The sequence below is a fragment of the Rhinichthys klamathensis genome, unplaced genomic scaffold (assembly GCF_029890125.1).
Source record: "Rhinichthys klamathensis goyatoka isolate OS25496 unplaced genomic scaffold, OSU_Roscu_1.1 h1tg000301l_1, whole genome shotgun sequence".
In the NCBI taxonomy this organism is placed as follows: domain Eukaryota; kingdom Metazoa; phylum Chordata; class Actinopteri; order Cypriniformes; family Leuciscidae; genus Rhinichthys; species Rhinichthys klamathensis.
The window spans coordinates 1,354,460-1,498,638 of NW_026606820.1; the positions used below are offsets into that span (position 1 = coordinate 1,354,460).

Here is a 144,179-nt window from a genome sequence, read left to right on the forward strand (position 1 = left end):
TGGCTAAAGTAATAGTTCACCTAAAAAATGATGACTTTCAAACCCATGACTTTATTTCTTTTGGGAAAGGTGAGAATTTTGCAAACAGTTCTCCATGCTAAAGGACACAACAGTACCGTAAAAGGTATATAAGACTTGTGATCTATAATTCTTCTGAAGTCGTTCAGTTTCTTTGTGTGAGGAAGAGACCGGTATTTAATTGGTTGAAATTACATTAGAAAAGTAGACATTTATTGGAACAAATCATTCTTTAATTTTTTTCAAAGAATCAGTTCTCCCAGTGATATCTTATTGGAATACTATTACAGTTTTTATTAATGCTATGAATTAACTTTAATTTAGATTAGGGTCCAATTCTCACTATTAACTAACTATTAACTATGACTTTTGCCTCAATAAAAACTCATAATTACTGCTTATTAATAGTTAGTATGGTAGTTGTTAAGTTTAGGTAGGGGTAAGGGATATAGAATAGTCATGCAGAATAAGGCATTAAAATGTGCTTTGTAAGTACTAATAAACAGCCAATACAGTAATATGAAGCGACTAGTTAATAGTGAGAATTGGACACTAAACTATGCTAGCATAAAAAGTTAATTTCATTTATTAAAATGTTTGTTTTAGTTTTATTTCATATTTTATTTAATGTAGTAATTTTTATACTTTAACTTTTCATTTAGCATTTCTAATTTTCATTTATTTATTTTTTAGGGCTGTCAAACGATTAATCGCGATTAATCGCATCCAAAATAAAAGTTTGTGTTTACACAATATATGTGTGTGTACTGTGTATAATTATTTTTAATACATAAATACCCACACATGCAGGGGCGTAGCAACCGGGGGGGACGGGGGGGACACGTCCCCCGCACTTTTAGAAACAGGTGATTCTGTCCCCCGCATTTTTTTTTGACTCAGCGCCAATATTTCCGCCCGTGTTCTCTGATTTGTTACTTAGACTTGAGTGAGCTAACATTCAGCCAATCACAGCGCGAAGCATCTATTGGGCGCGTCTGCCATGAGCTTCAAATCTTTTGTTGCTCTTGCGAATTTTCGTGTTTGTTTAGTCGCTTTGCTGTTTGGCCGTCTAATGCACCCCAGAAAAAAAGCAGAGGACTACATCATTTTTTTCAAACACACACTGTTACAGTATGTCGCGATGACATGAATCACACGTAAAGTTTCCTTGTTATGATTTAACCTACTGTGTAACGCAGTAAGACGTGTAAGCCAACAGAACCCGTATGGACCTCGTCACGTCGCGCCGGATTGTGCCGAGTGTGTGTTAAATGCTCTCCTACTTGTTGCTTTGGATAAAAGCGTCTGTTAAATGAGACATAACAGATTATTCCCAGCAGGCACACAATGTCATAAGACGTTGATATTTGGTTAAATTTTGGTTGCGACGTCGGGTGACCAAAATTCAATGTAAATTCAACATCTAATGTCAATGTTAAATTGATGTACAATACCGAATACATTGATTTAGGTTTTATTGATATATTTTTATAAAATGTCTGTTGTATAAAATTACTGTAGGCTAGATGTAATCTGTAGGCCTATACTCATTGAACACTTTTTTTTTGGTCCAACTGTTAAGAAGTCAGATAAAAGTTATTGTTCAAGTGTAGTTTAACTGAAATATTGTAAATATCATAAAATATCTTTATTTCATAAAAATAAAGTATAGATGTCCACAGTTGTCTGAAAGTCCCAAGTCCTGCAATATTTTTTTATTTCGAGTATGATTTCCCAAAAAAATGTTGCTGTAAACTATCATGGCATGTTCCCAAAATTGGCACTAGGGTGCTGTAAAATGCCAATTGCTATTCCATCTAGAATTTATTATTATGAACATCACCTTTCAGTCCCTCCAGAAAAACGCGATTATGCGATCGCATGATTCAATGCATAATCAGTCAAAGTCCGCATATTTATGCGGGGGGCATTTTTTCAAGTACGCCGCACTTTTGCCGTATAAATTGCCGATTTCCACACAAAATATGGGGGGCTTGTATGATTTCATAATCCCCGCATTTTTGTTGCAAAAAAAGTCACATATATCTTAGCAGAAAGTTGAAAAATGTTGCATTTGCTTCACACGAGAGCAGCCGTTTCCCCCTGTTGCCATGGGAACGTTATGAAGTGACTAATTACGCGACATGAACATCATTGAAAAGCTGTAAAACAGGAAACATTTTTTCATATTTTATTTATTCATTTTTACAGAAGTTGTAGCATATTCCTTTTGTAAAGCTACAGAACTTGTTTGACTCATCAATGTTTTGTAAGTTTGAGCCATGTGTTTATTAAGGTCTGAAATAAAACAAGATTAAATATTCCAGCACTTTCTGTGATGTAGTATGTTTGCTTATCATAGGAAGTAATAAGAAATATCTCTTTACATTAAGGTAGTAGCCTAGTGAGAACAGGGTGTTGGGGAATCACTTTTTCTCTCTTTTTCATCAAACCGCAGTTTTCGCAAGTTCCCGCAATTTCATCACATAAAATTGCAAATATCCTGCATATTCCATCGCCGCATAATCAAGGATTTTTGCCCGCAACAATCACAAAAAAACTCCGCATTTTTCTGGAAGGACTGACCTTTGGGTCACATCACCACACCGTTTTGTCCCCCCCACTTTTATAATGGCTGCTACGCCCCTGCACACATGCATGTGTATTTAAGAAATATTTGCATGTATATACTGTACATAGACTGAATGTAGCCTATATATAATGTATATTTTATATAAATATAAACATTTTATATATAAATAACATATTTTTCTTAAATATATACATGTGTGCATTTATATACAAAATAATTATACACAGTACACACACACATATTATGTAAACACAAACTTTTATTTTGGATGCGATTAATCGTTTGACAGCCCTATTATTTTTCTCTCTTTTAATAGTTTTAGTCAGTAATAACACTGTTCCTTACACAAAGTAAGGATATAGAAGACTTGGAATGTAGAACATCGTGTCCTCTTTCATATTAATTGCATGAAATATAATGACCTGTATAATCTTGCGAATTTCTTATTTTGTTTTCTATGTAGGAATGACAGACATGAGGGTGAGTAAATGATGACAGAATTTTATTTCTGGGGTGAACTGTTGCTTTAAGGACTTTTGTCTGTTTCTTTATTCGGAAAATCTCATTTGTGTTACTAATCTTGCAGAAGAAAGAGTTCTGTTATTCCCAAGTGGAAGTTCCTGAGGTTGTAGAACACTCTTGGGTATTCAGGCAGCCTCCAAATCTAAGAAAGACAGATTGTGTCTCACAAACAAATGCTCTGAAAAAATAATCCATGAATTAAACAGCTTAATATATAATGGCAGAAAGTGCAAAGGTGCGGTGGAATCAAACTTTGAATTAAACTAGTTTTTCAAACGTTGCACAGTGGCTTTTAATGGAACGAGCTGTCGTGTCCTTGCGGCACAAGTATTCTTCTCCAGCGCTGCAGAATTGTTTTGCAAGGGTGGTCCGAATGAAGATGGAGTGTTGTGTCAGATGGAGCGCTGCCTCATTTTTAGGGTTAGTAATTCTTATGGAGATGAAAATGGCAGGCCTTTCCCTTTCCTCTTTACGGAAAAGAGCTCAGATCAACTCAAAACCATTTCCTTTCATGCTCTAACGCAAAAAGCTACTTCCACACCTCCATGTAGTCCCTGAATCATAAACCACCTTTCTCTGATGGGTTTCTGCATGGCTACTTTTCTTTCTGATTTTCTATTTAGATGGAATGTGTTTATTTTTTCTTAGTAAATGGGAAGGTTTACGGAAACGATTATAGGTGGTTAAAATAAAATCCGTCTGTCAAGATGCAAGATGTCATGGCCAGTATGTGTTTTTGCATTTTTATTCTTTGGACAAACAGTCTTAAATTCAAAAGATTTACTAGATAAATATTATTAATAATAACTTGTTAAAATAAAATTGCCTATGACATTATGAATTCAAAATTAGTTATGAAGAAATATAAAAAGACAACAGTGGAGTTTCATATCTGATCTCTTTTCTCTCATCGATATTATATGTGGTAGAAACATTTTGGCGATGACAAATGTGTCAGTTTGAACATGGTAATGAGGTTTATAAAATGTGCCAAAAGATAACATACCAACAATGTAATAATGATGCTGCTGCAGCATTTTGAAAGACATTATTTTTACCTCAGAAATAAGACCTTTTTTTTTTTTGTTCAAAATTTGCAACGTTGTTGTGCTAGGCTAGCTATCAAGATTACTGTGTTGGTCTACCATTCTACTGTGACTTGGAGATGCTTTTTTGCAAAGCGGTGCTTTTTGACAGTTATTTTCACAGTTGAACAATGTAGTTATGTGAGCAAGGTTAATGCGGATCAACCCTGTCAGCTGCTAATGCAGAAAAATCGCTGTCTGTTTTTGGAATATTGATTCTCTTCACTGTCTCTCAGTGATTACCGCTCATCACGCTTGGTGGCTGTCTTTACAAGTGCACTCCTGCCAAGCCAGGCAAGTGACATTTGATTATTACTATACCATGAATGTGAGGAAACAAACAGCAGCATTTTTGTATGATAGAAGATAGCATAGTCGATTATAGCATGTGGGCTGTTTGTTGGAGAAACATCTCTCTTGAGTGTCCACTAGCACATTGGCTAATTTGCACTTGAGTCCTCATTACATGGGCTACAGATTCAGATCTTCGAACAAACAAGGTCTTTTACTTATATTTGACCTCTGTGCAAGAATATGTAAATCTATTATCCACAGAAATGGGCTCTATGCTGACGGCGTGGCTAAATTTTGAGTTGGGAGTAAGCGTTCTTTGATGTTAACAAACTGTAAGCAGTCTGCCAAGGTCATTTGAGGGATATCTTGTCTCATGAGCACATTTATTGTCTAATTAGGTGTTGTTGTTTTTGTTTTTCTTTCTGACAGTCATCAGCAAGAAAACGTTTAAGAGGCGGCAGGCGTGAAAACAGCACTCGCTGACTACCTAGAGACATGAAGTGGCTGACGATGAGGCGTTGTATCTTTTAACATTACTTGCAAGGCTTTTTTAGAATATAAGGCATAATCATTTTACTTTGATTGTACACCAGGGTAGTCATTACAGTGGCCCCCAGAGAGAGAATGTAAGAACATAAGCAGACAGTAGCTGGATCAAAACCACTCAAAAATGCAGGAGCCAAACAATAAAAATAGTTTGAATTACAAAGATATGCATTCATAAATAAGAGGCTGAATGACATTCAAATGCAATGACTACAAAAGAGTAAGATTGCACTGTGTATGTGTACACAGATTGTCCGGCATTAATGTAGCAAACAAAATAATAGAAAGATGCTAGTAAATAAAAGGCTTTTTTGTTGTTTGTGATAGGTTAAATTGGTTGAAGCTCGGGTAAACATACTTTTCAATGTAAAATAAAAAATACAACTTTTGTATCGGTGACAACAAACATTGTGATCTCATTTATATTCACAGATATTTTTATGTTGTGGTTCTAGCACTCATATTTTCAGAGATACTGAGACGTACCATTTCAGTGTATTAACCACTTTCTTTTACATATAAATAACTTTATAGACGCACAAATCTTTGTGAATCTTACTTTATTAATCTATACGTTATATTTATTATGCAATTAAATTTGGTTAATGATATGCCATTTATTTAACCCATTTAGCTCATTTAACATTATAATGATTTAATGATTGTGACTATTGTAACCATTCACACACAAATCTGTTCATTTTAAAACATCAATGATGTGTTATAGGTCATATACTTATATAGTTATAGTTTCCATTAAAAAAATGTCTTTCTAGGGCAAATGCTTCTTCATCATTACTCGTGTGAATTCTGTCACCTGTTTTAAGTTCTCTGAAGACTGGCTGTAAAGGTAAAGATTTGTACATCTTTAAAGTTGTACATGCGTAAAAAAAAATTTGATCCTGACAATATGATGATACTGTGAATTTCAGTATCTAGTCAAATGTACACTTTACGTACAAATAAGAATTTAAACAAAGTGATTCATTTTATTGATTAACACACCATTTCAAGGCACAAGCACATATACACGTGTACACAACATATACATTCCAATACTCAAATGTATCCACCACACATATTGAAAGTGATTGAGTACTCATATGCACATCACAACAAAGGAGTGTCTCTGAATTGATTAAGGACTCACCAGCGTGAAATAAGAGATTAATTTGGTTTCGAGATGAAAATCACGGTTACCATAATTATGGCAGAGTGAGTAATGGAGTGTGTTGTGATTGGGAATTGCTCCACAGCTGCAGAGTACCTGCCAGGTCTCTGAATACTGTCAAATCAACCAAAAAACAACACACACATTATTGCTGCAATTATGAAGAGCAGTCACTGTTATACATCAAATTATATATGAATCCCTAAATGAGAGGACATGTCCATCATGTTTCTTGTTGTGTCTGTCCTTATAGACACTAGTGGTCTCTGAAGTAATTTGTCAACATTAGTGTCCAAAAACGAAATTACTGAAGATATATTCTGCATTTTACACTGAAGTATTCCAGGTTTAATACACCTCAAGCTCAATCAAAAGCATTTGTGGCATAATGTTGATTACCACAAAATAACTTTGACAAGTCTGTTGTTTTCTTTAAAAAATCAAAGTTACATTGAGACACTATAGTGGAAATGAACGTGGACCGTTTTGGAGGAGACTTATGTGTAAAGCTGTTTAAATCATTTTATTTTGTTTGTTTGTTTCATAAATAAATATAGTATTGTAATATTCCTTTAAACAGTATCCCATGGATTAAATATAGCTCCTCCTGACCACAGATAGCAGACAAACTATAAAACAAGATGAAGATATTTTAAACACTCAACATTCACTCCAAACTGCAAAATTGAGGGGGAGGGGGGGAGGGGAGGGGGGAGGGGGGAAGGGGAGGGGGGAGAGGGGAAGGGGAGGGGGAGAGGGGAAGGGGAAGGGGAGGGGAGAGGGGAAGGGGAAGGGGAGGGGAGAGGGGAAGGGGAAGGGGAAGGGGAGGAGAGGGGAAGGGGAAGGGGAGGGGAGGGGAGGGGAGGGGAGGGGAGGGGAGGGGAGGGGAGGGGAGGGGAGGGGAGGGGAGGGGGGGGGAGAAGTTGTGGAAAGTTCCAGAGCCAGAGAACTTTAACCCAAGTCATTACTTCTTCCATTTAAAACAATAATAGACCTCCTAGGTTGAAGGAGGTAAAGTTCTGACCTAATCTGAAACTAGTTGAATAGTTCATTAGGTTTCATATTAGGCAAATTGGGTCTGTTCATCTCATTTTGGAGCTCCAATGAGTAAAACTAACCTTGGCCTATACAGGAATCGGAGTCAATGGCCGTTTCTCAATTCCAAGAATGCAACGAAACTGGTCTCGCCAGGCTACCTTGAAAGAGCAAACTCAGAAGGACGTGAGGACACAGAACCCACCGTTGTGAGAATTGAGATGTGCTGCAATCTTGTTACTCAACTGACCATTCCAGCATATATTAGTAGCGACTAATGCACAATTAAAATATTTCTTTCATATTATTATAGACATTATTTTCATATCATTGTATATCTTTTTATTTTACCGCATGTAGGCCTATTTGCGAAAATCACTAGTCTGTGTTACCTATGCTTTGTCAATGTTATGATTCTTTTTAACATGCCAATAAAAATACTGCATGCTTTCTTCAGGTTTTAATCACTTTATTAAAATTAAGCTTTATTAAAAAAATGTATTATCAATAATAGGTGGTAAACTATGGAATAACTTGCCCCTTTCGATATGAGAGTGTCCTACATTCAACACCTTTAAAACTCACTTAAAAAAGTGGCTCTTAGAGAACCCGAGATGTACTCATTTTTAACTGTCACACATTTATCAGCCATACACTTTCATTGTTACATTAAATGTAGTATAGTGGTGAATGTATAATGTCCTTGTTATCATGTATTTTTTGTTTGTATTTATGCATTGTTTGTAATATCAATGTATATTCTTATCCATGTGTATTGTTATAGTGAATGAATGCTGTATGACTGACTGTTGGTTACCTTTTTGTTAGTTTTTTATGTTACCGGCCTAGGGACTGCAGATGAAAAGTAGTATCTTTTTACTAATTCTGGCATATTTACATTGTGTATTATCATACAACAATGTTCATGAATATGCATGGTCCCTATCAAATAAACTAATAAATAAATAAGCAAAACAAATAGACAAATGTTTACTTTAACGACCCGTCATGTATTTGCGAGCTTGCAGCGGGAATCTCTTAAAGGTCCCCTGACATGGGGTTATTTTATTATTTTATAATGTTTCCTGGGTTGCCCTTATGTTAGTATGTTTTTTAGATCAAAAATAGTCATAATTTAGAAATAAAAGGCATTTTTCCTAGCCTGATTTTAGCCTCTGATTTGACAACACATTCTCATCCCAAGGCGACATCTAACTGACACTTTTGACCAAGCGTCAACATGCCGATGCACATGGTACCCCTTAAGCGTCAATATGAGACGCTCATCCTCGGGCGTCATCTAACTGACGCTTTTGACCATGCGTCTAAATCCGACACACATGGCACCCTTTAGCGTCAGTTAAATGACGCTTCTGTTATGGGTAGGTTTAGGTCTGGGGTAGGGTTAGTGTTAGACCACTAGGATGAGCGTCTCATATTGACGCTTAAGGGGTACCATGTGCGTCGGCATGTTGACGCATGGTCAAAAGTGTCAGTTAGATGACGCCTTGGGATGAGAACGGGCTGGATTTGAACGCTCTGTTTGAAGGGGCGTGTCTGCTGTGGGATTCAGTGGAACCGGCCACTGCTGTGATTGGCTGACATGCTTGCATATGAAATAGCTATGTATTACATGCGAAACTTTCTCGAATACTTTTACTACCGCTATTATACGTTTTTACTATTACAGCTATCGAGATTAACGAATCGTGAGAAGTTTTTTAAGTATTTAGATCTATTCCCATCACATAAAATGTTGCCGTGATGAGCATTGAGCGAGCAGATGACAGTCTGTTGATCGCGAGAATGAAGATCTTATCATCAGCAACTCAGTTTCTGCACTCTCTCTAATGCTTTCCCCAATGCAAACACGATGATGTACATACAGTAAGAGCTTCGTTGTGCAGTGTAACGTGCGTCATTGATTTCATAACGAGTTGTCCAGATAAACTTGCGCTGTGTGGAAAGATTGTTCTCTGATCGCTTTCTGTATAATTTGTTCACAATTTAAATAAGATTATTTTCATCCTAATAAAAGAAACGATGTGAAGTTGATATTTTAGTCACTGGCTTGACTTACTGATAGATAAACAGTATTGAACGATTTTGAGAGAAAGATTAACTTACCTGTCTGAACTTGAACAATTAGGCTACACATCAGAAATTGTTGCTTGGTAGCTCGATCGATTTATTTTCAGACGTTCATCGAGTTGAGGAAACGGTCGTCGGTGAAATGTTTGGACCATACACAACTTTGGGAAGTTGTGTCGGCGCATTTCCAGAGAAAATAAAATTAACCCATTGTTTCTTCAGAGGCTCGGATGAAGGAACTAAAAAATACTTTTGTGTTCATTTGTACATCCGAACACTGATCAACTGCCATGCTTCGCTCGTTTGCAAGCCATGATATCTCTCGAGGAAAAACTCAAATCTCAAAGCTATTTCTCTAGAAAAAACTAAAATCGCGCCGGCACGTTCGTACTTCCTGTTCCTAGCTCGTTTTCTCATGGGCGAGCCAAATTCTCTGGGCGGGCAAAGCAGAGAAAGGGGAGGTTACCTTTCCTCCTTATGACGTCATAAGGAGGAGATTCAAGATCAGCGCGTCTGAGCTGCAGAGAAGAGAAAAATAGCCAAAGTTTGGTTTACACCAATGGAAAATTCTAGACACGAGGGGACCAAATACAGCCTAGGGGAACTAATATTAATGTTAAAAAACTTCAGAAAGTGAAAATTTCATGTCAGGGGGCCTTTAAGTGAGAACGAGAAGTTTAAAGCGTTGTCCGCCTGCTGCTTCTTCTGGGATTTCTAACGGATCGATTCTCTCAAGTCTCCATTCGATGCATCTTCAAAATCAAGAACACATCCGGGCACTTTCATGCGTCCTCTGTACTTGCGTTCTTTAGTACTGGAATTGAACTTCGATGGTTGATGATGACGACGACGTAGTACGAGAACACAAGGACACAAGAATGCTTAAAAACACATATTGAGAAACGACCAATGTGACCTTATTCCAAGTCAGAGGCAATGAATGACAAACACTTGACAGAGCGCACAGAACCACCGTTGGGGAACAAGCCTGACGAAGGGGAAAGAATCAGATTTATAATTTGATTAGAGACAAGAGAGGGAAAAAAAGTTTATCTTGACATATGCCCAGAAAACGGACTGTCATTAAGATAACTGGAATAGAAAGTAAATCATTTCAATCCAATATAGATTCCAGTCATTTGAGGTGAAATGGGGTGCGCAATATGATTCGATAAGTTAGTTTGTGGTTCGTGTCCGTGTATGTGTGTGCGCACACACAGTAGCATATGTGTGTTATGCATGGAGAGTTCAGGTGCTGAGAAGAGGAGAGGAGGTCACATTGTCCCAATCTAACAGCCATCAGCCTAATGTGCTATGAGACATCATTAAAAACCCATCCTAGAGGCTGTCAATCATACCACTAACGTGAGAACGAGGAAGAGAGAAACCGAGTGAGAGGCTTAGGGAAGGAGTGAAGCTTAGGGAATAGAAAAGAGAAAAGGGAAGCAGTTTGAGAAGGTTAGTCTCCTCCCCTTTACTTCCTGAGAAATGATAGTGTGATGGCTTATGGCTTGAGTGGGCAGATCACCAGTCCGTGTGAGAGACTTAAGCCGCCATCAAAGAAACAGACTGTCTTAGTCCTGATCTCTTCATATTTACAGAAACACACAGTAGATGCTTCTGTTCAGACTTTTGTAAAAAAAAGTACTGTAGTTGTAGCTTGCATAATCAGTGATGGTATCAGATAGCTGATATATGACATGGTATAGAATTACTTCTTTATTCATAACGTATTTATGGTGCTCCAATAGAATCACACTAGCTGATATAGATTACAGCAAAATTTGGATTTTCTGAAAGAAATAGCAGTGCGGTCACAAGAGCAAAATTTTTACAGAATTGTTTGTTGTCAAGAGTGAAAAAAAACTTTTTTGTCAATCTATAGAGAATTAGGCCGTATGAATTAAACAGTAAAATGTACTCTTGTGATGCATTGCATATATCAATAGGTCATGTTTTGTTTGTTTGTTTTGTGTGTTTCCCTCCATTGCACTTTCTAAAGGTGGTCCTTAATAGAAGTGTTGCTCTCTGTCGTTAAAGTTTATCTGCAACGTAATAAGATTTATTGAGTGTGTAATAAGTGTGTATGTGTGTGAGTGTGTGTCTGTTATGAGCTGATATTGGTCTCATTTCAGCATGGTAGCTAGGAGGTGTCCACACTGTCACCTGTGAATCCCATTAACTTCTTATCATCCAGTGATTAATGTTTGCTTTCAGGCAATACAGGGATTTTGATATCCGCGTTATCCGCTAAATCGCACAATATGTTGACATTCTAATAAACAAAGCAATTACATCTCTGTCAGTCTATGTATTGCTTATGATGGGATCCAAAATGGTGATCGGGTCCGCTCTTCTACTCAAATGGCACATCATAAAGAAGTTTAGAAATATTTTGTGCTTTGTGTTTGTGTGTGTGCAAGAATGAGGCCAAGAGAAGGATGGAGAGAAAGAGACCCTCAGCCATGGACTCTGGCATTTTAAAGGTCAACAATGACATCATTGATTAGTATCATCTGGGGAATGAGATGCTCCAATGCAAAGACGTGAAAATCTATGACGAATACTTGCACAACATCATCTACAGAGCACTCACTTCTAAACCTATTACTGTCAATGTAGATGGATGTGCAAACACTTATGTTTAGTGGGATTAGCTACTGTTATGTTTTAACTGGCGAGGCGCAAAAGAGGACTATAATTAGAATGACAATTCCATGAATCACATAGAAATGTTAGAATGGAATTCGTTAAATAGGCTATCCAAATTAGCAGGCCATAATTAGATGTTTTTCAAACTAACTGACAGACTTAGTGCTTAAGACACCTGATGTTGTATCAAAGCTGCTACGTGTTAGGTACTAAATGTTACCAACCTCCCTTTTTTAACAGACATGAAATACTGCAGGAGGAATAAACCCTTGCAGAAAGTGCAATGGTGTTACACTGGTCTACAGTCAAAATGCTTCTGAAATAAATGTAGTGAAACTTTACTAATTCTGGGTCACTGAGAACAAAAATGAGGCTTAAAATTGTTGATTGGCTCTAGTTTTCAAGATATGCTATTGGTTCAGTATATATGACCCTTGACTTGAGAATGGCGGAGTATACGTGAGTTATAAAGGGAAGGGATCTCAATTTAAACCAGAAATGACTAAAATGCATCTTTGACTGGATCTACGAGTAAATCTATGACTTTGGACAGTACTTGCTTTTTAGGCTTTTTATGCAATCTGAAGCTGGTATTGCATCATAAATGATATGAATTGCATCTTGTTATTCCTATAAGTCATGGATGATGCAAGGATAATGAAGCTTACATTACTCTGCTGAACAAATTGCCCTATATCAGCTCAAGAAATCCTACAGCATGCAGGGGTGCACAACCTTTTCCTGGAAAACCACAGCCCTGCAGAGTTTAGTTCCAAACCTGCACCAACACACGTACCTGTGGTTTTCAAATAAACCTGAAGGACTTGATGTGTGTTTAATTAGGGTTGAAGCTAAACTCTGCAACATGATGAAGAGTTCAAGGTGTTGCCCTGGCCTCCATATTCCACACATCTCAATCCAATTGGGCATCTGTGTGATGTGCTGGACCAACAAGTTCAATCCACGGCAGCTCCACCTTGCAACCTACAGGACTTGAAGGATCTCTGCTAACGTCTTGGTGGCAGATACCACAGGACATCTTCAGGGGTCTTGTAGAGTCCATGCAGAGCCGGATTATCCATAAGGGCACTTGGGCCAGTGCCCAGGGGCACCAACCATTCACAACCACTAGGGGGGCACCACATGAGTCAAGCTTTAAAAATATTTTTCGTAAATTGTTATATTATTAACTTGAAATTCTTGACAGACCATAAATAAATCGTTTATGAACACTAATTTAACAATAATAATAACAATAATGATTTAATAATAAATTATAAATAAATAAAGATTACATGACCACTATCACTCCCCCCTCCCCAATCTGTCAGAGTTGCGTTGGTCCACAACAAATACGTGCAAATGTGTCATTTTTTTAACGGCTACAAAAAAATGAATTAAAATCAAAACTGGACAGACGTCAATTGAGTGGTTTTGCAAAAAGAAAGTTAAAGAAAGACAAGGACGCTAGACGTAGCTACAATTCACAATGTTCCAGGTATCGAAAGATTTTTTGTGAGAACATCACGGGAATTGCTATCACTAGCAGCGCTGAGTCTGACGAAGCCGGAGCTAACTGTGGAGACGGTAACAAAGAAATGGACTTTGGGGATGTAGTTGACACCTTTGCTTGCGCAAAATCAAGGAAGGAGCAGTTCTGCTAAACTTAATACATGAAAACGTTTTACCAGATTTAGTGCTACACTTATTGTCTCTTATTTGTTCCTCACTAAATAAGGTTTTTTTTTCACTAAATGTTCGATTTTATACAATTATTGTGCACTTGTGATTTTTCTAGACTAAATTTTACTGCTGAGTTACCCACTAATCTAGTTTATATAATAGAATTTTTGTCATAGGTTATGATCATATTTTTTTTTATTTGTTGTTTTTCTTTATAATGAAGTTGTCTGTATTAAGTAGATTATGTTTAACAGAAAATAGTGATTATCAGTTCAACACACAGAGTTATAGAAATTCTACTTGATTTTTTTTTTTTTTACTGCGCTGGTATCGGATCGGTATAATTCAATACTAAGAATTTTTGGTATCGGATTGGATCGGTTCAAGAAGAAATGGTATCGGGACATCCCTAATATTTTCTGGTAGGCTATATCTAAGTTACCCAGGAGCTCTGTTGACATAGGCTTAGCTAACGTTAGCTACAGCTTGATGAATTGAGTTGAACACAGCAGGAGAGAACGCAACATTAGCCAGCTAGCTAAAGCTCTGGTGGGAAATTATTAGCTAACGCTACGGAGGCCATAATATTTTTGACTCATGGCTGAAGTTAAGTTTCTCCAACTCTCCCCAGGTTGGCAAAAAAAATGCATCTCAAAATGCATCAGATTGATGCTATAAAGTATGGAATATTTAAAAAATTTCTTCCGGGGGGGCATGCCCCCGGACCACCCTAGAGGGGTAATATCCTTCTCACCTTTTATTACCCCTGACCCCTTTTCATGCCTGTAGAGGTAAGAAACCTGATAGATTTATTATTATTTTGGGGCAAACGTGAATTGACGCTGTCAATTAATTTATGTACATTTTTAATTGACACATTTGAATATAGGGGGCCTTTTGAGGTATAGTGCCCAGGGGCACCACACTGTCTTAATAATACGGCCCTGAGTCCATGCCTCGCAGGTTGGCGCTGTTTCAGCAGCATTCGGAGGACCAACAGCATAGGCAGGTGGTCCTAATGTTTTCGCTCATCTGTGTGGTCTAGCATAGGGTGAGAATACATCATGGTTTATTCTTTTCAATGGTATTATGTTGCAGAGATGGAAAGAAACTTTGCCATAGAATGTCTAATTCAGCTTGCAGTGTATCTGGTCGTCATAACAACTTAAACTGTGTGGGCGTGTAGAGAGCTTTTAACATACTGGAAGGAAGTTTTTGATTTGTTATTTAACTGGAGAAATTGTTCGTGTGGAAGCCAAATTACATTTATTGCATATATACCCTGTAATTTGAGAGGTTAATGGAAGAAAACGCAAGGTGAAGACTAAAAAATCAGACAGAGTATGTTTGTACATGTGTGCTGAGCAGAGAGCTGGGAGAGTTATATATTTTGCTTAGAAGTATGTGTTCACTGAGCAGAGATGTTCCACTAATGATTACTTCTAATGATGGCATGTTCTTTACAAGGAAAGGAATGTTTCAACTGATGCAAATGTACCACTAATGTATACACAGAGGGAAAGTGGATTGTACCATGTGTAAGCATGAGGTATAGGTTCCATTTTAAACATAAGCAACATGTTTTTTCTACCTTACAAGGAAGGTGTAAGTCCCAGAGTGGTGTATGTAAGCTCAATCTTACTGTACCACCTCAGAGAAACATAAAGGCATGAGGGGGTGAGAGGAAGGAGAAATAAAGATGAGGGGATGAGGGAGGAGAATCCCCAAGAAACCATTTACAGCTGGCATGATGGAGTCAGGGAATAGAGAAATGGGGAACAGAGAAATCTGGACTCAAGACCTCCTCAGCTGTAGCCTTATTCTTCTATGCCTGTTTCTCTCTGTCTGACACATGTATAAAAATAATAAATAAGAGATCTCTTGCAAAAGTAACTGGTGCAGCCTCCGTGATTCAACAATAATGGGGGAAAGCATTATTTTCAAATCAAGGTAATAGATTGTTTGTTAGTTATATAGACCACATGTAATTGCTTTAAAATATAAAGATATCCAAAGACATTCCTCTACTTAGTGGGTTATTTCTTTAACCCACTAAGTAGAGGAAGGTCTTTGGATATCTTTGGATGTCTTGCTGGCTTGCCTTGGAAAAGTTGGCATATCTTTTGAGGGGAAATGGAGGAGTTTTACAAAATATGGACTCCTGTTTGCAATTTATAACCACTTAGATATGACATTCAAGATAATTTGTTATTATTTCACTGCTAAGATATACGGCATTGTATGGCTGAGAGTAAAACACTTTTGCTGCTGTTAATGCTTATTTGTATTCAGCAAGGAAAGGATGCATTACATTTATCAAAAGTGAGAGGAAAGACTTTTACATTGTTACAAAAAAAAATAATTTTTCAAAGACTTGTTTAGTTCAGATATTGTGGATTAAGGGATGTATAATATGGTATGCAGAATATATGTACTAAACAGCCAATATCCTAGCAATATGCAATATGCTAATCAGCAACTAGTTAATATTGAGAATTGGACCCTAAACTAAAGTCAGAACTTTCTTCTGATTTTTATTTATTTATTTATTTTAGTTATGCATTTAATTATCAAATATATCTGGGTGGGTGAAGTTTGAGATGCTCTGAGTGTGTTCTGCACTGTTTATCTTTTAATATTTCTTGTTTATCTTTCAGTATTAAAAAACTCTGATTAAAAAACACCTTTATAACTCTAATATGAAATGCACCATTTGAATTAAATAATTTGGTACTACTGTCATTGCTATCATTGCGTGTCATGTCTGCTTATAAAATAGTTTTGTTAGTATATGCTCCCTCACTGTTCGCCCGAGGAAACCCAATAAAAACAGAAGCAAAGTCTTTTCCCAGAGAAGTAGGAAAAGATAACTTTTATTGTGTCTACTTAGAGAAAGAAGCATTAGAAGTGTATAACTTTCAAACTGTCTGGGGCTGAGTGTGTGTTCACTGTACTCTTATAGTTTAATTGAATTTTCTCCTGTGTTATAGAAACACAGACAAAGTGAGACTCTAACTGCTGGAGAGAAAAGGAAGAGCTTTTCCAAGCATGTTTCACTGCACCATACAGATACGTATATACTGCACAGTTCAGTTATGTCTCTCTCTCTCTCACACACACACACACACACACACACACACACTCTCTCTCTCTCTCTTTCTCTATCTCTCTCTCTGCAGGGTAAATTTAATTTTTGGAATAGAGGGGTGTGAGAATAGGCCATGCGAGTGGATAGGGTGATGTCGGGTGAAATGATGCAGAGCGAAAAGGCAGAATGGGATGGGAATTACAGCCGGGCTTGGTAATGGGAAGCCTGGAAACAGACCAAGTTAATAAAGCCACCGGCACTCTGGCCTGAGCTTGAGAGTGATTCAGGCAAACTGCCCAATCCAGTCATTAAGCTGATGATACAAATGAGAAGTGAAAAAGGAGTGTGATCGTGCATGTTAGGGATTACGGTGTGTGTGTGTGTGTGTGTGTGTGTGTGTGTGTGTGTGTGTGTGTGTGTGTGTGTGTGTGTGTGTGTGTGTGTGTGTGTGTGTGTGTGTGTGTGTGTGTGTGTGTGTGTGTGTGTGTCTGTGTGTGTGTGTGTGTGTGTGTGTGTGTGTGTGTGTGTGTGTGTGTGTGTTTTAGAGGGACACCACACAGCAGACGGATTGGTGCCTCTTCAGCGTGTGGAAGAATAGTCTTGATTTTGGCTCCTGTCCTTGTCTTTAGCTTGTGCAGCTCATGATTAAAACCAATTACTCTCTTGAATCCGAATTCCACCCTACCAACATACATGTGTAAATATCAAAAGAAACAAAAATCTCTCACACATCTTCAAGTATTAGTGCACTCTATTTTTTTTATGTTTTATTGTGTATTTTTTTCATTGTTTTATTTATTGTAACTATTAGTTTTTAAGGTTTTGTTTTTACTATTGGTTCGGTTTGTTGTTCTTTTGAACAATAAATTAATCAGCATATCACAGCATTACTGCAAGTGTGAGATTGCTTTTACAGAACAGTTACATAAAAAAGAAATTCATATTGAGCAGCTTATACTAATAGCAGCTTATAAAGACAATTGTCTGTTTTTGGTCCACCAGTGAAAATAGTTTGAAACAAAGCCACAGCATAGCTAAAAATTGCATGTCAACACAAAATGAGTAATGGCGGTACTGAATGTATTGGTGTTTCAGAAAAACTGATTTGATTGGTCAATAGCCACGTTTACGATAAAGCACAGCTATAACCATTTCACCGAACAGATCCGTGTATCACTTTGCAACAAACTTAGCAACATAAACAATCAATAGCCTACACTGTCAAAACTATTCTATGTGTTATGTATTTCAGCAAAATGAACTGTTTATTATTTATTTAATGAAGGTGTGCCTAACAGCAGCCTTCAGCCATGTATTCACAAAACAGCACGACTTCTCGTAGTTTATTGCTTACAAATATTGCGTCCACAGCGGACAATGACGTTCTGTTTATTTTATCATCTATCACTAAATGCTCAAGCTCTGAAAAATTGAGTTCTTATTGTGAGCTATCAGCTGTAATAATAATAATAACAATAATTCTGAAAGTGATTTCATTATCGTTATAGCTGTGGTGGACTTCTCTGTTCTCATAGAATTGGATTAAAACTTCAATAGTTATTGTAGCCCTTTAATTGATTATTTCCTTCCTGAATGAAAAATTCCAAACACACATATAGCATTAGGTAGACTGTTAATGATAAAAATGATGGTGACACTAAATGAATTAACATTGTAATGCTCAAATGTTGAAATAAAATGTCATTTTTGTCATTTTTATAATGTGTTAACCATTTTATAAAAACAGATGAAAGGTTTACAGATGAGATAGGTCTGCAAACTGGCATCCTGCTGATGATTTTATGCTCTGTGGATCTGTGCTCAATATGGTTATTTGACATTTAGAAGGTGCTTTCTATCCAAAGTATTTTTTAAAGCAAGGACAGTCACCCCCGGAGCAGCCTGGGGTTACGTGGGCTCAACGGTGAAAGAGGAGCTCAGCAACTCTTCATCTGACCTTTAGGTTACAAGCTCAGACTTTAACAGAAGCCCTTTTTTGCCCCAAAAACATTGTATTGATTCCTCTCCCCATGGCTGTTTTATTCACTGAATGCAATTGTATGCGGATGCATTCAGACACTGGTAAACAAAACATTTGCTATTGATATTTAGCACACCATAATTGTGTGTGTTTCTTTGTGTGTAGGTGTATGTTTGTTCTATGTGGCTCTGATCCCAAATAATTTCCTGTTGTGTGCCTGAGTCTGTCAGGCAGACTAATAGTAACCCAATTAAGTTTCTTTTACATGTTTAATTTTGTTTCCTTGCCTCAGCAGTTGACAGCTGCCAGCATGTTTGTTTCATATTACATCTACAGACTGCTCAAGGATTTTATACTACACATGCAGTCAATTGACAGGATTATTTATGTCGATTTGACAACACCAACACTCAGTTAGTCTTAATTTGTTATTGCATATTTATTATTTACTTGGCTGTTCAAACCTACACCTTGGCTGAGCTTATTTGTTCCTATTTGGTTTTTATAACCATTATAACCATACCCAATAGGGGGGGAAAAACAACCCGATCTCACGACCAATTCGTCCGAATTTGACGAGTGATTAAAAGATGGCTAATTCGTAACAATTCGTACGACCTCACTCGTACGAATTAGTACGATTTTTGCTAAAACGTACATATTTGACGAGTTGCCCAATTCGTATGAATTCGTACTAATGACCTACCCCTGACCCCGCCCCTAAACCTACCCATCACGTGGGTTTAGACAAATCGTACAAATTCGTACGAATGAGGTCATACAAATTCGTACAAATTAGCCATCTTTTAATCACTCGTCAAATTCGGACGAATTGGTCGTGAGACGGCCAGCGGTTTTAAGAATGGAAAGGAATGGTTCCTGTTTAACAATAACTTACTTTTTTATATCAATTGTTGATAGCCTACCACTAATAAGTCCTTTCCATAGCAGTTTTGTATGTATAATCCATTTAGACGTCCAGCTGTAGTAATATATTGCAAATGTTGTTCAACATCAGTCATGATTTCTGTGAAATTTCATCTGACAAGGTCAGTATCCAGACTTGTGATTCAGCCTTTAAAATCTCCCATTGTGTCCAGAGAAAAGAAAGTTGCCACAATGTTAATCTATGAGCGATGGCCATAAATAATTGTCTTTGTCAACGCTGGCACAAGAAATTGCTCAGCAAACGTTTTGTTAAAAGCCAAACTTTATATCCTGTTGCTGCTTCTTTTGTCTGCCTATTATTATTGAAAGCAGTTTTTTCATTAGCCTTTTTCTGTAAATTGCGAATATGGACCTATTTTGCACTTTCCTTGAAGCTACAATCTCAAGTAACTTTTAAAGGGGCAAAAAAATGGTATAAACCAATGCAGCCTTGAATAAGATTTAAATATGTGCCAGTGCATAGCATTTAATGTCTGTGAAGTGAAATCAACAAATAACTGTTGGTCTTACAGTAGAGAATGGTGAATGAGACATGTCATGTTCAAGAGATCTTAGGTGGACGTTTCTCGTAACTCATCTTATTTCACTCCATCTTTTCAAGTATGCAAGCCTGGTCTCCTCTAGACATCCAGGTGAAGGCTAGATCTTACATCCAAAGTCACCACTATACATTCATTCGGCCACCAAAAGTGCATGCCTTTTGCATCACGTGTCGTATATTGCGTCAAGCTATGCAGAGAGCAGTGGGCTCATTGGAAAACCTGCCTCTTTTTACAAAACTCTAAAAATGTAACTAGCCAAACAATTCACTGCAGTACCCAGCCGAAATGATCACTAGAGGAGGTGAAATTGCAACAAGCTTTATTCCTTTTCACATAGATTTTGATTACAGGGGCAGATTGTCGATTAATAAAGACTTGTGATTTCTTACATAGGCTATTATGTTATCACTTCAAAACATCTATACCATAATTCATGATTTGGAAACACATTTTGATATTTTCACCACATAGTAAACTTGCTTGGTAGCTTACCTGGTACAGCATTCAATATGCGATGTGAAGCTCTCTAGTTATAAGAGATCAAAATCGTGTTGAAGTAAGCTAAAATTGCATGGTTGCTTCAGCAATTGTGTTTGTGTCTTGCGTTTGCTTTTGTTAATGCTACTGGTTGCAATCTGAAAGCACGTTTAGCGCCACTCAGTGGACATTTCACTTTGAAAGTGCTTCAAAACATGCAAGAATCATTGTAATATTGCTTAACAGAACAGAAGTGTGGCCACACGCACGCTTTTCCAGTGAGCCTGCAGGCTCCAGCAGAGATTGGCAGATGGTTCCCGACTTGGTTTTCAGTCTTATATGTTTCATTTTCAAGGTGGAAAGAACTTAAAGGTTTAGACCAGGAGATAACTTCACATTTCAGTGTACATGACCAACTATTTATGGGGTTTTGAGTCGTTCTTTACCTCTCTTTTCTCTTTATGATAAATGGCTTGAGGTAAAAAATCACAAAAAAGTTCATTCTCTTAATGAGATTTACAAAGCTATTAATCTAGAGGATCTCTGGCATTTTGTTCTGTGAGCATTGTGTTTCTGCTTTAGAACATACTGGTATAGTTGTGCACATGGTGTTTGTAGCCTGTACTGAAAAAGGTTCAGAAGACTTTATGAACACTCAGAACTCCACATGGACCAACAGTGCCATCTACTGGTGTGATGATAGACTATAAATTGTAGATAAAGGCACTTTCTGCTGCACAGTTATAGCTTATTTTGTGGTTTTACCCCTGTTGCATCATCTACTTGTAAAAGAGATTTGTTTTGCTTTCTTTTTATTCACCTCTCACTTGTCTCATCTGTTTTTCCCTCCATGTAAAGCCCAGTAGTGAAACACTCATTGTCCAGTGTGAATAAATGAGTGGTACTGTGAAGAAAGAAACTGTCCTCAACCTTATAAATAACATGCACAGAGGGGGGAAACAAGACGACTTTTTTTTTTGGAAACAAATGATTGCCTACTACTGAACATGAATAAGATAAAATATCTAAAATCCTTGAGGCGTAAGATTAGTTAGTTAAACAGACCACGGAGCTATTACAGAAATGACTGGATCCTCATGCTGATCACCAAATTTGAATGTCTGTACCTGCACCTTTCACTACTATGCATGTTCAGATGGCCCTCGTCTCATTGAAGCACTCAGAACGAGCACTTGAAATACGCCAAATGCTGCACTTAGTCCCCATTATACAAACCAGTCATAATGAGTTTTTATAAGGGAAGTGTCAACTGTAGAAAGAAAGTAAAATGGCCCACTTCGAGATATGCCAGCTATCAGGTCAAGTGCATGGAAGCTCTTGAGTTTATAATCACAGCATGCTGCATGCGGACTCATGCACATTTGTTGAGTGTTTCATTTTTTCTTTAATCAGGAAAGAGTGATTGTGTGCATGAATGATGGAGCAAGAATGCAAGAGGAAGAGATATTTTGGACGTTGAGGATAAGAACAGTGTTTAAATGTGAGTGAGAGATCTTCTTCAGAAACTTTGGTAAAAAATAAGTGGATCAGAAGTTGAAAGGCAGAATAGATGGCTTATCAGCAAGCGACTCTCAACATGAGGTAGATCAGGGGAAGGAAAGGTGTAGATGGAGGACACAGGAGGGGGTTTGTTGGGGTTGAGCTTAAAGCTCTGTAAAGCTCTTCCCATATTTGCCTCTATCATACTTCTACATTCTGATGGACAGAGAGAGAGAGACACTTGTCACATTTGAAGCATGTGAAGCTAAGACTATCTAAACCATGAGAGTGACTCTTGTATACCAGAAGTGAAACACACACAGGATTGCCACTGTCCTTTTTTTTTCACTTTTTCAGCCAAGGATTGTAAGCGTGTAATTTATTTTCTTCTCTGTTTTTTGATGGATTCCACATATATTTATATATTTCTTTACACACATACAGATATATATATATATTTCTGTCAAAGAATCATGAAAATAAAAATGTAACCGTTATTATTTCACCAAATCGGCATAGTATAATGATTTCTGAAGGATCATGTGACACTGAAGACTGGAGTAATGATGCTGAAAATTCAGTGTTGCAGTCACAGGGATAAATCATATTTTAAAATATATTTAAAAAAAAAAAAATGGAAAACAGTTATTTTAATATTATTTCACAATACCGTATTACTGTTCTTTCTGTATTTTTATCCAATAAATGCATCCTTGGTGAGCATAAGAGACCATTTTAATGTGTTAAATTTAACAAAAGTGTGTCCAGATGTAGCACATACAGAAGCATCCAACATTTTATGTTTCAGTTTTGTTAACGTGATGAACAGTGTATTTTGATTAGAGCATTTTCTGTCTGGCTGGACTTTTGCTTTTAAACATGCACACACACACTACAGAGATTTCAATCTTCAAGTCTATCTTATCTGCGTTTCAAATATCTTAACCTGATTTAGCCTGCGTTCCCTCTCCTCTCTGTCTCAAGTCAAGAAATGTGATGCTTAGATGTTTTCCCCCCCTTTTTTTCCCTTTTTTTAACAAATAAACACTTCACGCATCATTGTGGGAGAGAACATTTCATGCTATCTCATGCCATCAATCAGTTGTGCACTTTTAAAAAAGACAGCGGGTCCTGTCACAACCACAGCCAGGACTGCTCATTCTCTACATTACACAACATTAGCTCACAACGCCCAGATAGAAAGATACCTTTGTCTAGTGATTTTCGTCTCTGTGATCCATGCTTCTCTCAGGTGGTCTTGGTGGGAACTCTGTCAATATTTACCAATGCTGTGACAATCTGGATCAGTCTGCAATCAAACCCAAGGTTTTAAATGCCTTCAAACCGCTCAAATGATTGTGTTCACCTGCTAGTTTTGACATCATCTTTTCACTGTGTCTATGCGCTGTATTGCGGTAGAGTTTCAATCGAACATGTCAGGAGAGCAGACAATTCCTTTCAACGAGTGTCTAGTCAGCCTTGTGTGATGTGTGTTACTGAAAAGCCTCTGCAAAGCATTTTAAACACAATTGTAACTGTAAAAACACCACACAATCAAATATAACGTGTTTATATGGTGCTGAGCCGTAAAAGTCGTAAAACTCCAAAGCTCCAAACTTTTAGGCGATCCAAAAAGCAAGAGGAGAAAACTGCATGAGACCAGAGAGGAAATGAGCCAGACTCTCCTATGGCTACAAAGCACGTTAAATCACCTCCCACCATCAGACTCCAGAGTGGGTGGATGCTGAGGACATCTTCATCCCAGATATCTGAGCAGGACTGCCAGGGGGCCACGGGGGTGGGTGGTTGGAGGAGACCTATGTGAGGATTCTCATCCAGTGCCAGATCGCTCTGGGAATCCACATCATGTGCAAGGGAAGGAGGAGAAGAAACCGTAATCCCCCCAGGAGTTTCTGCACACCACAGAATCTCATTTTTGATTCATGAAGAGGTTGCAGTGACATCAGATTGCACAGCTACGGAGATAGAAATGGAGCGAACCAGTTGAAAATAACAGTTCTTGAAAAGTAAGCCACAGTGTATGTATGTCTTTCTTCAGTGGAACATAAAAGAGAATTTTAAAATACATCTAGCTAGTTTAAATAAAAGCTCTTCAGGACACTCCAGGAACCTGAAATTGAATGTCTTTTGATGGGAAGGGAATTCTGATGAGACATTAGAGACTTAGAGATTAGAGACATCAAACATACTTAGAGTACCATCTAGTGGCGGAGAGGTGTATTAAACTGTAAACCAAGCCTGCTCGCCTACTCTGCCTCAGAAAATAGAGGAAAAAAGAGAAAATGCATCCGAAATTGCATACTTCCTTACTATATACTGTAGTAGGTGACCTACTACTTCCAGCGAGATTCTGAAGTATGCATGTGATGGACACTTTACTATCCCATGAGGCCACGGGAGAGAATTTGCGAATAGCGAGCGATGTGCCTGATGCTGGTGGATCACATGATAATGACAACATGGTGAATGTAGGATGTCCAGATTACATTCATACTACACACATGCATACTATATAAAACATGCTTTTTAGTAGCCGTGAAGTAATTATTTGTTCAAAATAAGCTACTCAAGAGAGTATGCGATTTCATATGCAGCCATAGTGTTAGGTTTAACAAGTAGGCCAAGAGGGTCAAAGGTCAGATGGTAAAAAAAAACTGAAATAAAATAATTATTAAACTGATATGAGCCTCTATTGACCCTTCACCAGGGTTTACCTTTAAATATGTATAGCCTACATAGTAAGTTTAAGACGTTTTATACATGTTTAAAATGCAACAAATGTTCAGTCATTTAAAACATCGAAGCAGTTAGTATAAAATTAAGCTTTTCATTAGAGCCCAACCATGATCCATTATTTACTTCTTGCTACTTGATTGTGGTGGTATAAGGGGGTGGGACCTTCTTATTCAAAAGAGTGTTTAATTTGAGGGGGAAAATGGGTAGCTAGTGCTTTTATATTTATTTGTTTGTTTGTTGTATTAAATTATTTGGTAAAACTTAGAAAAGATGTTGCATAGTTACCTGTAATCCTCTGAGTTCTACATAATCCTCTATAAATTGTTAACGGATTAGTATGGTCCTTCTCAAAAAATTAGCATATTGTGATAAAGTTCATTATTTTCCATAATGTAATGATAAAAATTAAACTTTCATATATTTTAGATTAATTGCACACCAACTGAAATATTTCAGGTCTTTTATTGTTTTAATACTGATGATTTTGGCATACAGCTCATGAAAACCCAAAATTCCTGTCTCAAAAAATTATCATATCATGAAAAGGGTCTCTAAGCGAGCTATTAACCTAATCATCTGAATCAACTAATTAACTCTAAACACCTGCAAAAGATTCCTGAGGCTTTTAAAAACTCCCAACCTGTTTCATTACTCAAAACCGCAATCATGGGTAAGACTGCTGACCTGACTGCTGTCCAGAAGGCCATCATTGACACCCTCAAGCAAGAGGGTAAGACAGAAAGAAATTTCTGAACAAATAGGCTGTTCCCAGAGTGCTGTATCAAGGCACCTCAGTGGGAAGTCTGTGGGAAGGAAAAAGTGTGGCAAAAAACGCTGCACCACGAGAAGAGGTGACCGGACCCTGAGGAAGATTGTGGAGAAGGACCGATTCCAGACCTTGGGGGACCTGCGGAAGCAGTGGACTGAGTCTGGAGTAGAAACATCCAGAGCCACCGTGCACAGGCGTGTGCAGGAAATGGGCTACAGGTGCCGCATTCCCCAGGTCAAGCCACTTTTGAACCAGAGCGGCAGAAGCGCCTGACCTGGGCTACAGAGAAGCAGCACTGGACTGTTGCTCAGTTTTGCATGTCATTTGGAAATCAAGGTGCCAAAATGCCTGAAGTCCAGTGTCAAGTACCCACAGTCAGTGATGGTCTGGGGTGCCATGTCAGCTGCTGGTGTTGGTGCACTGTGTTTTATCAAGGGCAGGATCAATGCAGCTAGCTATCAGGAGATTTTGGAGCACTTCATGCTTCCATCTGCTGAAAAGCTTTATGGAGATGAAGATTTCATTTTTCAGCACGACCTGGCACCTGCTCACAGTGCCAAAACCACTGGTAAATGGTTTATTGACCACGGTATTACTGTGCCCAATTGGCCTGCCAACTCTCCTGACCTGAACCCCATAGAGAATCTGTGGGATATTGTGAAGAGAAAGTTGAGAGACGCAAGACCCAACACTCTGGATGAGCTTAAGGCCGCTATCGAAGCATACTGGGCCTCCATAACACCTCAGCAGTGCCACAGGCTGATTGCCTCCATGCCACGCCGCATTGAAGCAGTCATTTCTGCAAAAGGATTCCCGACCAAGTATTGACTATTGAGTGCATAACTGAACATAATTATTTGAAGGTTGACTTTTTTTTGTATTAAAAACACTTCTTTTATTGGTCGGATGAAATATGCTATTTTTTTTAGACAGGACTTTTGGGTTTTCATGAGCTGTATGCCAAAATCATCAGTATTAAAACAAAAGACCTGAAATATTTCAGTTGGTGTGCAATGAATCTAAAATATATGAAAGTTTAATTTGTATCATTACATTATGGAAAATAATGAACTTTATCACAATATGCTAATTTTTTGAGAAGGACGTGTATGTGTTGTAGTCTGTCTGATGGAAATTGGCTGTGCATTCTTGTCTAGCCTACAGGTTGTGGTGGAGTTGCGTTGTATTTGTCCGCATACAGGGGGCGCTCGAGTGTAATTTCTGCTGGTCTCCATCTGTTGGCTCGTAGGAGCGTTGCTGTGATTCACAGCTGAGGAGCTTCAGTTCTCTCCACGGGCAGGGATGCTGACGGGTCATGTCAAGAGAAGAGGCGAGTGGAACCTAACTATTACTGAACTTTTCTTCTTCTGGACAATATACTAATAAATCTGAAGTCATTTCAAAGAAGACCTTGCTGCTCAAGAGTGTTCGTTTCATCTTTCTATAAGAAACTGATTAATTCGTAATATTAAATCCCTTTCGGCGGACATGTAAGTAACGTTAGTTAATTACAGTAACACTGCATATGTACAGATTAGCTGGTTAGTTTATTAGGCTATAGGCTAATTGAACCACATTTACTCTGCAAACGAACGCCATGACACGACGCGACCATTATTATTAGGAAAAGTTGCTGTTGAGTTTTAGCCTAATTTGTCGCATCGCGTTGCTGGCACGGTGTGTGACCGTTGTGTAAAACTCCATCGTTTTGATTCTCATTGTTTCTTTTAGTGGCGTGTCATCGTAAAATGTTTCCAACGAGAGGAGGCTTGACTTTTCTCACTGGGATTTTGATCGTGGCGCTGTCATGTGAAGCGAGAGGTGAGTCGTGTTGTCTGTTACGAGTCTTTTATTCATTCATTAGGGCTTAGAGAGCTTTTCCTTTGACGATACAATAGTAAGCCGTCTAATGAAGATTTTATATTATTGGCTCATAAATAACAGCTTTCAGTGTGATTTTTAGAAGACCACTTTTTTCTTTTTGAACATTTGCTCCTTATCTAAATTTGGAAAGAAATTCAAGGATACATGTTCAAAACCAATTATCACAAATAAATAAATGCACATAATTTTCCATTTTACACATGGCTTTTTTTTATGAAATGTGGGTGTATTTTGCCCTCTAACTTTCAAATTTACCCAAATCACTTTTAATTGCTGCCTTAATGGGTTTTTTTATATAAAAAAATTAAAGTGATAACCTGCAGTGATAAGTTCAGTGCACTTTTTTTTAATTGAATTGCAGGGTTAAATGTTTATGCTGGAATTACTTAAGCTACTGTTACAATTTAAACTTACAAGCTCAAAGATGATGTTATAACATAACTACAAGAAAATTGTTACAGTGGTACTGAACCTATTTTATTTTGTTATAATGTCAAGACCTTAAAGGGATAGTTCACTTTGAAATTAATTTTTGGTATGTTTTAGCTTACCTCAAGGGCATCCAAGATGTAGGTGTCTTTGTTTCCGCAGTAGTTTCAATTTTGATATTTTTAATATCAATATTATTATTCTTGTCTGTCAGTCATATAATGCAGGTCTATGGTCACTTCCTCAAAGAGCATGCACAGAGAAGTCCAAATTAAACATGATTTAATGACTCGTAAATGTAAGTACACATTGATGGCCTAAGACACGAAACGAGCAGTTTGTGTGAGAAAACGAACAGTATTTATATCGTTTTTACCTCTTGTAAACACAGCCACGTCCAAGTGATCTGAGGGCGTGGGCGCTTCGGTCTTTTCCGGCAAGCGCCGGAAAGCGCCGGAAGTGATCTCTCGCGTGTACGTCACTCATACAATTGTTTTATTTTAAATTTATTTTATTTATTTATTTATTTTTTACGACGGTTTAAACATCCCGGATAAGTGCAAATTAGTACCATTTTAATTAGCCGTCTTACCTACAATCTCTGTTCTGTATAAACAATGAGTGACGTACACGTGCGAGAGATCACTTGCCGGAAAAGACCGAAGCGCCCGCGCCCTCAGATCACTTGGACGTGGCTGTGTTTACAAGAGGTAAAAACGATATAAATACTGTTCGTTTTCTCACACAAACTGCTCGTTTCGTGTCTTAGGCCATCAATGTGTACTTACATTTACGAGTCATTAAATCATGTTTAATTTGGACTTCTCTGTGTATGCTCTTTGAGGAAGTGACCATAGACCTGCATTATATGACTGACAGACAAGAACGGTTTGACCTAAAAATATCAAAATTGAAACTACTGCGGAAACAAAGACACCTACATCTTGGATGCCCTTGAGGTAAGCTAAAACATACCAAAAATTAATTTCAAAGTGAACTATCCCTTTAAAAAATGACATTTTGCAGCCCAATATGTTTATTGACTACTTTAAGCACATTAGGGAACGGCCCGGCCATGTGCCGTGTTTACTGACACAGCAGACTAACCGCACACACACATAAAGTCATTCTTTTGAGTCCTACATCTATATCTGCACTGGGGTGTCTCAGACCAAACAAGAGGTCCCTGTTCCTTGAACTGTAACAGAAATTTAGAGGTACATAATTCAGTGTTCGCTGCCAAGTTGAAAAGCAATTTACATAACTCAAACTAATGACACCTACTGTGCTGGAGATTGTGTATTGGAGAGTTGAGTCAGAAAGGTGTTGAACTTCTCCACATGGGCCATCACCCTGCTGTGAGCCCAAAGGACATTTTTCTCTCTCCCAGAGGAAATACATGAATGTGTTTGAAAGATAAAGCCATTTCTATTTGTTATGCTATAGATTAGTGTAGTATCCTTGGTTAAAGGTATTTTAAACTGAATACATTAATTATAGAACTCATGCTGGGAAACCTGACCTTTTTATCCTTTATGATGGCTTAGCCATTTATGGTCTATCATGGTCTATTTTTATGGCCATTTATGTCACTGTTATCTAAAACAACATTATTGGGTCTAGCATAATAAATCTGGATGAGTTAACTCTGGTATTTACTCTATTTAACAAATAGGTGATTACTGATTACTATTATTGGACCCATAAGAATGCCAGGTTTTAACCCACAAGTCAGAGCCTGACCTCTACTAAGTAAACAATTCATTGTCTTCTCTGTTTATTGGTCCATTTGTTGACTCTATTCCTCATTGTGTGCTATAAGCCCTTCTTGAGGAGGGGTTCCCAATTCGTGTTGTCCTTGGATTGCTTTTTTTTTTCCCTGTCAGCCATTCTTGGAATGCTGGATCCTGGTTCTCCCACTATCTGTGTGTTAAAAGCAGGGAATGAGGAAACAGGAGTGCGATATATGGCATGTGTGTAAACAGCTTCTCTTTGGCTGAGTTGAATGAGGTGTATGTTGGTAGAATTGCTAAAACAGTGGTATTCTACAAGCTTTAATATTAAATAAACAATAAGGAAATTGCTTCAATAGATTGTGTCAGACACAAGTGCACTTGGCTCATTTAAGAGGGTTCATTGTTGGGTGAAGTGACTATTATGTTGTAGAGCAACACGATATGGAGCTTAAGGCAAGACAGAGTTACTGGATGTGTTTCCAATGAGACTTTGGTACAATGTGTCAACAGCATTGCTCTGTGACACAAACACTTGTTTCCCTAGAATTCTGGAAGAGCAGAGGCGTGACTTCACTGTTGAGAAGAAATCAGATTGATCAGAGCAGGTCTTTCTTGATTACATTCACCTTTTAATATACTTTATTTGCCTGTTTTCTTTTACTTTTTAGTTTCGATAAAACTTTTGAGAAAATTTAAAGCATAAACTCTAGCCTCCTCACCTAGAGGTTGCAAGACAGCGCTAAAGTTAAGATACTGATATACAGTAGGATATTGTGTAAGATATTCTTTTCATCTGAGTAATTAATGTGGATGTTTTTTTTATTATTCTTATTCAATTTTATTTTATTTCAGGCAGACTGTCAATCTGTATTAAAGAGATAGTTCATCCAAAAAAATGAAAATTCTGTCATCATTTTTTTCACCCTTGTGTCGCTACAAATCCATAGAACTTTTGTTCACTTTGGAACACATGATATTTTTCATAAAAATCTTAGAGATTTCTGTCTTTCCATTGAAAGTATATTCACCCAACTCTGATGCTGCAAAAGTATGGAGCTAATAATATGACAAAATGATTTGAATTTGAATTGTGTAAATTTGAATTATTTGCAAGTGTAATCTAACAAAACTGAATTTTAAATAGTTCTGAATTTGAATTTTTTTGGAACGAATATTGAACATCTGAAATTTAACAAACTGAAAGGTTTTTATGGCTGAATTTTATTGACATGTATTTTCAAACAGCTAGTTTTTGTGTTCTGAATTCAAATACTGCAAAATTTCAGTTTAAAAAAATACGGATTCAAGTTTTCAAGATGAAGAAATTCGGAACGTCAAATTCAGTTTTCTAAAATTCAATGTCAAAAATTCAATGTCAAAAATTCAGGTCTTACAGAAAGTAGGTCACAGGGAAGAGTAGATGATCTCGGAAAAGTCGAACAGAGCATTTTGGCCAATTAGGGACTGCAGAAGTTTTTCAGTCCGAACGTGGTGGTTCAAGAGGTTGCCGCTCTCTGACTCTGATCATGAATCGCCCGGAGGTAAGTTAAACATGAATGATTTTGTGTTTGTTAGGTTAGCGTTAGCGTCTAGGTCTAGGTTAGCGTCTAGATTGCGTCGTACATGTAAGCATAAGGTACGAGAGGGTGTGCTATGGTGCTGTATCGTGAATACGACGCGAACCAGAGTGCTTGCAAGTGCAACCCCTTCAGACGTGACTTATTCACAAGACAGCACTAGCCTTGAGTACCGTGTATTGCTTTTCTAAAGCGATTGCCACTCAATAATCATAATAAAGCAAAACAAAAATGTATTAGTGCAACTTTCATTATAAAATCACCAAAATCACCAAAAGTGATTAAAATCACCAAAAAAATCACCAAAAGCCTTCAACCTTCCGCTGGAAAAAAAATAGTCCCTGGCCGTGAGCAGCAGCATAAGTTAAAATATTTCGCCTGTAATGTTAGATGGCGGCAAAGACAGTCTTTATTACTGAGTCAGTCATCAGTCAGTAGAGAAGACTTTAATATTGAAAGGACAATTGCATTATGTTGGCATTATGTATAAAACCGGGTCATCTCAGTTTGGTTGAAGGCTTTTGGTGATTTTACTTAATGAAAGTTGCACTAATACATTTTTGTTTTGCTCGCGCCGCTCGCGTCCTGTCTGTGTAGTAGACACGGTGGCGTTCTAATCAATTTTACACAAAATATTACACAAAATATACTTTAAAACAAACACCAGAGACCGCTTAGACAAATGTATCACGTGCTGAGAACGCTAACCTAACAAACACAAAATCATTCTTGTTTAACTTACCTCCGGGCGATTCATGATCAGAGTCAGAGAGCGGCAACCTCTTGAACCACCACGTTCGCACTGGAAAACTTCTGCAGTCCCTAATTGGCCAAAATGCTCTGTTCGACTTTCCCGAGATCATCTACTCTTCCCTGTGACCTACTTTCTGTAAGACCTGAATTTTTGACATTGAATTTTTGACATTGAATTTTAGAAAACTGAATTTGACGTTCCGAATTTCTTCATCTTGAAAACTTGAATCCGTATTTTTTTAAACTGAAAATTTGCAGTATTTGAATTCAGAACACAAAAACTAGCTGTTTGAAAATACATGTCTATAAAATTCAGCCATAAAAACCTTTCAGTTTGTTAAATTTCAGATGTTCAATATTCGTTCTAAAAAAATTCAAATTCAGAACTATTTAAAATTCAGTTTTGTTAGATTACACTTGCAAATAATTCAAATTTACACAATTCAAATTCAAATCATTTTGTCATATTATTAGCTCCATACAAAACATTCATAAAGAGATAGGAAAATAAATCCATATTAATCAAATGGTTTTATCCAAGTCTTCAGAAGAGACACAATCACTTTATATTATGAAAAGATTTAATTTAGGCTTTTATTCAAATATAAACATTGATCAGCGAACAATGTTTACAACATTATATATTCTAGTAAACGGAAGCTGAAGCATTGCTTGCTTGGCCCGTGAGAATCAATGAGGTTCATTCCCGTGTGTTACGACAATGTACGGTATCAGACATATTTTATATTCAGCAAAAATCATATTACAGCTGGGATAAGTTTTAGAGACGCACCGGTCGACCGGGGCGGTTTTTGCTCCAACCACACGATCAGCAACCAGCCAGTTTTTACTTTTATTTTGGCCGATCTCTTTTCCAGGCAAACTGCACTGCACTGCAATCATTTCCCAAAATGTCAGTTGTGTGGAAATATTACAAAGTCTGTAAACAGGATGTTAACTCAGGCCAGAGATGGGACATGCTAAATAAATACAATGATAAAGAGGAGAACAGATATGCACCAGCAGTGAAAATACTGTACCAGGCACAGCAAACTCACTGTTAGTGGTGTTTATAAGCGCAGCGCTGCTTTATGTACAGCTGTACCCTAAGAAACTGCTGCTGTTCCATAAGCGCCACCTTCTGTCAGAGAGTGAATTTGCGTTTTTATTCAGTCCGTCTGCTGTTCTTGTTTTGTGCAGGTGTCTTATGTAGCATCATTTCACAAAGCCAAAGTCAGACCATTCTGCTTTAGCTTTAAATCTTAAATGATACAATCTAATTTAAATAAAAAACAACTCTTCGTGCTACATGTGTGTATCATCTTTATTTGTATCATGATTTAAATGCTGTGGTTTCCTCTAAATGGCTACAGATATTTTATTTTTGTTTAAGGCCTGTTATAGAGCAAATAGCCTAAACAACAAATACATTTGCTTAAAGAAAAAATCTACTACCGGTATCCAAGTCGGCCAATTTGTTCGTAAAAAAAAAATGTAATAGGCTATGAAAAATCATTATCGGTGCATCACTAATAAGTTTACTTTTGCCCAGTGGGGGTCATCTTGATTGTATATTAAGTGAAGGCTACTTGTTTAAATCTCATAATCTCATTAGTTTCTATGAGTATGGACAGCTTGAGAGTCCTCCAGCAAGCAACCCGTCTCTTACACACATAAACACACTGACAGTAGTGATCTCAGATAAAGTGTGAACACAGCAGTCTGAGAAATGCTCTTGCTTCTCTATTCTCTTGTGGTCAGATATTTCCTGTTTCTCACTAACTTTCTTGCTGGTGGAAAGAAGCTGACTGCTTTCGCCCAAGAAAAAAGTTTAGGTTCCTGTGGCACCAGGCCTGGCCGTTATGAGCAGCGCAGCTTAATGTTTGGCAGTTTTTTTTTATGTTTGTTCTGATCTGGCAGACTGCCACTGCAGAGCATGTACTTGAAGTTCAAGCGAAACAAACTGTATCCATGCTAATAAATATAGCTCTGTGATTTATGCATTCTACCGGTTGTAGCCTTTTCAATCTGGTTTCAGGACACATCATAGCACAGAAACTGCCCTCATCAAAATCACGAATGACCTTCTCATGGCAGCTGACTCTGGCCATGTCAGCATTCTAATACTTCTTGACCTCTCTGCAGCCTTCGATACAGTCTCCCATTCCATTCTTCTCACACGTCTCTCTGAACTCATTGGCCTTACTGATACAGTGTATTCCTGGTTTAAATCCTATCTCACCGACAGGCAACAATATGTCACCTTCAAGGGGACTTGCTCTAAATTGGCGCCAGTCCTGCATGGCGTGCCACAAGGATCTGTACTTGGCCCACTGCTATTTAATATTTACATGTTGCCACTTGGGATGATTGTCCGGAAGCATGGATTACACTTCCACTGCTATGCTGACGACACTCAGCTCTACATCAGTACCAAGCCTTCTACTTCTCTTCCACCAGTGCCACTTATCAACTGCCTGAAGGACATAAAGCACTGGTTGGACAGTAACCTTCTCAAACTGAACAAAGACAAAACAGAACTCATGGTGTTTGCCCCGCTGTCACTTCTTAAAAAAGTTGATGACATCATACTGGATGTGGATGGCTGCTCAATCTCTGCATCTCCTCAAGTACGCAACCTGGGCGTCATCATGGACTCCACTCTCTCCTTCCAACAACACATTAAAAACGTCACTAAAATTGCTTTCTATCATCTCAAGAACATCTCCAGACTCCGACAGTGCCTCTCCAACTCTGTAGCTGAGGCCCTCATCCACTCATTCATCACCTCCCGACTTGACTATTGCAATGGCATCCTGTTCGGTCTACCCAGCAAAGCCACTGACAGACTACAGTATGTGCAGAACTCTGCGGCTAGGATGCTCACACACACAAAACTTGGTCTTCACATTACTCCCATCCTGATGAAGCTTCATTGGCTGCCAGTTAAGTCCCGCATCAAATATAAAATCCTCCTCCTGACGTACAAGTCCCTTCATGGACTTGCACCCCAGTACATTACTGATCTTCTCCATCCCTACACTCAGTCACGGTCCCTGCGTTCCTCTGACAAGGACCTGCTTGCTGTTCCTAAGTCCAGGCTTAAGACATTTGGTGATAGAGCTTTCTGTGTTGGTGCTCCTTCACTTTGGAACAAGCTTCCCCATGAGATCCGCTCTGCCTCCTCACTTTTAACCTTTAAATGCCAGCTCAAAACACACCTTTTCAATGAGGCCTATGGACTCTAGCTCCCCTGGCCTTTGCCCTTATCTTAATTCTACCCTTCCCTTTCTCATGTTGATTGTTAAGCGTCCTTGGGTACTTTGAAAGGCGCTATATAAATTGAAGTTATTATTATTATTATTATTATTAGAATTTGATGAAAGACAGAAATGTGTATCCAACAGTCGTGGCAGTTACCAGCTGTTTAGAGTGGCACATGTTTCAAAGGCCTGGGTTATGCTCTTTAAAGAGGTCAGATACGGTAACACGTGGTATATTTTTTATTTGTAGCCACAGGAAAAGACTTTCACTCTTTCTTTTAAGGGTTTCTTTTTTCCTCCCCTCAGATATTTAAATCAGTTCCAGATTCTGGGTCGTAAGCAGGAGATGTTGGCCCTCATGCTCCATTTACCTCAATGATCTACCTTATAAAGTAGAAATAGCTTTGATAAGAACAGGAAAAACATGCTTCAGTTATGCAGCGCTCTCTTTAGCTGGCTTCTCAGCAGGTGTCAGGATCTCTGGGTTTATTAGACAGATAATGCAGCTCTGCAGGCAGGCCCTGCTTATCAAACAAATGATAATGGAGCAACTCTGTTGGAGCCATGCTGTGTCTGTGATCTGCCTCTGCAGGACAACGGTAATGCAGGCGTCAGTCTCTGGCCGCTTTGGCCAAGTTAAAGAGAAGCCAAATGCAATGGAAAAGCATTGGCTGCTTCATATACTAAGCTTTGAATGATTATGTGCCTATATTATAATGGAGAGTTCTACAAATTCCCTTGCAACTTATGTGTTTGCTTATGAAATATTGGGTTAATTTGATCTATCTGTCACCTACTAATGCATGTAAGAGCGTAGTACTCTCAATGTTTTTTTTGTTTTTTTTTGCATATTTAAAAAGTGTGAAAGATGTTGCAAACCTGGATGATTATATTCTTTAAATAGTAGTTTCACACACACAAGGGTCTTTGGGACGCTGCTTGGTTGTGACTTGTTGACATACTTGTCCTTCTTTCTTTCTTTCTTTTTTTTTCTAAATATCCCTGTATGTAATTCATATAATTATAAAATATGGAAAGAAGCTTTGATATAGCTTTTGATTTTCTGTCATTATTCAACTAAATTGTGAAAATGAACACATTTACAAAGAATATTTCATTTAACCTAGTACTTTGCATTAATGACTTCATTTAAAAATGGTATCAGACTTATTTTATATTCAGCAAATATTTAAAGGTACACTGCATGTATTTTGCGGAAGAACATTATTTTGGTTGTGCTTTGTCTGTGTGCCTGAATATGGTTTTCCTACTGCATACTCATAAAACATTCATGCTTAAGAGATATAACCAGTTTAGAGTGAAATGATTTTAAGCTGACTAGCTGAAGACATTACTGTATTTATACTAATTAATAGACACAACGTCCTTGAAAATAATTCCAGCACAGCGCTACAACAACCACAATGAAATTGAAACTCTTCACAGTAGATAATGCTTTACAATGAACTACATATCTGTTCGTGTTCAATAAAATACCTAGGGCTGGGGTAAACGATTATTAATTAAACGATTAGTCTGTCGATTATTTTATCGATTAGTCGACTAATCTAACGACTAATTGAACGATTCTTTTTTGTAACATGGAAATTGCAGGAGTGCACATTCAATGCACAACAATTTTGATCTGGTTCTAACAGAGTATCTACACTGTAAAATGTTTGGTAGGCTACTCAAATGAGCCCTATCACACTTGGATGTGGTGCTCATTTTAATGTTTTCAGTGCTCATAAAAAACATCTGGACTGATTTTTCGGTTTTGTTGACGGGGGTGGGGTTTACATGCGCTTCATAAGGCACACACGCACATTTGCACATACACGCGCAAGGTCTCTCGCTCTCTCCCTCGCTGCGCGCGCTACACGGTTTGGAGCTCGCGAGCTCTAGATTCCGGGAGATTTTAACTAATTTGCGGTCATCAGGGAGCCGCTATCACTATGCGGGAGACTTGGGATGTCAACTCCATTTGACAAAGAGCGCAAATAACGACACCTTTACGTTTGGGACTAAATTTGAAGTATTCCCATACCTTCGATGATTTAGTGCGAGCTGGGTTTTTTTAGGACTTTTTCTTTTGTTGGGACTTTTGCATGGCTTTGTTGTGAATTCTGTGAAGAGGTTGCTGTTTCGTCCTCGATTCTGCAATGTTTCGGTCTCCCACGTGTGTGTGGCGAGCTGTACCGCCGGGAACGGTGCAAAAAAAAAAAATACATAAATAAATAAAGAAGCGTCGACAAAAAAATATGACGTCGACGAATTTTTGACGTCGAAGCGTCGACGTCATCGACGCGCCGCTACAGGCCTAAAAATACCTTGCTCACCTGTTGAGTGATAAAAACGGCATCAGGCCACGTCATTTTTACACCATTTCAAATCCCTCAGTTCTCGCCATCTCAGAAAAGCCAAGCCAATGTTGATTCTCATTTTATTACAAGCTTTGTGACAGAGTTTTCTTTTTGCCCGCAGACTCTCCTCTATTCATCATTTTTTTAAACAGGTGATTATCCAGAGGTCCGTGTGTTAGCGTGCTCCATGTCAACCTTTCTCGTCATTGTGATAACTAACCTATGCCGCTCTCACACTATACATGCGTCAAAGTAGCCGGAGCAACCTTTTCTCTATTTTTCGGATATGACGAGACACACACGGGCGATTGACGTACGTACACAATTTCCCACTAAAACCATCCTGAAAAGTCTAAAATTTAAATACCCTGATTCACTATGGTAAGCCTATTATAAGTAAGACAAAAACATGTTTTGGATGAAGGATTTGTGATAGATTGAGTCTCATTTAAAAAAAAAGTTACACTGTGTAAAGTTTGATATTTCACCCAAAATTGATCATTTTGTCATAATTTTCTTCATGTTGTTCAAAACCTGTATAACTATTCTTTGAAAAGGAGAAGTTTAGCAGAATATGAATGGCGGCCAGAGACTGCCAAGCGCAAAAGAAATGACAAAAAGCACTATAATAGTCAATATAACTTGTGTGCATTGTTCAAAGCCTTCTGAAGCCATGAGATATTAGGAAGAGAGCAAAGTTTAATTCGTCTAAACCAAATATCATGGCCTGTGCTTATGGGTCTTTTAACCAGTCTTAGTGTGTCAAATTTAAATCTGTGAATATACAAATTGGATATATAAGATTTAAAAGATAAAGGGATAGTTCACCCAAAAATGAAAATGTGGTCATCATTTACTCACCCTTAAGTTGTTCCAAACATGTATGAATTTATTTGTTATGTGGAACATAAAAGAAGATATTTTGAAAAATGTTTGTAACCAAACAGTTGACGATGGCCATTGACTTCCATAGTATTGTTTTTCTACATTATGGAAGTCAATGGGGCCCCACATTCTGTTTGGTTACCCATATTCTTTAAAATATCTTATTTTGTGTTCAGCAGAAGAAAGAAACTCATACAGGTTTGGAACCACTTGAGGATGAGTAAATGATGACGGAATTTTCATTTTGAAGTGAACTATCCCTTTAAAATTTAGGGACAGGTCATCAATCCAAGGTATTTTCCCACCTGCGACGCTGGGATACTTACAGCCTTGTGGAAGTTTTTCCGCAAAAAAAAACATACAATTGGGTCTGCTCTTCACACATATATTGTGTGACTTTAGAAGACATGAAATAAAGATTACTTATTTGTTATACCTAATGATGTTATGGTGTTTTTTGTCTATTCTGGAGCTTGACAGTCCCTGGTCACCATTATTTTATTGTAATAAAAAGAGCTAAAGAACTTTATTTGCATGTACTATAAGCTGCAAATGTATGCAGTTTCAATAAGCTACACTTATCATTGAGCTCTGCATCTAACGTGTCCTGTGTTGGAGAAATGATGTACCTGGCACAGAGTTGAAAATGCCTAAGGATACAAACAGCTGTAACCAGAGCTGTTCTTATCTGCCTGTCTGTCTGCGTGCACTGGAGACAGAGTTATTGTCTGCCTGTCTGTCTGAAAGAGCTGCAAACTGTAGCTAAATGCACCACTCTCGTTGAAGAGATCTATCTGGAAATGTCAGCATGTAATTCACAGACAGTATGATGCTTTTGAGAGGAACATTTTGTTACATGTGTGTGTTAGCATGCATTTGTACATGTGTTTCTAATTTGGCTGGGATTTAGGGATAGTTATTATGTTGACGGCGGTGATTTCACTATTAACACATTTTCTTGCTGAACTCTGTCTGGCCACAGGAAGTGTGAGTCGTTTAAGTGTACCTATGTGGCAGTTGAGTTTTCAAAAAATAATTATTTAGCAAATACCTCTATTTGCGTGTGTGCACACGTGCACATGTGCGTGTGTTCCTTGGCATTGTAAATGCTGAGCAAGTTAACCAGCACATTTCAATGGGAAATAGTGCAGTTGTTAAATTTGAACATGATGTTCATAATATCAGGTCCTGCAGTGAGTCCAAACACACATGCACACGCTAGAACATTAATGTCAGGGCAGCATGAACCCAGCCTGGCAAAAACTAATGCTGTATTTTATCCCATATTTTTAATCCCAGATGAAAACCAGAACCATTAGCCCATTATTCTCCTCTGAAGTCTGAGGGCTTTTCTTTGTAGTTTGTGATCTATGTTAAACGTGTGCTCACATCACAAACGCCGTCGGTTTTGTGGGTGAAAAGTCAGTTTACGTAAACAAAGCAGCTAATGAGCTGCATTTGTCGGTGCTGTATTGCGTCAACGCGGCTCTTTGAGTGTCAGTATTTATAGAGGAGGTATTAAAACTCAAAGGAAACGCGCCAAGCCTTTGAACGTTTTTTTTTTATATATAATTTGAGCTTAGTTAAAAGTTTCAGCGCTTGAATAGTTCTCAGAGTTCAACCGTGTTTCATCCCCTGCTTGTCTATGTACCTGTCACATGCCGAGTTGGAGTGTTTGCACAGGTGGGAGAGGGCAACTCTGAGAGAGACTGAATGAGAGATTGAGAGCTGCCATCCCACTTTTGTTCTCTCCATTCCAGTGGACTGAGCTTGTCAAAGCAGTGTCCTCATGCAAGACCAGGCCAATGCGTTTGTCATGTACAATTTGCTGTGAATGGGAGGTTCCCTGGTTCAATATAGGAGGCGTCTTGGGTGTTTCTTTATCCCCTGTTTAAAAGAAGGATTAGCTTGTGTTTCACGGGATTACAGGTGTCTAACACAGCCAGGATCAACCTCTCATTGTCAGCTGTGAGAGATGCACTTCACTGCCGCAAAGTGAATCCAACATCCCATTTTGTGTGCTCTAGCATTCAAGGAATTTAAAACCTGGATGGAAGGGCCTCTTCACTCACCCTTATTGGTAACTCAGGTCGTTGCAATAGGTCAAAGGCCAAGGATAGAAAAAGCACAGAGAGAGGATTATAAACAAGGATCGGTGTCATAAAACAGTCTTAAGCTTATTTCTGCATCTGAGAAAGAAAAGGGAAGATAAAAGTAAATGGGTGAACTTTTCGTGTTCTTAGTGTAACATAGGGTCAAAAGTGATTAATAGCATCAGTTTGGCAAATGCGTTTTGTGCAGTCTTGTCTTTTTGCGAACAGCTGTGTCTGCTCTGGCACGCAATTCTGCCAGTGTCATTGCTACAGCAGTAGCTCACGCTGCAAGGCATAACTCAATAAGTAAACACTCACGAGAAAGAAAGAAGAGAGAGAAATAGATTTTAAAAAAAATAAAAAAGATGCAGCAAAAAGAGAGCCAAAGCAGGATTAGAGGCCTTGCGTGTGATGGCTGTCGGCTGGGATTTTTGACACAAAGGCCGAGTTTAATAGGCAGGTGCTCATTACAGTGCTGGAGACCAGGTTACTCAACATTACCCCGGAAACCCTGCAGAGCTGCTGGTCTATTTACGAGGGCGGGTTTGGCGCGCTGCAGTGCCCTTTCCCTGTGGTCTAAATTGATGGTGGTCCATATGAGGAGGAAACAAATAGGGAATGCTGTCCTACGCTGAAGAAATTGGACATGATGTCCTACATTGGGTTTCTGAGGTTGTTAGATCGCAACCTCACTTTGGGGGGTCTGGAATACTGAATAACAAAGCAGAAAACCATCATAATTTCCAACAGCATGAGCAAGATAAATCTCAGATATGCTTTGTATCTATAATGAATCGTAATGTATACTGGTTCCCTGTAATTACAGTCAACAGTGAAACACCAGTCATACTTGAATAGGGCCTTCTATGTATATGCCTGTGCAATCCGCAGTTTGAAACCATTAGCTATAATATAACATATCCTCCATTGTAGATCATTTTGTTGAACTGCGGACTGGAGAACCATGGCAGCTTGATGACAGACAGGGACACTTTGTGCATTTACAGCAATACAGCAAATTTTGTGCATTTAGAGCAATGGATGCTACTTGTATCTCATCTCAAGCTCTCAAAATATCTCTATCGGGGTGAGGGTTGGGTGAGGTTGATGAAGCTGGACACTCTTGAACCAAATGCCCCAGCTGGCAGTTTAAATGTCAGGGGTTCATCTGAAATCCTTGGCATCAGCCCCTTTCTAGCAAGTGGGCATAACATGATTATTATAGTAAGCTAAAGTAAAGCTATCATTAAATTAACTGAACTAAAAACAGTCATACTGTATATTATATTATATTATTAAATTAAATTAAATAAATAAATAAATGACAATATTTTTTAACCAAAAATCTTCATATGATATACATGTAATAGTATTAAATTATGTTATATTATTGTCACATTCAGTTTGGTTTTTTGTTACTCTTAGTTTGTACGTTTAGTTCCTGTTTTCTTTGTTCCCTTGCTAGGCTGCTTTAAGGCCCTTTCCCAAATGGAACCCTAAGCCCTCACGGTCTTCCTCCGTCCAAACTTTCGTGACGTAATGCTGCTTTGTAGAAGTCTGCTGCATATCGGCCGCAAAACTAAAATGACAAATAGGAAACCTTGCATTCTTGTGTCACAAGACCACAAGTGCAGATGAAGTGTGCCATTTGGGACAGGGCTTATGTCCACTTTTTGCACCCTTCCCTCGCTAAATTCCCTCTTTCTCATTCACTCGGATGTACGTAATTGCTTACGTTGCATGAGTGCCCACTACTGCTTGCAATGTTTAAATGGAACGACCTAAGCCCTTGATCACTTGGAATCCGCTATTGTGCTGATTTATTATTTACAGGGGTTTTTTTTCCTTATGATTTCTTTTTTTTTACGTACCATTCTGGCGGCAGTGGCTCAGTGGTTCATGTAGGTTGTCTACAATCCGGAAGGTTGGTGGTTCAATCCCCGGTTCCACCTGACCAAGTGTCGAAGTGTCCATGAGCAAGACACTTAACCCCAGCTTGCATTGCTGACACCGCCGTCGGTGTATGAATGGGTGAATGTGAGGCAATATGTAAAGCGCTTTGGTGGCCATTGGGTCTGTGAAAGCGCTATATAAATGCAGTCCATTTACCATTCGAAAGGATATATATGCTTGAGATGTTGGAGAAAATATAAAAAATTGCACAAAATGCAAATGCTAAATATACAATCAACTATAACTGTAAAAAACAGTAAGCTAAAGGTAGCTACAAGTATTATGCAGTTAATTGTTAAAATAACTGAAATATCACACACTAGTGTTGTGTGGTGTGGGGGTAAATTAAGTTTGATCTGCTGTGACGTCACACTCATGTTGCATTGTGGTCTATGGATCTACCTGAGGTATTCATGTTCAGTAGACTCGCCCCCTCGGTCAAAATCGAGGGGTCGAGGGTCTGTCCAAATAAACTTTCCTCGACCACTTGATGAAGTTGAACACACTTCAAAATGGCGGCAGGGATTCCCCCAAGGGCAAGTGTATGTTAAGCCTCGTGCACACGGGGTCGATTATCACACGCGCTTTCGACGCGTCTTTGTGTTCAGGCCCAAGCGATTTTCACTGGTGATGCGCCGACTGAACGTGCAAATTCACTCCCTTAAAGTAGATGGCACTTTTTGAAAAACAGAAATACCCCGGCACACAAGGTGGCACTGCGCAACTTTATGCTTCTGACACTCGCTTGTCACACAGAGGAGGAAGAGAACCAGAATTTACGTGCTTGCCAAAACCATTCACACACTTTTTGCGGCACATTTTTTTAGTCGCTGTGGCGTTTGTCATAAAGTTCTTTGTGTTCAGACACCAAGTACTGTAACTTCAGCAGCTCCAGGCACGTGAACAAAATCTCATTGGTCGGTCCATTTTTAATGCGGTGTGTCAAACCAAAAAAACTAACCCGAGGCGTATTTAAAAAAAATACGCTTTTACACCTGGTGTTTTGCAATTGGCTCCCTTTGTTTAGTCACGAGGCGTTAAACGTGGGTGAAAAGCGCGCAATAATCGTCCTGGTGTGCATGGGCCTTAAGGGTACGTGTAGGGAACAACGATGTACTAAAAACAGAAACGTTTTTGCTTTGGGATGGATCCTCCAAAACGACTAAAAATGCTGTATTATGCATGTCAGGCCTGTAGTTGGCGATATCACTTTGTAAATAAAAACTACACGCCTATAGACTGAACACGCAATACGCATGCACATGACGTCACTGTTTTTTACAAATTCGCATTTTTGTTGTTAAAACGGAGAAAATAACCATATCGTTTTCAAAAATTTGCACTTTAAAAACCCGTTTTCAAAAGTTTGCATTTTCTGGCTGATTCCTCCCATCTTCACCTATGTCTTGTTGTTTAGTTCCTCATTTACCTTTGTATATAATGCCCTTAGTTTCCTTTGTTCATTGTCGGCTATTGTCTTTGCTTTTGTGTAAAATTTGTCAAATAAATTAAAAGTGCTTGATTTAGATCTACTTCTCCTCTCCTTGCCTGCCTTATTAGTTTATATCTTTAGTTTATATTATATTCATATTATTTATAAATTAAATACATTTATAAAAAAACAAATCAATGTTTTTTCTAACCATCAATCATTCATAATATGATGTACAGGCAATAGTCTGTCTGTTTGGGTTTGCCCGAAGACGCCATCTGCAGATGCCGTTTGACGCAAGTAAGATTGCTGGTACTGATTTAAAGTTCATCTAGCTGGTTTTGCCAGTTTTAAGGCAGTCTTAGTGCAGTTTTTATCCACATTCATATTTTACATTTTATTTTCTGTTTGACCTACTCAATGCATTTAAATAGCTTTAAAAGTCTTTGTAAACCCACTTTTGTATTATATATGCCAGACTTTGTGAAGATTTGATTTTAGCCTATTTGATTCCTTAACTATATTAAATCCACCATTTTGTAATTTTCAACATTAATAATAAGAATATATGATTTCTGAAGGTTCATATGACAAAATTACATTTAAAATGTATTAAAATACTCATTTTAAATTGCAATATTTCACAATATTACACAATAAATAAATAAATAAGACTTCTTTGAAAAACATTTACAAATATTAGTGACCCAAAACTTTTGAGCGGTAGTGTACATTTGAGCTTTGAATGTAGCTTTAAAATAAAACAGGAAATTGCATGTGCAAAAATTACAACCTCTTGGTGCTTAATTTGTTAAGATGTAGTACATGTACAAGAATGTCGTCAAGATTAAGATAAAGTGAGACAAGGCAGCCTGGGCTTTGCTGTGTTTAATTGAATTAATGGGTCATTAGATGATAGGCAGCTGCTCTGCATCCTCTTCAGGGCACAAAGAGCAGCACAAAACCCACAAGGAAGTCTGTGTGGAACCGCACACATGATGTCAGACTTCAGCAGTGCCTTATTGAGTTAGCTTGGCTCCAGAGGCAGGAGTTGGTCGAGTACAAAGTCTGGCTCAAGATCTGATTACACACAGTAGAGAGACAGCTGTGAGCAGTGGCGGTGACAGAACCACAACCCTGTGTTCAGATTACCAGAATTAAAAGTGAGGGAAGGTGTAAGTGAACCTGTTTACCCAGTTGCCTCTGTGTGTGTCGGAATAGGAGGCTTTGTGCAAACAGCATCAGGCCTCAATCTCTGCCATTATCTCTCTCCTTGATAAAAGTCACATTCCATCGGCAAGACCAGCACTGCAGTGTTTGGTCTATCTGTCTCTATCATTGATCACATGCTGAGTCCTAGCAGCTCTCCTCTGCTTTTTCAGGAGATTCAACATACGGTACTGTAGAAGATAAAGCTACTGTCTAGATCACATGGCAGTGGTAGATCAAACTCTAGATGACCTGGCAGAAGCTGCCATCTGATAGGCTGCCAGTGCTATTTTTATTTTTCATAGAGGGGTCATATCAGAACATCTAGATGCATCATGCATTTTTTTGAAGACTTCTGCTTTGTTTATTTTTGAATTAATTGGTAATACTTTACAATAAGGTTAAATTCATTAAAGGGATAGTTAACCCAAAAATTTAAATTGTCATCACTTATTTACCCTCATGTTTTTCCAAACCTATCTTATGTACTTTCTTCTATATTTTGTGAATTTTGTCCATACACTGAAAGTCATTGGGATAAAATTTAGATTGTACCCTCAACGTTCTTCAAAAGTCAGAATGATGTAATGAGAAAAGGATGTCAGAATTAAAAAAAAATTAGAGGACTACAATGCATTTTATATTACTATATTAATCAAATGTGAAAAACAGTAAAATATAAAAATGAGGAAAAAACGTTATATTTCAAAGAGTTTAAAAAAGCAGTATTTTGTGAATTTGTAATTTGTGTTCATAAAATATGAACTCATTTATACAATTACAATATATACACTTCTGTTCAGAAGTTTGGGATCAGGATCACTTAATACTTTTATTGTTCAAATAAATGCTGTCTTAGTGTACATAAGAGATTTATTTTAAAAACAGAGATCCCAAACTATTGAACGCAAGTGTATTGCATAACATTAGTTTAGATTAAATGCTGTAAAGGCATTGTTCATTTTTAGTTCTTCGTGCCTAATGCATTAACTAATATTAACAACTTTAACTTTATTATAAAGTTATATGTTCCCTGGGAATCAAACCCATGACCTTATTGTTAGTAGCTTCAAGTTAAGCTACAGGAACTAAAATGCTGTTACATGTTCAATTCCTACCAAACAGTTTTTAATATGACTCATAAGCTATCTTGAGCAGATTTGTAACAGGGGCGAGAGATTTACAGCTAAATAATGGCCCAGAACGCTGACAGAAATGCGCAGCGCAGGCTCTTGATCTCACTATGGGCTGGACTGTTTTGTATGTAGTGTACACATGTCTTTTGACAGCACCAGTTAGTTAACTGGCTGCCATGCCTGGACTCTTCAGTGTTACTCCTGCACCTTCTTCTCTTACACACTGCCCTCTCTTTCTCTCTCTTTCCATCTCTCTGGGCCTTTGATGGTCATGTCACTTCCTCCATTCTAATCATTTATCCATGCAGCATGCTGTCAAGGTCCGTTTGAAGCTTTTCCTGTGACACCAGTGATGTTCATCTAAAGCTGTGGAGGCTGCCGACAGTGCCGAGGCTTCAAAGCACTTGCACTGCGGTCTGTAAGACCTGTTCATAAATCAAAAAAACATATCAAGATGTCTGAGACAAAACGGGCCAGTGAAGAAGTGGATGCTTGGTAGCTTGTATTCCATATATTTAGGATTTCTTTTTGACAGTAGAGATTTAACGGGTCATGTGTCTAGTCCATATAGCTATAGACCAGGGGCGTCACTAGGCCCTTTTTACGGGGGCTTCAGCCCCCCTAAACTTCTGCCTAGCCCCCCTAAAAATGTGAGATTAATGTAGGCTACACAAATTCGTGTTCGCTTCAGTCTTGTTATAATCAGATTCAGCGCGTTCTTCATCTTCAATCCGCAGCGGCGCCGACAGAGAGCACGTCAGAAACAGAGGACAGGGTGTGTGTGTGTGTGTTCATGTGTGTGTTCATCTGAGCCTCATTGGTCTGTCACTGCTCGTCAATGTCAGAATATTTGAGATGACCAATCAAATCAAAGTAGGCGGGCTTTATGTTCACAGACGCTGCTGCGCGAATTTTAACAGTGCGACTCGACGCGTACGGTCAAGTGCGAGATAAGATGTAAGTAGCTAAACTTAACATTTCATATTTTACTTTTTTTAGGTCATAAATGTTAAACGAATGACAAAAAATAATCAGGCAAACTAATATAGTTTTGTCTAATTTCGCCATTTTGAACTGAAAATAGGCCTATGTAACGATGTAATGTAATAATTAGTTTACAAGAAACATTGACAAAGCCGTTTTCATCATGTTAGGCACACGATTAATAATGAATGTGTACATATTGAGGATATAATACAAATTGTAGCCTTTAGTAAATTAAAAAAGCTCAGCTTTAGGAGGGGAAGAGAAAGGGACGAAGAGACTGAGAAAAAAGAAAGAGTGATGGAGATGAGAAGAGAGCAGGTATTGACAAATAATCTGGCCACTGACATGGTTTTAAAGCTATTTCTTATCCTTATTTTGGTCTTCAAACGTCTTGAAATGCACATATCAGAGAAATAAACAATTTGAACCCCCTACCAACCTCAAATTTAGGACCTCTATGACTAAAGCCCTGTCTACGGCCCTGTATTAGGCATAAGATCAATAATAAATGTGTAGCCTACATATTGTGAATGCATTTAATAAACTTAATTACCTTTAGTAGCTTTCAGTAAATAAACGCGTCTGAGAAAATGATTCATAGGCAAAATCAACCTATCAGTTGACCCTATGTTTACTTTCTTCACTGACAGACAAAATGAAAAGCCTATATCAGTCAAAGCTCAGCTTTAGGAGGGGAAGAGACAGGGCAAGAGAAAAACAAAGAGAAAAAGAGTGTGATGCTGATGAGGAGAGAAAAATAATCAGCTGCACTATCCCAGTTTTTTGGCCTTCAGAACATCTTAAAATGCACATATGTAAATCAGAGAAATCAAAATTTTCTCGGGGAGACCCCGAACCCCCTTATTTGCCCTACATCACATTTGGGACCACAGTTATTATAAAACCGTGCCTTTGCATCGTAATGAAAATGGTTAATAGTGATCTTTAGATCCTAAACTAAAGTGTTACATTTTTTTTATATTTTTTTTAAAAAAAAATCATATTGGGGGTTTAGCCCCCCTAAAATGAAAATCCTAGTGACGCCCCTGCTATAGACAGTAATTAGCCCAGTGATTTATGCAATTGTAGTCATTTATTGTACAGTTATGGTGGCAATAAATGCGCATGAACATTATGGAGCATCAATCCATTGATCTTGTCTTCAACATTGTCTCAAAAGTACTGAGGGTGTTTCCTGGGAGGTCTGTCAAAAACTCATTGCATGCGATGCCTGCACATGGACGCAAGATGATGTGTCTCTTTTTCTTTGTTTCTGTTCTTGTCTTGCTCTTATTTTCTTTGTCTAGAGACCATAGTTTGACATGCACATTAATCTATAGGCACTAAAATATTTTGCAACCACAAATATTGGGTAAAAGAGTTTAGTTTTAATTTGGTGTAACTATTTTTGGCAATACTTTTTTGTATAATGAAATATAACTATATTTATAACAGCTCTCAACTCTGTCCGGCATATTTTTTGTTTGCTTGTTTGTTTGTTTGATGAAATAATTCTCAGACTGTCTAAAAGGGGTTTTTAAATTGAGTGAATGTGAGCCTCCCCTTACAGTAGGTAAGGGCAGCCGAGCCCCCCCTTCCCCAAAATCCCATCCGCCTGCCCTAACCCCAACACGCCTCTGCAGTAAACGCCATCTCTTGTGTGCTCCAGGCAATTATGAGTTTCAATAAAAACAGATAAAATGTAAATATTTTTTAATATTTGTATTTGAAGACATTTTATTTCCACAACTTTTTTGTGCATTCAAACGATTCTTTGCAACAGCAAATCATTTCCAACTTCATGCAGGCCTAATTGAGGCTACTTTTGAAATCACTGAACGTCAGTAGGCCTAACCACAAGTCAACAAAACATGCTTAAAGGTGAACTATGCAGGTTTTTTACCTCAACCGATCAGCTTCGGAGTCATTGGAATGGTTATATTACTCTTTTCGGGTTGAATGGTGGTCGTTTCGCACCCCCCTATCGCATGTGAGCGGAAAAATCACACTTGCAACTTTGAGCCGGCGGCCCGCCGTCCGCAGCATCAGGAAGTGTCGAGTGAAATCAGGTCTCGCAATGTAATGAATTGCTTTACGGCAAAAAACAGATCTGATAAAATTCTGATAAAATGAGCATCAAACAGAAATAACCTGGCGCCGTATACATGTGGTGTTCGAGGCGCACATACAAAACAGACTGCCGACAGTTAAACAGGGCTCGCGCAGCTCTTAAAGGGGCCATAACTTATTTCCACTCGTTACAGCGTCCATCCTACTGAACAGGTACCGGTGTACAGGGGGAGGGGATCCGGCCGTGAGTACGAGCCTTCTCTGCGTGAGTGCTATTCACGACAGTACAAGTACCCCACACCGACTCTAGGGGTCGCTGTTTGACAAAAACGGAATTCCTACTTAGTGCTGCTTTAACGTGTGTAATCGGCGCCAAAGCCGATTGGAGAGAAACTGCACAGACGGATCTTATCTTCAATGGAACCATTTATTTTCAAGTATTACGGCTGTATGTTAATGGCATCTTTTTATGAATGAAGGCCAGTATCACTGATATTAATATAGCTATGATGTCTCCATGAAAATTATTTTTTTCCCCAATTTCTAAACATTTATTGGGCTTAAAAAAATATAACAACTTTTAATTTAAGTTAACTTAAAACAATCCTCACTTAAACCCATAATAAATGTCATATTTACCTGTACCTTTCCTGTCTAACAGGTATGAAATATACAGAAATTGAATAAGGTTATAAAACAGTCTGCACTGCATAAATTATAAATGAAATATAGCTTAACCGTTATTAAAGCTACAAGCGTTCTTTAGTCAAGAGCAGTGAGTAATTTTCTCTGTTCTCTTTGTTCTTTCATTAACTTTACTGACAGAGAGAATCAGTGGCTCCTGTCACTTTAAGACCTGCTGACAGGATCTTACGCATTTCATTCTCTCACTACTCTTTACTTCCATTTAAGATTTTATTTAACTGATTTAAGACTGTTCTTGTGAAGATACTCGACAAAACGGACATTTTGGCATACATGTGTGTTATTTTTCGTTCAAGCGCGAAAGATAACTCGATACTGGCGCGTGTCTTTCTGTGCTTCGTGTGTGTGTGTGTGAAGCACAAAATATAGGCTACTCCAGTTTGGACGTGTACATGGACAGCACGGACGCGCACTACTTGTATTTATACTGTCTGCTGAGGTCCGCTCGGTGAACGCTTTCCACGCATGCGCAGTATCGGCTTGGACAAAACTGACAACATATTGTTGTCCATTTATCGAACTTCCATGCCTCTTATATAGTAATTATATTACTATGGACCAATTTACTAATGCTCGGACACACTCAGTGTCTCTCTTGCCCAGTGTCAACTCTATATAATTATAAAATTTTCATTTATTTGCCTTAACAAAACGGTCTCTCAGATATTACCACTTCTGCCAACACAGACTTTCTTCTTTGCCTAAACTTTCTTTTTTTCTTTTTCTTTGCCAATTTCCCTCCAGGAATTATTACACATCTGGCTGTCTTTGTGATCTCTTAACGACGGATTGTAAAGGTGCGGTTTGCTAACGCTATTTTAGACAGGCTCGGTCCTGCCTCTCCGTGGCAATGACGGCGTGCGGTTAAAAATCATAACAAACGAATTTGAAAGTGTGGGGGGCGGGGGCACAAATGGTATTTTGAAAAGTGTAGGGGGACATGTCCCCCCTGTCCGCATAGGAAATTACACCCGTGGGTAGGACATCATCCCCAAGCTTCATGAACTTGCGCTCCATGCTTTCACCGACGATGGTCATAGATATAGACGAAGTGGGCCCCCCACCCAACGCAAAACGTCGTCAAAATATGCTCAATCGTTTGTGCTGTAAAAAGTTTCGTTTGTGCTGCTTCGGTTTTTTAGATATTAAAATAGGCCTAATATTTTTAGGTCATTCTGAGGTCACTTAGCTCTGACTTGACAGGAAACAAACAACAAAACAAACTCACAATTCTCATTAAACTGGATACAGATGAAACACTCACAGAGATTAACACGCTATGTTTGACAATGTACCGACACAGGACAGCAAACACAAGGGGATTAAATAGGGAGACACTAATGACAAAGACAGGTGAAGCTGACTAGACAAGGACAGGTGAAACTTGACTAGACTAGACTTGACTGACGAGACGAGGATAACAAGGGGGCGGGGTGACGTAACAACACAAGCACATGGCTCAATACACAAGACCATGTGCTTGCACACAAAACATGATTCTGTCATGATCCTGCCTCAAGACAAGAGAAAATCAAGGACACAAGGGCAGAATCATGACAGAACCCCCACCTTAAGGAGCGGCTACCAGACGCTCCTCAAGGGGACATCAAACACGGGACATGACAGACTGAGACATCGACACAAACCAACAAAACATGACAAATAACAGTAACGGCAAACACGAAAACACAACAACAGGGTTAGGATGCAACAATAAAAATAACAAACAAGGAAGAGGTGGCGGAGGAAACACAGAGTTCATGGGGGGTGGTCCAGGGTGGATGGGTGTGCTGGAGGTCTTCGGAAAACGGGCTGAGGGCTTAGGGCGAGGAATCCGGGCAGGTCTGGATCGGGACACATGAGGAGTCTTGGAGGAAACAGTCCGGGGTTGATTAGGGACAGGAGGAACAGTGGACGACGGAGAGGGAATCACGACAGGGGAAGCTGAGGGTGGCGAGACAAGACTTCTGACTGGGGAAACAGCGGGAAAAGGAACAGGACACATAAGAGGGGACGTAGCAGACGGCTGTGGAGCGGGAACAGAACTCACAGAATCAGACTCGGCACACATGAAAACAGACTCGGATGAAGCGCTCAAATCAGACACGGAAGAAGCGCTGTCTGCAGCGGGCTCTGTGACTGCAGCGGGCTCTGTGACTGCAGCGGGCTCTGTGACTGCAGCGGGCTCTGGGACTGCAGCGGGCTCTGGGACTGCAGCGGGCTCTGGGACTGCAGCGGGCTCTGGGACTGCAGCGGGCTCTGGGACTGCAGCGGGCTCTGGGACTGCAGCGGGCTCTGGGACTGCAGCGGGCTCTGGGACTGCAGCGGGCTCTGGGACTGCAGCGGGCGAAGAACGGGAGGCTCCCCTCTTCCTACTCTTTTTCCTAGGTCGCGAAGCAGAGACCATCGCCGGAGCTGAGACGGGTTGGGGAAGCTCAGCGGAAACCACCGCAGGTACAGCAGACTCTGCGGAGGAGAACTCTGACGCCGACTCCCACGACAGCCGTCTTCTTCGTTTTCCACGAAGACTGAAGGGGGTAGATGAAGAGCCAGGAGTCGTGAGGGAGCCAGCCTGGTCCCCAAGCGTCGCGACGCCTATAACACGACCCTCCGGGATCACCGGCAGACTAGCAGAGGGTGGAGAGCCCGTGGAAGAGGCCTGCAGATCCTCCCGGGAAAAGAGATCCCATAGACGGGCATATTCCCTCATGATCTGCTCACCCTGGGACGGGATAGGGCAAATGACCCGTTCACCGTTGGTTGGTGCGGAAGACCAGCATCGCTCCCGGAACTCCGATTGGAAGGACATACTGTCTGCTGGGTTCTTTGATGGTCGGTACATTCTGTCATGAAGTTGAAGGAGAGAACCCAAACGCAGACGATATGCAGACACTCAAGGTTTATTACGACACAAAACAGAAAACAAAACCCACGAGGGGGCAAAACAGGACTGGAAATAGTTTACCTTGACTAAGACAAGATGACAAATTAAGACTCTGACTTGACAGGAAACAAACAACAAAACAAACTCACAATTCTCATTAAACTGGATACAGATGAAACACTCACAGAGATTAACACGCTATGTTTGACAATGTACCGACACAGGACAGCAAACACAAGGGGATTAAATAGGGAGACACTAATGACAAAGACAGGTGAAGCTGACTAGACAAGGACAGGTGAAACTTGACTAGACAATAATGACGAGATGAGGATAACAAGGGGGCGGGGTGACGTAACGAGACAACACAAGCACATGGCTCAATACACAAGACCATGTGCTTGCACACAAAACATGATTCTGTCATGATCCTGCCTCAAGACAAGAGAAAATCAAGGACACGAGGGCAGAATCATGACAGACATGTCTTAGAAATAGCCTAAGTAACCAGAATAACCATTACTAACTATTTTTGATCTTCGTGACCAATTCAATTATCTATTTTATTCAGTCAGCTTGTAGCCTAATAAATAACATTTATAATTTGATTTAATGTCATATTTTAAAACCCGACGCAGCACAAACTAATTTTTTACCGCACAAACGAAGCACAAACGAACGAGACTATTTTGGGTGAATTTGGATCATGTGGGGGGCTGGTGACGTCATTAACAATAATTTAATGTCTAATATTTTAAAACCCGACGCAGCACAAACGAAAATTTTACCGGCACAAACCAGCACAAACGAAGCACAAACGAATGAGACTATTTTGGGTGAATTTGGATCATGTTGGGGGGGCTGAGTGACCTCAGAATGACCTAAAAATATTCTTTTAATATCTAAAAAACCGAAGCAGGACAAGCGAAACTTTTTACAGCACAAACGATTGGGCATATTTTGACGACGTTTTGCATTGGGTGGGGGGCCAACTTCACGCCGGTCTCTGACTGTGATAGGCTTGTAACGTGTTAGAGCTGCCGCGTTCCTCTCATATGATTGGTAGGTGAAATTAATTGACTCGAAAATATTAAACCGCATGCAAGTTCCCAAATCCCCTGTCGCCTCAGCTATTGAAAACCGCTTACCAAAACGAAGTATCTTTCAAAAGTTTAAGGTTGGTATTAAGATTTTATAATGTTTTTGAAAGAAGTTTTTTTTTTTTATGCTCACCAAAGCTGCATTTATATTTGATCAAAAATACTGTAAAACATAGAAATATTATTAGTTTATAATAGCTATAGATTTTTTTAATTAACTTTCCACAGCCATTACTCCAGTGTTTAGTGTCACATGATCAATATACATTTTTCAGGATTTTATTGTTGAACAGCATTTATTTAAAAAAAGAAAGTTTACTGTCACACTTGAACTAGTAGTTGATTACTACTAGTTCATCCAGATTTATTTATTTTTTTATAACTAAATAAACAAAAAATCGTAAGCTTTAATATAATTTTGTAACTGTGGTGCTGCAAAGGGATTGCTTTTAGAGACATTTTACCTAACATTTTAGGTACTGTCAGCATGCTAAACAACAAATCAACCGAAAATACTTTGTTCTCTGCCTAAACATCTGCCTTTGAGGTAAACTCTGATTCTCAGCACACAGTGATGTTATTTCCAACTCAGATAGGAGATTTCTTTTGCCACCCTGTCTGCCATCAGCTTGTGTGTGTGGCCCCTGTCATCTTTTGTCTTTTCCACTGTTATGGGCAATATTTGTCTGTCAGCACGTATGACGCCTCCCTCAGCCTCACATCAAAGCTTTTCAGTCAGCTTAGACACAGATCTGTGACAAATAGGTAAGAGCGCAATTTAAGGAAGTCTCAAGCGTTCTTTCCTTGAATCTCTCTGAGTCACATTTTTCTTCAAACACATTCTTTATCATGTGTGTGATGGATGCCGTGTGTAAAGCGTGGCCTGTTAGCGGAAAGGGAATGAGCTATTTCAGCTTCTGCTCTATGGTATTCACTAGGTTTTTAATATTCTTAAGCAAACACTCAAGAGTTCCCCTCTTCATTCAGCCACCAGGTTCATAAGATCTATCTCACATGGTCCATGCAATAGCCCTTATCTCTTCTCCGCTAGTGAAAAGACCCATTGTTTGTTCGAGGATCCCACCAATTTCATGAAATCTTCTTTATAAACACAACTGTTTTCCTTTCCAATGCCTCCCGAATGTTTATTAACTCACCAATTGTTTTATACACTTACATGTGTGAATTAGTTACGTGATTCATCTAACATAGACTTCTCTCCAACTGTGATGTTCAGTTCCACCTTTTTTTTCTGCTCTATTTCCAGATAGGAATTTTTCTGCCCTTCTTAGTCTAACATTCTGGAATTTACTGTAATTTAATTCCAGCACCAAAACAACCTTTTCTTTTCCCTCCCGTCTTTTCTCATGGCACTTTCCTGGATGGCAACCAGCAACTTCAGGTGAAAACACTTCACTCCAGCAGAGAGACTTGAAGGAGAAAAAAAAAGAGAGAAAAAAGTACATTTAGGGCTAGTGTCATTTTTCAATTTATAATCTTGGTGGTTCTCACAGCAGCTGCTAGAGCAGCAACAGGATGTGACAGTACCAGGCATGAATGAGAGGTGCCTTCCAACGTACACACAAGCCAGTATGAAGGAAATGGAAAGCAAGTGCTCATGGGAGTCTTCACAAGCTGCAAGGAGGGGATGAAAAGGACCTTGTGCATACAAGGAAAGAAATTCCCCATAAAATGCTTGTGCCTAACTTCCCCACTTATAACATTTCTTTGTGGGACATGGTGTATTAGGAGCTGGAGAAAAATATTTTCTTCATGTCAGAGATTTTTTGGCAGTGTTGACTTTGCGCTTCTTGTGCCCTAATGACAGCAAAGGAACATTTCAGATCACAAGGCGTATGAATCTTTTTTTATACTTTGCTAGTCTTATAATAGTCTTATAACAAAATTAATTTTAAAAGCAAAATGCACCATAAAATACAAATATTATTTTAATCATAATAATATTATTATTTGTTTTGATAATACATTTATTCAAATTGTTAATGTATTAATTATTATTAAAGAAAATGCACCACAAACAATCATTAAAAATATGAAATATTAAAAAATAAAAATGTATTTTATTATTCTAAATTTCACTTTTAAAGCTGCAGTCCGTAGCTTTTTTGGGGTTAAAAATTATCCAAAATACATATTTGAGAAAATACATAACCAGCCAGTGTTCAAAACTATCTGCTTGCCTTAGCTCGATTCAAAGCGGTAAGCTTGTAATAATGTTTTTAATTCCAGTGGTACTGGTGGATTTCCGGGAGATTTGAGCATGTCTTTGCGTCATTACGTCACATCTGTACACATAAAGAAGGAGTCTCGGCTAGTAGGCTATATTGCGTGTGAGGATGCTGGAGGTGGAGATTCATAGCCTTTTCTCACAGCACTTGATATAATTAAACTTATAAATTTGATGGCGGATCCAGAAAGGTTCAAAGTATAATTTGCACGGTTTTGCGTGATATGATAACTTATAAGCGATTGTTAGATTTAATCAGCGTGATTTACTGCAATGTCAGAACCAGAACAAAAGTGGATGTTTCTTACTAGTTCAGATGACATTTTCTGGTGAAAATTCTAATGTTGGTCATACTTCCAAAAAGAATAATCTGTGATTCTGAATGCCATTATCCACACCGGCGCGGTGACTGACAGCTGCACAGCACACTCTCCTCAAACATTGTGTTCATCCGCGCTGTGCTGTGTCGAGGGTGTTGAAGTACAACTCACGTAAAATTGATAATTCCGCGAATGACTGCAATTGCAGATTTCAAACGGAGATGGTGACAAAGAGGAAAAACGCCGGACTGCAGCTTTAAAATTCTCTATTATTAAAGAATTTATTATATTTATTAAAGCAAAACACCACAAAAACATATTTTATTGTAATATATATATATATATATACAGTATGTGTGTGTGTGTGTGTGTGTGTGTGTATATGTGTATAAAATATCAACATGTTTTTGTGGTGTGTTTTGCTCAAAAACAAAACTCTACAAAATAATAATACATTAAAATTACATTACATAACAAATAATAACCATCTACCTAACATATGGAAAATAATGCACATTCAAATAAAAAAAATACTGTTTTAGTTTATATATATAATTTTTTTTATATGTTTATATGTTTAGGTAGATGGTTATTATTTGTTATGTAAATTGAACAAATGCTGTTCTTTTACTTAAGACTTTTTTTTTTTTGCACCAGGTCCTCCATGGGTGAGTCGTAAAATAGAGGACAGACAGACTGCAAAACTGGGCCACACGGTTCGTCTTCCATGCCCTGTGGAGGGTGACCCCCCTCCGCTGGTCCTGTGGGTGAAGGATGGGCGGAACGTGAACCCAGGCTGGAGCCGCTACAAGGTTCTGAGGAAGAGTCTGAAGATCAAAGAAGTGGAACTGGAGGATGCCGGAGAGTACATCTGCCGCGTCACCAATGGATTTGGCAGCCTCGCCCTCAACTTCACACTCATTGTAATTGGTAAAGACTGCCTCCCACGCCATACACCACAACCCTTTATATCTCAGTTCTTTATACTTTTGCACACCCAGAGCATTTGTAGGCCACATCAGTCATCCAGGCTTAATCAAAACCTGCACCGTTGCACACACACTACAGTTTGAGGTAGTTTTTTTAAGGGGATAGTGCCCCAACTAGACAGATGGCATCTCAAAACAGCAGAACTGAAGCATGAGTTTTCAACTGAAATCGAAAAAGAGCTGGGGATCTTTTAGATGCCCTCACAAAAAGCTAATGGGTGCACAGGAAGGCAGTCTGGCTCATATAGCTGCTCCCAAATCATATTTGACTAAACTGACGTGACTGGCTAGGTACTTTAAAGCAAGCATGATTTCATGTACATAACTTTAACTAGAAAAGCACAAGAGAGCATTGTACTGATTGAAATTTATGACTTGTTAGCATTTGTTGGAGCATATGGCGCTGATGCAATTTTGCATTATAAAATCTAGAGCACAAAGGATGGCTTCATGTCATCCGTTACACAATGCCTGCAGTTGTTTATGTAGGCCGTAATTTAATTCCATGTTCGTACTTTTACCCAGGTAGTTGAGACTTTTTTTCCCATTAGAACCTGACAGGCAAGGAAATTAATACACACCTTTTTGGATGGATGGATGGATGGATGGATGGATGGATGGATGGATGGATGGATGAAAGGAGAAAGAAAATGAGGTGTAGAGAGTCATGTAGCTGTTGTGAGACTGGTTGGAGCAATCGGGGGTTTGTGCTGGACCGTTGCAGCTCGGAGCGTGTGGTTCTCCTGATGACTGCTGAGGGACTGTGGGGCAGGCATTTCCAGCGAAACATTCTGTACAGGGAGAGGAGACAGAGACGGCCTGCCGCCTTCTCTGCCATAAATCTGAACTGGTCCAGCAAAGTTGAGAGGCCTTGAGGACCCAGAAGCCCTCGGCTCTTCCTGTACAGCTTGCCACGTTTGGGGAGGCTACCGAGGCAACTAGTGTACGGATGTAAAGGATGATTATTCTGCTAAACGAGGCAGCTGCTTAATTGGCCGAGCCAGTGTTCTCAGGTTCCCTCCCCTTCATGTCTTTGCTTTGGGCCTCCTGTATGGGGAGTGATGACGGCCTGCTGTTTTCCTGTTTCGTCCCCAAGAGCTCTGTGGAACTCAGAGTTATGGTGCATTGGACTGCTTCACTCCCTTTGGAATATAGTTGTAGAGTTTACTGAAGTCATTAACTGCAATGACCAACAGCTCCAAAACAAAAGGCCCATTAGACCCTCCTGTTGCAGTGTTTGAGTGTTTAAAGCTGTGACTTTTGCTGAAGGGAGTGCCACTATTAATTAACTGAAGAATGGTTAAGAAACACCATTGTTTTTCAGTAAAGATTAGTGGGCCCTGCCTCAGAAGAGTTTAAGGTATAGTTCACTCAAAAATGTACATTTTTAAGTCACCCTCATATTGTTTCAAACCTGTATGACTTTTTTTCTTCTGTGGAACACAGAATAAGATATTTTGAAGAATGTTTCCGTTTTTGTTTTGTTTTTGTTCCACAGCAGAAACTCATTCAGGTTTAGAACAACGTGAAGGTAAGTTAAACATTTAAGTTTTAATTTTCAAAAGAAGCATTTATTAAACTAGTTGTCTTTCAAGCAAAATACATTTTTGCTGTTTATTGAGCTTTTGTGTGCAGTTGTGAAGGACATGAATGAGAATCAATGAATTGATTGCTGTGCATAGTTACTAAAGCATCATCACATTCACTACTCTCTTCAGAACATTATGTGCATGTAAATGTCAATGTGAATGAAACTCTGATGAAAGTAGTAATACAATTTTTTAAGAAAGGTTTTGCCAATTTTACATAAATTGAAGAGCATAGCAAATTACAGAATTACCCATGACAGGTGTTTTTCAGAGATCCTCCTGTGAAGCAGCTACTTAATGTAGATGAATGTACCGTACACCAAAAACACAACCGGGAAACTCCAGCCAGGGCTGATTGTATCAGGACTGAGGAATTTGGTGACATTAAATAGCACCTGTTGTCATCAGAGCGGATCTAATCTGCACCAGGATTTGCACTCACGGCAAGCATGGGCAGAACCGTGCCCTCGTATTTTAATGTCTGTGCAATCTATACCCCACATAATTCCTCATGAAAGTGTAATTTTAGCTTTTAGTTGATATTGTGCCCCTATCAAACCAGACAGCTGATGGCTTGGTGAAATCAGTTGGCAATAAACCTAAGCTGAGGTAACGGCTATAATTTAAGCTTTCGGTTTTTCCTGACCACAGTCACTGAAAAGTCTTTGTGCTTTTCACATGTGTAAATAGAAACACTTTTTTTTTTCAAAATCATGTCTGCAATTGTACATGAGAACAACAACTCAAGTGTTAAATATAGACAGAGATTAGCCCTGCTTTACAGCTTTAAGGCATTTTAATAGGATCGTTAACTTGCTTTCCAATGTTGCTCACATATTCAGTACTTTTTTGCAATCTGGCACGAGGAACTCTGGGAATGTGGGTTTGTAAGAATGGCATATTGGGTTTTAAAGGTCAGAGTAAAGGTGTTGTTTATCAGAGGGTGTTGGAAGCTGTTGAAGAATTGCTTCACCATCATCTCATGTTGACCATTCCCACATTCACTGACGTGTCATGAAGTCAAATGAATCAGTCTCCGTGTCATAAAGTGCTGTACTTTAAAATGTCCCACAGCTCCTGGGCCTCTCCCTCTTTCCCCCGCGGTGGTCCCAGACCCTGCACCCCTGCTGTTTCTGAAGTGCAACACACACTGCCAGCATTGTTTTCTCCCAGCGCTGCTTTGCAGGAGTCCAGGGCGAGGGATCTGAGGCTTTTCTCCACAACATAATTGTCTATATTGTGAGAGTTTAAATTTATTTTGGATATATGTCTCCGTGAGTGGATTTGAAGATCTCAAGTTTGCCTCCAACAGTAACAGAGTCTACACACAATTGCGCTGTTGTAGAGTCCTGGTTCCCTGGCATTGGATCCCTCTTGTCTGCATTTCTCACCTATATCGTATAGGAGGCCATACTGTACGGACGCAGTGGGGAGAGAGTGTGGCTTCTATACTCAGACGGTGGTTTGGGCTGCCTGTTTTATGAGGGGACTAGTGGAGAGCTTCCAGCAGTGGCCTTTTGTTCTTTGTTTGCAGGCCACAGGTTACATGTGTTGCAGTTTAGCCAGCGTCCTCCTCACCTAAATGGATAATTGTATCAAAATTACACTCGTAAGCCAACCCAAGACTGCGGAGGTGCGTGGTAGGTGGGATAAGGGAGGGGCAGAAAGTTTGGGACAGCATGGATATGCCTTCCAGTCTTTGGGTCATGTTACCTTGACCAGGTTTGGCTTGAGTTGGAATTACAGTACTGACGTTCATTCATTCAAGATAATTTGCTCATAACCTTTCCCGCTGCTAAACTACACAAGCTCTTTTCCATTCCAATAGACATGCGTTTACTCGTTTGCCTTGGCTGACCTGAGAGCAGAACAGCCTCACTGCTGCAGTATTTATGTTTAGTCTGATTTACACCTAGGCCACGACAGCTCCTTTTTTTGGGAAATGCTTCTTTCCTATTTAAACAGTCCAAGGGGGAAGAACCATGAGCTGGGTCATTTTATAAAAATATTTCCGTTAAATATTTTGATTATTTTAAATTGTAATATTTTCCAATATTATATATATATTACTGTATTTTTTATCAAATAAATGCAGCCTTGATGAGCATTAGAGATTTCAAATAAAATATTTTACTAAGGGTGTACTCACACTAGGCACAGTTGCCATGAACCGGGCCCGAGTACGATTGTCCCCCCTCCCCACTCCCCCTCTGGCCTGCACTCACATAGGGTTTCAACATTCGTGCCGGAGCACGCTTACGTCATTATGGTGCGACGGTTTCGGGATAAACAAGAAGAGCGGCGCTCTCTGAACACAATGGAGTCCATCGCTCTGTTTTCTTTGTGGATAATTTTGTGTCGTTTGGTCGACGGTGGTCTCACAGCCTGTTGTTAAACAGATGTGTCGCCTTAGTGGCGCGAAAATTTTCACGTAATCGTGCTGCTCGTAATCGTAATCGCTCGTTTCACGTAATCGTGCTGCTAAACCATGACGTCACGCGTCCTGTTCCGTGCTCCAGCACGGTTAGCGCTCACACTGCATGCGAACCGCGCCCGAGTCCAACTGAACCGTGCTCTGGCCCACCTCTTCCAAGCGGGCCAGGGCCGGCTAATCGAGCCACGAGCACGGTTCGGAGCACTCACACTAGTCAAACGAACCGCGCTTTGGTGGTCAAACGCACTCGGGCACGGTTCAAACTGGCTAGTGTGAGTACACCCTTAGAGGAATGATGGAATTTGATCAATATTATAATATACGAATTTTATTTTATTAACATTAAATCAGCACAAACCATTTCCTCAGCCTACATTTATATCGTAATTAAATTTGTTTTTTCTGCCCTTCTGTTGAAGTTACAGACTGTTGTACTGTTATAGTTATGCTTCTCACTTCCCAGCCTGAACTCACTCTTATATGCCATTGCAAATTCTGTATGTCTCTCTCTGTTCAGCTTAATTTCATGTGAGTCCAGACTGGTTTCAATTCCATCAAGCATCCTTTCATCTTTCCCTTTTTTCATGTCTTTTCTTCTGCTATTCACAAGCATGAATTAATTTGTATCCATATGTGTTTGTGCTTTGAACTTGCCCCAGCTTATTTCCCTACAATGAAAGAAATGAAACAAACACGCTCTTGAGAGCTCAAGTTGTGAAGTTCCGTGTCACATTACAAGTAATCATAATTACGAATTACATCAGTATTAGAGTGACGCATGATCAAAGGGGGGCTTTAAGAGCGTTTTCCAGTGCATGGACGGTTCTTGTGATGTGTTTGACATCAAACACATAAATACTACTGTATTCCAGTCTATTCTTTAGATAGTAATAGTCATTCTACAAATCGGGTGCCATTTGTGTTTTATATAGGCTACATTTGTGTACAAAAAAAATGACTTCTATCAAAGGTAGCGTTTAGTCAAAATCTCTCTTTATTTCCTACTTGGTTATCCGTCAACCCTGTTACATCATATTTTAATTTTTTTAGGTAATTATAAAAATCTATAAATAATATATTTTTTTAAAACATCATCCTTTCAAGAAGTGATCCCTTAATTGATTATTGAAAAGTGGAAATCAGCATTACATTCCAACTTTTTAAGGAGCACCTTTTTAAAGTTATAATATTATGTAAGGGCAGTCAGACACATACACTATACTGGACAAAAGGTTGGAGTAATTAAGATTTTAATGTTTTTGTAACTACAGTCTGTAACTTCAGCAGCAGAAAGCCATAAAAGATTTAATGTTAATATAATTCTATTTTGATATAATAATATTGATCGTATATCATCATTCCTTTACTTGGATGAAACATTTTTAGAATAGCTGTTCATTAGGGGTGTAAATCGGACAGTTCATCACAAAACGATACGATACGATACGATATCGATTCTCTCAGCCAGCGATACGATATTTGCCGATACCTCAAAAAATTCTGCTATTCGTTTACGATTCGATTCAGGGCTATATCAATCGATTTATCGATATTTAGATATTATGTGCCAAGTGTACACAACCAGTTATGTTTATTAACTCACAAATGCGTCCAAAAATATATAACATGAAAGTTTAATTAAACTCTTTGAAAACACCTTCTCGGAATTGGGACATTTACAAGTTGTTTGTTACAAGTTACAAGTAAAAAAAATGAAAATGAATGAACAAGAACAGAGTTATCTGTTTTTGCAAATTAACTCTATAACAGAAGAGTTCCTTTGCAAAAACAGATAACTCCGTTCTTGTTCATTTTTTATATATCATGTTTGTTTGTTTTTATTGTGTATTTGAATATCAATCAAACTGCAGCTGGGTTGTTTTGATTAAGTAATAATAACTAAAAAAAATACAGGTAACTTTATTTATTAATTAAGGCCATTGAAAGTTTTTTTTTTTTTTTTTTTTTTTTTTTTTTTTTTGGCAAAAGCAGATACCTCCACATTTCATGTTTCAGAGTTAAATAAGTAATTGCTATGATACATAATAAAACACTTGGTTAATCTTTGTAACGTTAATCTCCTTAGCTGACATAGACGCCTGTCAAACTTTGTTGTGATTAACGTATATGCAATACAGAGAGCTTTTCCCTCACCACTAAACGTGCTGTTTTAGCAAGATTCCGTGAAAAAGTTTCAGCTTTTATTTTCCTTTTACGCCCCGAAGAAGATATCACGGATTCATCAAGTTATGAATCCACTGGAGAGGAGTTCCTGGAGCATTACCACGAGGCGCACTGGAACGACAAAACTTTGAAACAGCTCCTCTAGACCGGGATGGGCCAGATGCTGATATTGGGGGAGGATCACTGTCCTTTCATAGAGTTCATTGATTATGCCTTATGGGTGTGCAGATCCTCCCTCAACGTGGGACGACGACACCATTAACTCCGACTCCCCAGGACTATCAACACCTCCAGCAGCCATCTCTCTTACTACTCAAGAAAGGACACATCATCCCAACCTGGAGTGTCCCTGTAAAGCAGAGAGATCCCCCACGACAGACCCAGAGACAAAGCCAATTCCCGCCATGGAACCAGAGCCCGAGCCTGCCGCGGACCACGAGCTTGAGCCCCCTCCATCCTCGGAGACAGACCCAGCCACAGTGTCCACCCCGGAGCCAGAGACATTCGCCTCATCCGTCCCAAGGCTGGAGCCCATTGATGGGTCCACTGAGGAGGTAGCGCCAGTAAGACAGTCCACCGTTGAGCCAGTAGAGGAGTGCTGGCTTTTCAATTTTACCACTGGGCCAGCTCCCATCCATGTCCTCACCCCTGAGCACTTCCATTCCCAGCCCACCACACTCTGCATCATGGATGACCCAGTGCCACCGAATGTCCTGCCCACTCCAATGTCACCATCCTCACCACAGGCCTGTTTAATTTCCTGTAATTACCTGCCCCACTGGTGCCTCGCAGTTCCTCTGCTCTTCCAGCGCCGCTGACTCATTCCAGCTCGTCAGCATCGCCTCGGTCCCCCTCACCACCAACGCAACGCTGTGAGTTGGATCCTCTGTCTTCACCTCGGCCTGTCAGACCTTCGGCTCTGCCTCGGCTCTACGCTCCCTCAGCTCCACCGTGGTCAGCCATCACTAAGTGCTCCACTGGGCTACCTAGTCCCTCCAGCTCCACCTTGGTCTCTCATTACCCAACCCGGAAGAAGCCAAATCTAATAATCCACCCCTTTGGGTCCACAGGGCTCCTCCTTCCTTCCGGTTCCACCTTAGTCCTCACTCCCCCCGGTGTCACCCCCTTCTTTCTCACCCCGTCGTCGCCTCATCCACTCAAATCGGCGGCATCGTCTGTGACTTCCTGGCCCATCGCACTAGACCCTTCAATTCCGCAGGGGTCTCCAAGGTTGACAGCCCCATTTCCATTGGTCGGCCCCAAGGTTCTACCCAAGAGGTAGAAGGTTGGCTCCTCCCTCTCTCATGTCTGCTCCACATCTTCCTCGTCCTTCTCCAATATATATACACTTTTAGACCCCACTTTTTCAAATTATAGCATCCAGTAAATGCACTAAATATTTTGACTCCAGTATTTCCCTGATGCATCTCATGCCCACCCTGTTTTTTCTTCTATGTGCAATTCAAACCAGAACCTAATCACATCATGGCTTTGGTTTCATGGCATACAACTGAGCCTTCTTTGAGCTGCTGGGGTAGCAAAGGTTTTAATTAAACTAAAGGGATGCAAATTACCCACCTTCATCAGAGAGCCACATTAAAGGGCCTTTCATCCACCTCATTAGAGGGGCCAGAGGCTGGGCCGGGCCCTCTGCAGGATGCTCCGGGCTCACTCCACTCACAACAGAAGAAAAGAACACAGGCACATTAGGTTTGGCCAATTTCCTCCCGAGTCGCCATATGACTGTTGCAGCAAACCACTTATGGCTCTATAAAAGATACAAGGAGACTTCTAATTACCCTTTCTCCTCTTTTTTTCTATGTCTTTGCCTGCTGTGAATATACCAACAGTCTCTAATTTGCCTCCAGTCAGCACTTATAGAGATATGCCATGCCAAATATACAGATGGAAATGAGGTGTATTTGTAAAGCTAACAAATCATATTGTTTAAAAGCATGAAAGCTTATCTACATTACCCATCTGATTTCATTTTTTGTTTTGATTTTATTGGCAGGAATAAGCACTTGCTTTTATAACAGCTGTCTATTCCTTTGTGTTTCCCTCTCATCTCTCTCCAGTATTTTTTAATACATTTGAATACATGAAAACACATAACCGCGCTTCTTTCAAGGAAGATTAGAACTCTCTAATGTTTTCATCAAGAACAAAATTATTGGAAGAGCTCAAAAGGGCTGGAAAGCACTCCAAGGTGTTATTGTACTTAATAAAAAAAAATTGTACCAGTTTATACCTCTTCCATTTCTAGTATTATAATCGGACTATGGTAAATGGCATTGGTTTTCTTTTGATTTACTGGAACAGACATGGTTTCAGTTAGTGATAGGCTATTACCTTAAAAACACAGCATCACTCTCAGTCAAACGACTCAGTGAGTTTCTACAATATCTTCAATCTTCATTACGACCTTGATAGAAAAAAGGTAACACGACCGTTTTTTCCTTTTGATGTTTATTTTATTTAGATGTCGCCCTTTTCGGTCAAAATCACTAGAAATGTTTCACCCTGCTTTCTATTCAATGTTGGTTTTGCTTTGATTTTTTTTTTTTTTCAAGCATGTGGAGCTCTATATAACAGTTCTACAGGAATGTATGTTTGCGCACAGGTATGAATGGAGAATGAACCTTTTTGAAGGCATTGCTTTCAACTTCATCCCAGTTGGAAAAAATAATATGTGAGCCTTATTAACACTGAGTCCTCATGAAGATCATTTGTAAGCTGAGCTGTGGGCTGCCTTTGGACCTTGACCAAGCCCACCTTCTTTGGGCACCACCTCTCTATATGTATCTCTAGGGCTGCAGAGGAAAAGGAACTGCCTGTCCTTCAGAGTTTCAGAGCTTTTTTTTTCACCAATTTTTTCAGACCCATTTTTTTCTTCCTCACCAGTGCAAAAACATCACTGAGAGTAAGTGAACTGTGAATTGACTCCATTGGAAACATGGATAGTAATACTCAAAATGCCATACAGGTCTAGAATGCTGTGTCAGGAAGACATCTGTCTTTTTGGACACCTGTTTAGAGAACTCGCCCTTCACAACCCAGAGAACTAGAGTCTGGAGTTGGGCTCTCAGTAAGACCACTTTAGCCCACATAAAGCTCCTCTGATTCCACTCTGCTGGTGCTGAATAGAGTGCCAATGGCTTACTTTTGCTCCTACACCTCAGGGCCAAAGGTAACAATGGACTGAAGGCTGGTGAAAACACTTCTGCTAGCTTTGGCTTGAATGTCTGTGTTGAACATGCAAGGCCTGTGCTTGGCATACAGGGGTTAGCAGGGACAAAGGTGCAGTGCGCTCTCCACAGCAGCTACACACACAGCCTCGGGACAGCATAAACTAAAGAAAAACAGAGAGCTTGAAGGCTTTCATAGCTGAAGAGACACCAACCTTTCATTGTCATGTTCAGTAATGTGAAAATAAACTACCATTCAAAAGTTTGGGGCCAGTAAGCATTTTTTAAAGAAATACTTCTATTCATTAATGAAATAATTTGAAGCAATAATTAATTATTAAAACTTGTATTTATTTATATGTTTTTTTTATAATTGAGCATTGATAAATTGATCTAAAGTCATGGCAAAGACTTTTACATTGTTAAAATTATTTGTATTAATGCTGTTATTTAGAACTTTCTTTTCATCAAAGAATACTGAAAATTTAATCAGAGTTTCCAACTCTTTATCAACTGTTTTCAACATTGATAATGAAAATAAATGTTTCTTAAGCAGCAAATCAGCATATTAGAATGATTTCTGAAGAATCATGTAACACTGAAGACTGGAGTAATGATGCCGAAAATTCAGCTTTGCCATCACAGGAATAAATTACATATTAAAATAGAAAACAGTGAGTTTAAATTGTAACAATATTTCACAATATTACTGTTTTGCTATATTTCTAATAAAAAATAAATGCAGCCTTGGTGAGCATAAGAGACTTTTTTCAAAAACATAAAAAATTACTTATCCCAAAATTTAAAGCGTGCATATACACTAACAGTCAAAGGTTTTATTACTATTGTTATTACATATGTTTTTTAAAGAAATTAAAAACATATATATATATATATATAGAAATTATTTTCTTTACATCAAAAGATTTGTAAGATCGTGGGGAACATTTCAGTCATCTGTGCTTAAACGTATGACTGGTAGTGTATTTGAAGTATGGGATTTATCTGCCTTTTTTTTTTCTTTTTTTCTTTTTGTAGATTGTATGCACTTAAAAGAAAAGGGTGTTTTTCTTTTTGTTTACAAAGAAATGTATTGTTTTACTTTTTTACCATTTATTGCTTATTTTACAATACTTAGTCCACCAAACAGTGTATCCAAACTAGTACCTTAATCATAGTGAGACTGTATGCTGTAGGCTTTGAATTATGTGTCATGGAGGGGGAAAAGTAACATTGTATAATATTTGGTTTCACTTTTTCTTCTTAAGTGAAGTACTAGCTGTACCAACCACTGATGACGCTGACTGAACAGAACTATGGAAAGTATTCAGAAGGCATTTTATTAAGTAGTTTCATCACCTTCCCATGTGAGAACCATTTGTTGCCACAGTGTTGATTCGTGGCTTGTTGATTTGGGATTGCCCAGAATAAGTAATGTGTACTTAAAGATGTTGTGCTCGGCTCATGTACACACTTGTGTGTGTGTGTGTTGACGATCAGTTTTCTGTGGATTCAGGGGGGTAAGAGGGTTCTCTGTGCATTCCTGTGAGCCAAGCCAGAGAAATTCATCCCAAACAAAGCAGCGCTCTCAGCTCTGTCTGCACAGTTTAGGTTAAAGTCAGTTAATTGGTTTCCTGTCCAGGGTTAAGTCAACACAGTGTTGTGTCTTAAACAGTGTGGAAACCGGAGAGAAGAAACATAGCAGTGTTTGCTCACCCCCTGCGCACAAACCCCTCCAAAATAATAAGTTGGTTCGGCCTGGTTATCGTTCCCATGGAGTTCTAAAATGGTTCTGAAACAAAACACACAATCCTCTACACACCTCACAGTCGACTGATCTTCAAGCAAAATCATTGTTTTGTTTTGGGGGTTTTTTGTTGTTGTTTTTTGCACAGAGGGGTTCTGCTGGCTCTCAAAGCACTACAAATAAATCTCACCAAGTGTTGGCCTTTGCATTGACCCGCTCATTCAACATGATTTACATTACACCAGTTGCAGACATTAATAGTGGGTATGAAGATGAAAGGGCTCATATTGCTAGAGCAACATCTGACTGCTGATTTATGGACCAATATCTAAACATCCCTCAAAGTATGCCTGAGAACTTAAGGATTTTTGAATTTACGTGTTAGACTGTGACACGTTCTTAAACAAGATTTTAGTACTTTAACTTATGCTTTAAAAAAATTAAATAGTTTCATTCTGAATTTAATCCACGGATACTGAAACAAGCTGACATTTAAATTGCTCTCTGAGTAGCAGAGATTTGCTTGAAATCATAATTGTAAGTAAATCCTATTTTATATTTTTATATAAAAAATGTCAAAGCATATGTCACTTGAAAACAAATTATGCTAAACCTTTCCTCAGAAATACAAAATATTGTCATGAAACTTTGTGACGCAGGCTAATAGGTCCTTAACTCTTCATTCAGGCCAATTACCAAGATCAGAGCCCTCTCCCTGGACAGCACGCCAAATACATTTACCAATTTAATCTATCCGACTGATTTGTAAGTGTGAACTTGTGAAATACTTGGTCAGCATTTGCCTCAGCAGTGCAGCACTCTTTCAGAAACCCTCCAACTTCCCCAGCTCCACCTGTATAGATCTGCTACAGGTAATTCATGTACGCTATATTGTACAGCAACAGCATGTCTTGCTTGCTTACAGCAGCGTGTCTGTGAATGCATTGGCAGTAGCAAGTCTTGCTGTGCAGCAACGTAGCAGATCTATTCCGCCAAGACCAAATATATCAACATTGGCATAACCATTACCATGTCAAACACTCCAAGAGTTGTCATGACAGAACTACACTCTTAGACATTTTGTTTACTTCTAACTGGACCAAAGTTTTTTTTTAGTGTGAAGTTCACATGGATGTTCTTGCAAAATCTTATTAACTCTGCAACAAAGTATGACAACCAGAAAGTGTCCAAATATGTGTCTTAATCATTCTTAAAGCTGCCGTCGGCAACATTTTTTTGATCATATTCAGTGAAATCGACACTATAATCTGACAGAACAACATCAATAAAGTGGTTTTAGAAAAAAACCCGAGCTTCTAACTCCACCTGGAGCGTGTTATTTGTTTTGCAAAAATCCACAGCTCCCGGATCATCATGTCCAATCAGCGCAGGGGGGTGTGAGATCTGACTGTCAATCACAGATCGGGCACACGCCACCCCTCGCGCACGTTACAATCACATGCACACGCCTGAAATTCGCGCAGTAACGAAGAGTGATGGCGGAAAATCAAGTAAGCTCATTTAAAGGATAAATGACGTTAGCAATTGCAATCTATCGGTAGATTAGCCAGGACAGCATACCTCCAAATACTCCATGGTGTTCATGGATGCTGATGAGACGGGCGCGTTCACTGAAAATCTGGTGCACACACACTGACGAGCATGAACTCGGTGGGAGGGTATCCGTTGATAGTGGGGGAGGGCCATGAGAGTTGTAAACATTAAAATTTTTCCTAAATCCACTCAATCTGCCAGACTTGCCGACTGCAGCTTTAACCTAAAAAAAAATATTTTTGTTGTTTTCCCTGAAAATTGTTTGTGCTAATTAAATATAAAGATATAATATTTTATAATAATTGCCATATTTTTATATTTTGTTATCCAATGCAAGATATTTATGCATTTTTGTTTACATGTGACTTGTGCGTGTTCCTATTTGTCTTATTTTTGAATAATATATCTATTGAATAATATATCATTTGAAACTTTACTTATTTTTTGTGAGAATTTTTTCCCCTCTCCAATTGCCAATTTGTTCAGTGTTTGGTATCTAATGCAGATACTTTTTTTATGTGTGGCTTAAGTGTCCAAATGCTTAGTTTAAGGACCACATTTTTTAATGTCATAATAAGGTTTTACAGAAATGCACAATGATTCATTCTGAGAAATCTCTTTCCTCCTCTCTGTTACGGTTGGCTGTATGAAGCACACGACTAACTACATTAATAACAAAGACAGTCTTTAATAAAATAAACAAGGAATACTCAGGAGATCGTAGGAGAACTAACAAACTCAGCCATGTTAACATAGACAATACTAGACAAAGAAACACAGGAAATTCATGGATTAAATACACAGGGATAAATAACGTAATTAGGGAGAACAGAAACAGGTGTGTAGAAATTAATTAACAGCCAGGGACACAAACTAGGGAACTAAGGAAAACGGGAACACAGAAGCTAAAAAAAACAGAGCATACAGTACATGTGACACACTCTTCCTACTGATTATTTGAATCTGCATGTGTAGACTTCTGAAGTGAAGCATGATGAAACAGTAAAGATTTCTCATGCTTCATCACTTTGGACTCTGTCTTTCAGACGATGCAGCTGTGACGCAGAACCAGGCTCCGCCAGACGAGGCAGAAACTAACGCAGATCTCACCCTGCAGGACCCCACCGGAGAGCCATGGGGTGAGCAACTGATACACACCCTCGTCACCTTTCACTCAGTGTTACTCAACAGCATGGGCCTTGTTTGTGCCAGCATCCTGAAAGAGCTTAAGAGAGATCATTTCATCACTGATGTGGGCCTATCTAACAGAATATGTTTTGCCATCCAGTCATAACCTCATGCTGTAAATGTTTTATTTCCTCCGCAGTGAAGCCATGCTTCAGTCAGCCCACAAAGATGCGCAGGCGTGTGCTAGAGCAGCCTGTTGGCAGCTCAGTGCGTCTCAAGTGTCTGGCCAGTGGCAATCCAACACCGGTCATTACATGGTGGAAAGACCAGAGCCAGCTGCCCAGCCCTCAGCAGAGTAAACGGCCACAGTGGACGCTGACTCTGAAGAACCTGCAGCCTCAGGACAGTGCCAAATACACCTGCCACGTCTCCAATGCAGCTGGACACATCAATGCCACCTACAAAGTGGATGTAATTGGTGAGTTTGGTAGCCAAAGTAGACTGTTAGCAGCAATGTTATCTATTTGTTAGTAATATATACAGTGACCTTTTTTTATTATTAAATAATAATATATCTTACTTTATAATAATTGCAACTCTGTTTTTGTTATCCAGTGCACAGGTATTAATGGATTTTTGTTACATGTGGCTTATTTAACTAAATATTTGTCTTAAATTTGAATATTATACCTATATTGATTTTTGTGAAATCTTTTTTTCTTGAATTTTTTTTTCAAACAAATATTTTAAATAATTGTACATATAATATAATATTTATTTATTTATATATATATATATATATATATATATATATATTACTAATTTCAACATGTATAAAATATATTTAATGAGTTAATTTTATGAGTTGTGATATCTAAACTGAATTGTTAGTATAGTATGGAATATATTTGTTAAAATATATATATAAATATTTATATGTACATTTTAAATAAAAATATATAAAATGTTTAAATCATTTAAATATATATTTTGCATTATAAAATCTGTATTAATACTTTTTGCCAGTTTTATTGATATGGATAGTTCAGAGTTGACTGAAAATGATTGGTAGAACAGGTACTTATGTTATGCATTAGCACCACAGCTCAATAGCGAACTGCTATCCCATGGTTCTGAACACTGTTTCTGTTCACTATTACACTATACTCAATTGCAAATGTGCAAAGTGATCTAATGGTAGTCCAGACTGAATATTCAAGTTACTTTAAGTTTTGATCGGTTTTCTCTACAGAGCGCACCAACTCCAAACCCATTCTGACTGGTACCCATCCTGTCAACACAACTGTGGAGTTTGGTGGAACAGCCTCGTTCCAATGTAAAGTCCACAGTGACGTGAAGCCTGTAATCCAGTGGCTGAAGCGCGTGGATCAAGGCACAGAGGGTCGCTATAACTCCACGCTGGAGGTTGGAGGCCAGCACTTTGTGGTGCTGCCCACTGGAGACGTGTGGTCCAGACCTGACGGTTCGTACCTCAACAAGCTGGCCATCGTCAAGGCACGCGACGAGGATGCTGGAATGTATATCTGTCTAGGTGCTAATACCATGGGCTACAGCTTCCGCAGTGCCTACCTCACCGTTCTCTCAGGTCAGTTCCTGTAATTCTTTACAGCACTAATATTGCAGTGAATAAGTTAGGGTTGTACAATATTGGGGAAAAAAACTGACTGCAATATTTTGGCTTTCTGTGATATATATTGCGATATTAAAAAAAATACAGAAAGTTTCACCAAATGATTTGATTCGCTGTATTTGGAAAGAATTAATAGTTCTAGAGAGCAGAGAAATTACTTTGTACTCTGAATAATTATTTTAAGTCCGAAATCCTTTTAGGAAAAACTTGAAAAATGTAGGTGTTCATATTCATATTTCAACTTTAAAAAATCTCTTTCCACTTGAATTTTCATAGGCCACATTCACACTGTTTTTGACCAATTCAATATGAATATAGAAGAGTGGATATCAACCTTTTAAACTTCAATTCCCCTCCACTGTCCACTACAAATATTTTAGAGCTTGACATACCTAGAAAGATGTATTCAAACCATATCTTGATTTTTACTTGTTTTAGCTTATTTTTATGCTTGTTTTCATTTTGAGGCCCCCTTGGAAGTTTGGTGAGGCCCCCTAGTGGTCTCCGGCCCCCTGAGAACCACTGCTATAGAATCATTTCTAAAAAAAAAACATTAAGCTTTTATTTTGACGAGTTGCTGGCAAACAAATAAATGCACTGCCAGTTTCAGAGTGAAGCTTGATTTCAAAATGAAGGCACTATGTTTATTTCCACGCGTGCAGCTCGCAACGTCTCGGAATGGCTACAGTAAATGAACCAAGCCTTTATGTGGCTCTGGAACACTGTATCATGAACTACACGTGTGTAAATGACATGCTTCACTCTGACACCAAAAGAGCGTATATTTACTTAATTAAATCGCAGAGAGGCTAGAGAATTTGATTGTGATTGTGATATCAGTTTTTATTTCAATGTGTTGTGCAGCCCTAGAATAAATGCCAGTGTTTGTTTACAGATCCCAAGGTGGAAATAGATGTGATTCCACGCCACATCAGCCCCGGTCTTCCCTGGCCACTTATCATTGGGATCCCAGCTGCTGCCCTGCTCATCGTAGGCACCATCGTGCTCTGGTTGTGTCACAGCCGCAGACGCCAGAGCGCTTTGCCTCCCCGGCCGACGACCTATCGAGACCATCACATTCCTGACAAGGAGCCCAGCATGCAAAGCTCCATCAACCCTGACCTGCCCAACCAGAGACTTATGGCAATGGGGCCCCCAGCTCTCAGCGGTCCACCAAAGATTTACACCAAGGTCTACACAGACATGCACACCCACACACACTCCCATGCACACATGGAGGGAAAAGTCCACCAGCATTTCCATTACCAGTGTTAACAGGTAACCATCAGGTGACCAATGCTGCTGCCTCTGTTCTCATGAGCTAAAGGCCACCACTTGAGGACCACAACCGTACTGTAGGACTGTGCGAGGATAACCCGGACACAAGCGTGGAGGAGTTCTGATGGAGCCCGTTTACCTTGAAATGTCTCAGGTCAACTCAGCACTCAGTAGAGCTGCAGTGGACCTCAATTTTCCTTTAGGTTCTTTGGAGTTCAAAATCCAATAACAGTGAATCAAAGCAACCCGAGCAAGTGCTAACAGTCCAAGAACAATACTTGGACCTTTTTGCTATTCCAAAGCCAAGCATTACACAGGAAGTCGAGTGGAGATGTTTTATTTTTGGAGAAACTGTGATGTGTGTTAAGAATACTGGTGGCCCTGTTTACAATGTGTTCTGAACACTAATGTCAGTCATTTAGCTCAAATGTGGTGTTTGTTTTGTTGTTGTTGTTTGTTTGTTTTTGTTTTGCAACATTATATTGTGAAGAAATTATGCAAGGAAATGTCAGGGACACTAGATGGATGACTAAACGGAAAGGGGGCAAGGCCTTCTATTGTATTACCATTAAAAAGGTACTTTATCTGTATGTATTCAGCTCAACTTTCTGATAATTACAGTATTACGTAACGTACCCGCTCTATGTCAATGCAATCGAGGAAACTATTTTATTTCCAACACATTGTATATCATTGCAATTTATAGATGAGCAGTTAACACGGCGTTATGATAGGCTAATATATTTTCAGATTCAAACGAAGCTATTCAGTTCAGCAGGTCTTTAGAAACCCCTTGTGAGCCAATATACAAATCTCTTAAAAACTATAAATGTGAGAATATGTTTATCTGAGATAGGCTACTGCATGCTGCGAGTTTCTCTTTGGTGCTCATGTAAGTGTATTTTAATATTTTTGTAATAAATAAATAATTTTCTACAGTTTAACCCTCAAAAGCTTGCGTATTTTCGGTGGGAATTGAAAATCGGATGCCACCGCAGTGGCTGTTGACTCTCGGCACCCTCCCTAGCACGGCCTCAGACCACTGTTAGTTCAACGGGCTGAGGAATGCAATGAGAAAATCAAGTTATTCTTTTCGACACCAGGAAAGTAGGGAAATATTCCCAGCAGGATTTGATGGGTATTAATATTCGGATAGGGTTACAAAGAGGGGGCTACAGTTCTTAAGGCTGTTTCTTCTGTGCTCCCTGTGGATGACAAAGGCAAGAAAAACTCTCCACTAACACCAAATACATCAGAGGTGAGCGCTGACTGAGTAATGGACATTTGAACGTTTACTATAAAAAAAGAAAAAGATTTAGACTGTTTAAATGTAGTGAAAAAGTTGCATGGATGGAGGAGCTGTCAGTACCTGCCAAACCAATTGTACGGTTAATATAGACAAGAAAGGTTAAGGTGCCATCTAGAGGCCATCATTGCTATTACCACTCAATTTTCAAGACCCGTTTCAAAACACCATGAAATCAAAATGATTAAAAAATGAAAACATTTTGTTGTTGTTTTATGGAATGTTGCAGTCTTTATTATAAATGAATTATCCGGGCACATCATTATTTTTTACAATTCGTGTGCCCTCGTAATCTTTAATCAAAATAACTTCTCCTTTTGCAATCTCTTCTGTGATGATGTCAACCTGTCACTCACATGAGATCAGAGCAATAGCAAACCACAACCAAAAAGTTATAGAGACCTGTAATGTGTGTGTGTGTGGAGAGAGAGAGGTAGATAGATCAATATATTGCATCTTTTAAAGCTTTTGATCTTGAAAACATGCAACAGGAACAGCTTATGTTTTTTGTGGCTATGTGAATATACACAGCACATACAGGTGAAACTCGAAAAATTTGAATATCGTGCAAAAGTTCATTTATTTCAGTAATTCAACTTAATATATTATATACTCATTACATGCAAAGTGAGATATTTCAAGCCTTTATTTGTTATAATTTGGATGATTGTGGCTTACAGTTTATGTGAAAAGGTTTTCATAAGCTTTTAGCCATAATCATCTAAATGATCATTTTTCGAGTTGCACCTGTATAAAGTGCTATTAAGATGCAGATCTCTATTTTATGGGTGTGTTTGATTTGGCATTTAAAGACATTATCAGTGCTCTCTACAGATTTGAACGCTTATGTTTTTATGGTCATCGCATTTCAGACAGGATTACAGAAAAAGAAAAAAATACTGATAAACGTATGTAATATACAGATACCAACCAATGAGAGTAATAATAACACTAAACAAACAAATGAGAGTAACAAGAACAATAAACAAAAAAATCCAGAGACATAGGAATGAGTTTAGAGCTTTTCATTTATTAAGAGCTGCAAAAGAGCAAACAAATGAGTGGTCTCAAATGGAGCTCCTGCACATCTAAAAATAAAATGCATTTCATGCTTTCAGGTAATGGGTGATCATACAGAACATCCTTTTTGTGGTTTTCATCAGTCCTTTGTCAAAGTGACCATTGAAAACATGCTTTCTTGAACAAGCATGTTGAGCAGTGACATGTTTTTGGTATGATACGTAAAAAATGTATTAGTAGATTTGCATAAACATGTTTATTTCTGTCTGATGCAACTACAGTAATAGTCACATGATGCTATGAAACATTTCATCTAAATTGGAGAGAAAAGGGGAGGGGCTTCAAGTTTTATCTTACATTTGGACACCAACGCGACACATCTTAAATATGAGACCCTTCTACGTTCTTCTACTTTTGAGCTTTTTTTGTAAGTATCATTTTAGAATCTTTTAGACTAGAGCCTAAATAAACCGAGTATTTAGGCCTGCTTATGCAATGAGGTACTTATAAAGATTTACTGGTTTTCAAGATACATTATGATTTTGTGAGGGGGAAAATGTGCATGAGAAATTACTTTCCTGAAAAGCAAATATGTTTCTTTTCAGGCTCTCAGACCAAAGGCAATACATCCAGCGAAGGTAAGGAACTTTGGTAACGCTTCCTTTTACAGTCCTGTTACCCATGTACTTACTATGTACTTATTATAGTAACTATAATTACTGGGTAATAACTAGGTACTAACCCTGAACCCACCCCTAACCCATGTACTTACCTTATATTAGCCAGTACTTTCTAGGTAAGTACACTGTAAGTACACGTAAGTACTGTACTGTAAAAGGAAGCGTTACCGGAACTTTTTAACTCTTAAAATATTTTTTAAAAGATCTATAGTATCTATCTGCAGGTCTGTGTGTCTGTCTATCTTGACAAACATGTGTTTTGTTGTAGATTGTGAGACAGGTGGCTGGGAATGTTTTATTTCATGATAATGTTTTATTGTTTTATGTCAAGACGGTAATATTTTGCATCTATCTTGATGATGACGAATATTACAGTAATTTCCCTGTGGATGTAATAAGGTTATTTTTGATTGTGTGAAACTAACTAATTTGTTCAAAATCTCTCAGGTTATAATGGAGACGTATTGATTCCTGTCATCGTAATCCTCTGTGAAGCCTTGCTGCTTTCTGTTGCTGTAAATGTCTACTTCATTTGCATGACGAGATATCGAGAGCAGTGCCAGAACTTTTACAGTAGGCAACTTTTATTTCATTACCACTGCATTATAAATATCATTAGGCGTTTCATTACATAACATTGTAGCACTAAGTATCATATGCAGTTTTGTCGTCTTCTTTTTATTCAGCAAATTATATTGCTGTCGGGTGTAGTTGTGGCCCGCCAAATCAGCCTGAGCAATCAGATGACCAGGTACAATTTTAACAGATGCAAACATTTTAATTAGAATATATACAATTTTTAGTTTCAAAGATCTTGATGTGATTGATGAATGTGAAATATACAAGGTACATAAACAGTTCTCTAAACTGAAAGTATATCATGCAGCCATATACCACTGGGTTTGATTTCTGTATGTGTTAGCCTATATTAAAGCCTCACACTGCTGAACAGATTTTATGTTTACTTGTAGGTTCAAGCTGACACACAATACTCTGCAATAAGTCATTTCAGTGAGAACAGGGAGCGTGAGGGACGATCAGAAGAGAGCCCCATTGAGTGTGTGTACTCTGATGTGAAACACTCTGGAACAGAGACCTCATCATAAACATATGCTAAAATTGCTGATACATTCTGCTTTTTTTTCTCCTGTTTTTGTTGTTTTGTATTTTAGTTTTAATTTATTTATTTTAATGTGTTGTTAAGCAGGTCATTAAATATTTTAAAGATTATATTGATTGGTTTCCTGAATATTTCTGAATATTTTAAAGTTTGGCAGTTCGCTGGGGAAAAAACTCAAACGTTTTGATTAAAGGGTAGGCAATGTTTTTATAGTGTTGGGTGTAATTAATTACTACGTAATATAGTTACTGTAATTTGATTACAGTAAAGTAAGTAAGGGATTACTCCTAACTTTTCTGTAATTTAATTAGTTACTTCTGATGTAATTGCATTCAATTGCATCTACTGTAGACAACAGTAGGGATTGAGGGTATTTATAAAGTAATTAGTAATAAGTAATACAATACTTTTTAGAGAGAGAAGTTAGTACAGTAATCTAATTACAGTTCAAGATGTAATAGTAGATACTAGCTAGTAATTAATTACTTTTTTAGAGTAACTTTACCCAACACTGTTTTTTTTTTTAAAAACAATTGTTATTGGCATACCGTTTGAAACTCTCTTTATATCTTTTGTGGAAGTCTCAAGACCCCCCACAAAAAAATTCACTCCAAATGATAATAGGATGTCCTACATGCCTGACAATATTATGTATTTCCATACCTCCTCACACCCTGCACGCACAGACATCACGTCATCCGTGTGTTCTGTAAAGCTAGGCCGAGTTGTAGACACAAACCAAAATTCATGAATCAAAACAATGAGCTTGTGCTGCGTTCACACTAGAGGTCTTCACGGGTCCACTTGGATCCGAAAACACGAGGTCCGACCCGAGACCCGAGCGGGTTCTGGTCCAAAACTCAGACGAGTGTCTCGGACACGGGTCGGGTTCGGTAGTGGCCTCGGGTCTCGGGCCTTTTCCAAATGGACCCGAGAAGACCCGAATTCTTTTCAACTATGTTGGGCATTTAACAAATTGCAGTATTTAAAACAACTCTGACACCGTTCTCTCTTTTTCTAAGTGAGAGAGCGAATCCGCGCTTCTAGGGCTCGGTTGCCTCCGGATTTATTTACTTTTTACTAAAAACATTTATTTAGTTGCTCACTCCACATAAACCAAGCCCTCCTTTTGCCTTGAAGAACTAGTGCGCCATCATGTGGATGGATGTTTGACTAAATGCAAGGATTGGAATTGTCGTTAAGCCAGGTCTGTCGATCAATTTAAAAAATACGCAACACTGTCAGAAAAGCATGGAGAGGATAACAGACATTGCGAAAAAGGTGAGGGAAAACGAATGGTGGTTCTAATCATCGTATGGTCCGGTAAATAACATTATGCCAAATGTTATAGGACGTAATGGGTTATGATGTGTGATTGACATTTTAGCACTTCAGCGGGGCGGGCTTACACTTGCGCGTCTATGTCAAGTGCATTTTTGAGAAACGCAGGGCTGCAGGCTGTGCACAATGTAAATGGCGTTTACGTTCGGGAATCGGGTCCAGTCGGGTTCTAAAGGAAATGGCGTCGGGTCGGACTCGGGTCTAATTTTATCGGGTCTGTCTCGGGTCGGGTTTTTCTTTTAAAAATAATTATTTATGCACGTCGGGTTCGGGTAAGTAGGGATTCGAGTCGGTTCAGGTCGGGTACAGTTTTTAGGACCCGAGAAGACCTCAAGTTCACACCATAACTATGATTAAGTGCAACCCGGTTCACGTCCTCAGACTCAGTCACTGTTAGATGCATTTCTGACAATGGCTAAATGAATCTGCAGCAGTCAGGTGGTACAGGTCAATGCTCTAGTTGTTTACGGTCATTATTATTGTAATGTTACGTGCATTGAGACATAAGGAGGTAATTTAATGCCGTCTCTCCTGGCGCTTTGCAGACTGAGCACGTTCATGTGTTTTGGAGGAGGCGTGACTTTGGAGATGCTCTGAAGTGAGGGGGGATCATGTAATTTCAAAGCTACCTTGCTACTGCTAGCCTCTCTGAAATTGCCTACCATACCTTTAAAAGTTGATGCTTTTGAACTTCTGCCAGCACCAAGAGTCAAACGGCTGACGTCTAGTAGATTGTTTATTGTTTAACTATACACTGGTGGTTTACCAATTTTGGGCGGAGAGTGATAGTTATTGGTTGTTAATAAGTGTAGCCTATTAGTAGTGCAGTAGTTTCTATATCCTGGCTAAACTCAAGTTAGTTGTTTCCACATTTCTGTGCGCTATTTTAGGCTATTACATAAGAAGCATGTATAGGCCCACCTCAAAGAAAGTGTTTGCTGTCAGAAGTTCAAAACCTAGCTTATGAATTTTACCTTTGAATCAGGATTTCTAATGTGGTTTAGTCTTTTCTGTGATTTGGCTCTGTCTCTGTGATGTAGGTTTGATTTCACACCATACTTCTGTGAAAATTTCAATTAGTTCAGGCCTTCACAGAGTGTAATGTCAAATGATGATGTTTATATAAATTACCAAACAGTTCTATTTAAAGCGCTTTAAAACTAAAATATCGACTGACTTAAATGCTCCCGTTTTTGTACAGTTGTATCTTGTAGAGGTTGGGAATTAGGCTATCACCGGTTTATTGGTTTGTCATTACCTGCAATCTCAGAGTTCACCTTATGAGGGCAGCAAAACTTACAAAATGAAAAACGATTGGGAAATATATATATACTGTATATATTTTATAAAATGTGCAAAATTAGAAAATAGACAATAATTTAAATTGTAGTCTATTCCAAACAATATGATTATGTGAAATTTTATTTATAATGTTCGTGTATTACACTGGAGATTGGATGGGCAAAATGGTAAAAAGGTATAGGAGATTCAAAAAATGCATTTAACAGTTTCTGCACTTAATAATATTTCCAGAGCATTTTCAGATGAATTATGAAGCTATTTTTCCAGTGAACACTGAAAGATCTGACACACCAGATAAACATCACAACCTGCTGAACCTCCCTGGCTCAGACGCAGCGTCTCATCCACTGGCCTCATACATGAGTGTGTCCTTTGAGGCTGCTGCATGACTCAGGGTTTGCAGGCTTGACCCCAGAGATGCCCTTAACATGACAAATGGTGTTAGCGTTTGCATTACCAGCAGTCAAGACAAAGGGCCTCTCTAATTTTACTTTTTATTTTGCTTTTTATTTATGGACACCCTGTAATTTGTGCAGATATATCAGTTCTAAAAAAAATATATAACAGTATACTTTTTTTTCAAGACCATTCCACATAATGGCCTACAACACATTCAACTTTTTCTTTTTTAACAAAGATTATGTTTTAATATGTAGTGGTATTTAAGCTTTTGTTTCTTCTCAATGAGGTAACAGAGTTTCATTTAATTTTAACTTCATACATTAACTTCAGAAGTCCAAGGTTGAATAGTAAAGAAACCGAATGGCCTTTATATTTAATATGTGTAATGGAAACTTGTGGTTTCCTTTGAACACCTCCATCACACTTTGATCAGTGACCAATGTCTGCAAAGATCTCTCACAGGTAAAACAGGAAGCCCACAGCAGCAAATGAATGTGTTATATCTCATATATGTATGAATGTATTATGTTTTTCCAGATTATCCAGGCGGTTGTGGTGCTTTATCTTAATATGTGTAAGTGTAGTTTTTTACTATTTAAACTATTTCAGTTGTACAGCAGAAGTAGACTGTGAAACTGTACCTCTGCACTGTAAAACATTTTATGATCAATAAGTTATGACATGTTTTTACATTGCTTTAACTGATCAAAATAAGTTTAGCAATTTTCAAATTTTTTATATGTTATACAAGATTCAACTGATTTTTGTAAGTCGGTTCAATGTAATTTAATTTTAAATGACTTAAACATCCAAGTTTGTTGTATTTGAGTGACTTTTTTTTTTCATTATTTTTGGCATTAAATGTATCATCCTTTAACTCTACAGGTGAGATCTTGTTCTTTAGCTGAAATTAAATTATTTCTGATTTTTAAACAAGAACATAAATTGACTGTACTGAACTTGTCAGTTGATTAAAATGAAAATTATTAATATGAATTACTTGATATATTTACTAGGAGTGTAACAATATATTGTGTCACAATATATCACAATACAAAAATGCAACAATATGTATCGTCTATAGTTCACCCAAAATAACTTTCCGTGCAAGGAAATAAATTCAAGTTCTCAGATTTTTAGTGTCAGTACTACATTAATGTTGAATATAATGTATAATAATGCAATGGGGGAATATGTGTGTCCTGATAATGCCAAATGTCTAAAAAGTGGCCTACATTATTTTAAAATATATCTAGTGAGTGGCAGAGTGCAAGCATATTTGTTTAAAATAATTCTGTATTTTCAGCTTCAGAATCATGACTCTTTTTATTCTGGTGTTTTATTCACCATTGTCCTGTGCATTGTGTTATCAGCACAAAATCCAAACCTATTCATTTAAACCCACAATGTAATATCAAATGTATCATTTTAATCAACAGTACATTTTTTGTTAACCCTCTACCATGTCTCGGAATAATATCGTATCGTGATATGTATCGAATCGTGGGATGAGGGTATCGTTACACCCCCAATATTTACATTGAGTGTGCATATAAGAGTGAGTTTTAGTCATAAAATGAATAATAATCATAACTGCACTGTTCTGTTTGTTTTTCAGCTGTAAGTCCAACAGAGAGTTAGATTGCAGTTGTCATCTTTCAGTGCAACATTGTTGGAATATGTGGTGTGGATCATATGTCTCTGCATCAGGATTAGACAAGAAAAGGGTCTGTATTGCAATATTTTGTATTATATATTACATTTGACATATCTTTTCAATACTTTCTTTTACAATCAATCTTTTCTGTACTCCTATAACCTCAACTATTACTTCTGTAAATATAGACCATATTTTGACATATGATATGAAGAGCAAAGAAATAAGAAATAAAACATTATGCATATTAGACATTGTTTGCCACTATCTTCTGTAGAAAGAGTAATGTCATTTGATTACCTTAAACATGATGCTTACAGTAAAAGTACGAGTAATGCTTTCAAGAAATTACCTTTCAAAACAGGAGTAATCGTTACATTTTAAACCCAAAAAAAAAACCTGAAAGGTAAGTGCTTTAACTAACTGTTCATTTATAATAGGTAAAAAGGCAGATCTGGTAGTCCTTAATCACTGATAAATAAAAAATGATTTATATCTTTGTCTATTTATAGCTTTATCTTCCATTCCCAGCCGGCCTCATAGAAACCACATGTCCATCCATATTGAAATTCCTGATCCAGAGGTAAAGTAAACTTTTTGTACTTATCAAATCTCTGTTTGAAAGACTTTTTCAAAATACAAAATTTTCTAATTTCTAGAAACAAATGTTTTGGAGAAGCTTGTCATTTGAACCTGTCAATTACATCACAAAAACTGCTACTTATGTACTAAAATCACACCATAATGAGAGCTTTCATTTTAACAGATTTGAAAATGTGTCCAATAAAACAGTAATTTCAAACTTTGCACTAACTTATTTTATCTATTTATTTATTTATTTTACAGAGTCATACATCCAGTTTTTGAAGCTAATCAAGATCAAATCCTGAGGGGACAGTGATGCCCAATAAAAGACAATCATTCTCAAATGAATCCTGGTAAAAAAAATAAAAAAAAGGAAAAATTGGCCATATTCTACAACTCTACAAATATACAAATATAGAATCTACTTGTCAACTAATTAATATTTAGCAAAAATTAATAGTAATAATTGTAATAGCTGGACGATGACATCATTTTTTGCAGAACTGCTTTATAGATGAAATGAGCTAATTTAATAACGGATGATCTTTCCAACGGAACTAAATCAACACTGAATTGACTTCAGCTGAACAACAGCAGAAATGCATCATTATTTTCCTGTTATCACTGTAAAGCTGCTTTGAAACAATCTGTATTGTATAAAGCGCTATAAATAAAGGTGACTTAACCTTCAATTATGATTCATAATAGTTATAATATGTTCCATCAAGAGGATTGCAATATGTATTTTTTGGGGGCGGGGGGATAACAAAATTAGATGCAGTAAAATAATTTGCAAAAAGTAAGACACTGCAAGTAAATGAATTACAAAAAAAGTGTAGCGCAACTTACATTTTCTGTCTAATAAATTCTAGATATTTTTGTACTCAATAATAGAATGGTCAGTGGGGTTTTGATTTGGTTGAAAACACTGTCTTGAGGTGTTTGTCTTGAGGTGAACACTGTCCCCATTCCTTCGGACTCTTCTGTTTTTTCCCTCCTTAAAATACAATGCAGCATAACTCAATTCCACTGCATCATGGTCCTATGAAAGCCACAGAAAGAAAGATTCGATTAAAGAAAAATTTGAAAAAGTGTGTGTGTATGTGTGTATACATGTTTTTTTATTCCGGACTTCACCCTGAATGCACACATGAGGACTTGTGTCACCGTGTAGACCTAAATTGAGGTCCCCATGAGGAAACAAGCTTATAAACCAGAATGCTGTTTTTTTTTTGAAAATGTAAAAATGCAGAAAGTTCCATTTCAAAAGCTACTCTCAATGCTGCGCTTGATTTTAAGCTCTATGGGGGAAAACGTCTTCGTTTGACACGCCAAAAAATGTGGCTTAAATAACCTCTGATGATGACGTCATCGGAATGCACACGTCAGAGGCTATAAATAGACGTGTGACAGGTGCGCTCTTCAGGTTTTTTTGTCTCCAGTGCCGCATTGTGTGCCGTGTGTGCTATTCAAACCTCTTCTCAAACTATCCCTTTAGCTAGAAGTTAGTTTTGTCAGGCAGGAATAAAGCCTTTCTCGCTCTCTTTCTCTACAACGAAAAGAAAAGAGTTGAAAAAAAAAGAATCATTTTGAGAGAATGGCGAGTGCAAGCACTGTGAGTTGCCCTCCATTAAAGTGCTTCATGCTCGTCTCACATATCGTGAGTCGATCTGACTGAGGAGCGGGAGATGGGTCCTTCCCTTTCTCTCCTTCTCTCTTCAGATCGCGTTGTCCTTCCGTCCGCTGCTGAAGCACGCCTGTGCACTTCCTCAGAGCGGGCTGAGGATGTAGGTTCTCTGGCTGTTAAAAATCGAGTTCTTCCATTCGGCCTAGTCTTATCACCCCGCACATACACAAAACGTGTGGATGCTGCTTTGGCTCAATTGCGATGCCAGGACATCCCCATTTTAAATTACATAGACGACTGATTGATTTTGTCCCAGTCTCAAAAGCTTGCGCTCCAACATCTGATGTCGTCTCGTCTTGTGTATCTGGGTTTAAGACTCAATGCCAAGAAAAACATTCTCTCTCCGGCCCAGAGAACTATGTATTTAGGGGTTGTTTGGGACTGTTACCATGCGGGCACAACTGTCTCGCTCACGTGTCGAGTCCATCTTAAACACTCTGATCGGTATTAGGCTAGGTCAGGAAATTACTTTCCATCACTTTCAAAGAGTTCTAGGTCTTATGGCAGCTGTGTCCACAGTGATACTTCTGGCTCCGAGCCAGGGGATTTCGTCCAAGGGCTAATCCCCAGAGGCAAATAAGGGTAAGGGCACACGCAGAATACTTTGTTTCCTTTCTAAAATCCATGCTTATGATAAGCGCACGCGCTGAGCGCTTCGTCCACTTTCTAAAAGTTCCTGTCCCTCAGGGCGATTTACATTCCCAGAAGCATGAATGTGGGAGCAGATCTATTGTCCAGAAATGGGGATTGGAAGCTCCATCTCGTGGTAGTCAATCAGATCTGGGAAAGATTTTACGAAGCAGAGGTGGACCTCTTCGCTTCACAAGAAACAGTGCAATGTCCCCTGTACTTCTCGCTGACTCCTCCAGCCCCCCTGGGTCTGGACGGCATGGCCCATACCAGGAAGCGTCTAAACACATTTCCACCGATCGCTCTGCTCCCGAAGGTCCTGGCTAAGGTCCATCAACAAGGGTCATGCATGCTGATATACATGCTGATAAGGGTCATGCTATTGCTTATATCACCTCGTTGGCTGACCAGAGTCTGGCTCTAGAAATAATATCTCTTCTTGGCGGCTCGCTGTGGGCGATACCGAACAGGAGGGATCTCCTGTCTAAGGCACAGGGGACGATTTTCCATCCCCGACCCGAGTTGTGGAATTTTCATGTTGGGCCCCTGAGGGGGACCGGCTAAGAGATGCTGGGCTTTCAGTGGATGTAATAGAGACCATTCCGAGTGCTAGGGCTCCCTCCACTAGAAGAATGTAGGCCCTTAAGTGGTGTGTCTTTGAAAGGTGATGTACTATACATCATGCAGACCCGGTCCACTGCCAGATTGTTTCAGAGCTGGAGTTTCTGCAGGAAAAGCTGTCAGCAGGCACATGTCCTACTACTCTCTGAGTATCTGTGGCCGCCGTTTCAGCTTGCCATGCTCTGATTGACAGGGTTTTAGTGGGGAAACACCCTCTGATCGCCCGTTTCAACCCCTTTGAACCACTAGAGTCAGCGCCGGTCAAGCTTCTGACTCTACGGATGTTTTTCCTTATGACTATCTCGTCACTAGAGAGGATAGGGCATTTGCAGGCTCTGTCTTTTTTGCCATCCTGCTTAGACTTTGCCCCTGGACTGGTCAAGGCTATTTTGCACCCTCACCCGACTATCTTCCAAAAGTTCCATTTTCGACCGCACATCCGGTCATTCTTGAAGCCTTCTGTCCTCTGCCATTCACTACGCCGGAGCAGGAGACACTCAACTTCCTGTGTCCAATTCGTGCTCTTCCGATTTATGTCCACCGCAGTAGCCAGAAGTCAGAGCAGCTGTTTATTTGTTCTGGGGGCCGCCACAAAGCCAAATGTGTCACATTGGGTGAGGGATGCTATTTCTCTAGCCTATGAGGTGCGTGGTCAAGCTTTGCCTCTAGGCGTTAGGGCTCATTCTACCAGGGGGGTTGCATCCTCCAGGGCTTTAGCAATAGGGGCCCCCTTGCAGCAAGTGTGTGATGCGGCAGGCTGGTCCTCTATGCACACATTTATTAGATTCTATAGTTTGGATTTTCACGTACTATTGGCTGTCACGTCCTTGAGTAGACTTGAGTAGACGCACACACAACACAACCTTGAGGGGTCCAGACACCTCCATTGTGGCAGCATTGGTATTCTTGTTCGCCATAGTGCTTAAAATCATGCGCAGCATTGAGAGTAGCTTTTAAAAGGGAACGTCTCGGGTTACTTGACTGAAACCCTGTTCCATGAAAAAGCGGGAACGAGCTGCTGTGCTTCATTGTGCTCACTGAGATCGTGTTCAGGACATTCTTCAGACAAAATTACCTGATGAGCGTACCTGTCACACGTTTATTTATAGCCTCTGATGTGCATATTCTGAAGACGTCATCTTCAGAGCTTATTTAAGGCAAATTCTTTAGCGTGTTTGCCACACACGGGTTCACAACCGGTCAAACGAAGAAGTTTTTCCCTTATAACACTTAAAATCAAGTGCAGCATATCGTTCCCGCTATTTCAGGTAACAGGATTACAGTCAAGTAACCCGAGATATTTTCTGTGAGGGGTTTAGAGATAGGGTTAGTGTAAGGGGAAAGAATATACAGTTTTACAGTATAAAAACCACATGAAAACCCAACGTACTGTATGTAATGTAATGTACAATTTGTACAAAATTTAATTAAATTAGAAAATTAAAATTCAATAATTGCATAATAAGAAAGTATCGGTAACACTTTACAATAAGGTTCCATTTGTTAACATTAGTATGTTAGTTAACATGAACTATAAAATACTTCTAAATTATTTATTAATCTTAGTTAATATTAACCTCAACATTTACTAATACATTATTCAAATCTAAAGTTGTATCTGTTAATATTATTTAATAGACCTGACTGAGCTAACAATAACAAGGAACAGTTGTCCTTTTATTAACTAACTAACTAAATAACTAACGTTAACAAATATAAAAAAATACTGTAACAAATGTATTGCTAATTTTTAATGTCAGTTAATGTTTATTTTTCAATGTCAGTTAATGCATTAACTAACATTAATTAATGGAACCTTATTGTAAAATGTTACCATATTATCTTATTAAAGCTGCAGTCCGTAACTTTTTTAAGTTAAAAATAATCCAAAATAATTATATTTAAAAAAACATATTCTGCCAGTGGTCAAAACTATCTGCTTGCCATAGCTAGATTCAAAACGGTTAGCTTGTAATTATGATTTTAATTCCAGTGGTACTGGTGGGTTTCCGCGGGAGATTCGAGCATGTTTTTGCGTCATTATGTCACACCCGTACACATAAAGAAGGAGTTTCGGCTAGCCGGCTATACTGCGCGTGACGAGATGTTTAGATGTATAGGCTTTTCTCGCAGCACTTTACATAATTAAACTTATGGCATCCAGAAAGATCCAAACAACAATCATCAGTGTCAACTGGAGATTCAGCAGTTATAAAACCCAAAAGACTTCGTACTTTGGATTTAAGGTGGCTAGAGAAAGAGAAAGAAATCGTCTCATGCGAACACAAGGATTTAAACATCGGCGGGGCTTTTGAAAAGTGCGTGAACTCCGTGTTTTGAAGGGGTTCAAAACGGAAGAAGAGACGGCTTTTTTCTGCTGAACAAGTAAGACATTTCAATAGTTCAATCGTGTAACAGTACGTTTTCTTAATTCACACAGTTATGGAGTTTCCTTTCTCGTTTTGCTATCATGGAGAATATGAATTCTGAACTACACAGGTAACCATAAAACACATTAAATGTAACAGTAGTCACGCAATGCTGATGTTGTTAACATGAACAATTTGAGAACAAAGTAGGCTATAATTTGCACGGTTGCTGTAAATCGCGTTGATTAAATCTAACGAAGCTTATCATGTCGAATGCTTTTTCCCCCTTAGTTGGTCAGAACAAAAATGGATGTTACTTACTTGTTCAGAAGACATTTTCTTATGAAAATTCTTATGTTGGTCAAACTTTCAAAAAGTGAATCTGTGATTCTGTATGACAGTATCCACACAGCGCGGTGACTGACAGCAGCACTTGCCTCAAAGCACTGTGTTCATCCGCGCTGTTTCATGCCGATTTACAACCCACGTAAAGATGATAATTCCGCGAATCACTGAGGTTACAGATTTCGAACAGAGAGATGGCGACAAAGAGGAAAAGCTACGGACTGCAGCTTTAAATACATGAAACAATTAATCAAAATTAATTTATGATGCACACCTGACTGGTGGTGGGGTGTTCTTTTTCAGTGTCTTTTAGCCTTTTTTCTGGTTGAAAGACGAAAAACATATGTTATAATGGAAGCCTATGGTATAAAAAAAGATTTGGCCAGATATAAATAAATAAAAAACTTTGCACCATGTGGTAATATCTAAATAAAGATTTTAATAGGTCAGATCAAATGCTCACCTTTGTTGCAGTAATATTTTTCCTTTTTATGACTTAAAATAGCTTGTGCAGTGATCACAACCACACAGACACCCAATAACACACCCAAGATCATCACCAGAGGATCCACTGGCTTTACTGTAGGACAGTGAGACAAAACACATTGTGTAGTATGTGATCTGATGTACATTTATCATTTAAATTACATATTTAAAATACTTGCATGAATATAATATTACATGCATTTAAATATAACGTTTGCTTTTTGGTATACACAGACATTCCCCATATTTTGTGAATTGCCATAGAGAGATGCTCTCTATTGTTTTCTTCGTCAAAGTGCACGTGCAAAAAAAGATATTCTTTAAAAAGAGCAACTCAACCATTTATTATGAAACTAAATATTATAATGTTCCCTACAAAATATTAAAATGCCTGAAAATAAAATAATTAGGCACTTACCCATATTTAATTTTGTCCCATTTCCAAACAGAATTTTTCCACAAGTGACTACAGCACAGTAATAAGTGCCAGTGTCCATTTGGCTGACTATGTTCTTGGACAGACTGAATGTGCAGTTCAGAGCAGAATCAGTCTCACAATGATTACTCGGATTCTGAGTGTAGAGGATTTCTGGTTTTCCAAATTCAGATCTGAACCAGAACATTCTGATATCTGCGGTGTTGTATTCAGACAGCACAGAGCACATCAGGGTCACGGTGTCTCCAGAGTGGACCGTCTCTGATTCGGGATGCTGAAGAACAGACACGTTGGATTTATATTGGTTGTTTTGTGACCCTAAATAGACATGGAGACATTTTATGCAGAGGACTATATCTGAAATATACAAAGTCACATGTTAAATCAAAGGTCTTATTTTTCTGATGATTTTAGAATATAAAATAATTTAGAATATAATATTGCAAATAATCGTATGTAACAAATAATCTCTCAAATAGACTCTGTTCATAGTGTCCAAATTTATTTGTTTACTGTGGATTTTTTTTCCCTTAAAATAATGGTTGTAAGAAATACAATTTTATTCGATTCTTCAATAAATTTGCTCGAGGATAAAAACACAAACCTTTTAAAGCTAAATATGTGCCTTCAGCAAAAATAGTTTCATACTTTCTCCAGCCACAGTAATACATTGCTTCATCAGATGAAGTGACATTTGAAATCGTTAAATGACATTTGCTTGAGTCTGTCTCAATGCTAAAACGTGAGGATTCCAAAGTGTTGAAAAAATTAGGGTTTTTGGCTAATTTCTGCACCATTGCAACTGCTTGTGGTTGGTGTCCAGAATTTTGCTTGTACCAAGTAATTGGATCACTGTGGTCTTTCAGAATAAAGCAATGCAGAGTAACATCGTCCCCAATAGAGACCAACATTACTGGATCAGGTTGAGAAACAACCTCTGAATGTGTTGAGTCTATAGGGAGAAAAAGAGTAAATAATAAAATAATGTTAATTCGTCTGTATGAAAAAGCTTTACATATTAGTCTCATACTTCAGAAAACCAGGTCATTGTGAATACTTTAAAACATGTATTCCATCTTAAATTTAAATTTAAAGTATTTTTAAGTTTATAAAGCCCCAAAAGACTTAAACTATGGAATTAATTTATGAGATGCTTAACATTCAATTTTTTTCAATAGGCAAATAAATACAATAGGCAACAACAACAAAAAATGTTTAAGGTAATAAATTCTTTGAATAAAATCATTGCGGAGGACAAAATTATTATGTAGAAAAGCTATTATTCAGGGATAAAATAGCATTTAAATAAGTATCTGAAAATAGGAGGTGACTTAACATTGTCTATTAAAGAAAATCACTGACAATCAAGTAATGCATTTAGATATAGTCTACACTTACACATCTCACTTAGAAGCATGACAGAAATCCAAATAATCATCATCTTCACCGCAGTCTCCGGCTTGCCTTGATAAACTACTGCAAGATTATACTGTAGTGTACACTTCTGTGTCTTTCTTTTTGTGACATCACAGACTTCCTGTAACCTTTTCTTGAAAACATTTTCATAGACCACAACAATTTTTCATAGTTCAATACAATGTTTTTAAACTATGTATAGTTACATTGTAATAAACATATAATTAAATTGTATTAAATGTATAATAACATTGTAAAAAATGTATAAAAAGACTGTAACAAATGTATAATTACTACTTTTTTTCAAAAAGAATCGATACTTTTCAAAAAAGAATCGTTACTTTTTCAAAAAGAATCGCTACTTTAAAAAAAAAGAATCACTACTTTTTCAAAAAGATTAATGTAACAAAATAATAATGTAACAAATGTATAATAATAATGTAATAAATGTATAATAAGACTAACAAATGTATAATTACTTTTTACAATACTTTTTCAAAAAGAATCGCTACTTTTTCAAAAAGAATCACTACTTTTTAAAAAAGAATCACAAATTTTTCAAAAAAAAATGTAACAATAATAATGTAACAAATGTATAATAATAATATTGTAAAAAATGTAAAATAAAACTCTAATAAATGTATAATTACATTGTAATGAACGTATAATTACATTGTAAAAAATGTATAATAACACTGTAATAAATGTATAATTACATTGTAATAAACGTATAATTACATTGTAATTAATGTATAATAACACTGTAATTAGGGCTGTCACGATGTTAGAATTTTCACACCACGGTTATTGTGGCCAAAATAAAAAATGTTGGTGGCTACACATTCTGCAGCGCCGTGTCGCGTCTAGGACAACTCGAGGTATCGCACACCGGACGCGCACTTTCTCAGTTTATGGCCAGCAGTATTCTTATGTTTAAGGACATTATAAAATTAAGATGATGTCTGTACTATGTTATGATTGTACTGTACAATAGCTGGGTTTCAGTCACGTGAATGATGACGCGCGAAATTCAGATGGAGGGCAGGGAGTGAAGAGTGCAATGGACAAGATAGAGGAAAGTCCGCACTGTACTTTACACGCTATTACAAGAGAAAGATATAAACAAAAAGTCAAACATATGTTGGATGTGATCCTTACGTTATGAAGAGGAGCGATTTTTAACTGAATTGAAAGAATTTCCTGCCATCGAGGCGGTAGATATCAGCAACTACCTCGTCTTACAGACATACTTTGACTTTACAAAGTTCGGAAACGTTACACGTTACACAAACATAGCCACTTAAGTTGTATTAACTCATCTTTGACGAAGTGATCGCTGCACACACAGGGCATTTTCCTATTCGGCTCCTCCCGACCGCATACGTACACTGTAAAAAAATTGCTGTAGTTATGCAGCTGTTTGCCAGTAACTTACTGTAGATTTAAATTGATGTATATTTACTGGCAACAGTTTGTTCAAAGTTAAATGAACATTAAACATTACCAAGTATTTGCCTTTACAGAATAAAATGATAAAATAACAATCTAATGCAAAGCATTCTGGGAACCAGAAATCTTCATCAACCTTTTTCTGTTTTTTTCCTTCAGATTTTGGTTCCCAGAATGCTTTGCATGAGGCTGTTATTTTAGTTTTATTCTGTAAAGATAAAGACTTGTTAATGTTTAATGTTCATTTAACTTTGAACAAACTGTTGCCAGTAAATAACATCAATTTAAAACTACAGTAAGTTACTGGCAAGCAGCTGCCAGTAATACTGTAATTTCTACAGATTTTTTTTACAGTGTAGGTTTGCAAGCCGTTTTCCCTGACTTTTTCGGTCAATTTCTTGCATTTTCCCCCCTTATGAACAACAACTTTTGGTACACGATAAAAACTCCTCGTGGTTTGATCGATTTAAGTTACCACACTGTAAAAAATGATTTCCATGATTTGTTAACACAACATATTTTATTTTGTCAAATCAACTTAGATTCACTAATGTTGTTCAGATAACAAAACATTTTTAGTTTAGGTTGATTAAACTAATGGCTTGGTGGCAATGCACTGATATAAAATAAAAATATTAGTTGATTGTACTAATAGATAGTTCACTCTAAGTCTTAATTTTCCCTGCGCATGCGCCGGACGCCCGAGTGTAAACAACAGACGACACTTGAAAGAGAAGGCGCGATTTTCTCTTCAGCTGCTTCAGAAGCAAGGAAACAAGACTGTTTATGGTAAGTAATTTTAAAATGCAATGTATTTATAGACTGGTTTTGTCTAAGGGTAATGAAATTTATTTCCTAGGCAGCGAAAAATCAGAAGATGGTTTAAATCTAACGTTATAAGTAAGTTAATAATTTTGCCTCAGAAATTCCAGAAGTTTCCATTGAGGTTATTTGAAAGTTAGTGTGTTTCTTATGTCATCTTTTACGTTACGGTTTAGTTAGGCTGTTAGTGAAGCGATTCAACCTTAAAATAATCCCGATAAATAATAATAGTTTAATCATTTTTCATTTTCGTCGTGATTAAACGAATGGCCGTGCTGCTAACGTTAACGCATTCAGGTTAAGTTGACGTTTCCTTTAAGAGAAGGAAACGGCAATAACGTTAAGTAATAGAGATTGAACTGTTATACTTATGTTTCTGAAGCAATAAGTGTTCAAATGAATCTTTTTATGTAATATTTCAGACTTGTTGAGCTTTGAACATGTTTGCCAATTAACGTTACACGACGTATCTTGGACCAGACCTGGGGAAGGAGCCATTTGCTTCTCTGCAAACTTAGGCTGTTTATGGTAAGTAATTTTAAAATTCAATAATATGTCTCTATCACAACTGGTTTTGTCATATTAATTTAATGTATAGGCGGGGAAAGGTCCGAAAATAGTTTAAATTTATTATAATTTTGCCGATTTAATTTTTTCTAACCACCTTACAGCACACACAAATATTTATTTTTAATCTTCTCTTTTATAGAACATTTTGCTTAGAACACATTTTTTTTAACAGATAATCACTATAAAATAGAACTATATCAATTACTACTGGTGTGGGAAATTCACACACATCTAAAGTGCAGTGTTATGGAAGAACCATTTCTTTTCACAGAAAAGAGAAGAACTGTTTGAGAAATATAACTTGCCATTGATGTAAGTTACAAGTGATTGCAATAGGCCTGTGTGTGTGAGTGTGATAAATATCTTTATAGTGCAGTGCAAGGCTATATTTATTTTATTTTTATTTGTTATTTATATATTATTTTATTGCCATTACCTGTTTTTCATACAGAAGTTTAGTTTGCTAAATATATCAAATATTTTTTAGTTGGATATTGGATGTGAAAAGGAAATGGTTCTTCCATAACACTGCACTTTAGATGTGTGTGAATTTCCCACACCAGGAGTAATTTATATAGTTCTATTTTATAGCGATTATCTGTTCAAAAAATGTTCTATGCAAAATGTTCTATTAAAGAGAAGATAGAAAATAAATATTTGTGTGTGCTGTAAAGTGGTTTGAAAAAATGAAATCCGAATCGGCTCAAATCGGTATCGGCAGGTCAAACTCAAGGAAAAATCGGGATCGGGCTAGAAAATTGTAATCGGTGCATCTCTATTATTTACCGAGAGACAGGTTTATCTTTACAAAAACATGGGTTACTTTTGTAATACAGTATTGCCTTGAATTATAAACTGAAAAAGTGACCCAAGTATTGAGAAATGTGTCCTAGCAATTGTTAAAAAAAACTAAACTGTAATATTCTAATTGTGGGTCTGCTATTTTACTAGATTGCTGCAGAATTTCGACGCATAGTGTCCACAGACCTTAAGACGACCTTTTTCCATGGGCTTGATGAGTACCTGAAAGGATTTTTGCGGTTGTACCAAGCCAAAGACATTGGAGAACTCAAGAGCCTGATTCAATCTCTTGAAGATGATGTGAGTATATGTGAATTTAATTTAGAATTAGAAAAATGGTTCCAGTGTCACATGCCTGATTAATTAAAATTTCTATGCAACGCAACTTGATTTTGGCCTCGGTGCTCAAGGTCCGAGGCTATTGGCCCCCTCCCGGCACGCTGTTTGCCCTGGGTTGCACTGGCCTCACAGTGGAAAAGTGGCTTATGACTACTAGTTTTTATTTAAAGGGTTATTTCACCCAAAAATGAAAATAATGTCATTAATGACTCACCCTCATGTCGTCCCAAGTCCGTAAGACCTCCGTTCATCTTCGGAACACAGTTTAAGATATTTTAGATTTAGTCCGAGAGCTTTCTGTCCCTCCATTGTAAATGTATGTACGGTATACTGTCCTTGTCCAGAAAGGAAATAAAGACATCATCAAAGTAGTCCATGTGACACCAGTGGGTTAGTTAGAATTTTTTGAAGCATCAAACATACATTTTGGTCCAAAAATAACAAAAACTACGACTTTATTCAGCATTGTATTGTCTTCCGGTTCTGTTGTGGATCCGTGTTCAGTGCCGCCGCTGACGTAAGACACTGCTGACGTGTGTCTGGTGCGTCCGTGTATTCGGGTTCAAATAAATATGGCTGGGAAAAAAATGCAAGTCTTCCTCTGTGTGGAAATCCTTAGACATGTTTGCGAAGATTGTTTTGTTTCCAGCGTGCGTCTCCCTCAGACTGTAAACGAAGCTCGGGCGCACCAGACACACGTCAGCAGCGTCTTACGTCAGCGGCGGCACTGAACGCGGATCCACAACAGAACCCGAATACCCAGGTGAAAAAAAAATTCACTAAAATACATTTTATTTAAGTGCACTTAGTACACTTCCATAATGTACTTAAAGTGCTCTATTTTCGCGCACTAATTTTGTACTTAATATACTAAAAGCTTAACTTTAGTACTTCTTAAGATAAACTTAAGATCAACTAAGTGTACTCAACTGTGCTATTTTGACACACACTGAAGATGAACTTAAATATATTTTTAATATACCATTTCAACCTTTAAAAAAATGTATTTTGTTAACACTTTTAGTATATCTAAAACCCATTTTTAATGCATTTTAATTGTACTAATAAATTATTTAAAATATAATAATGATATATTATAAATATATATATATATATATATATATATATATTATACTTAAGGTGTATTTCTTTGTCAAAAAAAAGTACACTAAAATACATTCTTTAAGTGCACTTAGTACACTTCCATAATGTACTTAAAGTGCTCTATTTTCGCGCACTAATGTTGTACCTAATATACTAAAAGCTTAACTTTAGTACTTCTTAAGATAAACTTAAGATCAACTAAGTGTACTCAACTGTGCTATTTTGACACACACTGAAGATTAACTAAAATATGCTTTTAACATACTATTTCAGCTTTAATTTTTTTTATTTTGTTATCCCTTTTAGTACAATTGAACCCATCTTTAATGCATTTTTAAATACACTTATAAATTATTTAAAATATAAGAATATATAATATATACAAATCATATTTATGTATTGCTCACATATTTTTTATATAGTAAATAATTTATTTCAAATATATTTTAACTATGTTAACAGTACCTTTATAAAACAATTAAATAATGGTTTATTTAAAAAGTAGTCAAGTACACTATTACTGTGTTATCAGTAGCATTTTCTGCCTCATTTATGCTAAAATTATACTTGATAAAATTATATTTGATAAAAGTAAATGTAATTCATGTAAATGTAAACACCCATAGTTTAAAAGGATACCACACAATACAGCACAGGTAGGCTATGTAATGTACAAACAAACAGCATCGCTTTCTTGAAAAACACTTTAATTTTTTGAGACGTTATTCACGAACAAGTCCAAACAGACCTTATAGTAGAGGCGGGGGGAAAAGAACACAAGTAGCAAGCTTAAACTAAAATTATTAAACTACAGCATACAGTAGGCCTACGTATCTTAAATATGAACAAAACACGATTTTCTTTTCTTTTTTAAATTTTACAATCCTTTCCCAAACAAACCTTAGGGAAAAAACAACAACAAAAAACAACCAACAACAACAAATAACTTAACAGTGTTTTTTTCCACGACACAAACCTTTCGTTATTGCATTTTCTAACAAGGGTAATAAAGGCAAATATTGGCTAAGAGACCCTTTTCACAGTCCGTGTGTCATCATATCTGATTTGTAATGTAAAGGATGGCTACATTAGCCTACTAAAGAATTCCGTTAATCTTCGAAAGAAAAACTGAGATATTGTAATGAAACCCGAGAGATTTATATCCCTCCGATAAACGATTCACCAAAACTGTTCACGTTTGAAAAAGTTAATCGCAAAAAAAACATCACCTACATATGAATCGCGTGGTTTCCTCCAAGTCCTCTAAAGAAACACGATCGCTATTATACTTTAAAAGTTTAAATGTAGACTTCTAAATCTAATCACATTCAAGGAACATACGCACAGCAACTGAAGCTCGAGTGAAATGAGCTCATAATCATAAGAACCAATCACAGCCGTTCAACGGCTCTGGAACCAATCAGGACTAGTCACAGGTGTTATGCATATTGTTCAAATTTAAACAAGTTCAACATCTTTTATGAAAACATTTAAACATCTTTGGAAAATGTATCTATGATGCATTTCAAATAATATGATGTTAAAATCCTTGTGGGAATTTCAGTTGTATAAATGTATCGTAATGGACAACAGCCTTTTAAGTAGCCTTTAATCAAGTAAAAGTGAACAATATTAATTTTAAGTAGGCTTATTGCAATGCTTAATAATAGTTGACAAATGTTTATAATACATTATAAGTTGGTACATTATAAATGTAATTTTCCCCCCAAAATATTAAAATGATAAATATATAAATATTAAAATATACTGCAGTAGGCCTAAGTGTTTAAAAAGTACTTTAAACATACTAAAAGCTTAACCATTTTGCTATGTTCTTACACAAAGAGCAACATAAGTATGTTTTCTTTAAATACAATAAAACTTCACAAAAATTGTATGATTTAGCATATTTCTTAAAAGTATAATTAAGCATATATTTATTAGTGCATTTGTTAGAAATATATTAAAATTATGCTTGTGTTTAGCATATTTCTTAAAAGTATAATTAAGCATATATTTATTACCAATGTACTTATAGTGCATTTGTTAGAAATATATTAAAATTATGCTTGTGTTTAGCATATTTCTTAAAAGTATAAATAAGCATATATTTAATACCAATGTACTTATATTGCATTTGTTAGAAATATATTAAAGTTATGCTTGTGTTTAGCATATTTCTTAAAAGTATAATTAAGCATATATTTAATACCAATGTACTTATAGTGCATTTGTTTGAATATATATTAAAATTATGCTTGTGTTTAGCATATTTCTTAAAAGTGTAATTAAGCATATATTTATTACCAATGCACTTCTAGTACACTTGTTAGAAATATATTAAAATGCAAAAAAATTGCACTAAAAATACATTTAAAATATCAATGGTATTTAATATACTTTCGCAATTACACTTAAGTACTACTTAAGTAAAAATATACTTTTAATTAGTGTATTTATAGTGCATCATTTTTACAGTTTTCTTTAGCACAAAAAGTAAGAATATACTACAAATATACTTTCTTGTATTTAAGTGTTTTTTTAGTGCACTCAAGTACACTTTTTTTTCACCTGGGTACACACACACACACACACCAGACACACGTCAGCAGCATCTTACATCAGCGGCGGCACTGAACGCGGATCCACAACAGAATCCGAATACACACACACACACACACCAGACACACGTCAGCAGCGTCTTACGTCAGCGGCGGCACTGAACGCGGATCCACAACAGAACCAGAATACACACACACACACACACACCAGACACACGTCAGCAGCGTCTTACGTCAGCGGCGGCACTGAACGCGGATCCACAACAGAACCGGAAGACAATACAATGCTGAATAAAGTCCTAGTTTTTGTTATTTTTGGACCAAAATGTATTTTCGATGCTTCAACACATTTCTTATAAGATCTCGTGAATAAATGTTGATTAAACAGCATCTCTCCTGCAGCCTGACAGGCAGAAAGAATCGTGCTGTGATCACGAAAGATGTTTCCCATTAAAATACATTAGTTTAAAAAAACGTGCGGATGTCACGAAAATAACGAAATAAACGTGCCCGTGTCACGAATCAATAGATTAAATTACGTGACCATATCAGGAATTGCCGTGAGACTGGGTTGCCGAATCAGGGTTTCGTTGATTGGTCGGTTCGGGAACAAATCACACAATCACACAGTATAAAAGTTTTGTCAACGCATTTTCATATCGTGGGTTTTTGTGAGAGGAGTTTGGTTTTGAGATAGCGGATTTTTGGTGATATAGTGACATTTATAGTGCGATTTGTTTAGTTATATTTAGGATTTAATTTACATTTACACATTGACTTAGAGACACACAGAGTACATATAGTGACACATTAATAGATGCATTGATAGAAATATATATATATATATATATATATATATATATATATATATATAGATTAATAGATAGATACATATATTACAGATACATATAGATTATTAGATAGATAGGCGATAGATAGATAGATAGATAGATAGATAGATAGATAGATAGATAGATAGATAGATAGATAGATAGATAGATAGATAGATAGATAGATAGATAGATAGATAGATAGATAGAAATGGAGGCTCCACAGAAGAGATGCCGTACATCTGTGGTGTGGGAGCATTTCCATTTGGAAACCCCAAATAAAGTGAGATGTGTGTATTGTGATCGGCAGCTAGCCTACTGCAACAATACATCATCCATGATGCGCCATTTGAGGAGCATTCATCCTGCCATTCTGCAGGGTGCAGAGGATGGTAGTGTTCCCCCTGTACCAAGGCCTGCTACTGACATCCTGCCAAAGCCCTGGATGCTGAAAAGCACATCACACTGGAGTGTGCTTCACTGATGCGTTCAAACACAACTCCTGGTGAGTTTCAGTCTATGTTATCTTATGTAATGTGATTCATGAAATTTATACTTCATATGTGTTGTCAGTTTATGATTTGTTACTAATTGCCGTTTTCTTTTAATTCAGAACCACAAATGTCAACATCAGGCCCATCATCATCAACACCAGTTGAAACACAAGACAGTTTATGGGAACATTTTGACAATCGTATCCGTGAGACCCAGATGATACACAATCCTACAGCTGATGCCACAGTGGAAGTGAAAAAATACCTCAGCGATGCGTTTTTGCCCAGAACTCATGATCCTCTAACTTACTGGAAAGAGAGAGCAGTAATCTTTCCTCATTTGTATGTCCTAGCTAAAAAATATCTTTGTATGCCAGCAACAAGTGTCCCTTGTGAGAGAATTTTTTCAAAGGCTGGAGAAATTATCTGTAAAAAAAGAAGTAGGCTGAGTCCTTCAACAGCAGAGAAATTAATATTTTTGAATAAAAATCTATAAGAAAGGGAGACATTGTGGCTTGATTTATTTTTATTAATATTCATTTTTCATGACCAAAATCACATTATGCAATGTGAAGAGACTACAGGTTACAAGCTTCATATATTACAAAAATACAATAAAAAAAAAAAAAAAAACACATTTTTTTATTAGCTCTTTGTAAAGGTTGTTTCAGATCAACACCTGCAAGTGACCACTAGGTGTCACCGTGGAGACGGGTTTCGGATTGATTCGAAGCCTCGAAACAAAATGGCACATTTGCTTCGACTGTTTCATTGCTTCACGAAGCCTCGATCTGCCCATCACTAAGTCTCAATACTCTTAACAGTCTCAACTCACAAACTTTCTCTTTCAAATCAAACAAACAAACGGCTACTCAGTCTCAAAACTCTTAACATTCAAATCACAAACTCTCTCTCTGCTCAAAACACAATATCTCCCGACTTCCTGTAAAGGAAGTGATGTCTCTTTTTAAAACAAGCTGCACCAATCAGGATCGAGCAGCAATCATCGTGCAGGAACCAATCAGATGGGCGTTCCAATCATCCTGCAGGAACCAATCAGACGATGTTCCTAAACAGACACACTGAGAGACTGACAAAACAACAGAGATAGCAAGATACAAACCATAGGGTCGTAACAATAGTTAGTCAGGATCAAGCAGGTTGTGTTTCCGCTCTTTTTCTCTCGCTGCCAGAATACGGTCTCCCGTGAATTTGTGGAAAGTTTTGATAAGATTTCGTGAAGATACTGGACAATGAGTGTTTTGACACCATGCAAGTAAATTTTTTCATCATAGGTTTTTTTCGGTTTCTGAGTTGGGTGTGTACGTCACCAAATCTAACTTTATATTACCTTAATCACTGTCTTGTTGGCTAAAACATAGCACCGTTTTGAAACATGTCAGCAACTCCTAGCAACTGTTAGCTAGGCTTACAATATTTTTTACACAACGGGGTTAGTTGTAGCACAGTGCCGCCAACTAAGCCGCCAAGTGTACAATGATAATCAAATGAAAACAGGGAGCCACACAACTTTTCAGGTTTGAGTTTTTATTTATATATTTAACTTTGTTGGACTTTCACAAACAATGTTGGAATTAAAACATTTTTAAATTTAGTTTACTATGCATTGATCACTTTATTAAAAAATATAGCCTGTTTTTAATGCAATAAACCCTTTAAAATTGTATTACCGTATTTTCCGCACTATACGGCGCACCGGATTATAAGGCGCACCTTCAATGAATGACCTATTTTAGAACATTTTTCATACATAGGGCGCACCGGATTATAAGGCGCATAAGATACTGCAGTCAAACGTTTGACTGGGTTTGCGTTATGCATCCACTAGATGTCAACAAATGTCAACAAAAAAGTCAGATAAAGTCCAACTTTATTAAGCTTTCTGACAACTCCGTTCACTCCCATGGTAACGTTGTTCAAACGTTAAAGGAAAACTCCGGTCAATTTTAACATTGAGCTCATTTTTTGTAAATTTGGAGTGCTGTCAGTACAGATAACAACGACATAAACCGGTGTTGCCTACACCGTGTTATCCTCTTTTTAAAATTTGCACCCTGTTGACTTAAACGGGACAAGTTTTAAACCTGCTTTTAGCCTCTTAACAACCTTAATGTGTCATTACAAGTGCACAGCCATGTGAGTGAACACGGTGAATCTGACTCCAGTAAATGTGAAAGATATGAATAAAAATGATGTTTATTCAGCCAGCTCACATACCCGTATTTTCTTCCTGTTTTCGGTCGAAGTCCACCGTAGGCGATTGTCGAGTGCGCGCGCGCGATCATTGGTAACTAAGCAACAGTGGAGACTCAGACTGTCAGCCGATGACGGTGCTGTGTGGTGTTCTGAGAATATCAGCTCAAATGGGTAGTTCATCCGAATCAGATGTTGAACACACGGAGGAGGTTTGATCGCGCGCGCGCGAACTCGACAATCAACTACTGTGGACTTCGACCGAAAACAGGAAGTAAATACGGGTATGTGAGCTGGCTGAATAAAGAGATTATTCCTGCCTTCGTGAAAGCTCGGATGACAGTTGAGACTGATATATCAGCCCAGGCATCCACGATCCATTGGCAGATAGTGGCGTAAGTCGCCCGGCGCTGTCTCCCCGTCTTGCTGAACGTGTGTTCACCATCCATATATAAGGCGCTCCGCATTATAAGGCGCACTGTCGTTTTTTGAGAAAATTAAAGGCTTTTAAGTGCGCCTTATAGTGCGGAAAATACGGTATTATTACTGTTATTATTATCAATAATAATAATTTTGCATGCAACTGCCACACACAAATGTAATTCAATTGCAATTACAATATTTGATGATTTTATTTATTGCTTGCAAAACTGTGCAGCCCTTTCATATCTCTATCCATGATATTGATCCATAATAGAAGGATGATTGGATGAGGGATGGATGTATGGATATCTTACAAACGTTATTAACGTGGCTATAATTCTGGATGATTATTTATTTATACACTTATTATTCATAAGTATGCAGTGTCATAGCTACATCTCTGACATTTATAACAAACCAAACCGTTTGAAAATCGGTAGAAAATTTAGCAAGTTGGTTATTTAAAAAGTACATGCACCATTAAAACACAATGTTATGAGTGAGCGAGCTGCCTGTGACAAGATGGCCACCAGGTGCAGACGTCAACCTCCATTGGCCAGCAGCGCGGACATCTAGCCTTTATTATGGATATTTGTTTATTTGTTTATTTAAAAGGATCCCCATTAGCTGACGCCGAGACGGCAGCTAGTCTTCCTGGGGTCCCTTCCCGGGATATCTATGAAGATAACCATCAGCTCAGCTGGCAAAAATCTTTCCGTGGCAGGAGACTGTTAAACTGTATGTGTGCCTGCAACTTGACCTGTTACCGCTATATACGTCTACCTGGCGATCCGTTATTATAGTTAAATTCGTCATCCTAATGACGACGACCTGTCACAGTTTTGCCTAGTGTCTGACGATCCATCATATTCACCTTTAATGCCCTGGCCTTACTTCTGGACCAAGCACTGCAAGCGTCGATCTCCTCCGAGCCACACAACAGTGTTTCATCAAAGAATTTCCGATTTGAACGAGAAGTTTGAATGAATGACTCACTCATAAAGACAATAACTTGCAACCACCTACTGGCCGTTTTATTTCATATTTAACCTATAACATGGAAGGGCAATGTCGGTCCTGGGTGCAGAGTTTAGCTCCCCCAACCCTAATCAAACACACCTGAACCAGCTAATCATCATCTTTAGGATTATTAATACTGCTAGAGTTGACGCTAAACTCTGCAGGAGCGCGGCACTCCAGAAACGACGTTGCCTATCCCTGATCTTTTCAATAATTTTCATGTTGCTGTATTACAAATTTAAGCTATACACTCACCTAAAGGATTATTAGGAACACCTGTTCAATTTCTCATTAATGCAATTATCTAATCAACCAATCACATGGCAGTTGCTTCAATGCATTTAGGGGTGTGATCCTGGTCAAGACAATCTCCTGAACTCCAAACTAAATGTCAGAATGGGAAAGAAAGGTGATTTAAGCAATTTTGAGCGTGGCATGGTTGTTGGTGCCAGACGGGCCGGTCTGAGTATTTCACAATCTGCTCAGTTACTGGGATTTTCACGCACAACCATTTCTAGTGTTTACAAAGAATGGTGTGAAATGGGAAAAACATCCAGTATGCGGCAGTCCTGTGGGCGAAAATGCCTTGTTGATGCTAGAGGTCAGAGGAGAATGGGCCGACTGATTCAAGCTGATAGAAGAGCAACTTTGACTGAAATAACCACTCGTTACAACCAAGGTATGCAGCAAAGCATTTGTGAAGCCACAACACGCACAACCTTGAGGCGGATGGGCTACAACAGCAGAAGACCCCACCGGGTACCACTCATCTCCACTACAAATAGGAAAAAGAGGCTACAATTTGCAAGAGCTCACCAAAATGGGAAAGTTAAAGACTGGAAAAATGTTGCCTGGTCTGATGAGTCTCGATTTCTGTTGAGACATTCAGATGGTAGAGTCAGAATTTGGCGTAAACAGAATGAGAACATGGATCCATCATGCCTTGTTACCACTGTGCAGGCTGGTGGTGGTGGTGTAATGGTGTGGGGGATGTTTTCTTGGCACACTTTAGGCCCCTTAGTGCCAATTGGGCATCGTTTAAATGCCACAGCCTACCTGAGCATTGTTTCTGACCATGTCCATCCCTTTATGGCCACCATGTACCCATCCTCTGATGGCTACTTCCAGCAGGATAATGCACCATGTCACAAAGCTCGAATCATTTCAAATTGGTTTCTTGAACATGACAATGAGTTCACTGTACTAAAATGGCCCCCACAGTAACCAGATCTCAACCCAATAGAGCATCTTTGGGATGTGGTGGAACGGGAGCTTCGTGCCCTGGATGTGCATCCCACAAATCTCTATCAACTGCAAGATGCTATCCTAATAGGCCAACATTTCTAAAGAATGCTTTCAGCCCCTTGTTGAATCAATGCCACGTAGAATTAAGGCAGTTCTGAAGGTGAAAGGGGTTCAAACACAGTATTATGGCTCGTTTCCACTGAGCGGTACGGTACGGTACAGTTCGGTACGGTACACAATTATTTGCGTTTTCACTGTCAAAAGTTGTGAATGGTACCAAAAAGCCGAACCGTATCGTACCACTTTTTGGGTACCCTTCCATTGGGGTACCTAGCACAGTGGTACGGTACTAAAAGGTGGAGCTAGACTAACTGCAGAACGTTGAATGGTTGACAGAGTATCGTCACTTGCGCGTGCTACAAGGGCATTAGAAGCGCCATTTTTTAATATACAGTTGAAATATAACATACTGTTATTGTGTCACGAAATGTAGTTTTCAGAGTTTTTCAGGCGAGAATGTTGTTTTTTAAAGCTCAAATCTGTGGTTTATTTATAGATTTAGGATAATTTGACTGAGATCCATTCCAAGCAATCACCGGGCTCTCTGCGCTCCAGTACCCCGCCTGGAACAGCCTTTCCTCGGCTAGTTGTTCTGATGTTTGCCGCTGACTCTGACGTCTCTGTAGTTAAACATGAGATATAATTCGTCTTGTATAGACTTAACAGGCGATCTTTGGTCTCGTGAATCTATAATTCGTTCCCTGGCCAATAGTTTTGGCAGAAGGCTAAGTGAAGTTTCATATATTTGAGCGCTGAATTTGTATATTTGACTAAATTGTTTGCTTTATGTTGTTACAGCTTTACTGTATAGCTTTTTATACCTTTTACTTATACTTTTATAATGGCTATTATTGATAAAACTGAAATTTAACAAAAAAAGCTAGGGTTGAGTTTTGTCATTTTTTATTTGATTACAAGACCATCTGTAATGTTGTTTGTTGCAACATTTGTACCAATGCAGATGTTGCCTGGAATATGTTTAATATTTTTAAATTTAAATGAAAAGAGGCAGGGTTGTGTTTTATATTTAGTTTTGTTATAAATATAGGCTACATACATGCAGTGAATATGATCAATAGGATATGCGTTGCCTGAACCACATTTGTGTGCTTATAATGTTTAAAATGTATTTAAATGAAATCGAAAAGAAGCAGAGTGGTGTTTTATAACATATTTCGTTTTATTGTTGCCTAAAATGTACATACAGAGATAACCGGAGTAGCAGAGCGAGCTGATTGGCGCTTTCAAGAACGCGCTGTTCCATTAGCAGAATTACTGGACTCGCGTCCTCGGGAGTCATTCTCCTGAGTCGGACTTTGCGTAGGCTACTTGGTATTGAGAAACGCCTAATGCCGGCGCTTGTTTCTTGTGATAAACATGCCGAGAAGCAAGAACAAGATCTGCAGCATCTGTCATCCATAGTTACTTTATGGCCTCCTGCTGATGCTTGTTTACTGTCGTGGTTTGTGTGCTTGTTGTGTGTTTGTTATTGTATGGTCTTGGAGTTCTGTTGTGTTTGAGGTATTCATGTTCTGCAGAACAGGAACCTGCTGAAAATCAGTTTTATGCTGAGTCAGGCCCGATTGCTCTTAATCTTTTCCTGTTTAAATAAAAAAAAATAAAAAAAAATAGTTGTTTTCTATGTCACTTTCTTCTTCGCGCGAAAATGACGTCGACCGCTTCTTTCCGGCAAACACCACGCCTATCAAGTAAGGGTACTGTTGGCGGTGGAAACGCTAGCCGGATCATGGTTTACCAACCCGAACCGTACTGTACTGTACCGTACCGCTCAGTGGAAACGAGCCAAAGGTATGGTGTTCCTAATAATCCTTTAGGTGAGTGTATATAAAACATTAATCCTAAAGTAATATGCAAATATGTAGCTATGTAAATGAACACAATAAGTAATAAAAATCAAGTCAGGAATCTGGGTGTGTCTCTGGAGTCAGACCTTAGTTTCAGTAGTCATATCAAAGCAATAACTAAATCAGCATACTATCATCTGAAAAATATTTGTTACGCACCCTTAGACAAAAAGTCTTTAAAGGGGCAACATTGAGGTTGTGATCAGACAGTGGTGTAATTAAAATGGCAAGAGACGACACAACAAAATATAGTGAAGAAAAAGTACAGTTTATTGTACTGGTGCAAAAGATGAACAATAATAATAATAATAATAATAATTGTGGACACAAAGAAAAATAAACAAAATAGATACAGAATTGAGAGTTCAAACTAAGTAAATAACCAAAGAGAATAAGGACGTAAATTGTGAAGCCAAATGAAAGAAAAGAACAAAACAAACTCCCGTTAACTAATCCCAACCTCTTAACTAACTAATAACAAAAAGAAAAGAAAAGACAAAATTCTTCAGCGCAAAGCGCCCTCTCTAACTGCTCTAACAGACTGATCTCATGAAATGGCGTATGTATGACACGCCAATTCGTATTTCCATTTTTGGTGTGCTATCAACACGCATAATCGCTTTTCAGCGTGTTTATCAACGCCTTTGACTTAACGTTATATTACTGTATTATGTATATATAAATATATGATCTACCCCAACCCCGTCCCTAAACCTACCCATCACTGGGGTTAATACCATTTATGAGTCTTCTCCTACCATCCTAGGAAAAGAAATATCGCTCCACAGATGTAGATATAGATTTTGCTTCGTTTCGCTCGGACATTTAATGGCGTAGACATACACGCAAAAGATTTCGGCGTGGACATACACGCGGATAGCTCAAAATGCGTATAGATAACACGCCACTTGAATTGAAAGTGGCGTGTATGTTTACGCAAAGTCATGATGTCATGTTGGCTCTAACTAATAACAAAACATCCAAGGGTGGCGTTCACTTCCTTACCTGGTGTTTGTATACATCGAGTTTGCTAAGTGTTGCTTTGTGTACGTCACGTGACATATTACCTGTCCGAATTTCTCTTGGTAACTGCAAAACACGCCATCATGGCAGAACACATTACTCTTGGCAATCTCAAAACATGCCGTCATGGCCGAAAGAAAAAACAACAGGACAATGTCTGTAACCGGAAATAACAAACACAAAAGCGACAAGCAGAGCGACAGAAAGAAACAAGCTGACATGCGCTCCTCTCAGCTTCCTTTTAAACTCGCGTGGTAAACCCGATAGGCTGCGGGAGGAAAGATGACGTCACGACGTAGATGATGATTGACATCTCTCTCAGCCAACAGCGGGCGAGTGGTGACGCAAGCCTAAGAATGTGATGGACAGTAGAGAAAGAGAAACAAAAGAAACACACATGCGCGAGACCACAGGGACGTAACACTCCCACCCTTAAAGGAACACTTCACCCATTTGCATTAGACTTTGTATCTTTAGAAACCCAGTCACTTTTTGGAATGGTCATGGTTTATTCCCTTATTTTCCCCTGAGATGGGAGAAATAAGGATTTAAGTGTTCCACTTCCTGCTTTTTATGACGCAAAAATCGTCATTTTGCGTCATAAAAAGCAGGAAGTCCAATTTCTTTGAATAAGGGTAAGACTACAAACACTAACTCATCATTTATCCAGGGGGTGGGAGCCACTCACGCTACAGACCTATTACAGATCAGTGGGTGGGACTTCACTTGCAGATACAGAAAGCAATATCCGCCATATTGTTTGGAAGCTAAGCTAACAAGCGCTGTGGAACTAGGAGGTTATGACGGAAGAGACAAAACCGGACATGGATGAAGAGGATTTTGAAAATCTGCTGCTCGAATCCGATGTTCGTGGTTATCTTTACGAGCCGCAATATAGTGAAGAGCAGCTGAGGCTGATGGAGGAACAGGAGGCAGCTTCTGCAGCCGAGGCAGGAGACCTGCCTGTCGTGGACGAGGAGCCCGGACTAACGTTACTTCGAGCTGGGGCGGACTGGAGGTGTCTGTGCTCTCACTGTGCACCTACGGACACAGAGATAGAGTCTGTGTGTTGCAACGAATTTCAAAGATGCCAATTTCTATTGGACGAAATCTCCGAAGCGGGCAAGGAGGTTTGTGTTGTGGACCATCCTAGTTTCGGACCACATATGGACAGCGGCGTCCTGGAGACATACTTCAGAATCCCAAAGGTGAACTGGAAAAGACAGCCGAAGCCTGCAGGGACAAACGGACGTCTGACAGTAAAGTGAGTGTTTATATTCTATTATATACTTATACAAACGTGCCACGCTAAGCACAAATATCATGCATCGCTAACTGTGTGCTCAATGTCTTGTAGACAATATCGCCTAACAGCTTACCGACACTTTCTCGAGTGGGTCCTGCAAGGCGAGAGATTGGGCAGAGGCTGTCGTGTCGTTCTACCCGCTTGTGTCGTGCAGGCAATCCGACAGAAATACCCAGCTCCAGATGGCCAGTACTGCGGGCACCAAGAAGTTGAGGACGCTCAGGAGGAACTATAATTTTTATTGTTTACATAATTATTTTTGTTGTTGTTGATATAATTATTTAAATAAATGGTTCTCATTCAGGTTGTTGTTTTCTTTATTAGTGTTTCTCCAAGTGCATGTTAGATAAATAGTCACTGGACGACCAACATTTCAACAATGTTATTACTTACCCACTGTTACCTTACATGACAAAATATAGCAAAATAATGGTCATGCCTAAAAAAAATGTATTATTCTTTTGCAAATCTAAGTTACATTATAAGTTATTTCTAAAATCATTTCCTTCACAACTCTATAATGTTGAACTTTGGTGTAGGCAGAAAGGAGTGAAGAATTGTTTTGTTTTTATTCTCAAATGCAAGAATTGTTTCATGGGTATTCAAATTAAAATAACAATGGCATGAAACAAACAAGCTAATAACAATAACAATAAAAAATAACAAAACAATAACAAATAACAATGGCAAAAATTAACAAGCTGATAATTTATATATACATCCAATATTTACAGAATATAAAAAGGCACAGCTGGTGTTGTCCCAGAAGAGTAGTGAGAGAGATGGAGATTGAGTTTGGTGCTATGTGAAGAGGTCTCAGAAGCGGCTTTTAAACAATGCTTTGGCAGTCTCTTTTGGTGGTTTCGGTACAGGGGCAATGTTGGGTGGCAAATCAGGTTGTGGCAGGGTGAGTAAGGAGCTAGGGTTTTTGAACTTGATGTTCGGATTGAGTCTACTTTCCAGGACCCTCTCGATGAGATCTCCAACAAAGTTTCTTGTGTGTGGCGAGAAGACTTTTCTTAATATCCATTGCTTGGACTTCTTGCAGTACACTTGATTGAAACGTACTTCTCCTGTAAATGACAAGGAATATAATAACACAGAAAATATGAATGAAAATATGAATTTGATTGTAGTACACTTCTCTCCCCAATTAATATATTACACCTTTCAGCAAAGTATGCCAATGTAGTTAGCTGTTAACATTCTAATTTAGGTTATTATACTATTTGAAGAGCGTACATGGTAACAAACCTGTCACAGTGGTTGCTTGTTTCCTTTTCACTATATTTTCGTTATGGTCGAGGATGGCGAGGTGGGACCTCTCCCTCATTCCGTGGTATGAGAAGCCCTGCCGCTTGGGGAGGTATTTCAGCATAGCACTATGGAAGTTCTCCAGTGGCCCTGTGTGCAATTACAAATAGGAAAAGAGGATGGATAGGACTAATTAAAACATGTTGATTTGTTTAGAGAAAAAAATGCAAGAGTAAAAATACTTCTATTCTCACCAGTATGTTTGAAGAGTGCCATATGGTCGAGGTCATTCAAAAGCCTTTTGTCTAAGACCAGAGATGACAGGGCCTGAAATGCCACTGAGTCCTTCTCAATCCACATACGAATCCTCTGGTCCTGGGCGGTAAGAGCAGGATGGTCACACCGATGCCGTTTTCCGTCATCATCTGTCCACTCGTGTTTGTTGCAAACATGGTGTGTAATGCATTTCCACCGATTTTTCAGTGCCTGTGTGAATGTTTTTTTATTTTATTTAATACTAAAGCAAAAAAGAAACACATTATACTTTATTGCAGTTTATGATCCCTTACCTCTATGTTCCCATTGCTTGTGGCACATGCATACCACATGTGGTTTACGACAGACCTGTGAAAGATATTGAATTTAGTCATTTCAAACCTTTTAAACCATGTGAACTTCTGCAAGATAACAAACCAACACTTACCTGGACCATGCGAGAAGTATTGCATTGTCCTTTTTTTTCCCTTTCTTCAGAATTTTATTCCGGAAACCTGTGGTTGTAAATGCAGCACAATTTTGGGCAAACACAGACATTTTCCATTTATTTCTGTATTGTCCACATTCACCCTCTCAAGAGGCATTTATATCCACCTTTTAGTTTGTTTAATTAACTTTTATTTATTTACTTTTGTTAAACTATGTATATGATAGTTGAGTTAACCTCACACCATTCACACCTCACCTAGCGCCAAAGGTTTGCTGCCTTTAGCCAGTGTAGACGAGTGGATTGTTTGTTGTTTTGGTTGAATAAAAAACAAATCACACCTCTACAATGGCTGAGTTCAGCAAGGTTGCACAGATCTGGGAGGGGGTGAGTAGTGACACTATGTGGTGTCAATGGTGGTAGGTCCTGAGAAGTGTGGAGAATTTGTTTTGTGTGTTTACAAGGTTGGAAAAAAAAATACATACCTTTGGCTGTGTGCCAGATGTCAAATTGGTGTTGAATATTAGGATATTGTTCCTTCATTGTCTTCCTTATGGATGAGGAGCGGTCCGTAGTCATCACCTCCACGTCAAGGCCCAAGTCCAGAAGCTCTGTCATTCCCCTTCTAAAACCCAGTGGCTCCATGGCTCCAGAGCTAGTGGCCTCTGTAGACTAAAGATTATAGTTTGACAAGTTTGATGTTATCAAAGTTTAAAACATATTAGCAGTAATTTTACATTTTTGTTATTCTGTATCCATTTATATGTATCTTACCTGCACCAGTTCTGTGTGTAGTATCTCCTTTGTATCGTCCAACATTAACGTGTAGTGTCAGTATTTTGCATTGAAACCTGGCGAGTCACATCGGCCATCACCCGACAAGTGTGGCCTCTTCCCATCCTCCTGTTCCAAAAAAACTCTTGCCAAGATTTCTTTTGTTCTGTATTCATACAAGTTCTCAACAGCAGGGTGCAAATACGTGTTCTGTATGGCATAAAATGTAGTCTGTCCAATCATTTGGAAACCCAGTCTGACAGTTCTGTGTATGTTCCACCTATGAACAGAATAGCTGCCGCAGAAAGGAGATTTACCTCCGGCATTCCTCTAATATCAGGTGAAGATGTCCAAGTCCCCGAATGGCCACCAAGACAAATCCATTTCACCTTCCTCTGTGCCCCAGAATCAAAGATGACCTTTGAAGATATTGTTTTCCCGCACATCTGGCAGAATCTGAAAAGTGACATGAGGCTGGATTCATTGACAATTATCTTCTTTTCACGCCAGTCCTTTACACCTTCTTCTTCTGAAGATGACGATGATGTGGGGGGGATGGTTGACTCAAGCTGATAGCTTTCGTCGGTCGGACAAACTCCAATGCTGCTGGCACTTGTATTGAGGCCTCCAGGTGTACTTGGGCATGGTGACTGTAAAAACAAAAAAAGTTTTATTTTCAATGTTAAATTACACTAATTTCAATTATACAATAGTTTCAGAATTCGGTTAAAGTATGCTATCCAAACTTACAATCACTGCTGTTTGTATAGGGGTAGGTTTCTTCACTGGTGTTGAGGTTAGAAGACATTGTTCATCATCTTCCGACGACGTCGACACCAAGGCAGTAGCAGACACTGTTGGAGTCTGAAATGCCATACGTTCCATAACGTTAAAAACATTAGAACGTCAAACAAGGTTGATTTACATCGATACAAGCAAAATTATATAGCCTAGAACATTTCTGAAGCGTCTTTCTAACGTTACATTGCTAGTTTGCTTCTTCACTGTTGACGATTGGATTTTTAGTGATGACGACACATTACAACTAGCAAGAAAAACATGCTGAAGACGGCAGATTTACATTGTAAACAGCCAACGTATATACAACCAACTCATTTGTGATGCCCTACTTTACTGCAGACGACTGTATTTGTGTGATCAGAAATAGAATCAAGCAACTCTTACCTCCAAGCGAATGCGTTTAGCGGTGCTAGTGCCAGATGTTCCAGGCTGTTCATCGTCATCTTGAGACGTAAACACCGACGGAACTGCGGTATCCAAAATAACTACTTTCTTCATTCCCATGACATTTATTTGGAAGTCTTCATTTTTAAAATGTAGACTGCAAATCTTCTTGTTTTTTAGGTCTTCCACCGATGTGTCTTGCGAATACATCGGGTGGTTAATCGCTCTTAGCCACTGTTTGCATCGCTCAGCATCTCTCGGTAGGAAATGAAAACTTACTTTTTTCCCTTTCCTTGTTCGGACTGAACATCCCGGTACCATGCAGTAATTAACCATTTTAAAAAAAAATAGTAACAAGGAGTATTTCGGCAACAAACTTGATATTTTCTCTGTGAAATTAATTTCAAACTCTGGCGGTAGCTAGCCCTGTAGACGGAATAGTGCTTTCTCTGAATCTGATAGGCGGATACCTCAATAGGCGTTGTTCTGGATTAGTGGGAGTGGCTTGCGGAGCTGTGCAAAGTGGTGCATTGTGGGAGTTGTGGTTTTCCATACAAATTCGCCCTAAAGTTACTTTCTGGCTTTACTCGGTCCAGAAGGCACCAAATTCAAATTTTTTGGTACAGTTCGACTACATATATGACCCACTTTCAATAAAGATTAATGTTCCCACGGGTGAAGTGTCCCTTTAAGAACAAACCTGTTTGTGAAAAACAAGTTAAAACAGACAATATTTTACACTCTCGAAAGAGCGTCAGCCAAAACATTATCAACACCCTTTTTGTGCTTGATCTCCAAATTATAATTGTACATCCTGGATAAAAACACTAGAGGGTTATGATCGGTGAATACTGTAATAAGAAGACTACTGGAACCAAGGTAAACTTCGAAGTGCTAGAGAGCAAGCAAGAGAGCAAGTGCTTCTTTTTCAATGGTAGAATAGTTAAGCTGATGTTTATTAACCTTACGGTAATAATAACTCACAGGATGATCTATACCATTAGTATCCTCCTGAAGAAGAACAGCTCCGGCTCCAACAGCGCTTGCATCGACCTCAAGCTTGAAAGTATGCGTGCAATCAGGCGCAACGAGAACAGGTGCATTACATAAAAGCATTTTGACACAATCAAAAGCATTCTGACACTCCACAGACCATTTAAAAAGATTAGACGGACTAAGCAACGAAGTGAGGGGAGTAACAACGGTTGAGAAGTTTTTACAGAAACTGCGGTAATAACCAGCCATACCTAGGAATCTTCGCAACTCTCGTCGAGTGGTAGGGACTGGAAATTCTGCAATAGCGGTAACCTTAGCCTCCACTGGTCGTACCTGGCCTTGTCCAACCTCTTTACCCAGATAAGTGACAGTCGCTCGACCAAACTCACACTTTGCCAAGTTGAGAGTTAAGTTAGCTGCACGTAGACGTTCGAACACCGTTCTCAACAAGCACACATGTTCCTTCCAATCCACAGAGTATAAAACCAAATCATCGAGATAAGCATTGCAATTAGGTACATCAGTCAAGACAATATTTACAAGACGCTGGAACGTAGCGGGAGCATTTCTGAGACCGAAAGCCATCGCTGTATATTGTAAGAACTTGTCTGGAGTTACAAACGCTGAAATCTCGGATGCTTGCGGAGTAAGTGGAACTTGCCAGTATCCTTTCAACATATCCAGCTTAGTGACAAAACGAGCAGACCCAATATTATCAACACAGTCCTCCATTCGCGGTAACGGATAACTGTCTAGCACCGTTACAGCATTCACTTTTCGAAAATCAGTGCAGAATCTAAACATGCCATCCGGTTTAGGAACGAGAAGACACGGAGAACTCCAGGGACTACAACTAGGTCTGGCTAAATCATTCTCAAGCAGATAATTCACTTCTTGACGCATAATCGACTTCTTAACTGCATTTACGCGGTAAGCATGCTGCTTAATAGGACGAGCATCATTCACAATAATATCATGCTGCAAAACATTCGTTTGTTTAGGAACATCACTAAACAGACAGTTAAAATCAGATATTACGTTAATAATGTCAGTTTCCTGGTTCACAGCCAAATGACTAAGACAAGAGTGAAGATCTTTTAAAATCTCTGAGTTGGCTAACCTTGCGCACTGCTGAGGAGCATTGCGGAGCACAACACCATCCTCGTCAGCCCCCGAAATATCAGCAGGTTTTGACAGATCCACGGCTAGTGCGACAGACGAGACAGCGGGCCCTGCAGTCTCCTCTGAAGTTTTCACCTCAGGCATCTCCCTGTCATGGTAAGCTTTTATCATGTTTATGTGACAAACTCGGGTTTGACGTTTTCTGTCAGGTGTGTAAAGCACATAATCAGTTTCACTCATTTTCTGTTTCACCACATAAGGACCAAAGAAACGGGCAGACAAAGATGATCCTGGAACAGGTAAAAGCACTAACACTTTATCACCGGATGAAAACGAACGCGCAACTGCTCTCTGATCATACTTGCTCTTCATGCCTTTCTGAGCATTTCCTAGAGATTCTTTAGCTAGTGACCAAGCAGTATGCAAGCGATCTCGAAACTTACTTACGTAATCCAGTACATTAGTTTTAGAACTCGAAACAGTGGTTAAAATGTGCTCTTTAAGAACTTTCAAAGATCCTCTCATCTGATGTCCGAATACGAGTTCAGCTGGACTAAAACCAAGAGATTCTTGTACAGTCTCTCTTACCGCGAATAATACTAAGGGAACCCCCTCATCCCAGTCTCTAGCAGTGTCCATGCAGTACTTCTTAAGCATCGACTTAAGTGTCTGGTGAAAGCGTTCAAGTGCGCCCTGACTTTGTGGATGGTACGCACTTGAAACTCGGTGAGATATTGACAAAGACTCCAAGACTTGTTTAAAAAGTCTTGATAAAAAATTCGTGCCCTGATCGCTTTGTACTATTTTCGGAAGACCGAAAGTGGAAAAGAACTTTACTAACACTTTAATGATGACGGGCGCGGTGATTTTCCTCAGTGGAATTGCTTCCGGAAACCTAGTAGACATGCACATTATGGTTAACAAAAACTGGTTACCAGATTTTGTTTTACGCAATGGTCCAACACAGTCTATTATCACATGCTCGAACGGCTCCCCAATAGCTGGTATAGGAAACAGTGGAGCAGGACGAATCACCTGGTTCGGCTTCCCAACAGTTTGACATGTGTGACAAGTACAGCAGTACTGAGCAACATCCTTCTTTAAGCCTGGCCAAAAGAAGTGCCGTAAAATCCTATCATACGTCTTCGTAATTCCTAAGTGACCGGCAAGCTGATGATCATGCGCTAAACATAACACATGTTGACGATAAGGAGAAGGAACGACCACCTGATACACAACATTCCAATCTGAATCGTGTGTGTTAGAACACCACTTTCTCATCAATAACTCATTCTCACAAAAATAAGCAACTTTCTGATCTTTAGCTAAATCAATAGAGACAGCAGAATTAAAAGCAGCAAGGAGAGACTTATCTTCTTTCTGTGCAGAAATAATTTTCTCTCGTGACACGGACATTTTTAATTCTGGTGCGTCAGACACATCTTCTCTGATTGTGATTTATCTAGTTTGGATGACGTAACAGTACACAATGATTCGTCACCAGCAAGAAGAGAGATAAAAACAGAGTCAGACAAATCCCCCATATCACCCACTTTACGCGACTGAGCGCGAGTGACAGCGAATGCGGGAAAAACTTCAGGGTAAGTATGTGACACATCATCTGATTGACTACACACATCTGGTTTTTCAACAACTTCTAACTCAGGCAAGATTTTTCCTCCGGCTAGATCATTTCCAAGGATAAAATCAACGCCCTGAACAGGAAGAGAAGTCGTTTATGCACTGTAAAAAATGATTTGTTAGTTTGACTAAAAAAAGTAAGTTACCTGGTTGCCTTAAAATTTTGAGTTAATTGAAACTAAAAATGTGAGTTTTTACAACAAGTGATTTTGTTGTCCTAACTTAAGATTAAATATTGTATCAACTTATTCAAGCAATTAAAGGGATTAAGTTAACTTACAATTTTAAGTTCACTCAACTTAATCTTATCTACATATAGTTTGTTGTAACAATGAACTAAGAAGTTTACACGGTTGCCTTAAAATTATGAGTTAAATCAACTTCAACACAACTTCCTAAACTTGAGGTTAATCCACTGGAGTCACATGGATTACTTCAATGATGTCTTTATTACCTTTCTGGGGTTTGAAAGTGATAGTTGCATAGGCTGTCAATGGAAGGACAAAAAGCTCTCAGATTGCATTAAAATATCTTAATTTGTGTTCCAAAGACGAATGAATATCTTACAGGTTTGGAACGACATGAGCGCGAGTAATGACAATTTTCATTTTTGGGTGAACTAACCCTGCGAAACAGTTTTCTTCATCTATTCCACATTTTTAAAGACTTACACCAATTCATAACATTTAATAATAAATATTAAGCTTACAACAGTTCAGTTACAAGGATATTCCATTTGAACTCAAAATCTCCGAAAAAAGTGGTTGAATGCAAACACTGTTTTTATATGTAATTCAATGAGTGAGTGTATGTGAAGTGAAATGTGAATGGATGAGCGAGTGCAATGAAAGAAGAAAAAATAAACACTTACATTAATGAAAAGGAGAAAATCATTGTGTTCAATGATATCCAACTTCAGAGCTAGCAAAGAGTTATATTTGTGAGATTTTGTTTTCAAAACAGACGAATAAAAACATGTCAGAATGTCAGTGAGTGTGAGTAGGGGAGAGTAAAATCCTCTTCCACTAAACACTGAACAGTTTGTTCCTTACTCCATGAACTCTGGCCGAACATACCTCGCCACCACTTTTTGGAGTACTTCAAATGTATATTTGACCTCCTTGGGGTAAGTGATGTTCAGAGCATAAAGAAGCCCCATTAGTATAGCAAAGGCATTTGACACGTCCGTTAAGCCATCAAGCACAATCACCTCCTCTAACACCACAGCCACATCGATTATTTCCTTTGGGAGGAGGTTTGCAGTGTTCGCCTCTGTGACCACCAAGAGTCCAACATTCATCCCCTTCACCACCTCTTCCTCATCAGTTGGCTAATAAGAGAACAAGGAAATTACTATGAATCACAAAATTACAAATTTACAAAGCCTTTGTAGGTTAACAATAAATGAGTTTTAAACAGAGGCGTGTTTCCATTAGAATAAGGGTATGTGAATAATCTATAGTACAAGTAATGGTAAATGTTCTTTAATGTTTTAAATATATCAAACCAATAATGCTTTAATAAATGTAGGTCTTGGCCACGTCAGTTTAAATAGCTTAAAACTATTTCAGTTACTCCAAAGAACTTTACAGTACTGTAAAAAGTAATACCTAGATCTAACTTATAAAAAGTGAGGCAAGTGGCTGCATTGGATGTTTTATGTTGATTCAACTTGCAGCCTTTTTTAAGTATATTGAACACTTTAACATTACTTTATACAAACGCAACAAAATCAAGTTGAGTTAACTAATAGTACTAGTATTACTCAGTTAGATAAACCTACTTTTATTGGTACAGGTAACTTATTTATGAGTTGCTACAAGTAACCTGTACTCATTTTAATTAGGTTTTATGAACTTTGTTTTCTTAGTAAAATTAACTTAATCATATGTGAATAAACATTTTAATATATTTTTTTTAATTGTCAATAACAATTACAAATTCAATTGAAGAAGAAAAAGATGAGAAGATAGATTGAAAACAATATATAATTTATTCAATGTCAACCAGTGTCACTTTTAACAGTGACTACAAAACAGCAAATAAATGTGGCCGCACATGTACACTCTAATATAAAACAAACACTGTAGAAGTGTATTTTCAACCTGTTCTGAACAGTACAGTGAAATATCCAAACTGCCCAATCTGAAATGTTTGGATCAAGGTAAATGTGAGCCATAACATCACATTGTATCACACTGGAACTGCAATGTCAAAAATGACATGATGATGGTTTAGGACGCACAGGGTCCAATCCTACAAAAAGCCTCTGATATATCTCAAGTATACACCAGTTTTGAGGGATACTTGAGGTCGAGAGCATAGGTAAGTTCAAACAGGAGGCAGCATGCTTTCGACAGGTTTGGCACACCTCTGACCACGGGCTGTCCTTATATGATAATCCCAATCGTGTCGGGGTGATGGCACATGTAAATTTTCAGTGGGCAACTGCCAAGCTCAGCGTGCACCTCTGTTTCAGCCCGACTCTATTGGTGGAGACAAAAAAGAAACAAGAGTTTGGTCAGACAAATAGGAAATGAGATGAATATTAGCAGACAGGTAGAAGAGATAAGACACAAAGTCCAAATTGTACTTTTGTTGCTAAAGGTGGTGGATACAAGATGGATACTGTGACTAGAACATGTGACCAGAGTGAAGTCTACCATGACAATGCCTTAGAGTGTGGGTACTAAAATATCATGATCTACTCTAGCATGAGTGTTGTATTTTTCTGGTTCAAAGGATGCATTACAATAAAACAAATGCAATTGTCCTTGCCTGTACCTGATTGGTCATCACATTACTGTTAATTAAGCTACAGAGTTTAAATATCTTTCAAGAGCAAACGTAATCACCCCATATCATCACAATATTAATAAACCCACTAAGCAAAATTATGTCCAAAAGACATCTTTTCAACGTCTTTGTCACAAAGACGTACATTGAAAAGACGTCCACTGAGGAGCCAGAATGAAAGTTTTTACGACTTTTTTTAGGTGTTCTGTAATGAACGTTCACGGAAGCTCCTTTCAAGGTTGAAAACTAGTTCAGATGTGGACAATGTGGACAATTTTCAACATCATTTAAGGTCTCATTTGGACAATTTATACTTATTCTAGACCTAATAAACACTCTCAGGATATATTAAATTAAAACTCACATTTATTTCAATGTAATTTCCATGTGTAATTGCAAAGCAATTCACAGACAGTGAAGTTTCTTTTCATGATTTTTGGACAAACACGCACTGACACCTTTAGACAGTTTAGCATCTGTAATTTATACATATTTGGATCGTGAGAGAAATCAGATTCGAACCAGGGACCTTAAGCTGCCTGCCCTAAGTAGACTGTGTGTTTGTCCAAAAATCATGAAATCATTACTGTCTACTTAGGGCAGGCAGCTTAAGGTCCCTGGTTCGAATCTGATTTCTCTCACGATCCAAATATGTATAAATTACAGATGCTAAACTGTCTAAAGGTGTCAGTGTGTGTTTGTCCAAAAATCATGAAATCATTACTGTCTACTTAGGGCAGGCAGCTTAAGGTCCCTGGTTCGAATCTGATTTCTCTCACGATCCAAATATGTATAAATTACAGATGCTAAACTGTCTAAAGGTGTCAGTGTGTGTTTGTCCAAAAATCATGAAATCATTACTGTCTACTTAGGGCAGGCAGCTTAAGGTCCCTGGTTCGAATCTGATTTCTCTCACGATCCAAATATGTATAAATTACAGATGCTAAACTGTCTAAAGGTGTCAGTGTGTGTTTGTCCAAAAATCATGAAATCATTACTCTGTTTGTGAGTTGCTTTGCAATTAGAAATTACGTTGAAATAAACATGAGTTTTAATTTAATGCATCCTGAAGGTGTTTATTTGGTCCAGAAACAGTTTTAATTGTCTAAATGAGACATTAAATTACATAAAATATGTCCACATCTGAACTAGTTTTTAACCTTGTATGGAGGTTCCCTGAACGTCTATTGGACTTACAGAACACGTATAATCTGATCAAATTGTAATTGAATCTATTCTGAAGTTTGTCTTACCTGGATGTGAAGCTCGAAGACCCCAGGTAACAAAAGTGCTTGGGTATCTAAAGACCGGGAAAATGTTAGATGTTAGAAATAAGGTTAAAAAATCAGTTGTAAATGTAACTTCTTTAAGTAATAGATTAGAAATAGTTTAAAAATCTAGACCAAAAATCTGTCATTAATTGACTATGCAGCATTAAAATAACGTGGATCAAATCTCTAAAATCAGACAGACTACTAAACATACATCTCTACAGTCTAATCTGTGCATCTGCTTTAGTAATGCAAAAGTATAATAACATAATCTCTGAGTCCTGTCAGACACACAACACACAAAACAAAGTGTTGTCCATAAAACATCACATCTTACTTTCCCTTATTTGCCCGCACAACTATTGCCTGAAGGCCCGAAATTGCGACCGTTTCGATCGCATATGATCCCGAAATTTTATCTGTGCAATCTAACAATATAACTGAGGGCATTTGTGCAAATAATTATTACATACGTATGTGTTTTTAAACGCTGCTGTTGTCTGCCGATCGACCACACTGTGCAGCCATCTTAGCTTACCATGTGTGCAGGATAGCTAGCTATACAATTTGCAAACCTAACCTCAGCTCCCTAGTGGAGTAAGCGATTTTGCGTGACTTTAGTTTACATCACCAGTCATTCGGCTAAATTTGCTCAACTTACCGTGTTAATCAGACCCTGAAATTCAGATCCGCTGCAGCGAGCAAACAGTTGAAGTGCCGAGGAAGATATTGCATCTGCCTGGAGTCCCCGCCAGTGAAAAAGGGATAATGCCAACTTATAAAATTTAAAATATTTACGTTTGATGAACACACCTGTCACATCGACAGCTGCTCAAATAAATTGTGCATTGTCAACTCACTTTTATAACATTTATTGTACACAACAACCACATACAAATAACTACCCAAATAAATTGCATGGGTTTTATTTAAAATATATTGTTATATAAAAACTGATATATTTTAAGTAAAGAGGAAGTATTTTGATACTTTTTTTGTATAAAACCAATAAAATAAACTAGATTACAAATATTTAAAATATATAAAACCTACTTTGTGGGTGTAGCACTTTTTACAGTGACACCCTCCCCTGAAAAAAAGAAAAGGCATTGGCCTTATTAAAGGCATTATTAAAACAAACATGATATTTACCTCACAAATTTTGATGAACTTGGAGGGTTCCTCTTTGAGGAAGTAAGGAAGCCCACGAAGGACAACTGCTCTTCTACGTTGGTTTGAGCTCTGCAATGAATAACATTGTTTTAAAGGGTTTGAGACTATGTTCATACTGATTGGGCTAAGCCTATGGGTTTTGTAAGAAAAGGTTTAAGAAACAACAAATGCTTTTATAAAATGTTTGATTTAGGGTTAAAACCAACACATACCATTGCGAATATTTGCCTTTGCAGCTGTCCGTCTCCTCGGTTTACTTGTCCTCAAACAATAATGAGCTGACTGAGTCCGAAAGGCCCTTTTGGTCTTTTCAGCTGAAGAAAGAGAAAATAAAATATCATTATTTATAATATATAGGATTATTTCAAGGAAAAAGTACTGATTTAACTTACAAATATAGGATGTTACATTATTAAGCATTAAAAGCATGGTAAGTGTTGTGGTTACTGTGCATTTACAATAAGTAGCCTACTGTATCACAGTAAAACTAATGTTACTATGGTAAAAGCATGGTAAGTGTTGTTTTTACTGTGCTTCTACTACAAATTATATCAAGTCAAGTATATTTATATTTATACAAATGATATGTACTATTATGTACTACTTTAAACCTGATATGATGATTAACTGATTGAAGTTCTAGGCCTATAACGTCACGTGACAGACAGTGTTTAATCACCCTGTTTTGAATTAGAAAGCAATGAAACGCAAAGCCTCCGTGGAGATGACAGATATAATGCAGTGACTGAACGTGATCTAATCTGATTAATATCGACAAACAGAAAATACATTAGCCTATATCAAACATTATTAGGACAGCGTATTTACGACTACTTACCAACATCCGGCACACGTGAACTAATCGGAACTAATGCCAAATATCGCGATGTGTTCGGAATGAGCCTGCTTCAGCGCGATTTCCTGATAAAATATAATTTTAAAAATATCAATAAACAGCAAAGCAATCCAGCTTCCCTGGCAATAAGATCGAAACAATATTATTAAAAGAAATACATAAACCATGATAAGATCTCGTGAATAAATGTTGATTAAACAGCATCTCTCCTGCAGCCTGACAGGCAGAAAGAATCGTGCTGTGATCACGAAAGATGTTTCCCATTGAAATACATTAGTTTAAAAAAACGTGCGGATGTCACGAAAATAACGAAATAAACGTGCCCGTGTCACGAATCAATAGATTAAATTACGTGACCATATCAGGAATTGCCGTGAGACTGGGTTGCAACCACCGGAGGAGCACTCCACCTGATGAAACACTCATGGTGCGTTCACACCGGACGCGAATAGCGCGTCAGGCGCGAGTGATTTCAATGTTAAGTCAATGCAAAGACGCGTTACGCGCGTAAAAAATTCCTGCGGCGCGAATGAGGCGTAGAGCGCGGCGCGGTAGACGCGAATACGCCTCATTCGCGCGTCAAGTTCGCGCGAATGGCGCGAATTGAGCGTCTGGCGCGTTAAGCGCGTTACGCGCGAATGATTTAGTTAGTGCTATTTGTGCATTCACGCGTTTGACGCGAATTCGCGTCTGCCGCCCGAGTTGAAAAATCTGAACTTCTGCGTCAATTCGCGCCGCGTTAACCAATCAGGAGCCTAGCTGCTTGCTGCTGTCACGTGGTGAAGTATCTGGATGCTTCAATAAATTATTTTGTAATATATGACTGTGGTTCTAATGCACAACAAAGCAAATATTTTATCACATAAAACTTGATTTCAATATATGAGACATATTCATTTTGCATTGAATGCTATTTATTCCATATCTAGATTATATGAAATATTATTATAATGTAAAGACAACCAACATATAAGTTCGTGTCTGGACAGTGATGTGTGAGAGAGAGAGAAAAATCACAGGACAGATTAATCACTTTTGGAGGCTGGCTTCATTTATTATCAAAACAAAAATAAATGACAGATTAGGTGGATGCGGGCGAGGGTGAACCTCGCGCCGGGCTGTAGAGCGCGGGCTCGACAGGCATAGCTAGACCACTCGAGGCCGAGGGCTTATACGGCCTACGCTGTCCTCATCAGCGTCCTCACCATTAGGTCCACCAAACCTAGCTCCTGGAGCAAATTGTGAAACTCCTGAAACCCTCCGGAGGTTCTGGTGGACCCGAGTACAGCGACGATGTCCCCTACGGAGCTGCTTCTGCTCTCCAGAGCATATACGAGTGGTGACTCTCTCGAATAATGCTAATGCTAATGCTCGATAAACATCTAAAAAGATGGCCGCCAACGAGTTTCGAAACTTTCGCCTCCGGATTTCGCCTCTGACACGCGAATTAACACAAAGTGGTCAAGCGTCAAACTAGACGCGGTAGACGCGAATTTGACGCGCTATTCGCGTCCGGTGTGAACGCACAGTTAGACGCTTCATTTAGCCGTTGTCACGTGACGTGGGTGTTTTGAATCACGCTTCGGATCAGTGTTTCGAATCATCTTTGCTTCGGGATCTCGCAAAGCTTCGGAACGTCTGTTTCGCGCCAGCCATCCTTATTGAGACTGTGAGTACGGTTTGTTTATTTGTTTTGAAAGCTGTTTGTATCTGAATATCTTCATTGGTATATTTGACCCTTTGCCTGTTTACAGACACTGATTTGGACTGCCCTTTTCAGTTTGTTTGCCTGGCTGTATATATTGTAAATACTGATTGATTTTTGGGAAAGTAGGGAGCTCGACGCCATTTTCTTTATTGTAAACTGTTTAATCTCTGTTTTTGGTTAGGGAGATAGGTTTATTGATTGTATCTTCATTTTCTTTTCTTTTGGGTTAGGGTTTAGGAAAGAGGTTTAAATTTAAGGTTGTTTTGTTTGTTATTTTGGCTTTGTCAGCTCCTGAATCGTAAGTCCCAAATTAAGAAAAATAAATAACTTTTGTTCCAATTGCTCGCTTTTCGTTGACTCTTTCATGTTGCCCCTTTTCCCCTAGACGGGGTGTAACACTATGTAAAAGGTCCGTGTTACATTTAACCCTGCGTTAGGTTGTGCCTCACGCTCCCCTTCTCAGGGTTGGGGACCGCTGGGCTAACGGAAAAGTGTGGAGACAGTTGCTTATACTGACGACACATGATGCGTGTACTGTATATACAAGATTTAAAATGTGCCGCTAACAGAGTGCATAGACTACTTAAACAGATTTTGTGAAAAAAAAAAAAAAAAGGTATTCTGGTGGTCTGCGTGTAAACAGATCAGTATATTTCTCTCCCTCTTTCTCTGGTCAAAACAAGCCAGCATGTGACAGATACCACACTCAGACACAGCTTTACTGTGAAAATAAATTCTCACTTTGCACAGCCGTAAATCGTGATTATGATCAGGGCCGGATTAACCATTAGGGCAACTGGTCACTTGCCCAGGGGCACATGACATCTAAGGGGCCCTGCGTACCGTCAAATATTATGTTAGATCACGTTATAAACGCAGTCCTCACTTTCCTAATTATATGCATATTTTTGCAACCCATTCGATCAAAATATAATGTTAAATCGCGTCAAAAACAGCGTCTGTATTCCTGCGCAGTGAGCGAGAGTGAGCTATCATGTCGACTCGCGTCGCGTGACTTGACGCTCTGAAATTTGAAGTGATGGAGAAGCAGTTGCCTACGGTTGCCTAACATAAAGGTCTCGACTGTTTAGCGTTATATTTTGCCAACGAAGTCAAATTGAAACTGTGATATTGCTTCGTGCCGTTATAAAACAGCAAAAGACTTTAAGTAGCCTATAGGCATTCTGTTTGTGCTGCGTGATTTAAATAGAAGTGCGCACTTTGCTCACGCGATCAGCATGGTGATCTGGTGTTTTCTCCAAAATGAAAGCTCAAGGGTTAATTTCTGGCAATTAAAGAAATTAGGACAAAAGTATTGTACTTTTCCTATACTGTGTAATGTAATGCAAAATACTTTTAGGCTACATTTATAGGAGGTATATGATTTTACGTCATAGGAATAATTATATAAATCATTATTATAATGATTGTTTGGCATCCTAAAACACCAGTGATAATGTAATGCAGACTGAGACTCTATATCATAACTAAAAAGATGTTTGAGCCCTCTTTAATGTCCAGGTACAAGTCCATGCTTTTTCTTTGTTCAATGTGCACAGTTCATGGGTTAAAGCCGGTTGAAGCTCTTAATTGTGAGCTCTCAAAGTGCACCAGATTGATGCATTTAACCTTAAAATGTACAAAATTTTCTTGCGGGGGAGCATGCCCCCGAACCCCCCTAGAGGGATAGAGTTCCACCCAACATAGTTTTATAAAATCCTATGGGAAACACAGATCATTTATGAAGTAATATGTACAACAAAGTTCCTTTTAAGTCAGTAATACAGTTAATGCCAAATTAAAATGTCCTTGGACAAACTACATTTGGCCTGCCTAAGGGGGGGGCCTACAAGACATTGTGCCCAGGGCCCTCTGAATTATTAATCCGGCCCTGATTATGATGCAACTGGGAGTGGCATTTATTTATTTATTTTATTGTCTACCGTCACAACTGTCTCCTTTCACACAGCGCGTTGATCCCGGGAAATCGCCAGAACGCCTTCTGTGTGAACGCAAACACGACCCGGGATTGATGTCTTCTTCTTCGGTAGATTTTCTACTGGCCGCCAAATTATTACCCCCCTAGCATTGGTAGGTTTAGGATTAGTTGTGGGGGAGGGGTTGGGATTAGGCAATCAGGTACTGACTTCAACGAGGGGAGTAAAAATAACATTGCAGTGTTCAGTCCTGGAACGCGCGCTGTGTGAACAAAAGCCGTAATCAATGCCGTGTCGTAATGATGACGCTAAAGTGAAGTGAAAGCAGGCTAGTGAAACGGTATGTAATGCGCTAGTTTATGATCGAATCAGAGAAAAAAAATGCACAAGCGTGGTTTCTCTCTCTCTCTTAACTCAAGACGCTGCTTGCCACATTACATGCCACATCGATGTCACGTGTCTTTACGTGATTTTTACGAGTTGTGTGTGAACGCACTCTCTGATTCTGGAAAATCACTGGCAGTGTGAATGAACCAAAATCAAACAATCCCAGGTCACTTTATCCTAGGGCTGGGCGATATGGCCTAAAAAAAAATCCCCGATTTTTTCACAAAAAATCCGATTTACGATTTAAATCGATTTTTTTCTCTCCCTACTTAAAATCAATCTGTAGATGACAAAGAAATTGTTCAAAACAAGTTTTAACTTTATTTTGTTTTGATATTCCCTTCTGGGATATTATCTGGATTAAAGTGCAATCGGAAACAATAAATCAAAAAGACAGGGCAGGCCCTGTCATTGTAAATAGTGTAAATGTAACATAACATAAAATGGGGGGATTGGGATTGGGGGGATGTGTAAAAAAAAAACTTGCATCACAATGTTTATTGTGATTGTCAAATTATTTGGTAACTAAACATAATTTTATCAAGTTTATTAACTATGTAAACACAATGTTTACATGGTACAAAGACTGGTATGCTACTGTTTTTATTATTGCTTAACACAAATTTCACAATTTCAATTCAATTCTTGTGATTTGATTCGGATACTGATTCAATATCAATTCCTTTGGGTAAATATTAGGTACAGTAGATAGCCTACCTTAATGTGTTATGTTAATTGTTCTCCAAAAATAAATCACCTAATGCTGTAGACATACAGAGAGACCCTGTCAGGTGGTATTATTAAAGGTTAAAACTAACTCAAATTAAATATAATTTGTGTTTTTATAATAACAAACAACGTTATAATATTTTAATGATATAGGTAAAAATATAATAAATGTGTAATATAGTTATCATATTTAGCAAAATACTCCTCTCTATAGCAATTATTTTAAGTCCAACTAACATGCGTGCTATGGGTAATTAAAAGGCATTCCTGAGGTAAATGTAACGTTACGTGACATATGTTGTTCTCCAGCTGTTTTATGGACATCTTTCCGCGGTTGAAAAACACTGATCGATCGATTTTATTACATTTCGGTAAGTTAGTAGGTGAAGAGTAACAGATGATCGGTTCACGTGCCGCTTGAACTGAGATCTGTCAGCGATCTTTCACGTCACATTTACAAGCGCCAAAACGGTGTTTATTGTTTGAATTTCGTAATAAAATTGACAGAATCTGAGAGCTGAGAATCTGTTTCATATCAATAGTAACCTGCTCTGTCTAGTCTGTCGGTGTCAGTATGCTCTTTGCCTCGCGATTTTTCTCTGCGTGAGAAAATGCATGTGTGCGTGAGAGCGTGTAAAAAGTGACAATTGCGTCTCTCACAGTGAACTCGTGAGAGTTGACAGCCCTGCAGATTCAGTTTGTAAATGTTTTCGGCGGGTGTGCTTCTGCTGCCGCGGTCTTGTTCATTTGCCATGTTGTTTGTGTATCTCTATCATGGCAAGCGCTGAGCCCGGTCGGAACTACGGGAGCCCAGATGGGCGCGTCAGCGGTTGTTAAAGAGAAAACCGATTTTCATTAAAAAAAATCGTCGTAAACTACACATTCGAGTTAATCGATAAAATCGATTTATCGCCCAGCCCTACTTTATCCATGTATTTTCCGGATTCTCTGTGTGAAAGGGTTTAGAGTCAGCCACACTGTCAAAGCCCCAATCATCACCCAATCACCAGGACCCGCCCACTCGTTCACAATCACCAAATTACTAACTCGCTGCACCTGCACTCTCGAGATGATGTCCTGGATCCGTTCCACGAGGATCACCCTGACCGTCCAGCCCCCAGAGGTCGAGGCCGACCCCGTCACCGAGTCCGTCAGCCATCAGGAGCCGGCCGTGGAGGAGGGGGTAGGCTACTGTCACAGAGTCAGCCGCACAGTCACACCCCCAATCATCACCCAATCACCAGGACCCGCCCACTCGTTCACAATCACCAGATTACTGACTCGCTGCACCTGCACTCCATCATCAACACAGCCTATATATTCACAGTTCACCATCCACTCATTGTCTGGTCTCGTCGCAGCATACACTGCTTTCTGTCAGTCTCCTTACCACTCTACTCACCTGAGATCGTCTCCCGTCTCTCCAGTCTCGATCCAGATCTCTTGTCTTCGTGTTCACTCATCACCTGCACAGAGAATCCACTTCAGTCATCGCCAACTAAGTCACCACCATCATTCAGCAAGTCACCATCGTCTGGTTCCCGCTGTTTCACCACTCTGCTTCAATAAACACTGTTTGCACTTTAACACCTGTCTGTCTCCTTTTGTGCTGTGACAACAACGTTGTGGGTAAACAGATCTTTGTTTTATATGCTATCAAAAGATAACGATATATGCTATCAAAAGGTGTTTTTAAAGTATCTCAACAAATGGTGATTAATCTGGTTAACAGTGTGGATAGTACATGAAGTATAAAGAAGTTATTTGCAAGAAAACTATTCCCTGTTTGAAAAATTAAATGGACAGCAGAAAAATTGTTATAGTAATTTTACAATGATTCCTTGGCCATTTGTTACTGTTTGTATAATGCGTAAGTCATGTTTATTTTTGTACTTATTTAAACCTCTCTAATGAAATGTTTATTTTAAATGATTTCATAGAGCAAACATATTGTTGATTAATAATTTATTTATACTGAATATCCAGTAGTATGGACATTTCATGTCTTAACCTGTGGACGTTATCAGTTTTTTCAGGCACTGCACATCATATTCATCAGCCAAATAAAGTCATAACTGTGGCACTTGGCAACACTGTGACTCTGCAGTGTTATGCACTTGGGGTTGGAGATAACAAATTTTGGTATAAGCAAATTGCTGGACGACAACCTCAAGTCAAATCAGCATTTTTGAAATTGTCAGAACCCATATTTTATGAAGAATTCAAAAATGATCGATTCTGGGGCAAGAGATTGGGCAGCAACTCTAATCTGACCATTTCAGGCATCACTCAGTCAGATGGAGCAGTGTACTATTGAGGATTAAGAGCATATTGAGTTTGGAAGTGGAACACATCTGATAATTAAAGGTAAAACAACTTAAATGAAATGACCTGATTCAAAAACAATGTATGCATTATAATGATTTAATTTAGTCTATCATGTACATCTGTAAAATAAGAAATATTTATGCATTTCTAAAACAATGAGTTAAAGACATTTCTTAACCATTTGGGTGTTTGATTGTAGGAGAACAAAATGTAGCATCAAAGATTTCAACATCTGATCATCTAAATGACTACATGGAGTGTCAACAAAAATGAAAACAGTACAAATCAAGTCAAGAATGGTAAACAGATTTTATTGCTTTTGTGACAGAAATGTATTTATTATAACAATCTCTTATGTATTCATAATAAACATTTAGTGTGCATATTTCAGAAGAAAATCTCTATCTGGCAGTGCTTGGGTTGGCATGTGGTTAAGGATTTTGTGGAGTTCTAGTTTTTGCTCTCATGGCTTTCATATTTAGGATAGTTAAGTCTGGAAGTAGTTTTTGTTCTTTATTTTTGCATTTGTCTTTGAAAATGCTTATGATTGTTTCTGCATCTTTTTCATACAGTGCGAGACTCTGGACAAGACAACCAAGTTAGCGGGCAGTCAAATGCTCAGGTTAGAGGATGATTTGCTATCTGTAATAAAGCGGAATCTATAGTTTTAGTAATGCAGTAGTTTAGTTTAGTTTAGTTTAGTTTGTAGCAGAACAGACACTTCTAGACAAGTCCCTTCACAGACCACTTTAAGTGCTGCCAAAGGGTGTGTTTTGTTCAGCACCAACCACATAATTGTATTTAATTACATATATATGTGTGTACACATCTAATTCTTTAAATGTTCAGTAGGAGAGCTATCTGTTATATTCTGCTGTATAAGATGTAAAATGATGAGTTGAATAAATAGTGTTATTCCATTGTGATTTAGTCAACATGAAGTGTATTTTTATTCATCACTTACATTGGTCCTGTCATTTTCCCTCCACAATATTTTAAGTCTCATTAGCAAAAAATTGTATACAGTATATGATATATATAAGCATTGATAATAAATGATATGCCTTTATAAGTCCTATTACAACTGTTAACAGAAGGACTAAGAAATAAATGCCAGTGTTTAATCTCAAAATACATTTAAAAGATTATCTTCAGGTAAACTAAATATAAATCTAATTGAAACAATACACTTGAAAGAATAAGAGGGCTAACCAACCACAAATCAATTTCATGCATGTTTGTTGATAAGATGCACAAATACTTTTTATACTCTTCTCAGACTCAGCAGCTGATGTAGCAGTGAATGGAATATTTCTTCTGCCCTTTAAACGCAAAGTTAGCATGAGGGTGTTGCTGTGCACAAATGTGTGATTGCTGCTCTGATGATTGTGTGGTAATGGTGTGTTCCGTTGTAGCTGAAAATTGGAATAAACTGGACTGAACTCTTCAGTGAGCACTGGTTACATTAGTTTGCTACTGTAAGCTTTCATGTGGGCTTGTCTTGATCAAGGTAATGACCATCAGAAGGAAAGGGGGTCAGTCAATTATAATATGGCTACTTAAAAGTGAGTGAATTAGTCGCACATTAAAATTGTAAATGGGTTAAAAAAACAGAACACTTACCACAATGACTTTAATTTAGTAATCTGGAACAGGACAGCTTTGCAAACTGTTTTTCTAGTTTTTGACAGTTAATAGTCAAATATTCCCTAGCTATGGAGCTAGAAATGTATGGAGCTAGAAATGTGTCTTTATTATATGCGAGAAAACAAATGATCTGAGAGAAAAAAAAAAGTTTGAGAGAAAAAGTTATCACACTGATAGCAAAAAAGCATTTCATGAGAGAAAAAATGATATTTGAGAGAAAAAGTTTTTATACCAAAAGTAAATGCACGACGACGAAGCCATCACTGCAGCGCTCGTGTTAATTCTTTTATCTGCTTTATACTTCTTTTCAGGTAACTACAAATACTTCGGTTTTGAGTATAAGCAGTGTTTAATACAATGCTGATGAGTTTTGTGTGTTTAAAGCACTTTACTACATGAATAGTGTGTCATGAGTTTGGTATGCCTGAGCACATGGTTAGCATGGGTGCTTCGCAATTAGCGCGATGGCCCGCTATTCAGTATAAATGGTCATTAGGTAAATGTTATTTGAGTATATAAGAGTTCATTATGTTTTTTTTTCAGTTTATGAGTTACTTTAAACTTACATATGTGGGCAGATTAATACTTTCATGTCTGATAACCGAGTTAGGCATTTCATTAGCCTTGATTAATCTGGTATGTGACTTAATAGTAGAAAATATATCAGACACGATGGAGTGAACATTGTTTGAACATGAAATATGAAGTTAATACTGTCATTTTGTGGTTAAGAGTATATTCAGTCTGAAAATGTTTATTTTGTAAGAATATGAGATTTGAGTGTCAGTTGTAAATGCCACATGTCTCTAGTGTTTTGAGAAATGCTTGAAGCCAGTACAGACAGTCATTACTGTTAAGAAAAGTGATGTGCACTGAGAATGTATACATGTAACGTTATTGCCTTTCATTGTTATTCATTCAAAATAAATACACGACGACGAAGCCATCACTGCAGCGCTCGTGTTAATTCTTTTATCTGCTTTATACTTCTTTTCAGGGGTATTACACATACACGCACACACATACACACATATGCACATACTCACTCCCCGCTCCCTTCCAGCCTTAATTAAGCCGGTCATAAACCTTGCGGTTATGTACTTGTGCAGAAGATGACTGGCTTCTTTGATTTAGATAGTTTATGGATCGTTAGGTAGAGCTCACAGCGGGTGATCGGTCAGAATCACACAAGATGTCTTCATTGAAAGCATTTATTGGATTTACAACTGCATGGTTGAATGTACATTGAAGTGTATGTGTGTGTGTGTGGTTCTGAAAACAAATAGAAGAAATAAACAAACAATTAGTTAAATGCAAACTAATGATTATCATGCAACAACCTCTATTTGTATCAACTGTATCCTATTCTAATAATATAGCAGGAATAAAATACAGTAATATTTTAACATAACCGAAACTGGGATTAACAGAATGAAAAGGCTGTTCTGTAGATCTAAACAACTACAATTGTAACAATGACAAAGGATAAACCATTCGCAATACAATGACTCCCTCTGCTGGTCACATAAATAACTAAACCAAGCCGCTCCGAGAGGTGTCACGTGATGACCAGTGTATATGCGGGAGGCGCGCGCCCTATAACCAATTAACTGGACTGAAGGCAAATATCGCCGCGATAGCTTACAAACTATGCACAAAAAGTGTTTAACTGGTATTTCACAATGTATAACCAAAGAATAATGCCCGAGTGGCAACTTATACATCAATAGAAAGAATCATCACGACACGAAGACTAGCTGAGCAGGAAAGCCTGAGCTTACATTTAGCAATACTAAACAGACGAAACACTACCAATCTAGCCTTTGCAATGCCAGTAAAAGATCAACAAAATACAGATTCTTACTTGTAAAGACGCACACAGAATAAAGCAGTTGAATCAAGGCGGGTTGTAAGTCCGTGCGGTTCGCGTACACTACTGACAAAACCTCTGACAGAATAATACTCGCGCGCAGCGATCCTGAATCAACTTGTGATTGGCTAAGAGTCCAGGTGAAGCGAGGCTTCTTCCAGTAGGAGAGAGAAAGTCACAGTAAAATATCTGATGCTTAGATTCCACAAGGGGGCCTTTTTTACAGCCGCCCCCAGATTACTGAAGGGAATCTGCAGAAGAAGAAAAGGCGCCCACTCGTCCGGTAGTGGTTAGTCTGACAACTTTGGAAGCTGGATGAGTCGAGCCACAGGGCGGGTGTACGACCGGTCTCCGACCTTCACTTCCGCAGATCGTACTTTACCGTCGAGGCCAGGGAAGATGCTGGTCACTGTACCCACTGGCCACAGTGAGCGAGGGAGCTGGGGGTCGATGATGAGAACCGTCTTGCCGATGTGCAGGTTTGGGTTTTCAGTATTCCACTTCTGTCGGGCCTGGAGTCGAGCCACAGGGCGGGTGTACGACCGGTCTCCGACCTTCACTTCCGCAGATCGTACTTTACCGTCGAGGCCAGGGAAGATGCTGGTCACTGTACCCACTGGCCACAGTGAGCGAGGGAGCTGGGGGTCGATGATGAGAACCGTCTTGCCGATGTGCAGGTTTGGGTTTTCAGTATTCCACTTCTGTCGGGCCTGGAGGCTGGGCAGATAGAAACGAATAAAGTGCTTCCAGAAGTGGTCAGCCAATAGCTGGCTATGGCGCCAACGCCTACTGCTTAGGAGCTCGGAGTCAGAATACACCACCTGTGGGAGAGAAGCATCTGGCCGCCCAATGAGCAAGGAGTTGGGAGTTATTGGATCAGAGTCGGCGATGTCTGCAGATGTGTAGCCTAATGGTTTGGAATTGAGAATCCCCTCAATCTCAACTAGTAGGGTTCTCAGTACCTCATCTGTCACAAGCTGAGCTCCAAGGGTTACTTGTAGGGCTTGCTTTACTGAGCGTATCTCGCGCTCCCAGCAGCCGCCAAAGTGGGGGGTGTTAGGTGGATTAAACTTCCAGTCGATCTGCTGAGAGGCGAGTTGAGCTTTGACGTCTGGAGCCAGGTCGGCGAATGCTTCCCGGAGCTCTCGATCGCCACCTCTGAAGTTAGTCCCCTGGTCTGAGATTAGCTCGAACGGCTTTCCTCTGCGGGCGATGAACCGCCTCAGAGCCATGAGGAATGAGTCTGCATTCAAACTGGAGAGCAGATCGATATGCACAGCTCGGGTGGTCATGCATTTAAAGATTATTCCCCAGCGCTTTTCACTCCTCCTTCCAATCACTACCGAGTATGGGCCGAAGCAGTCTACTCCTAGGGAAGCCGTTCAAAGGGAATCCCTTTGGCTTCCTGTTTGGCGCTGCTCTGTGGCTGCCTCGCTGCTTTCACGTTAGGCATTTGTTTTGTTTGTTTGTTTTTTTGTTTGTTTTTTTGCCACTTTAGTATCATAATGGATTTTATTTTATGGTATGTGATTGGACTGTTTGCTGTGGTCTTAAACACATACTTTGCTCAAGGAAGCAACCTCGACAATGCTGCTGGCGGCGAATCCTGCGAAATACGATACAGCAGAGAATTCTTACTGTTGTACCGCAATCACATTCCCCCGGACTATTTAACTGTTGTGGACTTGATACCGAACTGTCTTAAATCAAATCCTAAGGAAGGGAATATTCGGTCGAAACGTAAACGCGGACGTAAGGGTGGTATTCGACTTCGATTAAAGAGGCTGAAAAACAAACTCCCTCTGCCTACTACACTGCTCATCAACGCGCAATCACTGAGAGCGAAGACAGACGAGTTATCGGCTAACACCCGCTTCCTGTACGAGTATAGGAGCGCGTGTGTCTTGGCAATCACTGAGACTTGGCTGGACAGTAACATCGCGTCCAGTGAGGTGGAACCTTCAGGCTTCTCGGCGTTTAGGACCGACCGAGACCCCAACATCACCGGGAAGGCTCGCGGAGGCGGAGTCTGTCTCCTCATCAGGGACGAGTGGTGTCGGGCAGTTATGGTGAGAGAGAAACTTTGTACTCTTGACATCGAGCTGCTGTGTGTCTCTTTGCGACCCTTCTATCTGCCCAGGGAGTTTCTTCAAATTTTCCTTACAGTGGTATATATACACCCAAAGGCAAATGTCAACAAAGCATCAGAGATTCTTTTTAACCTCTCACAGAAACTGGAGTCACTTTCACCTGATGCTCCTAAGTTTATTCTGGGAGATTTTAATAACTGTTCCCTTAAAAATTACCTGCGCACATACTATCAGTATGTTAATTGTTTTACTAGGAAAAACAAGTCATTAGACATGTGTTATGGAACCGTCAAAGACGCCTGCACAGCATCCCAGCTACCACCACTAGGGGCGTCTGATCATAGTGTGTTTCATCTTCGGCCTGCCTATAAGAGGCTACTGGAGAGGGAGAAGCCTCAAAAAAGGTCTGTCAAATTGTGGAACAATAACAGCATAATGGCTCTGCAGGGGTGTTTTGACTGTACAGCATGGGATGTTTTTAAGAGCCCTGATATAAATGATCATGTTGTAGCAGTGTCTGACTATATTAACTTTTGTGTAGATTCTGTGATACCTACCAAGACTTTTAAAGTATTTCCCAATGACAAGCCATGGGTGTCGAACAAACTAAAGAATCTCATAATTCAAAAGAAAAAAGCCTATAGAAACCAGGATGAAACAGCGAGAAGGGACTCACAGAGGCAGATTAAAAGACAAATACAGCTGGATAAGTACAGCTATAAACAAAAGATAGAGGTCACCCTGGCATCTGGTAATCCTAGAGAGATATGGCAAGGAATTAAAATTATGACCAATGTTCCACACAAGGGCAGGGGAAATTCACCACTGGTTTTACAGAGTAGTGAGGAACTTGATCTGGCTAACCAGTTAAATACATTCTTTTGTCGGTTTGAGAGGGGCAATAGTACGGAAGCAACAACTGGGATACCCCTACCCCTCCCTCTCCTCCCCCTCTCATCTAACTTCACTATCAATGAATGAGAAGTCCTCCAGCTTTTTAGAAAATGTAATTCTCGAAAAAGCTCAGGACCAGATAACATATGTGGAAGGGTCATAAAACACTGTGCTGAACAGCTAGCACCAGTGTTCACTGACCTCTTTAGATCTTCTTTTAACCTTCACAAGGTCCCAACCCTGTGGAAAACATCTATAATTATACCAGTGCCAAAAATTCAGCGACCCACTGGACCAAATGACTTTCGACCAATTGCACTAACATCGCTGGTCATGAAGTGCTTTGAGCGTTTAGTGAAGAGGTACATTGTATCTGAAACTCAGCACCTCATGGACCCCTTGCAATTTGCCTATCAGGCCTCCAGGGGAGTTGAAGATGCCATTGGGACACTATTGCACTTATTGCACACTCACCTTGAGAAACCAAAGACCCATGCTAAGATTTTATTTGTGGACTTTTCCTCGGCTTTTAATACTATTCAGCCCAGTATCTTGGCGGATAGATTGGTCTCAGAATTTTCACTTGAACCTAGCTTGATTCTATGGATTGTTGATTTTCTTAGCTGTAGAATCCAGCAAGTCAGGGCAGGAACTTCTCTCTCTGCCAAAATGTCCACTTGCACAGGCTCTCCTCAGGGATGTGTTTTATCTCCTTTATTGTTTATTTTATATACTAATTCTTGTACCAGCACTTTACCAAACAGGCACCTTATTAAGTATGCAGATAATACTGCCTTGTTAAGTCTATTATATGATGATGAGGAGGAGCATGGGCCAGTTCTTGATTATTTCCTAAAGTGGTGTGAAAAGTCAAGCCTCCTTCTAAACACTACCAAAACAAAAGAAATGTTTATTGATTTTAGAATGAGTCAATCATCAAATTCAACTTTTATCAACGGGGAGGCTATACAATCAGTTACAAATCATAAATATCTTGGCATTGTGATTGACCATAAGCTTAAATGGGATCTGTGGTCTGACCTCATCAGCACTAAGACACAACAAAGAATGTACTTTTTAAAGAAACTGTTATCTTTTAATGTTCTTTAACAAAATGCTGCAGATGTTCTATTGTTCTTTTATTGAAAGTGTTTTGGCTTTCTGCATCACCTGCTGGTTTGGTAATGCTACTGAGGCACAGAAGAAGTCTGTAAGAAAAACAGTAACAATGGCCAGTAAACTACCAGGGATCAAGTTACCAAGTGTGGAATGCATTTACAGGGAAAGAGTAATGAACAAGGCAAAATCCATTGTGGGAGACAAGAGGGACCCCCTTGCCTCTTCGTTCGGACTGCTGCCTTCTGGGCGACGATATTGCCTCCCTCTGTTTACCAAAAATAGATCAAAATCTTCATTTGTGCCTCAAGCAATTAAGTTTTTAAACATGTAAGTTAAATAGGTAGGATACTTAGCTGGTCTGGTAAGCCTAATTTAATCAGTAGTAAAGTGCGGGGTATGGGTAAATATGTGTTAAGTGTATTAGTAGGTGTCTTTGTATGTTTAAAGGTTCTCCTTTGGTGTATGATGTATGTTGTAATGCCTACCTGATAGCCATGCAAACAAATTTCCTTACGGGGACAAATAAATGTACTTTACTCCTGTTGAGTAGAATGCTGGCTTGAAAAGTCGGACTCTGGATGGAGGAAGGTCTGCCATTTTAGGGATTTGTGGCTTTCCACGCCATTTCTGACACTCTTGGCACTTTCGCTGAAAGCGGCGGATAGCCTCTCGCCCTCCTGGTAGCCAATACTTGCGGCGCATCTCTGAGAAGACCCTCTCTGGTCCTGGATGATGCAGATGGCAATCATACTCTTGGATGAGCAGCTGCGTGACTGGGTGTTTGGCATCCAGCACCACCGGGTGAACAGTATTCAGTTCCAGCTGGTTACTATGGCGCAGACGTCCGCCAACACGAATGAGCTGGTCCCTGTGGTCGAACTCTGGTGCCAGCTTGAGAAGTCTGCTGCTCTTGGCGACTGGTTTTCCTGACTGCAGCTGGGCATAGTCAATAGGAAAACTGTCTTGTTGGACCTGTTGTAGCAGAGTCAGCTGGGCTTGCCGGTAGGCTGTGACGTTGCCTGGGGCCGCCCCATGTAGAGTCTTAGTTGTGGCGGTCAGGAGGTCCTTGAAGGAAGAGAAATGGAAGCTCTAGCGTTAAGTTCTGCCAGGAAGACTCAATTGCTACGTCACTTATTACCTTCTCATCTATCCAATCGTGTCTAAGACTTGTGGTATAAAAGACCAGTACTTACACATGTCTGAGTTCGCAGATGCTGACGCTTTCATGCATCCAGGAGAATTTACTTCACCTACCAATACATTCGATCCAGCCCGCGGTCTTTCCTTTTCAGATTTATTTTTTTTCCCTAATTTTTTCACACTCTTTCTTAAACATTCTAAGAACGACTCCAAAGGTTCAGGCGTTACTTTAACGATCTCTAAAACCAGTAGCGAATTTTGCCCCTTCTCTTCTATGGCTAAATTCCTTAAAATCCGTCCCAGACATTCCGGTATCTCTCCCCTCTTCATTCTACCCAACGGAGCACCTCTCTCTCAAAACCGGTTCAGGTCCTACCTCAATTCTGTTCTCAAAAGCTGCAGCTTATCCCCCTCTCAGTTCACTGGACATTCCTTCAGGATTGGAGCCGCTACTACAGCAGCCGAGCGTGGCATCTCTCCAGCTGCTATTAAAATCCTGGGCAGGTGGTCCTCCTCGGCTTTTGAATCCTACATAAGGCCAGATTCAAAATCTATTCTCGAAGCTCAGCAAGCTCTCCAGTCATGATCTAGGTAAATTCCTATTTATCTACTGGTGGTGGTGTTTTTGCCAAAGTGGCTGGCACTTTTTATGATAGCATGGTTTAGCTACTAAACCAAGATGGCCTGCGGGCTAAGTGTCTGCTTTAACGGCGTTTCACACTATAGTTCTAGACGGCCCGCGGCCATGTGTCCCATCTAGATGGCCTGTGGCCCACGTGTTCTTCCAAAAGATGGCCTGTGGCTCATGTGTCCTATCAAAAGATGGCCTGTGGCCCATGTGTCCTATCAAAAGATGGCCTGTGGCCCATGTGTCCTATCAAAAGATGGCCTGTGGCCCATGTGTCCTATCAAAAGATGGCCTGTGGCCCATGTGTCCTATCAAAAGATGGCCTGTGGCCCATGTGTCCTATCAAAAGATGGCCTGTGGCCCATGTGTCCTATCAAAAGATGGCCTGTGGCCCATGTGTCTTATCAAAAGATGGCCTGTGGCCCATGTGTTCTATCAAAAGATGGCCTCCGGCCCATGTGTCCTATCAAAAGATAGCCCGTGGCCACGCGACTCTTCAAAGATGGCTATATAAAATATAAAAAAAATAAAATAAAAAAAAACACTAATTCTAATTTCTTTTTTATTTTAGGATCTCCAGGATTCACGACCGGTGGGTTTACTTCCTCTACCGTTCTTTGGGGGTGGGCTCCGTCCCGGTGGATTATTATTCCACCTACTTCTGGGGGTCGGCTGCGCCCCTGCCTTCGTCTTCAGGCAGGAAATGCAGAGTACGGACCCTCGGATTGCGAGCTATGGACGGGGCCTACGCCAAAGAACTTTATTGCTTGCTGGGCTATCAATAAATGTATTTATTGTTACAGTATTTATTCTCCCGAGTCTTTCTGGTAGAAATGGAAGCTCTAGCGTTAAGTTCTGCCAGGAAGACTCAATTGCTACGTCACTTATTACCTTCTCATCTATCCAATCGTGTCTAAGACTTGTGGTATAAAAGACCAGTACTTACACATGTCTGAGTTCGCAGATGCTGACGCTTTCATGCACCTCCATCCTCCCCACCACCACCAGGATGGTCCCTTCCCCTCCATCCTCCATCCTCCCCACCACCACCAGGATGGCCCCTTCCTATACCTCACGGGGGGTCGGCTGCGCCCCTGCCTTCGTCTTCAGGCAGGAAATGCAGAGTACGGACCCTCGGATTGCGAGCTATGGACGGGGCCTACGCCAAAGAACTTTATTGCTTGCTGGGCTATCAATAAATGTATTTATTGTTACAGTATTTATTCTCCCGAGTCTTTCTGGTAGAACTGCTTAACGTCAGGGAGATGACTTGGCATTGTAGTAGTGAGGCCGCAGAATGGAGATTTCTTGAGCTCTTCACCCTGATCTACCTCTGTCTGAATCTGAGGACTTTGTGGCCATTTGTCTGGGTCACACCACAAGAAGGTTGGGCCTTGACCCCAACGGCTGTCTGGTGTCAATGTGTTGAGAGGTTTACCACGCGTTATGTCGTCGGCAGGGTTCTGTGCAGAGTCCACGTACCACCATGTGTCGCCCTCGGTGAGATCTTGAATCTCTGCAACACGTGTGCCGACAAACACTTTGAATCGGCATGACTCCGACTGCAGCCACTGGAGCACGGTAGTAGAGTTCGACCAAAGCACCACCCGCTGAATGGTCAGTGTGAGTTCAGATTTGAGGATCCGAGCCATTTGTGCTCCGGTCAGAGCAGCACATAACTCCAAGCGAGGGATTGACTGCTGCTTTCTTGGAGCAACTCTTGATCTTGCAGTGACGAAAGCTACTTGGATGACTCCATGAGGATTCTCGGTTCGGAGGTATGCCACAGAGCCATAGGCTCGCTCTGAGGCATCACAGAACACGTGGATCTCACGTTCACAGGTAGGAGAGTCTAACTCACGGCTGGTGTAACACCTCGGAACTGCTATGCTCTGTAGTTGAGGTAACTCATCCTCCCACTCTCTCCATGCGGCTAGCAAGTGATCCGGCAGAGCAGGGTCGTCGCAGTCCCGCTTCTTGTCCCAGAGGTGTTGGATGACCGCTTTGGCCCTGGTGGTGTAAGGTACTAGAAAGCCAAGGGGGTCATATTGGCTTGCCACCACTTTGTAGATGGAGCGCATAGTGACAACTTCTTCAGTGGCTACAGCCTCTCGACACTTGAAGGATAGGGTGTCTTCTTGACAGTCCCACTGCAGGCCCAGGGCTGATTCTTCTTGACCTGGGTGACCTTGGGCGATCCACTTTTCAGCACTAGCCGATCTCGCCTCAGCAGGGAGGTGACGGATGGTGTCTGGATGGGTGCTGGCCCACTGGCGTAACTCAAAGCCTCCCTCGGCAAGGAGAGTCTGCAGCTTGTCGATGATGGGCTTGGCATCTTCAACTGTAGGCACACTCTGAAGACAGTTATCCACGTAGAAATGTCTTAACACAGAGTCTCTCACTGCATCAGTTGGCTGAGTATGGTCAGTGACGTGCTTCTGTAGGGCGTATGTAGCACAGCAGGGGCTACAGGTAGTGCCGAAGGGAAGCACCTTCCACTGGTAGACTGTGGGTTGTTCATCACGCTTGAGCTCCCTCCAGAGGAAGCGGAGGAGAGGCTCATCCTCCGGAAGGAGCCTGACTTGGTGAAACATCCCCCGTATGTCACTGCTGAAGGCCACACAATGTTCTCTGAAGCGCAAGAGAACTGAAAGGAGAGGTGAACCAAGCGTTGGACCAGGGAGCAAGAGTTTGTTCAAGTCAGTGGCGCTATACTGGAAAGAGCAATTAAAAACCACTCTGTGCTTGCCATTATGCTCGACAAGGTGATGAGGGATGTACCAGCTGCTTGAGGTGTTCTCTGTGCCATGGGTTAGTTTCGCCACATAGCCGGCCTGTTCAAGTCTCTGAATCTCCGCGTTGTAGACTTGGGCTGCCTCCGGGTTCTTCGACAGCCGCCTTTCCGTATTTCGAAGCTGAGGAAGTACTGCCTCCTTTGGTGCGCAGAGCTGGGGAAAGTTCTTAACGCGGAGGAGAGGAGTAGCATAGCGATGGACACCATCAACATCTACTCGCACCGTCTGTTTATCCAAGCATTCAAGGGCCTCCTTATCCTGCCGTGACCTCGTACTGGCCTTTTCGCTGCGCCATGGGAGGATGTCCAGCTGCCACAGTCTCTCGACGTGCTGGTAGATGTCAGCTGGAGGTGCCCCGAAGGTGGTGAAAAGACAGCGTTGTTCGACAAGGTACTGCTTTAGAGTATTGGTCGGACCTTGCAGCGTCCACCCGAGACGGGTGCGGACAGCAACTGGTGCACCAGGGGGACCAAAGATGACTGGCTCAACTGGAGTCAACAAGTGAGGATGATCTGAGCCAATGAGCAATAGCGGGGCAATCTCCTTGAATGAAGGAATAGAAAGCTTCTTCAAATGTCTGTATTTGCTCTGCAGTGCTTTGAAGGGATACGTGTGCTGGCCTAGACCAAGCTTGGGTGCGGTAAAGGCTCCTTGGATGTTGTATACCATGGCTGGAGAACAGGCTGGAGAGATGCTAAATGAGACAGCCGCCCCGTGAAGCGTTTGCAGCTCCTGTCTGACGGTACGCAGTGGCAAATCCTCGGGGTGGCCTTTAAGTCCCAGTTGTTGGACAGCCGGTTGGAGGAGCAGGGTGCGCTCAGAGCCGTCATCTAGCACAGCGTATGTCTCCAGAGTCTGGTCACCATGGCGAAGGATAACTTTACTGACCTTAAGAAGCACACGATGGCCCTGCGGTGGCTTGCCAATGTATAGCACTTGGTCTGCACTAGGCAAAGGTTTGTTCTCACTCGACTTCACCTGGTCAGGCCTTCTCTCAGCTTTGTCAGTCTTGTCTAAACTTCTCTCGCTGACATCGTGCAGAGCGAGCAGGTGTCTGCTGTTACATGTTTTACAGCACATCTTCAG

The 144,179-nt window shown here is 39.0% G+C and overlaps 2 protein-coding genes and 2 long non-coding RNA genes across 4 annotated transcripts; 3 read left to right on the forward strand and 1 right to left on the reverse strand.

The window, feature by feature from the left end:
* The first annotated feature begins 26,921 nt into the window (after window positions 1-26,921).
* fgfrl1b (fibroblast growth factor receptor like 1b) lies at window positions 26,922-75,151 on the forward strand. The gene is made up of 7 exons (XM_056270324.1): window positions 26,922-27,242; window positions 27,484-27,573; window positions 57,437-57,709; window positions 71,511-71,603; window positions 71,792-72,070; window positions 72,845-73,198; window positions 74,139-75,151. Exons 2-7 carry the CDS (start codon window positions 27,501-27,503, stop codon window positions 74,516-74,518), a joined length of 1,452 nt encoding a protein of 483 aa, XP_056126299.1. The 5' UTR covers window positions 26,922-27,242; window positions 27,484-27,500; the 3' UTR covers window positions 74,519-75,151.
* A 3,081-nt stretch (window positions 75,152-78,232) lies between these two features.
* Window positions 78,233-78,706, forward strand: LOC130103921 (uncharacterized). The gene is made up of 2 exons (XR_008809415.1): window positions 78,233-78,278; window positions 78,499-78,706. It is a non-coding gene; the product is annotated as an uncharacterized LOC130103921 (long non-coding RNA).
* Window positions 78,707-89,842: 11,136 nt separating this feature from the next.
* On the reverse strand, window positions 89,843-91,972 carry nitr13 (novel immune-type receptor 13). Its single transcript, XM_056270320.1, has 5 exons — window positions 91,907-91,972; window positions 91,113-91,460; window positions 90,491-90,826; window positions 90,050-90,166; window positions 89,843-89,907 (listed from the first exon to the last, which is right to left on the reverse strand). Exons 1-5 carry the CDS (start codon window positions 91,947-91,949, stop codon window positions 89,843-89,845), a joined length of 909 nt encoding a protein of 302 aa, XP_056126295.1. The 5' UTR covers window positions 91,950-91,972.
* Window positions 91,973-100,824: 8,852 nt separating this feature from the next.
* On the forward strand, window positions 100,825-101,398 carry LOC130103926 (uncharacterized). Its single transcript, XR_008809416.1, has 2 exons — window positions 100,825-100,905; window positions 101,014-101,398. It is a non-coding gene; the product is annotated as an uncharacterized LOC130103926 (long non-coding RNA).
* The last annotated feature ends 42,781 nt before the right edge of the window (window positions 101,399-144,179 follow it).

Coding starts and splice junctions, on each gene's coding strand:
- fgfrl1b (XM_056270324.1), top strand. CDS start 27,501: ATGTTTCCAACGAGAGGAGGCTTGACTTTTCTCACTGGGATTTTGATC. Junction 71,604..71,791: donor CCCCACCGGAGAGCCATGGG/GTGAGCAACTGA, acceptor TTTCCTCCGCAG/TGAAGCCATGCTTCAGTCAG. Junction 72,071..72,844: donor CTACAAAGTGGATGTAATTG/GTGAGTTTGGTA, acceptor TTTTCTCTACAG/AGCGCACCAACTCCAAACCC.
- nitr13 (XM_056270320.1), bottom strand. CDS start 91,949: ATGATGATTATTTGGATTTCTGTCATGCTTCTAAGTGAGATGT. Junction 90,827..91,112: donor CACATATTTAGCTTTAAAAG/GTTTGTGTTTTT, acceptor ATGTCTATTTAG/GGTCACAAAACAACCAATAT. Junction 90,167..90,490: donor TGGGACAAAATTAAATATGG/GTAAGTGCCTAA, acceptor ACTGTCCTACAG/TAAAGCCAGTGGATCCTCTG.